This window comes from Struthio camelus, chromosome 2 (assembly GCF_040807025.1).
Source record: "Struthio camelus isolate bStrCam1 chromosome 2, bStrCam1.hap1, whole genome shotgun sequence".
Lineage (NCBI taxonomy): Eukaryota > Metazoa > Chordata > Aves > Struthioniformes > Struthionidae > Struthio > Struthio camelus.
Genome location: NC_090943.1, coordinates 17059728 through 17203906, shown reverse-complemented (window position 1 = coordinate 17203906; position 144179 = coordinate 17059728). Strand labels below are relative to the sequence as shown.

The following is a 144179-nucleotide window of genomic DNA, read 5'->3' as shown; positions in this document are numbered from 1 at the left end:
CAATTAAGAAAAACCTTGCCATTTAAATGATAACTAACCTTAATGCTTAGAACGGCAATATTTTTGTAATTACAAGTAACAGTTAAAGTCATTAATTTCCACATGAAACTGGATTGTTTAAAATAAACTAACAGCTGATAAAGTAAATAGAGCTCTTTCCCACCTCAGCAAATGAAAAATGGCCAAAAGGCACTGAATTCTCGAGAAGAATTTTTGCTTCTCATCTCAAACAGATGCATTTGTTGTTGACCCACTGAGTGAAAACACTGTCTTAAACTTGCCTCTTTTTTCAGGCTGTACATCTCCATTTAATCTCTCCTCATATGGAAACTGTTTCACACTTCAAATAATCCTTACTGTCCTGTTTTGTACTTTTTTTTTCCTAGTACACCTACACATTTATTGAAATGCAGACTAGAACTGCATGTAACATTGAAGATACGGGTGCACCATAGACTTCAGAAAAAGTATATTTTTTCCTGGGATTTTTTAATTCTATTTTTTTTCCATATTTCCTAATAATTAATACTCAGATAAAATTGCTATTTTCAGGAAAATATTCTCTGTCTCAAAAAAGTAACAGCTGCTTTAGATCCTGTAATTGCACATGTGCAGTTCAGTGCCTTACTCTCTATTTACAGGTACTGAATTCTACGTACCATTTTACCAGCCACTCAATACTGTGAGACCTTTCCACTAATCTTCTAGTCAGCTTTGGTTCCGACTTCCCTGAACCACACTGTACAAGCAGATTTTTCTTTAAAACTAGCTCACAATCTGAAACTGCCTTTTCAAATGGCTTTTAAGAAAAGAGAGGACAGGATTACATAAAATAACAGAATACTTCTGATCAGTACTGAAATCTGCTTTTCCTTTCAAACCTGCAATTACTTCCTCTGAATCTTTAATACATTTTTTGCCATGCCAGTAAGCTTGATCAATCTCTTGTGGGTTTGATTAGAGTCTGACAACTAATCTGCCTCGTATCACCTTTACTTTTACTATGTTGGTGCTTAAGACTCCAAAGCAAAGACCGCAGCTGAAACACCGAATGCAACGGTAGTAAAGATGACTGACTGCATGAGGCCTTGAGACATCATTTGACTGTGTGTGCAGGCAGAGATCACATGTAAATTAAATATTCTTAAGTTAGAATGAAGTGAGAAGTACAAAGAAAGTGACAGGAAAGTTCACAGTTCACCATTTTTCTCCTCCTTTAAAAGGAGGTCAAGCTTCATTCGCAGTGCAATTATGCAGCTGGCATGCTGCTGCTGAAAGAGCCTGCTCAGAAGAACCAACCTGTCATTAGCCCAAAGATCTGATCCTTCCAGTCCCATAAAGAAAGCTACAGTACACCTGCGCTGATACACTGGAAACCAACTTAATCTCCACTGTGCTACAGTCTAGAAAAACGTATCTGCAGGACTGCAACTGAAGCTCTGATGACAGCAGATTTTTACAATACTCCATTTTTAAGCAGGACCTTAACTCTTCTGAAGTACTGAAAGGAGCAACAGGAGATGGCAACAAACTGATAAGTTTAGCTCTTGGATCTAATGCAAAGGCTTTTTTTAATGATTAATGATTCATTATTGCTTTGCAGCTATTCCAATATACAGAAATGAGTTAGCTGCCAAATTGTACTTTGCCCTGCTTGCTTAGGTGGGTATTTCCACACTCCTTTTCCCCTCATCTTTATTTTCTTTCTCCATTTGACTGTATGGTCTCTTCCCAATATTACTAGCATCTTCTTTATCTTTCACAGTTTTTCAGCTAGCATGCTGTTTGACAGCATTCAGCTCCCCAGTTGGGAAGTTGTTCACCCGAGTATGAGAACGGCAGCCCCCGAGCTCTTAATTCACTCTCTTCACTGTCAGCATTGAGTAACTGGCTGCTGGTCTAACAAGATACCCAAAAACAAAAGCTCCTGTACCTAGTGCCTCCCCTGTGGATACAGTGAGAGCAGCTAACATTGCACTAACTTGTAAGAGAAACGTGATTGTGATATCACAGCTTTTGCTCTTAATATTTATACAAACTGAGTTCAGTCCTGACACTTACAGCATAAGCATTTTCTTTCCAAGCCTACTCTTGAACTACAGGGCTCAGTCACAGTCTGTAATCATACTGTTATGCTGTACGTGAGCCTAGGAACATATTTTGAAAACTTAAAGACCCCTATTAATTCACATCTCATTATTATTAGGCTGTCCTCTTTCTCCCCTTTCTGAGCTATTTTTTTTCCAATATTTATTATATTATTTTCCTTGCTTTTTGTCATTTTGATAGATTTTTTTAATTTAGAAGTTAGATAGTTTTCATTTCTAAGAGCAATTTAACATTTTTTCCTTAATATTGATTTTTCATTTGCATGAACTATAAAACTTATATTAGAAAACAAGAGGTTTCTGAAATTATGTCATTCCTCAACGATTTAGATATTACTCATTCACTACGTAAGAAATAAAGCTATTTTATCATAGTGAACTATCCACAAAAGAACTTATAGATCTTTTATTTCCTTTTTATAAATAATTTGTAAGAGCTGACAACTGAATTCAGCAGAATGCCTGCAGGAATACAGAAAGTGTTTTGCAAAGTGCAAGCTGCAAGCTTGCAAGCTGTGGGTAAATATTGTTATCCAGTTTAAAGAACAATTCAGTATGTTCTCCAGTTCACCGCAAACACCCAGGTCACACTCTTCAAAAGTCTTTGCAGATTTTCCAGGGGCTGTCAAAGCTACTCGTTGTTTTTAAGCCAGAGGCATTCTGCTATTCATAGGTGTCACTTCACATACATGACTGGAGAGGTTTCTATGAGACTGTCGAACGTAATTTGTTTTCCAACTGTTTTTTCCACAGAAAATGTATACCCTCACAGTTTGCTTTAACGCACGTATAAGAATACTAGAGATGTTATTCCACAGTGTTCACATTTACTCTTATATATACACACAGTATATACACTATAAAAGTGAAGATTTTTAATATTACAATATTAGCTAAGCTAATATGTTACTTCTAGAAGCCTTCAGATAATTTTTAGTTCTAATGATTTCCAAATGATGTAGAAAGACCTAATAAAATAATTCTCTTTTTCTGGTTTAACAGCCATACATGATCATGCAATCCATTGGTTTATTGCACAACAAATTTTGGAAGGTAACATATGAACTAAAAATGTTGGTGAAAAAGTGACTTAGAGTATTAGTATAGACTGCATCTAATTTCTTCTCTAAAGATTCTTTCTTCAAGTAACACTTAATTTTCATATAAACAAAAGTTACAACACAAAAAAAAACTTACAAATCTTTCCATGATCTTCTCTCTCCTCACTCATGACAACCTTCAATATAATTTTTTTTTTTTTTTTTCCAAAGCAGCTCTGCAGTCTGCATTGCCTTCCTAATCCATTTGTTCCTCGGCTCTTTTGGAACCCACTTCAGTGAGTTTTTCAAGACTAATCTTCAACCACACTTTGACTACTCACAGGTTTCTAGCATTTCTATTGTATATTCTTCAGAGATATAAATTACATAGACTAGCTAAATCTTTTGCTGAAACTCTGTCTATTCGGCAACATTTAAAGTTAAAAGCTAGGGACTGCAGGCAATACACAGGCCATCGGCCTGTGATCCAAAAAAATCAATTGTTCGTTCACTTTTATTAACCTTCTATTTGTGGCCACCCAAGATTTAGTAGTTTCAAGATTATTTAACAAAGAATTAAATATTATATTCTGTCCAAAGAACTCGTTAAATTAATTTTCCTTGAAAATTATGTAAGCGCAATAGTTGATGATTTTCATACAAACAAGAACTAAAGGGCACCAGGCCACAAACTCTGAGACAGAGGCCGATTTTCGTTCTGCGAGTGGTCATTAATACAAGGGAGCTTTAGAGGTTTGGTTAGAGCCACTGGACTACTGTGCCTAACCGCACCATCCTCGGACCTCACCTCTTTATACTAAAATGCCTCAAACAGCTCTGAATTCTCTGTGTGACCTCTTGCTGCTGGATTAAAGCCAACTCAGTTAGCTTTATAATTCAAATCGAAAAGTGTTTGAGCAGAAAGCAATTTCATCACAGTCAAAACTTTCTGCATTACAAAACCGGCAGACTGAAGACCACAAGACATTGTTCCCAAATAATAGCTTAAATTATACACAATGAACTATTAATTGCTTTCAGTAAAACCTGTTGTACCAGATTTTCAGACTTCTAATTAGTCTAAACAGCTAATCAATAACTTTGTAACTTTTAAAACCAATAGTTACAGATACATTGTTGGATTTATATATGTCACAACATTTAAGATACCTAATACATCATGTTGACATAAAAGAATCCATAAAGACGACTTAACTTTTCAGTGATTCAGATACAAATTCTTTTGTTGACATAACAAAGCTAGTACATAGTTTCATTGATAACTTAGTTTAAAAGTAGTGTTTTCATAACATCTGTGAAAAACATTTATCTATAAAGGTTGCCCTCATCTGAGGAGAGATGCCTTAGGACACAGATTTTTCAACCAATGGAACAAAAAAACTGAGACTCGTGTTCTTCTGTACACTTACGACGCACTTCTGTGTGAATCACATATTACTCTTTAGAGTTGAGCAAACATCTTAGTACCAGGAAAGATGTAGAGAACTAAATCATATGATTAGTGTTTTAGTTTTTGAAGGTCAGAATTAGAATTAAATAGCATTAGGTATATCCTTACACTATAAAGTCTCCCCAGCTCTGTCAACTACCTACAAAAGTTCTGTCTTCATTCCAAACTGAATAAATACCACAACACACTTATCGTAAAACTATCAGTGTTATCCTCACAAAGATACCAGAAAAGCCTGTTGAAACTTTTGGTTTTCAACCCCATCCCACAACAAAAATAAATACATAAAAATAAAATTAAAAAAATCCAACTATATAAGATCTAAACAACCAAATTCAGAAATATATGACAAAAATGTATTTTGGAAGGTACTAAAAACAAAGTACAGTTTTTCAGAAACATTCTATAGTTAAAAAGAACACAAAAACCAAAAACCCAACCTGTTTCCGCCTACAGAATCTGTCATTATCACAGCAAAACCACAAATATCCTGCAGCCTTACATGAAGAGCTCACTTCAGTAAAGACAAAATCACCTTTGATATCTAAATATTCTTATACACAGGTATTTTTGATGTCCTTTAATATAACGCGTTTTTCTCTTCACAATCAGAAATTCCACAAAAATGCCAGAAATAACTAAAGGCAATGTACAGGCCTTCCAGTTGTGAATAACTCCCCAAAGATCTCACAGAACATGTACTGGGGAAGGGGGGAAAAGCCCAAGTTGTCCAAGGTTTCTTTTTTAAGGTCACTCACCTTAGGTAACTCCCACTCCGAGCGAGAACCATCGGCACTGTAGTAGTACGGTCTACCTTGTTCATCTGCATGTTTTATCCACTGCAGAAACAAATTTAGTGATAGGAAATGTAATGAGAGTGACAGTCATAACATAGGAAATCTCCGATAGTCTCAAGGTTAAGAAGCACCAAAAACAATCTGTTTTACTTTTCAGCTCCCTGAAACAGATTCACTATCATTTTTTCCTTCTGCAACTCCCACAAAAAATAGTCCTGCAATATTACAGTTACTCAAAGTCTTGATGACTCACATAACCTACCTAAAGAAGTTGTGAAAAACAAATATTTTTCTAAAGATGACATATTAAACTCTTCTCACCATTATGATGTCAATTTAAGCAAGCAGTCTTTGCACCAAATCTATGTCAGGATTTTATATACAAAATTACAGGAAACTCTACCAAGGTCCCTGATAAGGCTAACCAGCAAGCTGCTGATAATTTAAGAGATTACTGAGCAACTTGTTAAACAATTCAACTTTTATAACAGCAATAGGAGCGTGAGACGCAGTTCCTAATTCAGTCATGAAGGAGCTAATGCAACTACTTCTATATCCTCTATAAGCAACTCCCAGAGCCACACAAGAACTACGACAACCTAGTTCTGCAGAAAGGAGAGAACTGCAATGAGCAAAGATCTACAAAACGATCATATGAGAACATGTACATGAACACTCGCAGCATGGCTCTTGGGTTAAATAGGTTTCACAGGAGTTACCTTCCAATAAATTCTTTGTGAAAGGAAATATTTCTTTCTTTCAAGGCCAATGCAATTTCTTAAAACAAATAAATGAATAAAAAGCCTGTACATGCTTGCCTAAACAGAGGTACATGCTCTGTTTTTAGCCAAACTAAACAGGATAAAAATCCAAAATTCTCTGTGAGGGAAAAAAAAAAAAGACTACATATTTGCAGATTGTTTGAGAAACGCATTAAAAGACTGTACCCAGTGATAATCAAGGTAAGCCATCTAAAAATGACATAAAACTCAATTTTTTAAAAGACTTTTACCAAAAAAATTTGCATACATCAATTGAAGAAGAGCTACTGCTATAATATGGTAAATACATCACTGTTTCAAATGACACTTTTTGAAATCAAGAAAAAAGACAACTTTTGTTAACAATTAAAAAATATATAGACTCCTCTATAAATATTTATATTATTGTCATTTTCATACATGGAAGAAATTTTTGTGAGATGCCTAGAATCACAGAAAGTCGTCAGCAGCAATTAGACAATTAGAATAGAAGTCTGCTGATACACCTATTAACTAATGACTAAATTTGTCTACATCTGAAAACACTATTGAAAGCCTCTAAAAAAAAGTACAAGACAAAATCGATAATAAAGCAGCATTATTTTCGATTTGAAACCACCCTATCTGGAAGCCATATGCAGAAAAGAACAACTCCTCTTAAGAGACAAGAGCAGCATTATATTGGTAGAAACTTCAGTCCTGAAGCGTAACAAAGAGGATGAGGGGAAAAAAAGATTAACGGTATGTTCACTTAAAATGATCTGATATCCAACTGTAAATAAGAAAAGTTTCACTGAATAATAAAGGAGATACATAAGGAAGAAAAAAAAAGTGTTAGCTCAGACGCCAAAGTTCTGAGCACATTTGCAAAAAAAAAGAAAGCACCACTGAGGAATGCTGTTTCGTCCCTCGAAATCAAATCTCCATTTCTAACAGTGAATTTTCTCTGAAAATTACTTTACTGAAAGTATTCAGAACACTTGCGACAAGAAGAAGGAAAGAGTACCTTTTCATTAGTATAGTCATTGGTATATAAGGTTTGACCATGTTCATCCAACTCTTCTGACCAACCCTTTGGAGGAGAACCATACTGACTATCTGACTGGCTGTAACAAGAACTGTGGTCGTTTTCTTCTGATGAAAGAGGCTACAAGTAGTCAGAAACATACAAGGCAGTTTTGAGAATGAAAATGCTTTACAATCTGAAAGATCAAAGATTATTTGGCTAGAAAGAGAATAGCAGTAATTTGCAGGGAGTTCACATTTTTATATCTTACACCAGAAAAAGAGAGATGCATTTTTAAAGTACAGAAATATTTGATAACTGCGAGGTTATTCAAAACATTTTCAGAACAACTGAGATGATAGTGATACAGTTTTATCTATTCCATGACACCAGCTTGCAGCTACCCAAATTGATACTACGCCATGTGGCAGTAGTCACATCTGTTAGTTTTCAAATCAGCTAGTTTTCACTCCAAATTTTTTTCAATTTAAATTTTAGTCTCATGAATTTACATTAGTGAATGATGAAAAGAGTTAGCTTTAGGAATCTATATTGCACAGAGAACTTGGAAGACGTGATGCATTCGTTTTCTGGTAACATCTCGGTTGTTCATACCTAAATTCTTTTCATTCCCTTCCCAAACAGTATACAAAAACACAATAAACATCAAGAATAACTTGAAATTCCAGCTGCATCTGTGTAAGTCCCAACACGTCACAGTACTTGTGCAATGCATCCTAAAATATAAGGAATTTCCACTCTCATTCTTCCAACTCTGACAGATGTGACAATGAACAACTGAAAAGCCAAGTATTATACCAACTGAAGTCATAGGTAGCTGAGCTGTGAGATTATCTTCTGGAAGCAGAAGTGAATTATGATATAAAGAACAAGAAACAAGACTGACATGCAAAGTTTAAAAAAAAAATTTTTTGCACACACGCCTCAGACTATTTCTGTCCCCTAGAACTCCTCATTCCCCTCCTTCCTAATATGAAGTAGCATTACTGAAAGCATCCATTCCACACATCAGTAATCTTCCTGTATTCATTTCCTCTCTGCCAACAATAGTATCGCAATGCCACAAGAAAAAAAAAAAGACACTAAGGAACTCGGTGCAGATTTCCTTTGTGCTCTCTCGCTCTTAGGCTAGTAGCTCGCGTTACTGTTAAGAGTGAACACATCTCACTATTCAAAAATGATGATAGTTAAATATGCACTAGGGTAAGGGTTGTAAGAAAAACCACAAAGTGGGAGAAAGACGGAATTTTAATTTTAAGCTATACAAACAAGCCTCTCCTGAAAAGCTTGTGAGATTTCCCAGCGATTATGTAGGGGTTTTTTTGTTTTTGTTTTTTAATCCTGTGTTTTGGAGTAGCTTACGCTTGCATGAGAGAGACTCCCTCAACAGACATGAGCTTGCTTATCAAGCACAGCAAAACCTACAGGAAGTCTTTCAATCATTAATAAAGTAACAGGAAAGATGTAAATATCTTCAGAGGCCTACTGGATGCAAGCATGCAGAGAATGCATTAAACTTAATGCCACCTTTCTTGCACATAGGTTAACATGAAGGTCTAAACTGCTATTTTTAACCATGGGGTGGGGGGAGGGGTCCTCAGTCACCTTTTTACAAGTAAAGAAGTGAATTTGAGAAGTTAATAATGCTATTGGCCTGATGTGAACAACCGTTTTATAAGATAGCTGTAGTGTACGCACATACTTAAGTTTATATTATGCTTTAATGCTTAAAAACTATGGGCACATTTGTTCCATCCTAGTAAGACTTTAAACTCTTCTATTAACAGGAATTACTGCAAAATAACACCATGCATTTGTATTTACCTCTTCCAAGCAGCTCGTGACACTGAAGTGGTACCATACACATTTGAAACAGAAGGCTCACAAGTGAAAATTCTGCTCAGAAGAAAACCTTGTTTGATGAGAAGGACTGTTAACGTGCATCTATCTGCAATGCATCTGTATAATAATAGTCTTTCTGTTCCACGGCTTAACTAATCCCACGTACTATACAATCTAGGAATTTAACCTTTGCAGATCTAAACATGAACAAAATTCCTAAACTGTTACAAAGTTTATAAAGCCAAGGCTTATTTATCCCTCAGCTAGTACGAACAACTGCTGAAGCTGCTTAAATAGGAGTTAGAGAGAACTCTGGCTAAACCACTTTCAACCATTTCAAATGTCACTTTCAACACTTCTTCAGTATTAAATGCCTATATGCTCCTCACCTCACTGTCATTTAATACATCCTCCATACTTCTTCCCAGAGTCCTATTCCCAATGACATTATACCACACTTCCCCAAAATCATCTTATGCAGCCAGCCACCAAATCTTATACCTCATAAGAGCGGAGTCGTGGCACTAAAAGCTGATTAGAAAAAAGCCCCCGTGCCATCTTTCTACCATCTTTCTTGTCTTTTTTCCATTTTACACGGAAAATTCTTCAAAGTACAGACAAGTGTGCATATAGCACCTAGAAAAAAGGAAGCATTCTCGGGAGGCATTTCTGGTCTCCCTTCTGTCATTTAACCTGCCTAGATTTGAAAGTTTTTCTACTATTTCTGGGGGCGGGGAGAAAAAGAAATACTGAATACTCAAAGTTTAAAAGTTTATAGTTTAAATACTTAGGTTATCATCACTCCGTTACGTTTTGCTGAATCTTGAAACAAATAAAAAACAAGCAATTAAATTATATTTTGGTCACATATTTTAAATGTACCATTTTCAATTTAAAGGTAATCCTATTGCTTTTCTACAGATTACTTATTTCATTGATTGCTACTTCATGTTACAGTCTCCTAGGTACATCTTAGAGGTTTGCCTTTCTCCTCTAATATAACATCTCATTTCATATACAGTCCACCTGAATTAAATCAATTTACTTTCTGACAGATTCCTCCCAGACAGTGTTTAGCAGTCTTTCTTTACTCAAATACATTAGCAAGCCAGTATGTCTGAAATATGTTATCCAGAATTCCAAAATCTTTTGCAGTTTTCTAGACTCCCTGTTATTTGGGCTTTACCATTCTCCCCCCCAAACCGGAAATAACTGCCATAACTTATAACTGGGTTTTTTGTGCCATCTGTTCCTTGCCAAAATTAAGCACAATTTTACCTGTTCTTAGTTACGGAACTTTTTTTATGGAAAAAAATTCCATTTCTTAATAATGATATTCTAAGACCAACTACAAGCTATTTCAGGTTGTAATATTTTAATCATAAACAGTCCTCATATTTACTCACTTGCCATTTTGGTATCTAATAATATATAAGCTACCAGCTCCTCTGAGGACAAATTATTAGAGCTACAATTGGCATTTAACCTTCCTGCATACGTTCTTTTACTACTGTCTAAATTGGAAATGATTGAAGATAACTTAGACTAGAGTTGTAAAAGCCAATGTAACTTACTCCATTAAAATAAATTAAATCAGTTTTACTAATTAAGGCATATTTGCTCTAATGGCAAGCTGAATCTTCATAACCAGGAGAAATCTGGGATTTTCTATATTTTACTGCAGCTTAATCTGAGATCTCACCTTTAATCAAAGTATTTTGTGTTAAAGTACTTAACACTTGTAAATAAAACAGCGAGCACAAACCATGGAGCAAGAAGTACATCCCCAAACACAGAACAGGGCGAGGGGAGCAGGGCTGGGGGGATGTCTTCCAAATCCATACATGACCACTGGAAAATGGATTGACGTAACAGTAAACGTCTCCTTAGGCTCATAAACTGTGACAGCCTACTGATGGAGGACCCAAATTACTTAAAGGAGCTTGCACTACTGGAAGTTTTCAACTAGATACAAGTTTATATTAATCCAAATATGCACCCTCCACTGGTCTTACAAAGACTGAAAATTGGGTAGACAAAACTGTCTGAAAGCCAAATGCGTTAAGCATCACACATAAATTGAAGAGCTGAGCTCTCCGTGAAATAACATATGGGCAGTTAAAATAAGGGTTTCTGAACATGCAACCACATAATGAAGTAGTGGTACAGAGGTATGAACAAGACAGTCAGATACACCATTTGCCAATGAGAGCGGACAAAAGACAAAGACTTATTGGAAGTCCTCTCCATGAAAAGAGGCAAGAACGATGACAAAAGAAAAACAGTTACGTTCACTGTAAAGAGAGTTAACATTCAAAAAAGTTTATCATCTTACTGAAAATAAGAATCAAGTCCTATCCAGCAAAAGGTCAAGTGATAAATTAATAGACAATTGCCAGAGATGGCAAAGTGACAGTGAGAAACGCTTCACAAATTTCAGTGTTGCTGCCAATAGCCAAAGACAAGCCACCAAGTCTGCTGAAGCACTTGCAAACGCCAACAAAGAGGGGTCCGTTTTTCCATTCTTGCGTGTTTCGAGCACTAGTGACTCAAAAATAGACTTCTACAGCAGGACTCCTAGCAATCTAAAATTTTAGGTCAGTTCCAAATTAAGTTTTAAAACTATACAAGAGCAGCAGCTCAGGAGAAAAATCGGTCTAAATTATATATACACTTTAAAAGGATATACAAAAGTGAAATAAGTGGAAGATTTACTGATAGAAGTTTGCTTTTTCTTTCAACCAGGAAGCTGATTAGCCTAAGCACTGTTTGAATACAAGAGTACTATTTTAAGCATGTTTAAATAGTAATCTGCATCTCTCAACTATTATTTTGCTTTATCTGAACCACCACAGGTAAGTTAACGCCACTGTCTGGCTCTCCCTAGCAACTAGTCGCACACAATATATTTGCACCTCAGAAATACTATCCCAAATAATCTTTTAAAACTTAATACAAAGCTATTTACTTCAGCTGTCTTGAGCAAGATCTGTGGCAAAGTTGGACACCTGAAGACACCTTCCAAAAGTACCTCATGGAGGAGAGATTTAGTATAAGAGGTTTGCATAAATGACGAAAGAAATCCATTCAACTACACAATAACATTTATAGTCTGAATGCAATCTCATTAAAAGCTCTTTAGCCAGACCGCCAAAAACTGGGATGAATCCCTTCTACCTCCTCCTCTCTTCCAAGCATTTGCACCATTGGACCAAGATACTTGGCTAGCCTGGCAATTTTTATGTTCTTGTGTTCTCTAAAATATTCAGGTATCATTCACAGAATGAAGAACAGGGTTTTCTCAAAGTTGACTTATACTTTCATAACAAGATATTGCTCCGTTAAGTGCCTTTTCTCTTGGTTTTTCTAAAGTTCTCATCAATGGTTCTACACAGAAGTCATTGACAAATGTGTAAATTCGAATTTCCTAAGCAAACGCTAAGATTAAAGGCCATAATAAGTCATATGACCAAACTCACTTTTTTCTATTAACTATGATCATTCTATCTCTAAGAACTCATGAAGTAAGATTCAAGTTTGAACAGTCATATGTGCCCCCTCCTTTTTTTTTTTTTTTCCTTAAGATAAATGTTCAGTTGGCCTTTCCACTCCTCCCCACTATTGCTACTTTTGAAAGCATTGTCGCACTCAGAGCTCCGAGCACACTGACACAGCGGTCTTATTCCACTATCAAGGAGAGTTCCATTAGGCTCAAAATTTCTTATTAGTTTGTCTTCTTTAAAAGACAAACTGCAATACTCAGCTGAGGAACTGAAAAGCATTTCCATAACTGTAAGTATAAGGTTTTGAATCTCTCTTCTACACATCATGTACACATTCTTGCACACCTAAGTGAACAAAGAGATAAATTGTTGATGTTTACTACTTCATACCAAGTCACATGACTGAAAAGATAAACAAAGACGCTCCTTGAAACCTCAAAGTCCAGAGATATGCAATTGGAAATTAAATCGTTATCAAATTCCATAGCAAAACAGTATTCATATGCATTACAAGCTCATTGTTTGTGATCTGAGAATGAACTACCTCATGATCTGCATGGCTCTGGGAATCCCCTTTATTTATGCTTGCATCTCGGGCCCAACGTGGAGGTTTCCAGGTTCGTTCCTGTGTTCCTCTGTTGTAGTAATAATAGCGTCCTGTAGTATCTTTATGGGTTTCCCATTCCCCATTTATTTGGACTGGAGCACTTGTAGGTAGCGGTGGAAGTGCAGACTGAGATATTTTCAGTTCTTGTAAATTAGCATAAACTGGCGAATCAGGCCTCCCTTGGCTCGGTGGAGTTGTTGGCTATTAAGAGAAGAAATGTATTAATAAGAGGAAATGAGTTTTATAATGCTCCCTTACAAATCAAAATATATTATGCAGTAAAACAAACCAAACTCCTTTTTTGTTGTTATATACAAAAGAACAAAAGACTACCACAAGACGCTGGGGCACGAAAACATTAGGTTGTTTAACATAAGGTTAATATCACAAGCTTATCTACTTTACATTGAAACAATCTTTCAGCATTCCTCCAGATGACAGCTGATAATTATCTCTTGCAATAGATTTGAAATACACTAGAATCAAAATAATCACATGCTTGCCATGTTAGAAAACTTCAGCTTTACAGTTCAAGTATTGTTCAGTGACTATAAGTAATGGGATCTTGTTCAAGACAAAGCGTAGCATTTCTTAGATGCCACTTGGTAAGCAAAGATGGTTCCCCAACCTTCTCCCCTCCCGATATACAGATGGTGGTGATTATAAAGCAGCACTTTTATCTTGTCAGCAAGATCTAAACAAACAGTTCAGTTTAAAAAATGAGCACAATGTTGTGACTAAGAAACTCTGGAAATCACCTGGATGGCTTACCTGTAAGCCTTTCCAAGTAGATGCTTACTTAGAAATATTTTACATAGCACCACTAGCAGTGTTCTGATTACCACCCCTTTCTTATAGAAATTAAGCGAATAACCTTATCTGCCTAATTTTATTCATATATATGCACACAAGTAGGATGGCAAGCATCTACAAGAAAATAAAACATCAGTGACAATAATAAAGAGTTTGCTAATATGAAGATCAGCAGAAGGCATGGTTAAATATCTGTAGCACTCACCCAAACCATGAGTACTTCTGAATAAGTCACAAGAGGGTTTAGGAGAAAAATACACTTTCTGGTGTTCAGTTTTTAAAACAGACTACAACCACATAAAACACCATACAGAATACAATAGCATGTGTTTTCTCTATAACTGGGATTATAAGACTACAGAAGCAGCTTGTTACTGAACCAAGCTGTATAAAGTTTCCTGTTAATGCACAACTATTGCCCTGTTTTAGAGCACGTTATACAGGAGCTCTAAAGGAAGTAACAATATAATTTATACCATTCCTTCCCCCGGTTAGTTTTAAAATGATGTCTTGCTAGAGGCAAGTCCTCGCACCTCTTGTTGCATCTTTCAAAGGAAGAAAGAATATACTGCGTTACATAAAAAATTATTTCATTATGTGCTTTTAAACATTAAAATCAAACTGCTAATCTAGGCCACATACAAATCATAAATTATTGGGGTTTGCTCAGGCAAGACGGTATATTGTAGCACACAATCAGATACAGGCTGAATACACCACAGCTACAACCAAATATGGGCAATACCCACAACCAAAAGGGGAAATAGCTAGAGAGGAACTTAACGAGATTAAAACAGGCATAGACTTGTTTTGTGCATCTTTAAAAGAGAAAAGACAACTTACTAGATATACCAAGTATAGTATGTTTAACATAAACACAAGGCAAATTGCATGAGGGAAAAAAAAAAGTTGCCCCACTGGCAAAACCAGGGAGCTAAAAAGTATCCTCTTCTAATTCAAAGAAAAAAAAAAGTTATAAAATTGGACAGAAACAGTAAAGTACTTTTTTATTCTCTCTCTTTTTTTTTTTTTTTTTAAATATAAGAAGAAAGCATCACTCCATCTTCAGATAGGAGTGTGGATCCCACTGGGTGCCATGCAAGTAACTGATGAACTTCCAGAAAGGCACTACTCAAAGCCTCTACTAGGCTGTACAGTTTCTGCATCTGTTTCCCAATAGGCTTGGGAAGCTGCATTCCCTACATAAATTGTGCTGCCATTACTGGGCTTGTCATTTGAAGCAACATATACCTGCACTGGAGAACATACAGACCTCTAGATTCTTCCCCTATTTAAAGGAAGTGGCTAAAGAAGCACTATTAAGCACTCTTGCTGCTACAGGGGGAGGCCCCTTTGCACAACCTATGTGTTCTAACAAAATTTGAAAAAAAATAAGGGGCAGGGGAAGATAGAGTTGATTGATTCAGTCTCTTCCACAAAAAGGACAATAAGAAAAATTTTCTTTTTGCCTGGTTTGCATTTACTAGTTGACTTTTTTTTTTTTTTTTTTTTTTAAAGTTCTGGGTATTAATGTTTTCCACATATAAAGCTGGTGACACAGTATGCTTAATATTATTTTTAAAACATTTTCTCCAGCCATATACAAGAGGAATCTGGCTCAGGGATTTCCCACGCCAAGATTTTCAAAGGTTTCGGTACTACGACCGGAGCAGCTCCAGATGAGACTGCAGGATGCATGTTATGCTAGGACAACATAGGAAGCTGATGGCCAACATACTGCTTGCTATGCAGCTTAGGCAACATAGTAGGTAAAGCTTAATGAGCATTTGTCTTCTGAATGCTTAGTATTTCTGAGTTCAAAATATCAATTTTTGATTTTCAAGTGGAAAAGTCAGAGAAAAGAACATAACTAGTTTTTGTCCTGAACAGCTAACCATTCTGCCAACCAGACCTCCAACTACTTTCATTCCCTGTTGCTCTCTCTCAACATTCACCCAGAAAAATCTCACAAGAGACTTTTAAAAGGCACCTTCGTAAGTTATTATTTTCAGTGAAGCACAAAAAAATCCTATGAATCTAACTACAAGATAGGGCTTAGCTCCTAAGTACCTCTCTGAGGGACAGAATATTCTTATCAGAAACTGCTATGAGCAGCCAAGTAGCAGGCAACACTTCCTCATACCTCAAGGCACACAAGGAAGTCCCTGTGGTGTTCTCTCTACAAAGCTCCATTCAACAGCACCCACGTTTATCAAGACTGATTTTATGCAATATGAATTTATCACTCACTGATTATAAAGGAAATTCTTAAAAAGCTCCAAATTTCATGAAATTAACTCTAAAGTATTTTCTAAATCAGTGTTGGCAGTGATGTCAAGGAACATCAAGCCTACTTTGAGAGTATTAGAGAGACTCACTTCCCACTAGATGTCACTGGAGAGCTCCAGGACCTTGACCAACCTTGCAATTTCATTTAAGGTGAAAGTGTTTTGAGTTAAAAAGAGTTTGTATTCTGCAAAAGCCTTCAACAGCTTCAAGGTTAAAAAAAAAAAACACTACTTTAACTGCATTTCTTTCATTTACTATGCAAATTACTTATTCCATTACTTATTGCAAATGTATAAGTCTAAATAGCTAAAGCATTAATACATCAAAATAGTTCTAACAACTTCCACAAACTTTTTCCTCAAGTCAGACATGTACAGTTAAGGGAAAGTTAAATGTATGTTAAACACTAAACATTTCTGTATGTACATGAGGACTTCCAGTTAGAACCTCACTCCCTGAACTTCATTTTTGCACTAAAGAGCTCAGAACACTCATAAACATAAAATTAAATCTACCAAAAGACATTCATTATTCTCTCATCCTCAGCTTTACAAGAATATGTCCTTCACTGTGCGTGGGGGGGGGGGAGGGGGGACACAAAAAAATAAAACAAAACACTTCAAACACTTCAAATTTCATTTGCTATTTGATATGAATTGAGGAGGAATTTAATGCTGCTCTCCTAATAAAAACAGTGCAGAACTCAAGCTAGGAAAAGAGTGATAAAGAAAAAAAAAAAAAATCAGAAAGCAGAAATATTTCTGTGAATTTGAATGAAAGTTCTACAGCCCATTAAGCACTGACAACTTTATAAATATAGAGACCTGTTACTAAATTCAATAATTTTCTCTATTTTGGCACTATAGAAGTACACTGCATTTAAGTTCAGTCTTAATGCAGTATCTACACAGAAGAGTCTGCTAGCAGCAAACTGTTGTTGATTGATAATGAAGAGTTTCATGAAGGCAGGACAAAACTTTCAGGTTCAACACGAAACATCCTTCAGATGCGGACTGTACATACAGCTTTTCCAAAACTTAGTTTTTATACTGACACAGTAGGAAGCAGATACGTGCCTTTAAATAAAACAACTTGTTAATCATTTATGAATGAACAGTCAACATTTTCAACAAAGGCCACAGAACCTTGCTTTAACTCTATGCACTGAAAAGCAAACTTACTATGCTTCACAAGGTGTGTTTCAATACCAAAGTGCATATTAGCTTCTCAGAGAACACCTTAACTTTTAATGTAACCTTATATAAATGGCTTGTTTTAAGTGACAGTATTCACATCAAGCATTCAAAACTAAAGCAAAGTCCAATGCACTCAAACAGTATAGAACTGTAGTTCTGGGAGAAATAAGGACCACAGATCTCTACTTAGCCACTGCCTAAGTTAAGAGCTTCCATTTCATTAAGAGCATTCATGTTGCTGAAAGTAGCCACCAAAGTGACCAAACAAAAAAAAAAAAAAAAACCACAAATCTCATCTTAATACTCTTTAAAAAGTTGCGTGTAACAGATTGTTCTTCCACATGAGTATGAACAACACAGCAGGGAAAGCAGAAGAGGGAATACTGCCTCTTTGCAGCAATGGGAGGAAGGAAAAGAACAGGCATGTTCCGTGACATCCAGAGACAGAAAAATCTCAACTCCTTCAGCAACTGGGCTTATTGCCAAGGTATTGCCACCATCCTTTTAATAAGGCCTGGGACTTTAATATCAGCTTTACTAGCCAGGAATGATATCAAAGAAGTCTGAAAAACCTCTACATTTTATTTTTCACCAAGCGACAACTGTGCTAGGAAAGAAAGTCTTCAGCTAGACTAATGAGCTCATCTGTCTTCTTTCTGCCCTTGGCCTATGTTTTCACAACCATGTTCTGGATCATGCTTTTCCCAACACATCCAGGCACATTCACAACTTACCTAACAATACCTAACATGATAACTAACAATAGGCAAGAGATTTTCAGCAAGTCTTCTACTACTTAACAAGTGAGAACAACAAATTGATTTTAAAAGCTAACTTAAAATGGGAATCCACAGCAATTCTTTATGCAGTAACCTTCCCTGGCCTAATACTTAACTGGATATCTCAGTGGGTAAGCCTAAGGAAAGCATAAAACAAAGACAGTAAGCGTTATAAGCCTATTAATAGTTCACTGAATTTAGGACAAGCTATACTACTGCAAACATTATTTAACATCTTTAAAGTATTCATGTTCAGTTGATTTGACATTATAAAGCTATGTGGGTAAAAAGCAAAATTCAGAAAGTGCATCCCTCAAATAGTTTTGCTTAGTAAGGCCATTCAACAGTAAAATATTTAAAATGACCCAATTAAAAGTTAATTAGATACTCTCAAGAAAGTAACCTAGAAAAATGACTCACCAATAACTTTTCCTCAGATTAAAAATAATAAAACCAAGCATTTGATTTACTTTACTAATTGTATTTTTTGGGCCGTTCTGCATTTTACTTGCACGGAAGTACAGGCAGCGCTACTACTTTGTCCTAATTGTATGTAAATAACTACAGAAATAATTTTAATGGAAACATTTCTATTAATATTTTGTTTTATGAAACTAGATTATGAAACAAAGTGTCTTAGTACATAGAACATGATGTTCTGCCAGAAAGCTCTTGTGTTACTTGAGCCATTTAAGTTCCCTTCTGCTTTAGCTCTCCTATAACAAAGCAAACATGTCTCCCAAAGTTGCTGAAAATATAAATTTTTATTCAGTGATATTGAATGCCTCATCAATAAAAAAATTCTAGAAGTGTAGCAAAAAGCCTTTAACACTTACCTTTTGAGGAAAATACTAACTAAAAACCTAGAGGGACACAGTGAATTATTTGATTAATATCAAAGGAAAACTCTCCCCCCTTTCTTGGTAGCCTAAAAAAAAATGACTTAAAAGTACTACGAGTTTCATAGTCATCCAGACAATGATTCATGAAAGCATTCTGTAACGCTCCTGCAGCCCAGAGAGCTGCGAGGCTTGTTCTTCTGTCTCATTCCCAACCAATTATGACAAGCATTGGAAAGTCGCCCTAGCAAGACAGCTCGCTAATATGCCTCAGCCTGCTACGCAGGGTGGCAGTTTGCTAGGACGCTGAATAGCAGAGACAGCGCTCCCAGATCAATCATAATCGACTAATCAAAGAAAAGTGATGCAAAGCCTTTTTGCTGCACACTCTACAGATTTCTCACTCACGTTCCTACAGCATTCATGACCATCTCAATGAGGAGCGCTACGATATGGACTTACGACTTTTATAGCAAAATAGGAAATATATAATTGATCAAAGGACTGCAATAGCGATGTCAAGTATTTTATAAAAAAAACAGAAATAAGATCTTACAATGAGATCCTTTGTAAAATATGCACAAAGATGATAGTGTTTACCGTACTTGTACTTTGCCACTTGCACATTCTAGCTTTTCCCTTTAATAAAAAAGCTTTTGTCCAAGGATATAGACGAAGCTGCTTTTCCTATAGTAATGAATTTAAATAATACTTAAATAAGCACTTTGCTTCATACACACTTATACAAAAAGCTTACTCTGATCAGGAAAAGCGGTCAAATTTAACATAGAGAGGGCAGTCAGTAGATCTCCTCCACTCCTTTTTTACTATGTCTGCTTCATCACACGTACTGATACTCTTCAACAGACTTAATGCAGCATCTGTATCATACTTCATAAATTTAGCTAGCATCTTGAACAACCTGGACATGCACCTCTTAAACATATAGTAATAGTTTTACTCCACCCTCCCTCCCCTCACAGCTTCATGCAAGTGGTATAACGTTGGTTCTGTAATGTGGATGTTTGAGGAAAACTAGCAGAAATAAAGTTTGTTTTTTCAATTCTTGCTCTCTAGGGAAACTGAAGTACATGTTTGATTGCAGATGTGTGAAGAACAAAGCTGTTTGGGTATCGTTGTGATATCTAAGCATGAATTTCTACAAAAAGACATTACATTAAGAAAATACCAGAAAAACATAACTTGTTTTCTTCAATGGAAATCTGTCCTGTAACATCCCAACAGCTACTGCTTCCCTGAGGCAGTAGTATTCATTACTACCATCCTTATAGCTGCACAATACTTCTAAGTAAATGGAAAAGTTCTTCCACTGTTAGGAGAAACAGTACAAAGCAGATACGGTAACACTGACATGTTCTGCAGTTATTTAGTTTTCTGCATTATTTGATTGGTGTTTTTGCGAAATGAGCTTGAAGCATTTCAAGGACAAAAAGGACACGACAGGGCAGCAGTGAAGTTTCCTTCCACTGTGCTGTGAGTTTTCACTAGTCCCACCATGGAGGAACCGCGTCTGAACACAGATAGCGCAGTCTGAAGCCCTGTCCGTCTGCTCCTTTCTTACCGACTCACAATTAGGTGTTTCAGAATCACATACAGCGCTTTGACAATTCGGTTCTAAGTCAACAAACAAGCAGTTCACTAATAAAAATGCAGTTTTTCCATAATACTGATGAAGTAGACGTTGCTATCACAGGAGCACAAGTTTCTTAGCTGTTTTACACTTGTTGCAGAAGATGAACTGTAGGATCCCTATGCAAACTCTCAAGAGTACTGGACAACTCTCACTTAAGTGATTTATTATTTTGTTTCAATCATTTTGACGTACAGCCCTACATCTCATTTACCTCAGAAAAGTCAAAGTAATTTTTTAAGACAGATTACTAGCTTCTCTGTGGACTTCTACATTGTCATCATTACAATATCAAAGCACATCTCAAAAGTTAGTTCCTCTAAGATATAATTGGGGGGATGGGGGAGTGTTATCTGCACTTATAATAGCTTAACAGTCAAGGAAGTGTCCATGAATTTCAGTCACTTCAAATCACATAGCTGTTTTTCCTACATTTTACGTTTCAAAAATACAGATCCCAATGCATTTAAGTGTACAGTTTGGGGTTCAGTACTTGCGCAAAACAGTGGAAAGCTGCGCACCCATGGAAAGTGCAAACTGGCAAATAAACAACACTACTCCTAACAAGATTCCCAAGTTACTGAAGCTGTATCAATGAGCACATTTAAAGAGCCTGAAGACAGCTGGCATACCATTTGACCAAAGGTGTAACAAAAATTACCACTACCACTTAAATTCACCTCAAAACATCAAGACTCATTAGAACAGAAACTATAGCATTCTACTATTTGAAAGGAAAAAAAAAAAGATCCATTAAGAATTATTTTTAAAGTCTCATTTTGCAAATATTTAAGTCTTTTTAAAAAGGAAAGAAAATAATTTGAAAGACACTTCCAAAACACAGCAGTCATCAAATCTGTGCTCTGTCAAAAAGGATATTCAATTCCTAACTCTTCACAAGAAAATGCAGAACTCCCACAGAATTTTCTTACAGCTGTTGTCCTTTCACTCTGCTGCAAAAGCAAATTTCACTTGTGTGAAATTCTGCTTCAGTAAATCTCGTGGCAGCAAGTTCTGCAAACATTTGTTATGCTGGTATTTCTTTGTCAGGTGTTAGCATAATTTCAAGATGTTTTGTTGAACTTGTCAACTGCATGGTTTTAAAGTTTTTAATAACATACGTAGCTACAAGATGTCGACAACATTCAAATGGTATGAAAAATCCTGCTGTATCTGTATACTTACTGCTATACTGAAAATATGGTAATAAATTGAGACAGCAAAACCGAGTTAACACACAGCTAACACGCCAGGAAAATAATCAAATTATTCTAGTATCTGATTTCATACTATACATTGTTTGCTTAGCTTACTGTGATTTAACAAGAATATATTCTGTTGTGTAACGAGCAGGCATTATCCCTTCCTTAACAGTCAGGCAGCTGAACGTCACACAGTTTAACAGACGTGGAGGGTAGCAGCTGTCTACTTCTCAGACTTTTCTCAAGTTATTATCTGCAGCTATTATCCAGCTACTGCCTTCCCGAAGTCTCCCCTGGGCTGGTTACTTGGTTAGAACATCTCCCTGGGAAAGAGGTCACTTCAGAAAACAGCTACTATAGCTATTTACGTTAACTTTTGTTTAAAAGAAAATCCTGAGAAACAAGTTTCAGCACTGTACAATTTATATGCCGAGAGCAACATCTGGAAAGCACGCTTTAAGGTTTCTAAATGGCTGTACAACTTTAAATATATGACTGCCACATTTTACATACTGTTATGTCAGCTTTGAATCTCTGCAAACCAAAAAAATCAAATTATTATACAAAGTCTGGAAAAATTATGATGAAAATGTTTCATCAAGTAATTTAGCCATACTCTAACATAAAACAGATCTAGGTTAGGGCATTTGAGTCTCAGGATGCAGTTGTTCTTACAGTCTGTATATGCAAAGTCATCAATTTTTCCATATTTCTAATTTCAGATAAATAATTCAACAGCTGCCTTTTTCAACACCTCAGACCACTTACTGTAAAAAAATTGCTTTTCTGCTCTTTTTGCTTTTTTTCAAAACTGTTTGGTTTGCACATCTTAACAGAAAGCGAAGCCAAGAGAAAAGTAATCTGCTGTTTTAAATGAATTAGTTACCCTAACTCCCCGTGCACACAAGAAAAGAATTTCCTTTGTGCATAAAGGCAGGAGCCACAATGACACTTCTGCCTATACTGAAAGTTCAGCAAATACTTTTGCTAATTCAGTTCACAGTACCAGATTAATAGAGCACACAGCTCAAAGGACTCAGGCAACAGTTCAATGTTTAGAAAATACACATTTTTGTATGTATGTATAAGAACTCCAGGAGGGGAGGAAGAAAAAAATATATTTATACAGTTGAATGGGATACAGCTAAGCTAGTAGCAGGCTGCAGGTAAAGCAAGAGGAGCAACCCCACTTCCCTCCTCCTCATCAATGAGCTACTGCTGCCTCTTTGGCATCAGCATTGATGCTCAGGAGAACCTGCAGCAAGCTGATGGAGGAAAGTGGAGGGGCAGAAAGCTACCAATTTGGGTTTTCTGTTGTTTTTCCATTTAAAATAAACATTTAGCCCCTTTAAGAGCTTGCAAAGTCAGCCAAGAGCCAGAGAAGCTCTTGAAGTGTCTTACTAGCTATGGACAGAGGAGGGCTGGACCTTCCTTTTCAGAATCTCTTCTAGCTCTTGTTTCAGGATGCAGCTAAACTTAACTCACGCTTGAAGGAGGCTGAGAGATGGACAGTCTTCCAATATCTAAAAAGGAATCCATTTTAAAGATCATAGGAAGTTGAGAGCTGCCAATTTCTTCTGGGAACAAGAAATAATTGGTTTAACTTAAGAACTTTTACTTAGTTACGGGGGGAGGAGGAAGCAGACAGGGTACAACAAACGAGACTTTGGAACAGTCTAATCACAAAAGTAAGGGGCTGCCTTCTTGAGGGTTTGAAAGCAGGTTAGTCCACAACTTTCGGTGGTAGTTCTGGTATATTTGCTTCTGCCTCAATGCAGGGAAAAGGACTACTTTGCAGCGTCTTCCCTATTTTTATTATTCCTAGAAGGTTTTGACACACTTAGCCCTTTTTCTGAAGGGCAGCACATCATCTGCAGTTAGAAACAGAAATAGAACAAGCTATTAAAAATATACAATGAAACAGCTTCTTACTGTACAAGTATGCACAATGAAACACTGAGCTCAGGTTCTTGCTTTGACATAGGAAAAAATTATCAGCCTGTAAGAAGGAGCAATGTAGTACGATAGCAACTAGAGCATTAAAGAACGTATCTTAAGGAGAAGAGACCACATGCAGCCAAAGGAAGAAAGAAGTACTACAAAGCCGCTCAAATAGAGAACAGCAAAGGATTAAGCTGAATAAGGACAGCCGTTCCTATAAGCAGATAGTATGAACACACGAGTAACATGAATGATATGAGCAAAGGATAGAAATATAGTTTTGCCTGCTAGCAAATTAGGCTTAATTAAGTCTTCCACTTGGAGTGAAAAAAAGCTTCTGATTGCAAAACAAAAAAGTGACTTTGTTAATGTTTAGAAAAAAGCTATTTTAATGTATATTACAATATATGCAATGCTTTTTATATGCAATATAAAATAAAATATTTTCCTCACAGCCACACAAGCCCTTCCAATCATAGGAAAAGGATATCATACTGAGAGCTGAAGTAGCTACAAGATGAAACTTCATAATAAGCTCTACCCATGATGATTTTCTCAGGGAAAAGGTAAACCAAGGTAAATGAAAAACAGCACAGCTAGGAAATTCAGCTATTACATAGGCTAGGACACGAGCTGACTGTTCACCAGTGAGGCACCCTCTGATTCTGGTAATGCAGAAGGTCTTTTCCATCAGTCTGCTGGGCAAGTACAAAAAAAGGCCTATCGTTTCTGTCCTCTGCATCTAATGTATTGCTTGATATAATTAGAAAGAAAAAGGATACTCTTGCCACAGTTGTCAAAGGGAGATGGAATAGAAAGTATAGTCAGGCAAAGGACTAATACCTATTCTTAGCTATGCTGGACTGCTATCTGTTAGCTTTTTAGAAAAGAAAAGAACAATACATTGTTCCAAGTTCTTATAGTCACTTCTTGTAAAGTTAAGAAAACTCATTTTACTAATATTAATTTTTAAACAAGAAAAACTGGATCAGGTATGGTGGGAATATCTAAATCAATTTAAACGTGAAAAGATGCTATATTTTCTCTCCTCTGCAAATCTCCAGGGTCTATCAATATTTAAAAGAAGTTACAACCCAGAAGAGTGACAGAACATTCAGAAACATACCAGTAAAGAAAGGGGAGATTTATTTCAAAAGTTGAAGAACATTTTCTTCAGTTTGGAGCAAAATTGTCATGGATAAAGCAAGAAGGTCCACTCTTCAGTCATGCTTTTGATTTCGGACACCCCTGTAGAGCTGAGCGCAGGGTTCTAGAAAAGCAAGCTTCTCAGATTTCACGCTAAAACACGCCCCCGTTTACTCAGTCAAGTCAACTCCATCGTGACTCCTGTCCTGCTTAGCAAGGTAGATTAACCACAAAGTTTAGTAAGATGGCAGCAAAACAAACCAGACAGGAAAACATACATAACACTTCAGTGAGCAAGTTTAGCATGTAGATTTTTCAGAGCGGGAGAATTCAGCAACGGACAAACCCACCTTTGTGTTTTAAGACAATCATAGATATAATAAATATAATAAATACAATATACAATATAATAAAAACTATATTTAAAAGTTTTCTAGCAAAGAATGTAAATCACCTGAAGGAAAATACTGACGTGTGTCAGACAGCTGAAAACATTTGTACTTGAATTATTCTTCCTTTATTACGTATTATCATTTCAACTCCAGCAAGGGAGTTGGTAAGTCAATTCCCAGATACAATTTGCAAAAAACACGAAATGTGAAATGACAGATGCCACACAGCTGCAGCACTGACAGGAAACTTCATGTCACTTGTCTTCCCTGAGAGGTTACAAAATGCAAGTTGTTTCATCATTCGCTTATTTGTAATACAAAATAAAGCTCTTGCAAACAAAGTGAACTGGGTTTTGGTTTGCTTTTTTTTTTAAGCTTCTGGGCAACTACAGTGTAATCCAAATTTAAATATGTAGCTTTTCTGAACTGGTTAGTTGCATTTTTTCTGGTTCAAATATCAAATCACAGAACAGCTGAGTTCAGAAGGGACCTCTGGAGATCATCTAGTCCAATCCCCCTGCTCAAAGCAGTGACAAGGTCAGCTAAAGCAGCTGCCCAGCACCGTGTCCAGTTAGGTTTCGAGTATCTCCAGGTACGGAGAATCCACAATTGCTCTGGGCAATTTGTTCCAGCGTTCAATCACTCACAGTCTTTTGTTCAGATAGACTTTCCTATGTTTCAGTTTGTGCCCGTTGCCTCTGAGGACCCTCTTACTGGGCACCACTGGGAAGAGTCTGGCTCCATCTTCTTTACTTGCTCTTAGCACTACTTTAGTATTTACACACAGGGATAAGATCCCCCAAGCCTTCTCTTCTCCAGGCTGAACAGTCCCAGGTTTCTCAGCCTCCCCTCATCTGACGGATGCTCCAGTCCCTTAATCATCTTTGTGGCCTTTAGTGTAGCCACTAAGATAAAAAATTCTGTGGACTGTGTGCTACAGCAACTGGGAAAAGAACGACCAAAAAGCACAGCATATATAACATACAGCAAGTTACTACACGACCTTTTAAAGGACTTGGTAAAGGGATGAAGACAGTGTTACATGGCCTAGAAACTTATTTTCGGACAAGCAAAGTGCATGCCAAAAATATTCAAAGAATAATAATGAATGAATTTCTCAACAGAGAAACTAAACCCTCTTCCCAGAAGCTCTGCAAAGCGATTCATCCTCAAAAGCCAAAAATAGATCTGAATATCTTAAAACAAAATCCAGAAAAGTGACCTTCCTTAATCATGTGAGTTATAGGTTCATACAGAAGATTACTACATGATGTTCTCTGATACGTTTTACAAAAGATGTGTCAGAACAGATTCTAATGGTCCCTTTTGTCCTTAAATATGTACTATTGTGCAATTCAAAGAAAATTAACATTCAGCTAAAAGTTTTATGAATGCAAGAAAAAGAACAAACATAAAACACTGAGAGCCTTTCTACTGCCACCCCAGCATGACTAGTTTTGAACAGGATGCCATATAGTTTAGCAGTCAAAACACCACGAGAATTAAGAGATTACAGGTCCACGCCACAGAAAAGCCATTGGATTTTAAATAAAAATTTAGGCTCTTTGAGAATTAGCCTCTCCTCATAAAATTTTCAATAATCAAATTAAAGTGTATATTTTATATTCTGGCTCCTCCAATCTACTTAGTAAGAAAATACCTTCACTTTAGTATTTCTAACAACACCCTAGCATTAAAACCTGAAACAAAGGAAGGTTAAACAGCACAGAATATCAGCCAATTTTCCCGTAACATATTTCAGTATAAGGAAAGTTATAGACTGGACTACTCTGTCCCATTGTAACCATTTGGGTAACTTCAGCGACTAATTGGACGATGCAGTTACTTCAAGTATCACTGCCTTTGTGGTATCTTTCAGTGCTCTGACACCTCAAAAAAACAAGACAAAACAAAACACTCACAAACCACAGGCCACTACCTCACACTTGGCATCCTAATTTGATAATAATTATTTAAAGGCCTGCAACTGTCTGTTCAACATAAAACGTTGCTTCTGCTATAGAAGTCAACTGCTAAGTAACAGTACATAGAAATAAAAATTGGGAAAAAAAAAATCTTATTCCAGCTTTCTGTGTTGATTTCACTCCTTCAGATAAGTATCAACAACTAAACATAGTTAAAAGTTTTAAAAAAAAAAAAATCTTATTTGCTTGCAGGTCCTTCTCAAATAAAGCTTTCATAAGATGAAAGATCTCTTACAAGAAGATCTCCTACAAAGATCAGTAGCAAAGAAGTATCACCTGCCAGATATACCAAAGAAATTCAAGTATTTTGATATTTTAGTAAAGGCTCCATCTCCAAAGGTCAGCTGTTGCAGTCAGACCAGCTCAGAAAGGGTCTGTTCATGATGTACCTATCAAAGATGACATCCTGTCATCCCATTTAGGGTACCGCCTGCAAACTACGGGCCTTCTGGTTATGACAGCACGGCTAGATTTAGACTGTACAAATCTCCCTCAAAGCCTGGCTCCAGAGGCGAGATAAAGACTCTCAGCTGTAAGAGAGAAATGAGTTAATGCAGTTGCGAGTGAACGAGATCCTGCAATAAGAATGGGAAGCTTTATTCTTTGCCACATTTCTGACCACAACACAGACAGCTAATACTGTCTATCCAGTACCAAGCTGGCAAGTGGGGAAACTTAGTGACCTTCCAGTTACTCCCAGGACTATGGAGACTGACTAGTTCTATAAATTAATAAAAGAAATAAAACAAGCTAATATAGTTAAACTGGCTTTCTGCCACGTAACACCGGTTTTCACCATTCACAACTAAAAATGAAAATCTCTATATATTGGAGATCCATTCCAATTCATCACTAAAATGAAGAAGCGATTAAACTGTCAAAAAAAAAAAATGAATACTGCCTCTGAAACAAAAGGCAGAGAAGCAGTAAAATAAAAAGCAGGATTGGGATACTTGGCACCAGCCCTCCCTGAAATTTACTGCTGAGGGTCTGGGTGAACAAGGCCACACTGATGCCCTGTCCATCACGTATCCCAGATTACAAAGCATTTCCTAAACTATGGGGAGTGGGAATAGGAAAAAACCTTATCAAAAAAAAATCTTTGGATTGAAATAAAATTTACAAGATCTTTTGACAAATATAAAGCTTAAAAATAATTTTGTCAAAAGGAGCTAATTATATGGCCCCTTTTCTTGCCAGGAATGTATTTCATGTAATAAATACATAATTTTAATGTAAAAAGTTTTCATTTAAGAACAACTTTCCTTAGGAAAAGAAACAAATAGACTATCAGTATTTTGTTCAACAAGAGTAAGATAAATGCATTCCTGTGTATTATGTGAGGGAGTTTAGAAAATGCTGTCAAACTTCATTAAGTGGAATGTTATGCTACTTAAAATTACTAAAACATTCCAGACTTTTTTAAACTTTACTATGCAATAAAGCAACCCTATTAGCAGTACGTTATAGCTGAGATGGCAAGAATTTGCTAATAGTTTCACGCTGATTAAGCAACCCGCAATAAGCGGGTGCCCTAGCACTCACTACAGCAAACACCACCATCCCCCACACGAGTGAATTATAACTCTGTGCTCAGCATTCAGAGGATCAGCTACAACGACAAACCTTTGGAGAACGTTCTCTTTGAAACTGCAAGTATAATAAAGTGTTACAGCCCTATCTGCCAAGCTCTTGGAAAAAATGCTTTTGAGGATATGTATGCAGCAGACTTCCTGCACTAAGGTATACTGCAAAGCCCAGCACATAAAGCTTTTCTTGAAAGCTGACAGAAAGCAGCTGTTTGGCTACAGAAAATACATGGGTTAAAACGGAAGCTGAACTTTCTGGTAGTCTCCAAGAAAAATATATACGAGGGTAAAGAGCATGTTATTTTTCGACTGCATATGACAGTAAACGATGTGCCCTTAGACTTCTGTTGCATTTAATTCATGAGTTAGCTAAAGGAAATTATCACGAACAAGTGAAAAATACTTGAAGTATTATTATTTACGGAAATTGAGATAATTTGCCATGAGTAAAAGGGAAAGAAAAAACAAAATTTCAAATACTTAAAACTGCTTTATAAAAGCATTTTCACAAAAAATGCTTTGCCATTGATTTCCAGATTTTCAGTATTTCCATTGAGTTTCTCTAGAAAGGTAGATACTGGTAACTGCTGGCACTCGAGGAGTTCAAGGCTTTAGTCTTATAAGGGTCAGTTAAAGAATGAAGAGGGCTGCGATATAATCAGCTACCCAGAAAGCATTTTGAAACATCGTTGTCATTAAATAAAGCTGATTTTGACTGATGACTGTTAAAAGTTTGCTGTTTAGTCACATCTAGCACAACAGCTGTACTAAAAACAAAAATCTCCCAGTAAGTTTTACAGTGCCTTAGAGTAAGATTACCCCAAATTATTTTGTCTTCATGGGACCTGCAACTGAGTACATGCAGTGATTACCTACATCTTCTCAATAACACCACTTAACGAAGTTATTAGCTTTTGTGCTTTTAGAATTCCACAGAAATCGAGGGATTAGAAGATGAGCAAGTAGTCCGGCACAATGTCACTATAACAACCCTAAAAATACATACAACTGAAGCCATTGAGCTGGACTCGAGGTAGCATAAGCCATACAGCCAACATTCATCTCTCAGAGAAATAAAGTTGTCATCACAGGAAGATTTTAAACCCTTAAACACTACTCAAACACATGTGAATGCTTTATGCTTTATAATACAGAGTCAACTAGGAGAAAAAGCAGTTTTATGTCATTTCTAGCTTTGGCCATACTGACATATCACAGAGAAATAGAAATCCAATAGTAGCAAGAAGTTGCAAAAATCAATAAAAACATTGTCACTTTTGTGACTACTAAACATATCTTTATTGAAATGCTTAGCATAATATATTAACATGAAAAATCCTCACTGGGAAAGGATTTGGGACATGAAGCTGTTTAGTATAGCTTTGATTGCCTGTTTGATAGGCTCTTCCCCTCCCCCCACAAACCTTCCTCCAAGCATTACTGAAGCAACGCATGATAAAATAAATATTTCCATACAAATTCATAGTTTTTAACATATGTAAACACAATTTCAATTAATGTAGGTTAAATCAATCATTTGACTGTTTAAATTAAAATTAGATGTTCCGCTCCCACTTATTGATTTAATTCATTATTACAACAGATGTAAAACATCTGTATTTTAAATCAAAACTCTTACCTGGCAAATTTCAACCAACAGTGAATAGCTAAGTCTCCCCCGTCTTTAAAAAAAATGCTTGCCATATATCAGTCCCTTACCAAATCGGCATTCACTGCCAATATTATCTCACGTTCTCACTGTGTAATACTGATTGTAATCTGTGGGTTGCATGATAGACAGCAAGATTTTATAGAAGGCATAAGACAAAGCCACTTGTGAAACAACTCAGAGCAGTGATTGCTACTTAATATTCAAAGGAGTTTTTGGTATTTCAGGATGATGCATTTGTTTGTCATCCCTACTGGCTTCCAGTACTTTGGACTAGGACATTCAGCCTGCCTGAAGGAAACCTTAAGGCAGGAAGCAAGAGGGCAAAAGCATGATCTCAGCTCTGCATTTAAAATTAAGTGAACATGCGCTCCTTGATTTTTGGAATATTTTAGATTTACATTTTGTGTTTAAACCTCTTCGAGCAGGAAAAACAAAATGATTTTGGATGCCAACATTCATGTTATAAAAGACACTTTTAATCAACTTTACCTCCCGTTAATGAGGTTTATTAGGAAAACGTCAGGCACTTGTATAAACAAAGTTCACTGGAAAAAGCATTTCAAAATTAAATTCCCATTACAGATTGGATTACAGAGAACAGGATATCAAGCTGGCTACTTATATTGTCACATCCAGTATACACATATACCCAGCTTACCTTGCATGATAAAATGATAAAATTTTGAAATAAACCATAAGAATTTCACATGCAATAGTATTTGTCATCTATGTTTTCAAATATATGGAATTGCAGAGAAGAAGGACAAAAATGCCACAAGTCCTTCTAAATTCAGAAGAAAATGCTTCCGCAATGGATTTGCTCCAGAGCACAATCAAAACTTTAAAATCTCATGCCAGACAGGACATTCACACATCAGTTTAAGTCAAGATTTCAAATTCTGAAAGATTTTAAAAGACATGACAGGATGAATAAAATAAGCGCTAGTAGTTGGCACATTTAGATAAGAGACCCTTTATCAGAATTTAAGCAAAGAAAGAATATTAACTTTATCAGCTGTTTAAGACTATACACAAACAAGCCTGCAAATAATTGTTATGTTGCTTCTACTTTTTTTTTTTTTTAATTCTTGACCTTTAATTGAGCTAGAACAGGCCTCAGTAACTCAAAGTGTTTAATATTCTGATTCCACTTGGCAAAGTGTACAAAACAGTAAGATAATTATTTAAAATATATATATATCCAACCCAAAGTACATAGCTTCAAGAAGTTTGAGATTTTTAAGATCAGTTTTTGCTAAATGTAGAAAGGAAGAACTACACAACTGTACTATTAAAGATTCCTATTTCAAAGTCCCAGAGAGACTCAATCATTTTACTCAGCAACAAGTGGTATGCGCTAGTTGAACGAGAGGTAGAGCAATAATTCTCATAGCAATCTCAGCAAACTTGCATCTTTTTTAGTTGTTGTGGGGAGTTGGAAAAAAAAAACAACATACACATTTGCCCTATGACTGTATTTCTTAGTCTGTTTCTCTCCATTTGCAGATAGTTTGCTGGCATTCAGTTTTAGGGCAGAAAACATGAAACTCAGCCACACATTTCTGTACTCTTTCTTCCCTTTTATCTTCCTTACTCTAGCAAAAATTTCTTTCCCTTTTAAGAACACAGTTATTTCTGTAATTCAGTATTCAGAGTAAATAATGTATACTCTTGTCACTTTCTGTTTTAATTTTGAAATAAAAATACTTTCAAATAAGCTAGGTGTTAAACCATCACTTTGTTTCAATGAAAGTAGATATTAAACTAGTATTTTTTTTCCCCTATGACAGTACAGAGATACAGAAATATACAGTATTTGGAGATTTTTATTACTTACTTTAAAATATTTTAAAGCTGCACTTTAAGCCCAGATCTAATAGCACAATGGACAACATAGAAGCCTCGTCTTCAAAACTCAAATCGCAGTTTACAACCTAACACGTGGCGCAGCGAAGCGGCATTTTCTGGACAGGCAGCAAAGAGCACTGCAAGAAGATGAAGTGAGAGCAGGCAGAGAGCATGAAATTCTTGAGCCCAACTGTGGACAGAGTTTTTAAATATAGTCTTTCAAGCTACAAATATCAGTTTGTAGTCTTAGCCCCAAGCTGACTGCCTAATTAGCCACTATCGACTGACTGTGTTCACTCTGAACATCTAAATATTAGCTTTGCAACTTTCAGCAAATTATGATCAGGTAAAAGGTAGATGAATTTTCAGTCAAAAGGAAGACCCACCATCCAGTAACACAGTTGCTACAGATGGGTGAGAATGAGACTTCCATCGCAGAATCTGGAGCTTTATCATTACATGTTGCAGCAGGTTAGCTGGGTCTTTCTGAGCACAGCTATGACCACTAGTCAAGATCAGAGTTCACAAAAGTGTACAGTGCAACATGATTTTGCTCTACCCTTTCCACTCACTGGATGCATGAGTGGAAATCGCCTTGGCCTAGTGTACAGTATTAAAAAACAAATCTTATCAATATTGGTGGTGTTTGTTACAGAGCGCAAGCTTGTTATAAGAAGCTGAAGGAAGGGTCATGAAACAGAGAGCAAAAGAAGCAAACCACCACCCCAGGAAGGGTTAACCTCATATATGGCCCCTCTCACAGCTACTAAACAGCAGAGAAAGAGAAATCTTTCCTCAGCAACCAACTGCAAGAAAAGACATTGCCAGTGTGACATTGTTTCCCCTACAGTTCTCTTTGTTTGTTTTTAATAAAAAGCGTGCTGAAGACACGCAGCTGCAACAACCTGCTGGAAAGCACTCTTGCCTACAGCCCTCATAAATGCTGTATGGGGTTTCATCAAACCATAAGCTTCGACAAAATCTGCAGTCTGTAGAGGTTCACAAAGAAAGAAAGCAGAACAAGAGTTTAGAGCTAGATTTTACCAAAGCAGTTGGAATTTGGGTTCTTCTGTTTTTTCTCCATAAAAGGAAAAAAAAAATTGAACATGGGAAATCCACGTTTTTCCACTACTGGTAGTTAAAACAGCAATTCAAGAGCACATTCTTACCTCAACATTTATATAAAATGAAGCAGAGAGGAGAAATGCAGCCTAGTTTTTATACACATGGTTAACCTCATTGAAAAGTAAACAACAAAATCACAGGAAAATTTCTACCTTGGTACATAATAACCCACACCTTGCTGTAAGAACAAATATTCTCAAAGTCAGGGAGAGTAGGAACGGAGACAGGTCTCTCAGGGAGAGAGGCAAGGAAGAATAGCAAGAACACACCCCTTGCGTTGCCAAAGACAAGAGGAAAGCAAGCAAGCAAGCAAGCTAAAGGCAGTAGTTTATAATTGTGAAGGCAGCAACGGTTGATTGGTCAGGATCTGCTGCTGGCATAGGTATAAGGAGCTGAGCTGACGGTAAGCGAGTGAGGGGGTTGGAAGGAAACCACACTGCAATGGCAGGGCCAGGCTTCCTCTTGCGGAGGAGCTCAGGCTCAAGCTCCCTGGCTAAAGCAAGGCAGCCACAAAGCAAGGCTGGAAGGAGTGGTGAAATCCTCTGGGATATCTGTGTGGGCAGGGAAATGGGGATTAAAGAATAAGAAGGGATATGGTGCAAAGAGCACATGGCCTTAGCACAGCATGGAGATACCATTAAAAGTTAGAATGTTGCACCTGGAAAGGAGGATAAGGACAGATAAGACCTCAGTCAGGACCCATCCTTAACCCCCCAACCCCTCTTCCTCCTCAAATATGTCCAATACTGATGGTTATATCTCAGGAAGTTACTGTGCAGGAGTGCACCTCCAACATATCCTCATATCCTCATATGCAAATGAGGATCAAATTGCTAACAGAAAAGTATCAAAAGAATTGCTAGCTTTGGTTAGGCTGGTTACAAAGTAGTTATTTAAGTTCTGCTCAAAAATCAGAAAACAAATATGTGTGTGTTCACACACACAGATATATTCCCCTGTGTCTAAAGCACTATGCAATTATGCATGACACAGATACCAGTTAGCTCTTTCAATTGCATGCAGATAGCCAGGAATTGATATGGATAGAGCTAAATGTGTTGACAGATCCCCAGGAAAAAAAAAAGAAGAAAAAAAGAGAGAACAGCGCACTTTTATTGAAATTCAGTGGAAAAGCAGTCAACTAGTTACTGAAGAACCTAATTTTTTAAAGCATTAGGACACTTTCCCATAGATCAAAGTTTCTTCTGAAATAACCTATGAAAAAAATATCTTCCTGAATGCTTAAAGAACATACAATGACTAAAAGCAATCTGGTGTAAAGTTTCTGCTGTAATACGAGTCATTTCTAAACAACACCCTGGCAACTTATCAAGCTATCTAGAAAAGAAATATGGGTACACAACACTATTACATACACTGAACAACTAGCTGAGAGAGTAAGGAAACTTTTTTGTGATTTTTTTTTCTAAATCAATGTTTTGTCAGAGTATTTCTATACATTAGCACATTTGTAGCAAAAGTCTCATTATAAAAGTGACATTAAAAAGGCAAGTGTGTCTTTCCACCTGCGAGATTTGCAGAGCTTTGCACTGGGCTATTTACATCTATTCAATCTGTTATAAAGGACTATTAGCTATTATTGCACCAGTATTTACATACTTGGTCACAACACTGCTTAAGCCAGCACCACTCTCTCTCAGTACTACACTGGCAATAAATATTTGTAGAGGCATGTGGTGACTAGAGCAGCAAAGTGTTCCAACTGAAAGATAACACAGGAAAATAAAAGCAAGATGACAACTGCTTATACTGGCCACCACCAAAAAACATACATAAAGCTCACCACTTCTCAGTGGTGAGCCTAAAAGAATACAGGGAAGCTATTTAATTTAACTGCATGATCTGAAAATCATCCAAAAGCCCCAGGCAAACCATTTAAAAGGGGAACAATTAAAACAGTGTTAATTAAATTCAAAAAAGTCATATGTAAGATTAAAGAGGGGTGGCAATAAATTCTAATTGAGAACTTTCATTACAATCAGAAGTTGAAGCCAGATAACAATATCAAAAACCAACATAAAGCAATAAATCCAGTCCATGTAGACAGTTCCTCAACTGCTAGCTTTTGTTTAGCACACTGTTTTATCAAAAGGACAACTGGAACTCATTGAAATATAGACTCTGATTAGCAGAATACCTATGCCAGTCTTCAGAACATCATTGTTCTCAATGAAGCTCTCAACCTATCTGAAGAGTTTACAACAGAACAGACACAGCAAGCAAATAAAAAGCTGTAGAAAGAAAATGAACTATCAAAAATAGGTTATTTTATGTGTCAACAATCTCTTAGCTATTTCAGTAGCACACTACCTGCTTAATCAGGAGTTCTCTGTACTCAGTACTAACTGTGCATCTACCGGAATGAAAATTTGTTGCATGGTTCTTATTCAAACCCTTTGACATCTGCCAAATTTTCCAGAGTTAATGCTTTTTCTACAATCCATTATCTTTGTGATACCAGGGATACACCTTTGTAATGCACCAGGTCAAGGAATAAGAAGGATGAAACACCCATTAATTGCACTTGCCCAGGGAGGCATAGGAGGCCTGCACTGACATCCCAAATGTATTCTGTCTCAACCAAATCATAACTCAAGCACCACCTAAGCCACAGGTAAGGGTTCTCTTCTTGATAGATTTTTCTTCCATGAAAATACATAATCAATCCTTTAACACAGGTAAGCTTCTGACATTCACAATTCCCGATGGTTATAATTTCCAGAACTTAGCCAAGTGTTGCAGAAACGTCGTATGAAGAATGTCCTTTTCTTGTTTTTAAGCTGCCACATTAATTTCATTTCATAACCCCCCAGTTATTGTATTGAAAGACAGCATGACCAATCACACTACATTCAGTTTCTTCAGTGAGTTATGTTTCCATTTCACTCCTCTCTTTTCCAACTGGAAGAGTTGCTTCTCCTCACACAGGAACTGTTTTATGCCTCTGTTCATAATTTTCACCCTTCTCTATGCTGTTTTCAGCTCTTCTATCTCCTTTGCAAGGTGAGCGGGACCAACAACTTTATACACTGTAAATAATTTCATGGTATTTCTGTATTTTAAAAGTTCTGCATTTTTGTTTTGCTCCATTTCCTACTACCAACGATCTCTTTGCTTGACTGCTTCTTTGCATTAACCCGACACTTTTTCATAAAGCAGTTTATTAGAAAGTCAAGATCCTTCTTGAGAACTAGCTCAGAAGCCATCAATTGCACATATAAAGATAGATTAAATTCAAAACTGGTAAGTGTCATCTACCATGGTATTTCCCAATCACTCACCATCACAAAAGTCTTCTGAAACTCTTCATCACCACAAATTCTTACTCTCCTGGAAAAAGACTCTTTGTCAGCAAATTCAGCATTAAAACAAAACCTATGCAAGGACAAATGCTTTTCTCTGATCGTGTTTTTTTATTAAACATATTCGACAAGACACATCAGAGAAACAGCAGGTGTTTGAGCACTAGACATGCATAGATTTTATTTGCCTTTTTTAAACACAAATGTCTCTACTATTCCAGAGAGAACAGCCTATCTGAAAGAAGTGCTGCGCATTTCACTCTGTCCAGTCATACGTTCCCCACCATTCTGTCTCACTGCTGTGAAACAAGTGAGACTTTCTCTAACATTCCACCAATTAACAGCATACTTGCTTAATATGCAAGCACTGCCTTATTAAACAACTGCCTAGATAGTAACTAGGTACAGTTATACAGAATATAAATTGTTTACATTCACAGTTACGTAATGCATAAGAACAAGATATGATCCAATATTTTCCAGCAGTGTTTTTGTTTATTACCAAGCAGGTTAGAGTTTGTTCCGTGTCTGCAGTTTCCCAAGTTAAAACTTACAGAAGAGTTGCCAATGAAGGACAAGCACGTCTCCAGTATCTCCAATTGCTTTAAGTTTAGGCAGCAGTCAGCCAAAACATCGGCTCATTTTCCTCCTGCTGCTTTTCTATTTAAGTATTTACCCCGCCCACCATAAAGATGCTGCTGTTACCAATGCCAAGGGTGGTATTTTGTACTACGTCAAAAGGCGGGTGGCACAGCGGGCACCAAAACTCATATTGCGCACTAGAAATGACACTTTTTCTGGGTGAAATCCAAAAAAGGAATAATAGTCACAATATGGAATTAAGTTAAGAAGTGCAACTTGAGCTTCATTTGAGCTATTAAATAGTTCTTACCAGGATCAAAAGCACAGGTTTAAAGCCTTTATGAGTAGAGGCTGGTGTCCTAGAAGTTCCACTTCATTTTCTGCACGAAATTAAGGCAAACAGGGGTGGAAAGGGGCACTTGCAGAATTTTAACAGTGCTCCACACCTTGGTTCCAATTCTGAACCAATAAAACAAAACCGCATATATCAAGCAGATTTGTGTCTTACTCAGCTGAACATTCAGACGCCAGTTTTAACAGCAGTATTAGAACAAGTCTGCCAACTAAAACATATTTTTCTCTCAGATTATGATTTTTTTCACAATTGTCTTGTGGCCATAATACTTATTGTTTAAGAAGAAGGACAATGTAATTTGCAGCAGGAAAGTTCAGAGGCGCACACGGGCTACAGGCAGTGTTAGTGGGACATGGAGTTTTCTTGTTTTAGGGCACCTAGTTCCAGAATTACTCATCCTGACAGGAGAGGGACAGCTATCTGCTAGCTGACTTGCACAGTTGTTCCACATTACAAATATTAAGATCTGATCACAAACAGCACTCTTGCAAGTTCAAGTTATCCAAACCTGCCAGCATAGAGTAAGACAAAAAAATAGAAGAGTTATTCCTGAAAGGTTCTGGACAGAGAGCATTCAGAGTTACCAATATTTTCTGAATATATTTCAGAAAATATTTCAGGTTGGTTAGGTTTCTACCAGCAGTTGCAAGGGAAAAAAAATGAAAAAACCACAAAAAAAAAAACACACACACACACACTACTGTTAGTGCTTTACAAAATTCCTTAAATCAGAGAGCTGTTAGCTCCTCGTCATTAAAAGTTTTGAAGTGCTCTTCACCCCATTATAATGGGCATATTTCAGCATTTAAATTAGTTATTCTAATGCTGATTTTAAGAAGCTAAGAGATTAAAAAGATGGTACTTAAATCTTATTTAAAACATTACACTATACATACTACCACAAGTTCGCAAACATGTTCAATTTCATTAAGCATCAATCTCTTTATGTAAAGCCCCCCCATCCCCCCAAAAAGCAGCACATTTCTTAAAATAGTAGCAAATTAAATCTGGGGCCTACAAAACCAGTAGTAGTCATTTATTTAGAGGGTTCATATTCGACCAACAAGAATGACTGATGGAAAAATCAGACAGTGTTCGACTATCAATTAAATGGCAAGACAAAGCCAAGAATGCTAAGATCTCCAGAAGGAGGACTCTCACACTTTCTATATAAACACAAAACACTTTTAAACTGAGCAAAAAAAAGTTATAGCAATTCCCACAGAAACTGCAAAAGTAAAAGAGAAAGAGTTCCATTCGTAGGAGCTTTGGTAATGAGAATTAATCAAAGCAAAACAGTCATCCTAGTGATAATCCCCTTTAGTGCTTCACGGTTTATGCAATAGTCAATTACTAAAGAGGATGAAAGACAGAACAATCTTTGCAAATAGGTCACTGTCTATATTTATAATGATTAAAAGCAGCCTGCTGTTAGAAGCATCTTTTTAATAATCATAAAATAGTAACATTAAGTCAGCAAATATTTTAAACTTCTGTATATCTATCCCGTGTCTTCTATGACGGAAGAGGAAGGAACACTCATCCTCACCTGAAACAAAGTATTTCAGGTAGGATATGCTTTAGCATTGCTGAAAGCAGATTCTAATACCTGTCTGTTAACTATTTTATCTTGTAGTACCATTCTCACATACAGATAACATTTAACCTTCTTGACATGACTTCCAAACTTATTCGGCTCTATCAGTCTGCATATCCTCTCTCTCTCAAAACTTGTTAATAGATTTTTACCTGCAAACACCATCCAAAGCTCCTTTTCAAGACCCTTTTTAATTTCTACCAGTTTTGCTTCAACTCTTCTTTCCTGAGAAACTAGCTATGCCTAAATACAGACTTATTTCCTCAGAACAGCTACTCCGGACTCTACTCCTTTTCACCCTAACCTCCCAGCTGCTTCTCAAATACTGTCCAGCCTCAGCTACGCAACTGTCTCAGCTTCCGTCTGTGCTATTGTTAGCCTCTGAGGAGTATTTTCTGCCTTTCTTTTCACATCTGATACCATTTTCCTAAGATTTTGAGTAATGTAATTGACTCTCACAGCTTTAAGCACTGTAAGCACATGAGTGTTTCTTAAGTCTATTTGTACACTCCTGATCCATTTCATTCAGTTCCAGTTCTACTTGTATTTACCATTTCCACCAGAATGGACTGCTATTAATTTAAATCTAGTAAAACTGGAATTTGTTTCTGCTCAAGCTCTACTTCCTCTAATTATCTCTATCCTTTCTACAATTCAAGTCCATAAGCAATCATCTGATGTTTAGAACACCTTATGCATCAGAGTTGCACCCAGTTGTTGGTGTTTCTCTGTATAAAAGGACATGAGCATTAATACACATTCCATAAGCAATCATCTGATTCTGAAAACACCTTATGCATCAGAGTTGCACCCAATTGTTGGTATTTCTCTGTCTAAAAGGGACATGAGCATTCACACACGTTTCTGTTCTCTTGACCAGGTCATTTGCTCATATCTTCATCAGTAAGTTCTTTTGCTCCCATACCATCATCTCTCTACCCTTCATTTCATGCAAGATTTCAGCTGCTAAAAAATCCCTGTCTCTGTACTGTACATTGAAGAACGTGGATCCTCCAGCATTTCCACAGCCAACAAACCTCTGATCTGGAGACTGTCCAGCTATAGAAGCTGCACTTTAATCTTGGAAAAGAGCTGTAAAATAATTTTGAGTGAATAATGTAACCATTGTTTAGAATGGTCTTCTCATAATACAAGCACTTCTTTGCATCTCATACATTTGTACTCAGGATACACATAAAAAACACCAAAGACTGGACTAAAGATGAATATTATCATCTCAGACTAATCCATCCCCCATTTCTACAGCTGTCTGGAAACAGAGCCATGGAGCCCATTCGATTTAAAGTTTCCTTCTCCAAAAAGGCACAAATACAAAAAAAGACTCCTTAACTCTCAAGTCTGCCTCTGTATCTGCTCTGTGCTGGCATCAACACTAACCACCCATCTTATCCAGACAGCTTAAACGATGAGTAGTCCAGGTAGGCAGAAAACTTCATCTACGTAAAGATATTAAGGCCATTCAAGCCTCCACTCTTACAAATCTAAGACAAAACATCATTCAAATTTCACAGTAACATTAACTTTTTTTAATGACGCAGACTATACACAACTAAATTCCACAAAAAACACAGGGGAGGGAGATCCACAGTCAGCCTGTCCTGTGAAGTGAAAGTTGCATTTGTGTGCAAACGCCTGGAACTTGATGTTCTTGCTACAGCCTAAGAGCAATAAAAACAGCTTTCTAAGCCATTAATTTCTGCACAGCTGATTTCTGCTAAACAATCCTCATTATTGAAAGAATAAAAAAAAGCATGGGACCGTTCCAGTAGAGAAGACTGGCACTCATAATATCTAGACTGAGCTAACAGTGACATCAGTGCTACTGCTGCTTTAATCCCTATGGCTACTAAATGTCAAATATTTTAATTGTGTTGTGATTCCACATGATGAAATTAAGTTGCTTCAGAGTTTTAAAATAAGACAACTGCAAAACATATTGAGCATCCACACTCTTATTGTGTGAGACTAAGAACAGCAGTAGTTTCGCAGTAACATTAACAAAATAAGGCCATGGTTTTTTCCACAGCTGAAATGTTACATTTTTAGGATCCATATTTTCAAGCTTTGAGAAAATTCTCATCTTAGACCTTGCACAATACAGCAAAGTCTATAAGTATATCTGCCTATTTGCCCCACTCAAATCCAACCTTATAAATACATTTTGGTGTTTAGTCAGTTAACTGGGACAACAAAAATAGAAGAGTTGAAAACAATAAGCCTGATACCAGTACTGAGAAAGTCACCTGGAGACTAAACTGCAGGCCATATATTCATTATTGTTTGACAAAACACGTTCATGCAATGTTAATTCCATCTACTTTAAATGCAGAAAGTGACACACCAAGTTATATTCAATACAGCAGAAGGAACGGACTTGACATGCAGTATTAAGTATGGTAAACTATTTAAAGTAGGATATAAAGGGATGTTCACAAAAATCAAAAAATGTCCTCATTAATCTGGCAAACAGTTACTATGACAGTAGATGGGCTATTAGACATGCTTCTAAAGTGAATATCAAATAAATATTTTATCCTTACAAGTTTTAAGTGGCTCAAACCAACTACAGTGAGCTAGGGCACTGCTGTAAAGAAAGTAAAAAGAAAATTGATCAATCCTCACATTAAATAAGTATTAAAAAACAGAAATCAAATACAGTAATCCTACTTATTCCTTATTATTTGAGAGGAAAAAAGCATAAATGAAATTAAATTTATTATAAAAGATAACAAATATTAGAGACATGAAGTCCTGTAACTAGAGAAATTCAGAATTTCAAGAAAGAGGCCAAGAGTGCAATAAAATGTATAAAAAATACCAACTGAGTGATTAATATGCATAATTAATACAGATATGAGTTTGCTCAGTTAAAGACTAAAAATAGTGAGATATTAAAAAAACTGAATGTTGATTAATATGTATAATTAACATATATATATATGTATGCATACATATATACGAGTTCACACAGCTGAAGACTATACAAATTACCCATTCTATCTTTCAGATCTTCCCATATGCACTCACGTTAACTAAGCAGCATTGTCCTAATGGTGTCTTATTGGCAAATTGGTATCAGTCCACAACTGTCCATGGTAAGATTCTTATTTCTAAAGTTAATATCAACTTTTATTCGAATATAACACTTAAACTCAGATCCTTTCATATTCCGAACAGATGCTGGTAAATGAGATTTACTATAACGATCAGTTTGTACCCAATCCACAAGTTTCATATTACGAAGTGTAAGAAGGTGTAGAAGAGAAGAGAATTACTAATCTTAGAATTCTCCAAGAGCTTAACATAACTCTACAGAAAAACATAAGAGGCCAAAAAATTATACCTATATACACATACACATCTGTATGTACACACACAGTCGTTCAAGAACAACTCTGGAATTAAAAGAGCCTTGAATTAACTTGCCTACCCTTACCACAGTTGATTGATCCGATAATCTAAGTCAAGGTAGTACTTTTTTTTTTTTTTTTGAGGGGGGGGGGAGTGGAGGGGGGAGAATGATTTAAACGCAATTAAAAAAAGTAATCCATCATTTTGCTAAGTAAGAAGTACACCAATGCTCAGTTTTAGCCTAAGGAGGGAGTATATAATTCTTGAGATTCTTCCATACTAATTAATGAAAACTCACGTTTCAAGTTTTAATATAGAGTAAAGTTGCGGGAAGAAGAATTAGCAAGGCTGACTCATTACAGTAAGAGTCTTCAAATGAAATACAGCTGGAAATTAGATTCCATACAAAATTTAAGTGTACCATTTTTAAACTACTACATCCACTAATACATTACTTTACAGCTCACAGGACTATCTGTACACAAATTAGAAAAAGCTGACAGCTGCAACTGGCATCATTATCTTCCTCTAGTTTCAAAGTTAACAGGCCTAGAAGTGAGAAGTTACAGCAGTAGGCCTCCGGACTCTGGAAGAGAATCACTGTGCTACCCAAATTCAATGTCACCTCAAAATAATCTTAATAAAGAAAAAATTTTAACTGAAATACTCATATAACATTAAACCACAGGATAATGTAAATCAAATTAATCAAAGTATTTTTGCAAGTAATAGATGCATATCAACTCTTTAAACTTGAATAACCAAGAGGCAAGACTTTTTACTTGAATATGCTTTAAAAAAAAGTATTTATTTATTAGAAAGAAAACTCAAAACATTAGGAAAACAATTACAGTAACACTTGAAAGAAAAAAAGAAAACTCTATAAATCTACAGAAATCATTTTTTAGCTTACCTGCACTTGCTCTGTGGAACTACTGCTGAGTTCATCCCCCGATTCTGAATCTTGATGGATTTTTTCTGAGCCTTCTCCTGCTGAATCACAAGACTGTTCATGCAAGAAGCTGGTCTTCTCTATTTCCAAGAGCTCTGGACACGGGAAGTGGCCCACAGAGAGGGCTCTATACTGACTGGAAATCTTGGGTGACTGCAACTCATTGTTAAGTTTTCCATTGTTTTGGGTAAGGTCCAGACTCAAACCAAAAGTTTGACTGGGGCTATTGTTTGGTCCCAGATTTTGATTGGCATCTCGAACTAAGCAAGACACTTGGACTGGAGAAGATTTTCCAAAACTAGAAAGTTCTGGTAACTTATTCACATTTTCTGTGGATCTCTGTAATCCATGTGTCAACTTCAATGCGCTATTTGGCAGCATACTTGCTTGCTTAACAGGTGGCATCAGTGCTTTTCGTGGTATTTCCTTCACATACTGCGCTGGCACATAAAAGGGTTTGGAACTCTCATCCCTTTTGACCTGCCACCAATCATCGTTAGTCTTTTTCACCAAGATGTATTTCTCCCCTTGTTTAATCACAATTTTCTTGTCCTTGGCCTGATATTCATAGTCATACTCCACTTCAATGTATATTTGTCCTGGAAGTATCTTCACACCTTTGTCAGCCATTTCTATTTGAAAGATTTCACCTTTTCAGGCAAAAGGTAAGCCGCATTCTGTTTGGGAAGTATTTTTTTTTTTTCTGCTTTTAATCAGAGCTGTAAGAAAAAGAGATATAGACAATTACTTCATTACACATACATGAGCACTTTAAAAGGAAAATCATTTCAAAAGTAGCACTGCATATTCAATTTCTGTTGACCCCAGACTAATAAATCAATGAAAAATTACAAGATTTTCAGACACCTTTCTCAGCCGTGAACCAGAAAGCAAGTAGAGAAACCCGGAAACAAATTTAACCCTCATATGCACACAAACTTCTTGCCATCTCCAAGTTACCCATTAAGCCTGTTGCTTTTGTTACTAAGTAAAGTTGAGGACATTTAAGGGCTTGGGAAGGGTGAGGAGCAGCTCCAGTGGAATAGCTGTGTCAATCTCTTGCTTACATATAGGCTTAATTTCGTTTAAAAGCAGAATACTAATACATGAAAAAATATTTAAAAGAACAGGATTATTGTTTGCTTATTTCAAATCCTCTTTCTGTTCAAGAGTCTTTCAGAGTGTTCAGAATTCCTTACAAAGCCTTTTAATTCTCCCTTTGATATTACACCCCAGTCATCAGTTCAGCGTGGGCTACCAATCCTTGTCACAAGCGTGTGGCATGCTCTCCAAACCATGCCAACCCTCACCTAAGGGTGAAGCCAGTCACTAGGGAACTGCGAAACATACTCTCTCTCTGCATACAGATTACACTGCCTCTGCATCTAGACACCGTCTTTAAAACTGGTAGCATGATTACTCTTTATTTCTTTAAATTGCTAGCATAACCGCAATTTAAGTGAATTTTATCTATAACCACGGCAGTATTAAATGAAAGTATTTAGAGCTTCTGAGAGGCTTTGGTTTTAGTGGTCTAAATGCTACCATTTACTTTTCTTTTAAAATCATTTTTAGAGATACTTACCTCACAGAAAACCCAAGCTAAACAAAAGTTACATGAGCTTAAAAAACAAACAAACATAAAACCAAAACATAATGAAACAGGAGTAAGAACCAAAACCAAAAGTGGACAATAAATAGACTGGAAGGATAAAAATTAAGATTTTGAAAAGGACTTTTAGCATCTCTTAGTCCAGATAATAACAACTGTATCCCTGTCCACAAACTCCAAGTGCTCCCTGTTTAATTATACAGCATTAAAGGCTATGAGTTGGTAAGAACCAATTTTAACAACTTACACTGAACACTACATAACAAGTTAACAAGAAAGATCTGATTTCTTACTCTTGAAAAATCAAGCACGTGAGTAGAGTGGAAGATTTTTTTAACATTCAAGCAGAACTTTCAGATAAAAACGCTGCCATAGTTAACTTCAGAAAGATTAATGAATAAATCTTACAAAAAAAATGCTTCTTTTCATGAATAAGGCAAATAATTTAGAAATCTGCAGCTCTGCAAGCTCAGACTTTACAATGCGGTTTGCAAAGCTTATCCTGCAACACAGTGGAACTAATGCAATTCCATGCAGGCACAGAGATGCAGTGTGAACTCAGCTACCACACTAGGGCCTAACTGCAGAAACAATCACTTAGTGATAAAAGACTTCTACAGAGAATTGAAGCAGAAATTCCTTTCTGTAACATTTATTCCAGTTTTCTTCATGACTTCTGCTATTTCGTGTGATCCTTGAATATAATGCATTTCCCACTAAGTCACTAGGAAAAAAAAAAAAAAAAAAACTAAAAAGCTCAAGAACATAGCCTAAAAGGAGTCACCTGTGTTTAAACAGTCTTTTCCCCACCCCCCACCATCCATCTTCTTTCACATCCAGGAAGCATTTCCTATAGGTAGCTTTAAAGCTGTAATTGCTTACAAGACTCCAAATGGAATCACAAGATCTGACTTACAACTTTATTGGAGGCTGAGGCAGAAGGAAAAGATGGTACCACATCCAAATAAAGCTGGCTACAACAAAAAACAAAAGAAATACGAAACAGCAGGGAAAAAAAAAATGCTAGGATTGTCTGTTTTACTCTCTCTGCCGTAAAGCTAGACATTGAAACATGCGACTTTAACAAAATAACTAGCTAACCTGCTGTTCTACATAAATAGATATTTTTAAGGCTTATCTCCAGTTGTTTAGCAACTGTAACTGAAGGCAAACATATACAAACTGTAGCCATTCTCACTCTCACCCTAACTTTGGAAGCTGTCTCATTCAAATGCTGTTTTTTCTTGTCACTAAATCTGACTCATCCCAACACTTCTTCAAAACTGTTACTAATTCCTTTCACAGCCTCAAGGTCATACACCAGAAAAATGCAAGTGTTTCTGAGTTACAGTCTCTCAATAAGCTGTGTTAGGTTTGAAATCAAAAGGTAAGTATGAGGACTCGCTCACGGAGTTTTCCCTTGTCCCATATAGAAGCCAAAGAAAAAGCACAAGCCTATGTTTTCCCACAAAGCTTGGAGTTTTTTTCTCCTCTTTTGCCTACTCCATATACCTCCCCAGTGAGGGGGAAAAAAAATCATTACATATAATTATATACATAGACATGCATGCTTAATGTTGTTTCAAAATAGGCTCAATACAAGCTGCATTTTATGCTTCAAAAAAAAAAAAAATAAAGTTAATAAAATTTTAAGAAACTATTTAAATACAAGCCATCAACTACAAGAACAGCCCCATCCACTTTTAAAGCAAGTTCTGCAGCCTCGTTGCTTTTCTTAAATTTTTTGTTCTTTCATCCAAACTGCAGAACAGTCAGTAGACTGATATCGAACACCTCAGAGGTTGTAGCAAACATTTGGTAACAGTGCACATATGATTAAAAAGAGACAGGTTGTATTCCACAGTTGGCTTTATAAACAGATGGCATCAGGATCAAGGCTCTACTTCTCCGCCTCAATAAAAAGTGACAAGAGATACCAATGATACACCCTGGAAATCTTTCTCAGCAAGTTTTCTTAATATCAGCTTAACTCCATATGCCTACAGACAACTACTGTAGTCTTGATTTCATAGATTCAAATGCAGTAAGTTTAATTTATTTATATTTCTGCCACAGAAGACAGACTTCCTGTACCCTATGCGTACCCTGGGGACAGCTACTTGTAACGCTCTTTCAAGGGTCCGAGCCACCGTCTTGTGAACTCGGGCTAAAGAGGCACCGCAGCCTTGGCCAGACCTCTGCTGTGAAGGGCACAGAACGATTTGGAAGCAAGCACGCTATATGGACATGTGGAGCACACGACTTTATTGAGCCACTGGTCAACAACTGAAGTGATATAGCGGGACAGACTTTGTAAGCTCAGGGTGGTTTTCCCTGTACCATTAATGTACCTGTAATGCAAGATGACACCCACTTCAGTAAAGAAGGTTCAAGAACCTTAATTGGCAAATGATGAGTATGAAACAAAATGATTTGCTTCCACAGAGGACATCTGTAAGCTTTAGCACCTTAAATAAAGTCTCTGAATTCTCTTAACCTGATTAAGAGATTAATCATTATGAACAGACCCACTAACAAAGACATAAGAAAACTTACCATGAACACCAAAAATTAGACTCAAGCCACACTTTTCTTTTGATAAAGTAAAGCCTCAATGCCACAGGTAACTAATTTAAGGTGGACTACACCCCTACACAGAAATACATTCCACCATTTTACAAAGCATTCATGCTGTCTCAGAGAGAAAGCTCACTTGTGACTATATACACAGCATTGGCTGCTCATCATCTAAGAAACAACTGCAAAGCCAGCACCGAACTGTACTCCCTACACTGAAGAAACAGACCGCTGAAAGATCTTTCACTAGGTATCCAGGCATAGATTTCTTCAGGCTCCAATTTCCGATGGGAACCGTTCCCAACTCTTACTCAGCTAAGACTGAGTAAAACTGGCAATGCTTGGTATTTACAGAGGTCGGCTCCTCCCTTCCCTTCTCCAGCCCTACCTGGAGGGTGCTGCTGCTCCCTTGCCCTCCGGCTGCCCAGTTCATCACAGCGGGGCCTGCACCCTGAGAGCAGTGCAACACAACCCCACACCTTCCTGGGAGCATACCCTCCCTGCTCTTGCTGGGGGAATTATATGCTTTTCTCAAAGGGGGAGTAAAGGTAAAGTTAGATTTTGCATGGTAGCGCTTGACACTAGCAAGATTCTACATATTTCTAAATAAGCTAGGATCTTTTCTAATCAAGTCTAAATTACTGCAATGACATCTCCAAACGTTATTAGACTGGTTTGGTTTAAGATATCTTTATGCTTGTTTAGAAGTAGGCCTTTTCTAGTCCACGTAACCCTATAGCAACATATTTACCTATTTAAAGTAGTAAAATCAATTTAATTTTAACTGCAGGAAAATACTCACTAAATTGCTCTTAAAGTCCATCCGAACGGTCTTGAACCATGGCCCTAACACGTATACACCTATATAAATATTTTAGTCATGCCTAACTTCAGCATTCAGCTAGAACTCAGACCAAAACACAAAACAAACAAACCAAACACAGCACGTACACAACAGATGTTTCATACCTTTTTTTTGAAGTTATCATACACAGAATATTTTTTTAATCTTTTAGAACCAAATTAAAACTTTGCAATATGTCAGGAAGTCTTTTTCCAGTTCTTTTATTTCCCTCTCAGAAAAACCTTAATCACCATGGCTACGGAATTTTTGTTTGCTTCACAGTACAAACAAACGATAGGTTACAGAAAAAAAATTGAGGATTTCAAAAGATTTCCTTAAAATTTTGCCTGTGCCCTTGTTAGTGATGTCCTACAAAGCAGCAGCAGTTGACAGTTGATTGTGTAATCCTTTTTCCATTTTCAGCATCAAACTTCACCCATTTCAGTAACGAACCCTTCCATGATGCTGACACAGAAAGAAATTCAATTACTGAAGCTAAATTAGGATGAATTCTTATCAATTCAGGCCAGATAAAACACATTGGCTGCTGCTGACTAGATTCATTATTTTGTCCTCCGCAGTCAGTTTTCTCAGTAGTTCAAGGAGATACAGTGCACGGCCATTTCTTGGGAGACCGGTCCCACAATAATCTTGGCTTTCAGTCAGAATTCGACCCTATTTATGCCTTTCTTCCAAAGGGGCACCATTCCTTATCTAGCATAACTAACTTTTCAGCCAAATTTTCAATTCAGTCAGATTCAACAGTGACAACCAACCCTCACCGAACTAGCGCCTGTGAAAAACATCTGCGAAGTGTAGGCTTTTAAGTACGGAAACTGGGAGTAGCACTTGTAACACTCATCTAACATATGCAGAAACCCACTCTCTTGTCAGAGTATCGCAAAGCCAAATTCTCCATACACTGAAATTGCATAGGAGACATCAACTTAAGATTTTACAGCAACCATTTGTAAGCAAACATCATTTAAAAAATATAGCAAAAAGGCAAACGCAAACAACGAATATAAACAAAACGCAGGCAACTCACAAATCCTAGAAAACAAGCTGAATCCTGCACCCTTTCCTCAGGAAAAAAGCACTACAGAGATCAAGTACTATTCCAAACACTAGATTCCCAGAGCTCCGACTTCCTTAAGAATTAAAGGCATAATAAGTAACCATTTAATAATTACCTACTGACTCAGAGCACTGAATAAGTGATGTATTTTAAACAACTGTCAGGGCAGCTCTTAAAGCCACGTTACAGCTCTCGGCACCTTAACCAGCTTACAGAGCATCGCCGGCCGCCACTCGCTCCTCCGCGCTGCGCGCTCAGGTTAAGTTGTTGACTCGCCCGAGCAGCCCCAAACAGCTCCGCACGCCCGTGCCCGCGCCCCGCGCCGCCGCCTCCGCCTTACTTAAAGGGCACCGAGAGGCGCAATCAGCGGGGCGCGGGGGCCGCCGCCGCCGCCGGGCCGCGGAGCCCTTTGTTCGCCGCCGCGCCGCGCCGCTCCGCGCCGCTCCGCGCGCCGGCAGGTGCCGCGGCCGCGCGAGGCCCGCCGAGCCCGCGGCGCCCAGGTGCGGAGCCGCCCTCCGGCCGGCGGCCGCTCCGCGCTGCCCGCGGCGGCACAGAGCCGCGCCGCGGCCACCCCCGCGGCGGCACCGCGGCTGCCCCGCGCGGGGGGCGCTGCCCGCGGCGGGGGGCCCCGGCAGGGCGGCGACTGAGGGAGGAGGGGAAGGGGGGAGAACCGGGGAGCGCCGCCGGCTCCCCGCCCGGGGCAGCGCCTCACGGAGCCAGAGCCGGCCGAGGGCGGGCCGCAGCGCCGTGCCCGCGGGCGCCGACGTGCCCTCCGACCGCCTCAGGGCCACCCAGCCCGGCCCGGCTGCCCCCGGGGCGGCCCACGCTCCTCCGACCCCCTCCTCCTCCGGCGCCGCCGCTGCGGGCGGCCCCCCGCGCCCCCCTCACCTGCCTCGGCGCCGCGCCAGGCCCGCTGCCCGCTCCGGCCGTGATGATGATGGTGGTGGCGGCGGCTCCCTCGCGGCCCCTCCGCCCGCCCCGCCGGAGTGTCACCTCCAGGGCACGGCGGCGTCACCGCTCTCGCGTCACGTGCCGGGGGCGGGGCGGGGCCAGGCGGGGGTGTGTCGGGAGGGAGGCGCGGGAGGCGGCGGGCGCTAGGACCGGCGCGGCGGGGGGGCAGGACGCCTGCGCGGCTGCGCCAAGGGCAGGGGCGGGCGCTGCGGGCGGCGGGCAGTCGGTGCGGGTGCGGGTGCGGGTAGCGGTACCGGGGCGGGTGCCGGGTGCTGCAGGCTGCGTGCCCCCGGCGTTAACACCGCCCCCGAAAGCCGTTCAGGCTTTTACTGCTGCGGAGGGAAATAGCTATCCCTTTCCGTATGTCATAGAAGGAACGGATGGAAAACAAAGTCTCCGCCCTTTAAATAACCTGACCGAAAAGAAATAAGAATAGCCGTACTCCGCTATTCGGCGTCGTCTTGCTTGGTGTCTCTAATTACATGAGTCAAAGATGTCAGACATCCAGCCTGGAAACACTCGTGTGACCTTCGTAGCTTATTCAACTTGTAAGGGATCTTATCTTTCCCTTTAAAACCAGTATTTCCTCCTCATGGGTGCGAAGACGGCCTTGGAAGCGTGGGCTGACCGGGGCCGGAGGGGCGCTGTCCGCAGGCGCCCCCACACCGCGGGCCTGCGGCGCGCCGCCCGCCCGTCCTGCTCGGTCCGGCCCGGTCCGGTCCGGTCCGGCCCGGTCCGGCCCGACCGCCTTCCGTGGCTGGTGGCTGTAGCGCGTGCACTAAGGAAGGGGGCGCGGTGAAGCCCTCAGGAGCGGCTTGCTGAGGGGAGGGAAAAGCCACGGGAAGAGGCTTGAGGGGTGCGGACAAGGGAGAGGGAGGCACGGAGACGGCCTCGGAGCAAAAGGGGAGCAGAGACAACGGCGTAAATAGGTGTAACCGAACCTGCGGACGCGTTTTCGTACGGAGCGATACTTCCAGCGTCGCTGTGTCCTCGGTGCCGGCCCTCAGGTGACCTGTGACAGCGCACCAGACAAATCGTGAACAGTGCAACACCTTAAAGCTTTACTTCTGTGTATTGTAGCCTAAATACTTACGGAAACGTCCCCTGGGCACCCAGGGTAACTTGGCTTCGGGCTCACTCTCTGCCCACAGAACGTCATTGTTAAAACGCTGCAAACTGTCGACGGCATGAGGCTGATCAGGTGGGCCGCCATCAGACCTGCTCCTTCCACAGTTATCCGCAGAGTCGGGAAAAGCGGAGCAGAGGCTGGGGTTTCTAATGCAAGGGAAACATCATCTTTTGTACAGTTGTTCATTTATATCATTAAAAGGCAAAATAAACCCTTAAAAATAAAGTGTTGTTTGGCATTCATGCTTTTCTTTTGTGAATATATATATATATATATTTATAAGATACAGAGTAACTGAAGACAGTGTTCAGTTCATGCTTTTGTCTAATAACATTCTGCTTGCATACCCAGTTCTGCAGGAGAAAATAATGTACGTAAAAGCCTTGGGTATTTCTAATTGAGCTCACTGCAATTTATCTATCGATACGCCTGAGGTATACATAAAAGCATCTCAAAAATCAGGCACAGTAGCCACATTGTCGTTATCCTTCCTTACTCCTAAGGCTTCACTAGACTGCTGCAGGATATGGCATTAGTGATTCAGTATGAGGCACTCTTCCCTCTGAGTCAGTGTTGAACTGATGGTCCTGCATACTGTTGACATGCATAATAGAGCTGAAAGTGCCAGGAGATATGTAATTTTGAGTCTCTGCCCAAGTACAGTCATGAAATATTCCATACTACCATATTACAAATAAACTGTCCAGCACTAGTTCCACCTTTACCATCTTTTACACATTCTGCCTGTGAAAAATAGCTCTATAATTTCACTGGACTAAAAAGAGAGTTGAGAACGTTTATTCATCATGATTTATTTTTCCTGGAGATGTGCTAGCATAGGATGGCTATCATACTGACACCTCAGACAGGACTATATACATACATTAGTCAAAAAAATGAATTTCAGAATTTCAGATCATGAATTTCAGATCAAAAGAATCATTAAATATAACTGCTGTACATAGTGGAAGTGAGCCATGGGAGAAACTACAGGAGTCTCTAATTCTTGTATCTAATTGCGTTCTGAATGTTTCTGTATCATAACTCACATGCTGAATGTGACTCTCTTATCTTTGCAGACTGATTCCATATGAAAAGTCGATGTTTGATTCGAGTCTCTCTGTCCTGTTGCCCCATATCTTTCAAAACCATTGTCCAAATTCAGCTGTGTTTACCGAATGGGATTTGTCCTCAAAGATAATCCAGATCCTACAAGTTTTCGGAAAACAGGCAGCTACAGAGGAGTGCAAGAGAAGCCACATAAGAAAGTGACACCAATCATGGAGAAAAAGTTGACCCAATACTTGCAATCTTTCACGAAACACAAATCCACTGGAAACAAATTTCACAATTGTGAAAATCTTGTCTTGGAAAATTGAAGTTATGGCATTTGAATTAGACATAGAAAGGATAGTTATTCGCCTTAGAGTCACAATTTTGAAATATCAGGTTCACATTTATAAAAAACCTGAGTCCATTAAATTGGAAGGGCAAAATTCCATTTTACTTTTTTGCCATTTTTCCTGCCTGTGAGTCCCCTAATTCAAATCTCTGCAAGTTCAGCTGTCCATTAGTGTATAGCTTGGCTGCAGTAATTCTAAATGAGTGTGACGCTCTGATTCATTTCAAATGCATGCCTAAGATGCATTGCCATCCTGTTATTCATAATGCCAGGACTGATGTTAGGTAAGTAATAGAAATGTGCTGCCTAAAACGTGATCATTGTTAAGTCTGGGTTGTTAATTCATTCTTTAACTCCCTTCCCCCCCTTGCCAAACAGACTAATCTTATTATGAACTGTATTGATTCTTTCTTTCAGAAACGCAAACACCAAAAGCTTTCTCGCATCTAGCAGACAGACACTGCAAGTATCCACCTTACTCATTTTGCTTTCTCCTTAGTTTTTCTTTCCTTTTGTTCAAGGACTTTTTCTCTGCGTTTTATGTTATAACCTAGGTAGTGATAGGCAATAGAGAAATCATTCTGAATTTAGAGAAAGAATTGCACTTAATTAAGCAAACAATTCTGATACAAAGAGAAAATATTTTTATTTTACAGTACCTTCAAATATTACTTAAAAGTTTATTTTAAAAAATGGTTCAGTTTCCTAATACAAAGTACATCTCTTGGGGCATCTCCTGTCTGCTCTGCTCCTACTCTCAATTTTTTGACAGGCTTCTAACCTCTATCTAAAAATAGTTCTACCACCTACCCATATACATACAATCAATTCCTCCTTTCTCTTCTTTCTAACTACTACAAAAGCACTTTTTAACAAAGTGCAGATACTGTGGATTTTTTGCATGAACTTGTCAATTTACTCCCAGTCTCCTGACTCAACTAAGAAATGAGCCATTTTTATTTATGTAACTGTACATTGTGAGGAAAATCAAGCGAAATGGGAACAAAGAAAGCAAATAACATAAAAAAGGAACCTAGATTTCTCCAAAGTTCAGCAAAGAACTTGTTCCACCATTACAATTCGAAGGAATGTTCTCTGCCTTAAGGAGGAAGAGTTAGTCAAAAGTTCAGAGAAGGTGCTTGGTTTACCGTGAAAATTCAGAGGGGAATTTGTTAGTCTTCCACCTTTCCAGCAGATTGGTTTTTTACATCACGTGAATTAGAATGGAGTATGATTGGCACATACTTTTTCACTTCATACTGTTTATTTGCCACGTGGCCACTGCGATGTTCAGTATTTCTATATTTTTCTGAGTTCATTCAATGGTAAATGTTCCAGAAACTCAGATCTAATTATTGTTCATATAGCAGTCTCAGTTTCAGACTGAAAAACAGTTTTGTACAACTATCTGATTGTTGGCCTTATTAAAGAACAAAGTAATCTTTGTTTTGGTCCTATATTGGTCGGAGTTGGAACTGTTCTTTTCTTGCCAAAGAGAAGCTCATTAGTTACCTGTTAAGTAAAACTGTGTATCTCTTTTTTTCTTTTTGAGCATAATATTCTGAAATGTATCACTTTTGAGTTGAGCATGAAACTCATGCTCAACCCTGCATGACTCATCCCTGAGTCACAGCACAAAATTTAAAATGGAGAAAGGTACCAGTGGTTTTCTGATAGAATCGCCAAAGTAAATAATGAGTGAAGGAGGAAATTTCTTTGCACTACCTTGACTTAAGACCTTTGCCTTAGCAGAGAAATGCAAAGCTAAAACTTCGTCAAACCAGTCAGCTCTGCACAACTAGTTTTGTCTTGATCTAGGCAATGGCTTCGGCTTGCAGATAAAACATACAAATGCACAATTAATCCTTTAAACAGTGATGTGTCTTTCCTGGAGCAAACCTATAATGAAAGGTATCGACATTCAACAGACTGCAATGTAAATGTCCCTTTGTACCCCAGAGAATTAAGGAGGGTCCTTTACCAATCTGTATAGTCTCTAAATAGCTTTTTTTTTGGTCTAAAGAAGGAGGAATAGTTATATTTATCAATCACTGATAAGCAGAATTGAAAGAAATACAAAGATATCACATAGCTATGCAAAAAGAATAAAATTAAGCCTTTTATGTTAAATGAAATTTCATTCATAATTTAAGTTCCTTTTTTAATAATGCACAAAATTCAGAGTTAAAGAAGAAACAGGAGGTAGTTTCCAGTTCCCCAAATCATACAAATTCAGAATTCTCTCCAGTGCAGGGGCCCAGTGTGGCTGAGCCAGCAATGTGCTCACTTCTGGGCCAGACGTTTTGGAGTCTAGTCTGAAACTAGGATTTCAAAATTATGCTGAGCTTTACTAATCACATACACCAGCAGAAGTTCACAAGGTTCCATGAAGTTCCTGTGGGCTGTCAATGCAAAGTTGTCCAAGGCAGTCCAGTTTATACTGAATAAAAATACAGAAATACATAAATCAGAGAGAATTCATCTCACCTTAACAGGCATAACTGAAAAGTTAGAGGAGACATTCATCTTGCCTGGATTTAGGTGTCTATTAGTATGTGTCTACATCTAAGCCAGATGTCTAAGCTCCCTTATAAGCCATGGAGATCTGTTCGTTACAGTCAAAGAAGTCTGGAGAACAACTCATCTCATCTCCAAGCAGGCACCTACACAGGGTCAGATCAGGTGCTCTCTAGGTTCTGTTGATGTAGTGTAATGGTGGAAGTCATTGCCACAGGAATTTGTGGATGCCAAAAGTTTACATCTTTAAAAACAATTGGACAAATTCATTAGAGACTTGAGTGAAGGCTGTTAAGTACTAAGACACTTCTAGCTCAATGAAAGCTGCAGATCAGTGAAGCCTGGTAGAATATGCTGTAGAGATATCACTGGATTCTTCCCCTGTTCTTATACCCTGTTCTTAGGCCCAGTTGTTGTCAGAGGGTACTGGGTTGGGTGTACTGTACTTTGACAAAGTGCAGCTGTACTGTCTTCTGAATTACTCTTGGGAGGTGCCTATCTTTCCCTACTAATTATAGAGGGACCATAGGAGACTTAGATGTCGAATTTTCAGCCACCTAAAGTGAATTTAATCCTACATAGTCTCAAACAAAATAACACATGCATGTGTTATTTTTCAGATTTTCACTGAAATCTTTTGTTCTAAAAGCATGATATTTTATCTTAAAGAGTCTACTTGGTCGCCACAGTAGCTCCTGGTGTTGGTCTTGAAGGGGGTAGAACTAGGGAGCCACCCTGATGAAAGAGGTTTCGCTCAGTGGATCCAGGTAATTCAGACAAATACTTCATTTGGTGAGTGGGATATTCAGCTCAGTAAACAGTCTTGCAAGTAACAATCTAAGGCTGTATCTGTGCAAATAAACAAACAGGGCCACCCACAGTGGTAGCATGGTCCCCGGTACGGTTTTGGCACATGCCAGGCTGAATCTCTCAGACAATGCCAGAGCAGTATGAGGATTAGCACAGACCGGGGACTGTTCCCGTTAGGCACTTTGGATGGATCCACTCTATTTTTGAGGGTGAAAGAGTTCAGCTGACAGATGTTGCTAGTTTGCCTCAGGGCCAGAGTACAGCCCTAGTCGGTTTTACTTACTGGTACGGACATAGCTTTAGTGTCCAGACCTGTGTATGTTACTGGACAAGCGGCTGCTGCGTGAAATACTGTGTGTGCAGAATAGATGTCCTAATTTAGCTGTAAATAGGTGGGAGCTGAAAATTAGGAGATGCTTTCTAACCATGACAGACATAGGAATTGAAATTGCTGTTGTGGGTAGTGGCAAGGGTAAAAAATGTCTATCTAGTTTTAACATTCGGCTTTTCAACCCATGAAAGAAACTATTTGACATGGTGGTTTGAATTAGTTGAGTGGTGCACTCCATCTTCTGGGAGGTCCCTGGCTGTGACCTTTCTCCTCTGTTTAGTTGAACACAGCAAAGGTGGAGAGGGATTTTGATCACTCTCTGTAAACATGTCGGGGGATAAACTCAAAGGAAAAAACACTGACAAAAGCTTTTCTCTCTAAGCAAAATGGAAGTAGACTTGCCCTTAAATAAATAAAAAAAGAAAAAGAAAAAAAAAAGAAGAAGGAAGAAAAACCACTCCTTGCTTTCAGGAGGGTGGAGATTTTAAATGGCCTTCAGTAGGAGTGCTGGAATGGGGAACGATCTAGCTCCTCCCAAGATGCTATTAGACATATTTAGAGAAAAGATAATGTGCCCTGGCTGCTTGTGTCAAAGGAGGAGTGAACGTGCAGGCCCCTGAACTCTCTGAATTAGAGAGGCCTGAGGCTGCTCTCTGGCAGTGAGGCCAGCTTGCCTGGAAAAGGCCCTCAGCTGTACTGAAAAAGCTCCTATTTTTCAGAGTCTGCTTTTCAGAGTCAGAAACTGCCTACTGGGGCTCTTGTCACAGGAGATGTGTGCGCTACAGCAAGTGAGCCTCTGACCAAAACCGTAGCAAGGACCGTTGTCACAACTGAACTGCACAGATGATCAAGTTCCAGTGCCCGTGATCACGTTTCATTCACTAGTATAGGATGTCACCTTTTATTTTTGGTTCTCCAGTTCCTTTGTTCCCTTACAGCCCCTGCATTATCTCTTGCCTAACTAATTCTCTATTTGGTAAAAGACAAAACTAGCCTTCTCTGCCGACAGTTGCTACAGAAAGAGGCAGGTACCAGGTTATGGCATTTCCATGACATGCTAAACTTCTTTCTTTCAATTTTGTGTTTGGCTTCTGACAAAAAAGTTATTTCAAGTCTCTGAGTGGGCTGGCATGAAGGAAACTATGTGCTGGCTCAGAATCCTTAGTTATTTCAGCATATCATAGCCATTCCCAAGGAGTTACTGGAGTTCAGGGACCAAACCCGTTCACCTCCTGTCACTCCTTCCTCAAAGAGAGATTATCATCAGGAATCCAAGTCCTCGTTTTTTCTTATACTTGCTTTCCTGCAAGTTTCTCCGCTAATTTGTTTTCCACTGAAAATGGAAAAGAAACCCTTGCAAAATATTTCATTGCTCTGAGGCCCAAGTGACCGTAAGGCTATAAGTGACACAGCCAACACTGCCCTTAGTTCTGTTGTCTCAGCTGGTTTTAGCCAGAAGTGAGTCATTCTAGTTTTTCACTAGAGAGCAAACCATAAGAGAAATTCATCAAAGGAGATTGGCTGGGCTTTAGTCTTAACTGTTTGTATTTTTCTTTAATAGTAAAACTGTTTTGTCATTAGAAAGAATGGAGAGTTGTAGTATTTTGACCAGAGCAGTGCAGGTTTTGAGCCCGAAGCGGATGTGTAAGATGTTTGGGCTAGACCCTAGCTCGACTTTTTGGTTACTGCAGCGTAAAGAAAGCGGGACAAGAAAGACTGTGTTGGCTGTAGCACTGCATTGCTTGTCTTTGCCATAGCCCTTCTCCAGTTCCTTCTCCCCCAGCCTCAGTGGTGCACTGTGCTGTACAGGCAGGCTGTAGAGAAGGTGGAGCCAGACTGTTCTGAGCGGTGCCCAGTGGCAGCACAAGAGGCAATGGGCACAAATTACGTATAATACAACCGTTACTAAACCAGTCCTAAAATTCACTCATTTGTTATCAAAACCACAGATTCATGTAATTGCAAACTTTATTTTGAAAAACAGATTTCAATTTAATAATTGCTAGCCTTTTCAGTGCAAATGTTGATGGCAAATATTCGTGAGCATTTTTAGCAGGGAGAGAGGCTTGTATCTAGTTTGAACTCCACAAAATAAAAATATGTGCGAAATATGGTAATTCTAGCGAGTTCTAATTAGTTCAGTCCCTAATTAGAAAGTCTGGAAGCACTGTGCGTGCTAGGTCATGACTTTAGCAATATGTAATGTGTAAGCTCTAGCCACTGTTTTACATAACTGAGGTCAAGGTCTTTTCCTGCAGAGTGGGAAGAAGTATGGTGCAGCACCTGTCTGCCTGATGACAGAATCATGCTGTGTAGGACGCTGGTTTCATTCATGTTGAAACTATGTCCTGAAAGGGAGGTGACCCAGAGCTGTAGAAAACAGCTGAGCCAAGATAAAAGCTCTTAACACCAAACCAAGTTCACAAGGAAGTAATAGCTGTAAGTATGTATAATACAACTGATAAAAGAATACCTAGAAGGTGCTTCCAATTATGAAGTAAGAACTGCACCTTAGGGATGAATAAACTCCAAAGCCAAGGGAGAGGTGTTCACCGGCTTAGTGTTTTGTTATCATTACAGTTAATGAAAAGGAGGAGAAAGTTGTTAGGCTTCCTGCCAAGACGAGAAAAGTAAGAGGGAAAAGAAGGTTAAAAACAAAACTAGCCTTCAATCTGGCTCAAAGCAAATTGAGCTGTGAGCGTTTCTATGCCAAAACAGAGAGCCTGTAGTTTCGTTGAAATGAAGCAGCAACAGGATTTAAAATAATGTTTGCCATCTCCTCCAGATTAGCATCCTAATGCACCATGAGACAGTCACTTTAAAGTGAGCCACTTTCAGTGTCTCTGCTCAGCCCAGTTTTGGCTTGTCAAAAATATATGAAGAGTCATTTAAACAAAGGACATGAATGCATCCTAGCTTCATGTCTAGGGCAGTCATCTGGGATGGACGGTATCTGAAGCTCAGTCCCTCTGGCAGTGAATATTTAATTATTAATGCAAAGTGAAACAGCAGCAACAGGAGACACTGCAAGCACCTCAGAATATTTAATGGCATGGTGGTCAGTGTGTGAAGAAGTACTAAGAAAGAGGTGATGGAAAGGACTGGAGTCTCCTAAGCAGACACTGAACCTGTCTCCCACATTTAGAATGAGCCTTCAAAGAGAGACAACCCCCCCGCCCCCCGCAGCGGTCTGATGAAGATATTGCAACGTTTCTTCTTCTTTTCTCTCTTTAGGCAGCATCATTCAAATGAATTCAGATTAAATGTACAAATAGTTTTTGAATGAATGAAACCATATTTTTAGTGATTTTACTGTTCACTGGGAAATACATACTTACTTATTACTTGTTCAGTGGAAATAGTTTAAGTGCATTAGTAACCACAAGTTATCACTAGTGAAACCCAGTATTTACAGGCATTTTGTTTCTTGATCAGAAAATAAAGCACAAGAGAGTCAGTTCTGAAGTGGGTCTCCCCAACGGCTGTTGTCTGTGTCAGTCCACCTGGCACTGAATGCTATGCTAGCTCTCACCTCACTGCATCAGCTTTTCAGAACTGAGTAATAAAACAAATGCAGAACTGGTTAATCTTGACCACATGCTCCATCCATGCCACAAACAGGATGTCTCGTTAGGTGCTGAACACACAATAGTTCAAAAATAATCATGAAACAAGTTGTTATGGATGCTGAGAAGCTGCCGTGTCAACAGAAAACAAAATAGGTCTGTTGGCACAGAGGCGAGTAAGTAATAAAAAGTTACTATATTTTAACAGATACAGGTCTTCAACTATTGCACTTTCAATTACGTATTATTATTAAGATCTCGATCAAATGGCCACCAAAAACAGTTATCTTTCTCAGCCCTTTTCATGTGCTTCTTGGAAGTGGGCAAAGGAGATGTAAAAAGGGAAGAACTGCCTTTTCTTACAGGAATGTGTCAATGTTACGCTACATGTTTTATGAGTAGTACCTGTTCTTTCTTACCACTTTATTTTACCTTTTTTTTTAAAAAAAGGAGACTGAAAAAAACCTACTTTCTTTTATGGGAGAGATCCATATAAGAAAACGTGATAAGACAAAATACAGCATCATGGTAAAGAGAAAGCAAATCAAGAGTTTCGTAATTGCTCTATCTCGTAAAAAGAAAAGAAAAAAAGAAGGGAACACGCAGTGATACTGGAATGTTACATATCAGAAACTGAGAAAGTTTTTCACACAGCTAGAACCTGCAACTTGCTGCCAAAATCTTTCACTGAGTCCAAGAGCATAGAAAGACGAAAAAGCAAAAGGAGCTTTAAACAGGTAGCAGTGTAATAACAGTGGTTATAAACTCTCAGGTTTTACAGCATAAACCAGTCTATAGTACCTCCCCTTGGTGAAAAGAAACCAGGGCATGTTGTGTTATTTACCATTCCTCCAAAAGAGCGTGAATTTTTTGCCTTTTAGAGAAGGGATATTGGCACGGATAGACCCAGATTTGACATCATGGGACTGTATTTATGTTGCTTTGTGTAATCCCAATAAGAACTTTGAGGCTTTGAATCCTGACATGTGTTTGACATCTTGACAAATGCAGGATATAGGTTTATCGCTTAAAGTTGACACTTCTAGATACATACGTGCTTGATTCCTGAGGAATCACCATTTATAGATTCTGCATTAGCCAACCTGTATTGTTCTCTCTGGTTTCATTGTTTATTCTGTAAGAACATAAGAAAGCTAAATATGACAACAGCCGATCTCACATTAACTAGATGGCACAAAGTGAACAGGATGACGAGCAGTAAATCAGAAGGCAGAAAATCCTCTGTGGTATTTTCAAGAGCTAAGAAACAGCCATCCCCCAAGACAGTACCAGGACTGTTTCCACTATTGCCTGCAGTGTCACAGGCTGTAGTCCTTTCCAGGTCATGCTTCCGAGTCCCTTGTGTGACCAGCCACGTCAGTCACCTGGCAGACAGCACAGCAGGAGTTGGGTCACCTCTGCAAGCTAAGGAACCAGTGGGTGAACAAGAACATGCTTCCACCACTGTAAAACTTCAAAAAGAAGCAAAGGGAAAGTGCAGCTTGTCTCCCTTCTTTATTTAAAATTCCCCCCCAAGCAATTATAGATGAATTATGCACTCTTCCCCTCTCCTGTGTATGCACTTTTCTAGCTGGCTAGATTTTAGTAATCTATTATTCATTGGCCGGCTCTCTCTTTCTTGCTTCTTCCCTCCCTTGGCCACCCGGGGGGAATTGGCGTTGCTGGGCTGGAGGCTGCTGCCCCACCAGTGCTCAGGCCGGGGGCTGAGCGCGTGCCTGTCGCCCAGCTCACCCACTGTGGGTTATTGCCATCTGCTGGAAAAACTGGGCGGACTACCCAATAACCTCATCTGAATTCCTGGAAATAAAGTCAGGCCATTTAAATTCTTAACAGCAGGCACTAACTGGTTTTGTCATTGCTGCTTTGAAATGAGCATGCTTTAAAATAAGCATTTACTGCCTTTGCACACTTTGGTTGGATTGCAGGAAGCTGAGCAGCTGAACTAGAAGCAGTGTTTCCGGGCAGCACTGGTGGCATCCTTGGGGACCTTCAGGGAGCACGCTGCCCCCAGGGCTCTGGGTGAGTCATAAAGCACCCACAGCGCAACAGCGACCGAGTTATTGCAAGGAGCAGGACTGTTATGCAACTGCTAGGCTTTTTTTTTAAATACATCTCTTTACACGTCATTTGGTTAGATGTACAAGGAGTCTTTTTATCTCTCAATGGTTAATTAATTCCAAAAACAAGTGAGAAGAATCACATTTAAAATCGCTCTAAGCAACCAGATATTTTATCAGCAGTAAGATCTTTAACATCTTACAAAAACAGAAAAAAAAAAACACCCTCCTGAAATAGGGATGCACTCCAATCCTGAGTTCGAGAAAGAGCATGAATTCTGGCTTTTTCTGGCCTCTGACAAACCACTTACTTCTCCTGCTATGCCAAATGTGAAAAAAAAAAACCTACAGTACATTATGAAATCCAGGCTGATGACTACCAGTGCACTTAAAAGAAGCTTTCATAATTTCCTATTGTGTGTCTTTATTATTGAAGCTCAACTAATATCACTGTCAAAGGAAAATTAATTAATCTCTTAATGTGAGATGGAATGACAGCTCCAATGTGCTGTGTTACCTTTTTTTCCTCACTGTATGTTACAGTCATTTAATATCCCACAGATAAGTGCTTTTATAGAGATATGCAGATTACTTTTCATAGTTCTGTATCTTCCTTTATGTCTTCACTTACAGTTCCAAATAACTTCTAATTGGGTCATCAGCTAGCAGAAGGCTAAGTAAGGTGTGCAAGGAGGTATCAGTCTTGACCAAGGGAAATAGAATTCAGATGGGAGACGATTAAATTTACTGGACAAGCCTATGGTGTATCACAAAAAGGCTTGGTTCATATCACAGATAGATAAAATTGTGAAATAATTCCACATGATAACTTAAAAGAGGATGGACCTAAGAATCCAAATGCTTCCCCTGGAATAATTTTTAATCAAAAGTTCACATGTTTAAATTGCCTCATTTTAGTTTCCGGATTGCTTGTCTTGGTATCTGTGCTGGGAAATATAGGAAATTGCTAGACCACAGACAGCATTCAGATAAGCCTGCTAGGCTGAGCAAATCTGACACTCGTTTGTCTCCAGATAAATCATAGTTTGACAAGATGATCGGCTGGTTACTTTTTTTTTCTGTAAATTCTGCAATTTTTTATTCTGTGATTGCACAGCAAGAGAAAGACAAATGAGCTTATTAAAATCAGTACTCCCAAAAGCAGAAGCCTTTGAGTTGTTCAAGATCTTTGTCTTATTTTCCAGCACCTACTTATGAAGGCTACTAAAACTTTATTATAAATTGATTTTTAATCCCCGTAAGGAGAAATAGAAAATTGATTCTGCAGAGGCTGCAGGGGCTTCTCACGCTAGAATTTTGTCACCTGCATTTCATCTGTGAATTTATTCTTGTTAATTGAGATTCAGATTATTATTTCATTATCCACCAGTGTGCTGGAGGCTTGTACATCCCTGTAAAGGAGAGTATATAATGAGACCCAGCGGTAAGTAATTCAGAATTGTTAGCATTTACAGTCTGTACTGCTGTGAATAAGTAATAGCAGGTATAATACAGTATAAAGTGGAGCCTAAGCTGAAGAGTTAGTGCAAGAACAAAGTGGTACAGGGAGAGGCAGAGATGGTGTGGGAGCCGCCCAGCCTTGCTGCTGGAAACATATTGCATGACAAAGAAACGCATGGCAAACTGATCAGAGCTGGAGGAGGGGACCCAGCTTCCCCATTCCCCTTGTTTTCTTCCAGGATATCTGCAGCTACAGACACAACAAAAAATGCTGCGATTGAATGACGGTGTTGGCCTTACACGGTTTGACTCAAGGGATGCTTTACTGGAGTGTTTTATTGACTTTTAGCAAGAATTAATCAAGTAACGTACCACGAGCACACAAAGTCTGTCTTGCCAGTGGCCCATTTAGAGGTATGATTTGGGGTGGGGGGTTTGTTATTGATTTTAGAAATGCTTTAGGGTAGGAGGTAAGGGAATGAAATCAGTGTAGCTGGCTCTCACGGTTTTCTTTGTGTTTGCTTGATGTAGTGGCCGTTTGGCTGACACGGAGCAGTTTGTGACCCCCGGGCTGCATACAGCCAGGCTTCCCCCTCTCTCCCTCGCCTCTGGTGCAAGGACGGACCCACGCGCTGCCTCTCCCGGTCCTGAAGTGCCTTTGGGAGTGGGAGGCGGAAGGAGCCGCTCTGGGCCAGAGGAACCCAGCGGGAACCCGGCTGAGCAGCGGAGGGGGGCGTTGCTCAGGCCGGGAACCAGGGGCTGCCCAAACCGGGGCAGGTGCAGAAAAAAGGCATCGCCCCAGAACGAGAAGGCGGAGGCGCAGCCTGGTTTCCCTGTGGGGACGACGGGGCGGGTGGCAGCCTCCTGCCGGGGCTCCTCCCGGAGCCCCCCAGGAATCACTGCAACCCCGGGGACTGCACAAGTCTCCAGTCCTCAGCGTGCCCATCTCACGCAGTGCAAGGCTGCCTTAGGACATGGGATTAGGATAGCGAAGAACTGTCTACAGGTTTCCGTTTCAAAACCTGAAAGATTTTATATAGCATGGTAGGGAGTTTTTAGTCAAGTCTAATCCAGGCCAATGCCATGCCATAATCTCCTAACCGTGCAGTGGGATCAGGCTGTCTAATCCTTAATTAGATCTTTGCTTGGAAAAGGTTTTATCTCACTTGCATCATGGTCTCTATCTGCCCAGAGGAGCTTCAGAGTTGCTAACGGTAATTAACAGGGGGGCCTGGGCAGTTTCTTAAAGTGCAATTGTAAATTCTCCCCCAAAAGTAATTTCAGGCATCCCAAAGCTATTCATAACTTTGATCCAAATAGTTCTTTCTGGAAAAAAAAATCACGATTAACTGCTGGTGGTAATTCTCCTCACCACAAGCAGGTCTGCAAACCCAGTCAAACATACTTCTGTCACCAAGGACACCCAAACCCCCTCTTTCCCACGTGGGAGCACAGTACCAATTGGCCTGTTGCAGGGTGCCTTCAGCCTGCCTTGTTGACACTCCCGGTTTTCACAGCCGAATAAACTGATGCTGGAGGAGGCGTGGGACTCCAGGCTGCTTCCGCTCCCCGCTTGCCGCAGGCCCACGGGGTCGTCTTTGGTCTCTGCTATCTTCAGGCAGCCTTGAGGGCTGCTGCCGAAAACCCCCGTTTCTTCCCCCGGCCGTGGATGACGTCAGGCTGCTGGGCTTAGACTCGCCATTTCTCCCTCACCTTTTCCCTCTCGATCCAAACCCGGATTCACCTGACTCCTTCGTTTCAAATCAGCATGTTAAAAGGAGGAGAACACTTAGGCGTGGACAGCAAATACTAAAAAAAATAAAAAAATAAGGAAAAGACAGCAATGCACTGCGATTTTCCACACAAGGATCAGTTTATTCTTTCTGCGTGGAGCAACTCCAGCAAAAGCACCACACTGGTCTGTCTTTTATCTCCATGTTTAATACAGGAACTCACATGAAAGGTGTCTCCATTACAGTTAATATTTGTTTTTGTCCGGAGGGTTGGTATGAACAAAAGCAGGAAACAAGAAATCATCTTCTCAGGATACCCAATAGCCTGGAGCTTAAGGATATGGGAGATGCGGATTTAAATTTCTCTCAGGAAATAGGAACATCGAGCCCACATTTTGCACCTGTTGCGTGAGGAGCTATTGGTGGAGGACATATTTGCGTATGTAGGAACAGATTTCTCTTTGTAGCTTCTTTTTTTAAATAAATACCAGAAAAGAAATGTTTTATTTTGGGTCAAATGGAATGGTTTATGTGGAAAACATATTTTTAACCTACAAGAAAAACATGAAAATTTTACATACTGTTCAGACTGATCTCTATTTCTTTTGCTAACATTTCAGTTCAGCTGCAGAAGTGACAAAAATCAGTAATTTTCTCAGAGCAGCTCATAATGCTGGGAGGGGGCAGTGTTCCCACTCAGAATACTAATGGCACTCGCAGGTGTCTTTTTAGTGACCCGTGGAAAACTGTAGTGAAAACAGTGTTTGGGTCTTCTTTGGTTCTTCCTGTACTACTTCAGAAAAAATGAAAGAAATCGGTGGATGTTGGATCAGGCCCTACAGCTGTGACAGCTGGTAGAAGCTGCTTCATACTATTTCATCAGGACTCAGAGATTTAACAATTACTATGTGAATAAAATATACAGTTAAATTAATCCCCAACTGTTCACAGTAAGTGGGGGGAGGGGGGGGAAATATTGTAAGACTGCAAGGGATGAAAGTCTCAAAAAGCCATTCTCAGAGGTACCAGTGGGGCTTGGGGGCAGGTCTGAAAGTTGCAGTTCGTTCAAAATACTTCAGAAAAACAGTAACAGATCATGAGGAACCTGCAGTATAAGGATAGGAGGCATTTGGCAACAAAGACAAACTTGTTTTCTTGCAAATCAGAAGGAAAGAGCAATCCTATAACCTAGAATTTCTTTTTGGAGTCCATAATAAAGAAACTCATTTGCAAGCTGCAGTGATCCCACCCGATTTAATGTGGACCTGTTATAAGTACATAGGAAAGTCCTTTGGATATGACTATCCTCCCAGCCTGAGCCTGACATTTATCTACCAATATTTTTCATGGTGATTGGCCCATTTTATATGTTAAAGATTCATTTCATTTGTGATTTTTTGCTTTACTTTTTTTTTCCTTCTTCCCATGTTGACGTGGCCCCTGCAAGTGGCCTGGCAGATCGCTATGCTGCAGGAAATAACAGTGCAGTGCCGTAAGGAGAAGGAGTCTGGCTGCTAACCTCCACGGATGCCACGGGGTGAGATCACAGCTTGAGCTTTCACGCGAAGACGAGGGAGTTCCCCGCATGGAGCCAAAGCAGGGCTGGCGTGGGCCCGCTGGGGCAGCGGGAGGGCTGATCCCAGGGGCTGCTAGGGCAGTTCATGAAAACCATTTGAAGAAAAACACCCATTAAGTCAGAACACACCAATTTTTCTTTTTTTTTTGTGATTTTAAAGCAGTGGGTATTAGAAAGGGGGTTTGATTTTACGGAGGTCACTTTTATTATGCTCATTGCTGTGGTACTGAACATAGCTAATCCAGCCACAGAGACAACACATCAAGGGACTGCAAAGCACCAGGGACTGCAGCTTTTGACATTTTCATGTTGTCATATATGCAGTTTTATGCTGAAGACCGTAGAGCAGTGAAGTCAGGTTACTCATTGTATACAGGCAAACGCAATCATTGGCAGTCACCTCTGGGCAAGCACAGCAGGGAGACAAACAGAGCACAGCTACGTACCAACACCACAAGAGCAGGATCACACAGCACTTCTCTCTGCACAGCGTCTCACCTCTCAAGGGTATAAAATCTAATTAATAAATCAAAAGGCATTGGTGAAACGATAGTTACCAATGTAAAGGGACATTTCATACTTCAAAGGCGATCACATTAGATTCTGTGATAAATTATTTGACAATGATGTTAAATAATTTATCAAGGAAAAGACGTTGCTGTCTCAGATGTTGCCGTCTTACTCTCTACACACAGGTCCTCCTGCAGGTCCACAATCAAGGTGACTTCGGCACAAGCTGAAGTGCCTGTGCCGCCACTCGAGCCAGGTTGCCCAGGTTAGCGGGGGAAATGCAGCGGCGCCGGTTTTGCTACGGCAAGGACCAAGCCTGCCCAGGATGCTGCTCTCCTACAGCAATCTCTGGCCTGTCCCGGAGTCTGTATTTCTGTGTGTGCACAGCCCAGGGTTGCTGCGCCAGTTTGATTAAGGCCAGATCTGGTATATCTGTACCACGCTTAACTGTGGCATAGATTTATCCGTTGTGCTCAGGTTTTGACAGATATTGCCAGGCTACATGCTTTGCAGCAAGACTTTAGGACTGCAGCTCAGTTTACTGCTGAAACTCAGGCCTGTGATCAGGGCATCTGCAAGGGCAGATTGGTGGGGAAGAAGTGCTCAGCCAAGGCTCACCAGGTAGACCACTTGTTTGTTGGCAGTTTGGTTAGTACGCAACTCGTCTGACCTTCTGTTATGTCCTGAGGTGACAATTCAAATACTCCAAGCACCTGTATTCACTGTAATTGAGAAAAAACAAACACACGGAAATCAACGCCCAGCTTGGTTCCCAGGCCGAGCAGATCCGACAGGGCTTCCCTGGCGCCGGAGGCCTGTGTCAGGAGCAGAGAATAGAGGCATCGTCACCAGCCGGGCAGTGTTCTCCTGCAGGATGTTTTTGCAATGGAAAATATTACTGGTAGGTGGGTCACACACTTAGTCACGGCTCGAGTACCTCTGCGCTGGGATAGATGCTTTGGATGTATGAAAGAACAGCCATGTATGTAGAACAGCCACGAATAAACAGCACGTAACTGTGTGGTTTCAGTCTGCCCAGACTGCTAGGCAGCAGGTCAGGACTGCTAGATTTTGTGAAACTGGCTCATTTGACTCAGATAGCAGGAGAAGATGCTTTTGTGTAGATCTCATGCTTAGAAACCCTCTGGCACAACAGGCAACAGAACACAAGACGTTCTGCTTGCTTGATGTTTGAAGGATAGCTGGCGAGATCTCTTCCCAGGCTGCTGTCAGGGAGGCACACTCCTGAGTCACATACGTGCTATCGTAATATGTCCTTCCAGAGACTGCAGTGAAGGCAAGCAGTGCCATCACTGTCTCAGGGCTCCTCTGTGGGTCGGTAGGTTAGAGCCCTGTGTCTTCCTCTTGCCCACTGTCTCCACAGAGAAGGGAGAGGCTTATGACGGAGGGAGAGAAGTTTTGGAAGTTGCATGGGAGGAGATTTCAAGTAAGGAAGGCTTGGAGCAGGAGGAACGTCAGTATTCACTGACAGATTTTTGCAGGAAGAGAACAGGCTCTCATTTGCGCGCCGGGGTTACTTTATTAGCCACAAATGCGCTTCAGTACAGAAAAACTGCAATCTTTTTGGAGAGTAGGTTGCGAGAGAGATCCTGAGAGATGGAAACAGTCCCTCTGTGTGATGCTGCAGAATGGATTAATAATTGCTCAGGGACAATTCGTACAAGCTAAGTGGCATTTTTGACATAGCGAGTGCCCTAAAATTCTGGAATTCCTAATTACCGTCAGAACGCTGTCATTGCATGACTGATACTTGGCATGTGAAAGAGAATTAATTGTGTATTTTAAATCAGAAGTTGCAAATAATTACTATTGTCCTGTCAAGTGCTTCTATACTTCCTTGTGTAATCACGTGTAGGATTAATGGGAACAAGTCAGATACTTGACCTGCCCAGGTCAGTCATTCAGGTATAGAATTATGACAAATCTTAAGTAGAAGTAGTGTCACTAAAAGGGCCAAGGGTCACCTGGAGGTACATTCCCATGTCATGGTGTAAAAGCAGAATTTGTATGTACTTTTGTCAAGTAGGAAGAGTGCATTTTGACCTTCTGGTTTGTGAACGTAGCATGTTCCTGGCTTTGCATCCAACCTAGAGGTTAATGTAGTGAAACATTATTATGAATAATACTTCTCCAAACAATTTAATTTCATAATTTTTAAGTAGGAAATAGTAGCAGAGACTTTCCAGGACAACGTTCACAAGCTGACAAGGCAGAGGCCGGCCGGGGCGGCAGCCTGCCAGCAGCGTGCCCAGCGGCTGCCGGCGCTGCTCGAGGCCAGGGCTCTTTCCACTGAGTCACAGATTGTTTTCACGCTCCGGTGCCACAGGCTCCTCCCTGCTCAAACAGCCTCTGCAAACCTCCTCCATCCATCCCTGGAGTTACCTAATCATCGTGCAATTAAAGGTATGGCTCTTCTCACAGGTGACACACTGCACACTGTCACAAGCAGCGAAGAGCGCTCTAAAAGGGCCCATAAAGCAAACAAAATGCCCCTAAACCACTGTGTGAAATGTGGTACATCTTCGTTTTACTGTAGGAACGGTGGTGTTTGCCAAAGCCCTTCTACCCGCGACCCAAGCCTCTGGTTTAGTCTAAACATGCCCATCGCTGCCTCTGGAATCCGTCAACATCCTGATTAAAGTTCAGGCTGTAGCTGCTGCTCACAACCATCAAGGACATGACTCACTGGGGAGCGAGTGAGCAAGCTGTCTTGCTCCACGAGTCTGTTCAAAACACAATGCCCTTTCCTGTTTTGGGTGGTTTTTCTGCTTTTTGTTTTTTGTTTTTTTAATATTCCCTTTCCTTTGGGCAAATGCATGCCTCCTCTTCAAGGAGAGATAGGGATGGCCTCAGACACAGCTCGGCTTAACGCAGCCAAACCTTGCAGACGGAAGCGAGACAGTCAACTTGTTTCAGAGCTCCCAGGAAAGCAAGAAGAAAGCAGCTTGAGAAGTATATTAAAAGCCAAGTACTTTAGCCTAAACACAGCCCCACCACCTTCATGCCCTCCAGCGACATCTTAATTAACTATTCAGATTAATTATTTAAAATTAATTAATAAAAGATAGTCTATCTCTGCAACTAACATTATGAGTCTTTCAGAAAATCATTCTGTACTCCCATTTGTGATCTGAAAGTAGAGAAAAGAAGTTGGACCTCTATGAAGTGTTTCATAAACTAAGCGAAATAAAAGTGTTGCTGCTTTTTCCCCCAGAAGCCATTTTCCATGGTTCCAGCAGGAGTTTCCCAATATTTGTTTGTCTGCTTTTCGTTTTTAAAAGATAATTTAGAAGTTTTAGTGTTAAAAGTATCATTACAGAAATAAACTGTACAGTATCTCCAGTGTGTGACACTCTCGGGTAATCTCAGTCACAGTATTGCACGCTCATTAACCCACACACACACTTCGAATAAAAATGAGGTTTCAGAGGGGAACATGCTCCACATCGCTCCGCAAAGGAGTATTTAAAGGGCAGGAGGGACCTGCAGCTGGAACGTGTTAGTCTCTGCAGAGTGAGTCAATACTTAGTGACATATATTTTTCCATGAAAATCAGAGTATAGAGCAAGTTCTTTCACTTTACTGATGTCCTGGGGGTGCTTGCACAGAAAGAGCGGAGGCAGCAAACAGCTGCACGCCACCGTCCCCAGGATGGCGAGCCTGGCCGCGGCGCTCATGTTACCTGCCGGTAAGCCGCCTGGACTGCCGGCTGCCCGCTCCATCCGTCCGCCGGGCAAAGAGGCACCAGCAGCCGGCGCAGGGCAGCGCTGCGGTACGAGCAGGACACCACATTGGTTTGACCCTCTGGATTTCCAGAGCTCTGCATGCTCGCTAGCTGTCACCCACGGCGCTCCGCGCAGCAGGCAATGGCTTCACCACGGGGAGCTGAGACAGCATGCAGGACGTTTGCCAGCCCAGGCTTTGCCTCGGAAGAGGCTGTATTAAATAAACCGTACGCTTTTCCGACACTTGGCGCGGGTCCCAGTTATGCAGCTGAAGCCCTGCCGGGGACAGCACGGGACCAGGGCTGCTGCTCCTTCCCCGCCAGCGGTGGGGCCTCGACGCGGGTGCTCACCACTGCTGCCGGGCAGGACCGGCCCCGGCCGCAGCCTCCCCGCCCCGCCAACCGCAAGGCTCCCGCTGGCGTCGGCCTCCGTGGGTTCGGACCGCACGCACAGTGTCGAAAGCCTCTGCCTGACCTAAAGCTCATGTCATAAACTGAATTAGGTCATTGCATCCACAGAGCATCCGCAAGCCTGTCTGTATCGAAGGAGCAGCAAAACAGAACTGTCTAGAGGAATAAGAAATCCAAATGCACATATGAATACTCACACACACATACGCACGCTGACATATATACATGCAGACATACAGACATACATTATATATAGCTAAACATGTGCATGTCAAACCTGGATAAATACTGCATGCAATGCGTACTGCTATGAGTAGATAGAGGTATTTGAGGTATTAGAGACAGCAGCTAGCTTCTCTCTGACCTTAAAGAATGTTTCTTGATGAATCTATCTTGGATGTAAACTTACTGAGTCATATATAAAGGATTATGTAGGTAACACGTGCAGGACAGAAAGCTGCCGCCCCTGCCAGATGCATTTCCCTGCTCTCTCTCTCTATCTGGCATTCTCAGGCTGCAAGCCTAGAAACCCACCCTACCACCCAGTACTACTTGCAGGAATCATTACACATGGCTGGAAATCAATGGGGCCTCGCGTCACAGGGAGGATCTGGGCTGCAACAGGCCCCTGTGAGGATTCACAGCATCCCAATTACGCAGCGGACGTGGAGGAGGTAGGCACCTAACCACAAGATTAAAAGCCAGTGCAGTGAGTACGAAGGTACCCCTGGTAGACACTGGAATGGCTGCCAGTGAGGGTAGATCCCAGCCCCTTTCCGTGCAAGGGCTTGAACACCTCTCTCCAAATATTCTTTCTAACTGTCTAATCCCATCTTTTGAAAAACGAAGGGGAAGATTTTCAGCTCTTTGAAGGTATAGAAGAAGTGAGAGTAGGGAATCCTCTCTGTGGACCCATGCATGAATCATGACTTTCTGTTTTGGTTCATTTGGGCGCTGGGTTTTGTTTTCATTGCTGCTACTTCCACCCACGGTTTTGTGGTTAAAATGTCAGCTAAGATTTGGGAAACCCTGGTCCAGCCCCTTCCTCCACCCAAGGCCAACTGTGTGCTCTCAGCGCTCTGGAAGCTCTCCCTTTTTTGTGTGGAATCCATAAATATTTATTGGGTCAAATAAGTATGGTTCACTGGTCTAGAGGATGCCACTCATCAGCAAAAGTGGAAAAGACCTTGCCCGTCCTTACTTCTCTAATTACTGAATACAAAATCCTGGAACATCACCGACGCACTGTCAACGCGGCGTGGACTACCACATCCTGGCTGTAGAGGGGCTCTGCCTGCCCCCAGCGGGGCTCGGTGCTGTGGCAGGGGTGGCCCGGGGCAGCCCTCAGCGGTGCCCTGGGCCCGGGCCTTCCCGCGGGGCACGCAGCGACTTTGGTGACTTCAGGCCTGGAAACAGTAACAGAACCAGAGCCTCCCAGAATGGGGGCAGGTTACGGCGACTACCCCGAAGGGTTGGATTGTGAAGATGGCTCAGGCTCCTCTTGGATGTGTAAAACGATTTGTACATCTGCGTTGCTGTAAAATGAAAACAGGAATTAAAAAAAAAGGCAATGTCTCATGAATGCTGCTCTAAAACGTCTCAGGTCTGTAGGAGTCCTAAACCTCCCCATGGAAACTGGATTTTCTGTTGATGATCTTGTTAATAACATCGCTCACTGTTAGTAAAAGCAGTAGGCAAGCCTTTCCAGCTCTGTTATGTTAGGGGTCCTAAGCTATGCTAATGCAAAGAAATATTTACTTCAGAGGCTTCAGAACGTTTGGTCAGAGGCTTTTCCTGGGATAGCGTTAGGGTAAACGTGGGGGCAGCGGAAGAAATGAAATTGAGAAAAAAAAATTCTACAAACCTTTTTTCCTTTCCAACCAAACACAACACACACTTCTCTGAAGAAGTTCCCTTGCCTTTCCCTCAAACCACATAAACCAATTCTTTTTTGAACTTATCCCTAGGCACACTGGTTTTGTTTACTCTTATGAATAAACTTAACTGCTCTTCCAGTTCTGCTGTCACTGATGTTGAATTGCAAACTCTTCACAGCAAGGCACTCGACCAGCTGAACTGCGAGCAGCACAACCATGCTGGAGATTGCTCCGCCCTGGTGCTGGTGGACCTCCCGCCTGACTGCTCTGCCCTGGTGCTGGTGGACCCCCTATCTGGCTGCTCCACCCTCGTTGTAGTTGACCCCCCACCTGACTGCTCTGCCCTGGTGGTGTTGAACCCCTTGCCTGACTGCTCTGCCCTGGTGCTGGTGGACCCCCTGCATGACTGCTCTGCCCTGGTGCTGGTGGACCCCCTATCTGGCTGCTCCACTCTGGTGCTGGTGGACCTCCCACCTGACTGCTCTGCCCTGGTGCCTGGTGCTGGTGGACCCCCTGCATGACTGCTCTGCCCTGGTGCTGGTGGACCTCCCACCTAACTGCTCTGCCCTGGTGCTGGTGGACCCCCTACCTGACTGCTCCACCCTGGTGGTGGTGGACCCACCACCTCATGTCACCAAATTCCTACAAATTAAAGAAGCAAGGGAGGTACACTTGAACCAGCAGAAACTGATAACGGCAGGAATACTTTGAGGCAACAAATCTTTGGCACAGCCATAGCTACATAAATATTTTCCCAATTGTTATCTCCTTCCCCGAGGAGCCCTTTGGGCACAGCAGAAAGAAGGCACGTCGCGTCAAGTCAAACGCTGCCACCACAGCGAAGGGAGCAAAGCCTCGACCTGCTCCTGCCTCCGCCGCCTCTCTCCCTCCAGGCTGCAGGAAGTGGCCTGCGAGCACACATGCCCACACGCAGGCGCACACACACACACACTTCCACACGGCTGAGTTTTGCAGACACTACACGCTTGCCAGGGCTCATATACATCACCGACGTTTTTTCTGCACTCCTATCAGGAAGACTGCGACTGTGCCTGTGAATTTTTTTAACCCTTTAGCAGTGCGAATTAGTGCATAGCTAATTCCTGACAACTTATGCCGGGGGCTGATGATCTGATTCCTTCAGGAGGAAACTCACTCTTTTATTCAGTAGCAACAAGATCTTAGAGTCCAAACTCTTCACTTGACGACTAGTCAGGATTGCCTTCAGCCCTTAGCGAAACACAGACACGATCCCCGTCGCCGCTGGCTCAGGGAGGGGGGCAGCGCGTCCCTCCTCTCCTCTCCCGCCTCCTCCCAGCGTCGAGGAACAATCCTCGCCTTGTTCCCGCTCGCTCGCCTGGCGCAGGGATTAGCACGCATGAGCGGCCGCCCCCCGGCCCCATTGTGCGCCCTGCGTCGAGCCCCACGCCATCTGCCCGCGGCCGGGCATGGAGCAGGCACCGCCCCAGCGCTGCCGCTGGTGCCCCAGCTGCTCGGGAACGGCCACGGCTGCCCACCAGGGTAGAAGGAAATTTAAATTAACCCAGGACAGACACAAAAAATTGTTCTCAGGGAGGATTACAATAAGAGGCTGGCCTCTAAATGCAGTTTTATTGCATGGCTTGCTGGATGGGAAGGGCCGCCCTCCACCCACAGGGTGAGGGTTACACCACGTCCTGGTGGGGCCCCGGTAGCAGGAGCGCCCTGCAACCTGGGTACATAGAAGTGGTGATCAAATAGACCATGGTGATACACATTTGGAGCAGCAGGGCCCCTGGCTAATTTGCTCTCCAGCTACTAACTTAATTTCAACTAATAATAAATATAAGTCCACTGCAGTGTCCTCCCAAAAACCTTGGCCTTGCCAGAGCCTCCATGCCCAGGGAGACCTCCTGTTCATGGAGTGGGGATGTGGTAATGCAGACGCCCACTGAGGAGCGCTATCGAGGCCACCAAAGCATTTTGCAGTGATCACCCAATGGGCACCTGACGGGAACAACTTTCTGCCCCTCTGTGGAGAGCAGCAAGGAAGGATCCTACCCTTCACCCTCAGGCATTTTCCAATGACCATAACCTGGTGGTCTCCAGCAGTTCCAAAGGGCTGGTGTTTTTTCACATGCTCAAACAATGATTTAGAAGGCTAAATCTCTTGAAATTAAAAAAGATACCATTTATACCCTTAGTTTCTTGCAGACTGGGAAAAGGCAGGCAGCCACACCTCAGCTAGCTCTGCCCTTCTGCTTCCTGTGGAGGCTCAGGGAGGTCCCCTGCTTGAGCTGCAGGAAGCCCTGGGGCTGCATTGGCCGCGACGGCCTCCACCCACCACTTCACTTGTCCCACCTAAATCCCTGGCAGTCAGCACTCATCCTCTTCATATTTTCAACTCCAGACACTTGATCTTCCCCTGCAACTACCTCAGATTTCTCCAGATGTGCCTCACTTCTCCTCATAACCCCAATTCTGACTCAGCTCTGTCCTAAGTGTCACCAGTTTCAAGTGCTCGGACAATGCCGTTGTTAAGCAGCATGAGGAAATAGTGCTCTACGTCCTCTCAGAGTCCAACATCAGACTTGGATGCAGAGGGAAAGCCGACCTTACGCCACAGGCCAGGCTACCTAGAGCCTCCAGCTTAAGAGAGGTGATGCGTGCCCGTGTAGACATAGCTGGGAAGATCTCTAAAAGGAAGAGCTTGGCAGTGCCAAAGAAACAAAATCACTCCCTCACAGGGGTCTTTGGGCATCTGAGAGCACTTATGCAGATTTATAGTTTCAATGCAACCCATAGGCACCCTTCAAAGTGCCCCCTGCCCTTGAGAGCCCCTGCGAGCACTGCTGCCACATGCAAGTGGGTGAGATCCTCCTGCCTGTGCCGTAATGGAGTGAGGGTGCTAAACACGTGCTCTGCAGTGCTGCTTCTTCACTTGCTTTCCTTCAGGAGCCTGTGGAGTCTTGCTCAGCCACACTGCTGGGTCCGTGCCGTCTGCAGGCCAGCAGAGGAAGGGAGCGATGCAGGAGTGGCAGAAGAGGCTCTCAAGATATCGTGTGCATCGGCGTTATTCCCTTTCATGAGCTTCCGCAGCAGATGTAGCTGTTGAAAGGTGTTTGTTTCCATCTGCTATTTGCTGTATCAAATTAGAAAACGTGGTGCCTGTCACAGAAAAAAGGCTGTTTAGCTGTTCAATCATTTAAATGGCCTGCTCCCCCTGCTTACTTTTTGTGGAGTTACGTTGATATTAAAAAAAAAAGTTGTTTCCGTAGCTGCCAAGATCAGTTCTCCAGTCGTGAGATTATGGTCAATAACACATGTCAGATGTGGCTCCAAGAGCTTTTGTTAACAAAAAACCCAAGTGTGATGGGAATGTTTAGAATAACTCTAGGGGGATGTGGATAAGATGCTTTAAAAGCATCCGTTATTTAATTTAAAATAACTGATCTGATGAAAAGAAAAAAGCAACTAGCACCCATAAGATTTTATCCCAAGCTGTGACTGAAGAATTGCCCTCACTGAGAACACATGCTGCAAAATAGCCTTTCAGAAACATGTAGCGCCCACAGCTGAGAGCAAGTTTAAGGAGAGGCATCCAACCCCACTTTCCTAACCGGAGGCTTGCCTGTCTTCCCGCTGGGGCAGACCTGCTGATGTTCAGATGAACAAAGCCTTGAGGCAAGTTGTAATAACAAAGGCTGAATTCCCTGTCCTTGCAAATCTCTTCCTCTTTGCAGGCTGTCTCAAGATCTTAGTGTCTTCTACCTTCTAGAGTGTCTACCTACACATCAGTTGTATTATAAATTCAAAAGAAAGATGCATTTGCTGTTGGGCCTAACAAAGCCCCATCATCAGTCACACTCCAGCTACGCATCCAACAGAAGGGGCAAAAGAACAGGAAATGGAGGGGCTGCATCTCAGCCAGCCGTTGCAGTTTCCAGGGCCAACTGCTCCATTCCCAGGCAGCCAGGCGAAGGCTCAGTTCACCTTTGTGGTCCCCGCGAGCCCCAGGGTGTCTCTGCCACAGAAGTCCACTCCTGTCCACGGGAGCTCTTTTACACTCCAGTTCCCAGCCCCAGAACCCGCTTCTCTAACCAGCCCTCCCTTATCGCACGTTGCCTAACTCCGATCAAAGCCCAGTGCTCAGGTTGTGTCTTCACCGTTTGTCAGGTTGACAGCTACAAGGACCTGATCTCTGCCAGCTTCATCACTCCAGATACATGGAGGTCATCCTTTCGTCTGGCTCTACACACACTCATGCTCCGGTACACGCGCTCCCGTGTGAACACAGCTCCCCTGACAGCTCCGGGAAGGGCTCTAGCTAGAGCTGGTTGGAAAGTAGAAAGAAAATTTTTGTTAAAATTGGCATATTTTTATGCATCTTTTTAATCTGCTCAGGCCCCCTTTTTATGTATATTCTCTTATTTCCCAGTTCCCAGCTCAATTGCACCAGAGGCTCCAGGCTAATAAACTCACTCTAGGCTACAAGAGTAGTTTTAGTCCCGTTCGAACACTCTGCATCTCTGATCAGCCCATAAGAGGCTAAGTGCTTTACTTTCTGCCAAACTGTCATTGAATTATCCTCTGCCGGAACGGGATGCCACTGTTTGTAACCATGGGAATGGAACATTAATTTAAGACTATCCGCATTTATTATAGATCAACGCCATTGTACAGGGCTGCCCAGGGAAACTGATAGTCCTCTCAAATAATGAGCATGGGGGAAAAAATCCATTTATCATCTAGAATCCTCTCCCCGCTTCTCTCGGGCTGTTTATGTGCCTGTGGATCAATGGAGACAAGTCAGCTGGAAATAAGAGAAAAATACAAAAATGTCTCAAAGTTTCACTTATGAGTATGCTTAGTAGTGATTCACCCGTTGCATGGACAGTGGGTGTTTTTCTGTAGACAGAACAGTTTCTTTTTCTGTTTTTCTCGTAACACTATTTTGCATTTCAAATAAAGATCAAATTGCAGTTTTTGCAAATCTCTTCCTGCAAAAAACGGTTACACAAGGAGTAGAAATGCCTAGAAGAATATTACAGTATTTATTCAGAAATATAACATGCAGCCTTTCACGGTATTTTAATGTTAACTTTCTTTCTAGGCACCTCTACGTGACAGAGGAGTTTTAGCATCACCACTTTACATGTAACGACACTGAAAGGCACAGAGAGGATCTGCTCCTGGTGCATTTCTTTGTAACAAATAGCACTTGTTCTGCATGCCAGCAGTAGAGCTGGCTGCAAAAATAGCAGTATTAAGCACAAAGGCTGTAGCCTTTACTTAACTGACTTTACAAGGTTCACACATCAGGGCCTCAGCTCTGATACTACAGCACTGGAAAGCCAGCAGGGTTTCTCTGCACAGGTAGGGCAGATAACCCAAAGCATCAGCCCAGGCTGGGAACCGAGCGGCTGAACGGATGCCCTGCAGGAAAGGACCTCGAGGTTACAGAGGCCGTGAGGCTCAATACGAACTCACAGCCTGCTCTCGCTGCAGAAAGGCAAGCTGTATGCTCAGCTACGTTAGGGAACACGTGGCCAGCAGCCCACCTGAGGTTAGTTTTCCTCTATACTCAGCACTGACGAGGCCAACCATGCGTTCGGAAATACCACGTAACAAAAAAAAAAAACCCAAGGTGAAGCGTTCTCCGAGTTCGGAGGCACTCGGACGGTAGCTGTGGGACGGAGACGAGGTTTGTGGGCTGGGAAAGATCTTTTCAAAGCACAGCTAAAACATGTTCTAAGAAAGAAAAACATCTAGTACTTGAAGAAAGCTAACAAAACTTTAGGCATCCGACAACACAGCTGCATCACATCGGCCCCCAGCTGCTGTGGGTCTGCGAGGGAATGCGAGAAAATGCAGCGGGGGGGGGAGACAAAAATAAAGAAAATGCTGATAAGAATAACGCAAAAAAAGTTCAATACTTTCAACACAAAAGAGCTAAGCAAACACTTGAGATAATTAACATCTGAAAGTAAAACTAAATAATCCTTTAAAAATGATAAATTACGTCTCTCCAGCAAGTGCAGTCCCTGAGCCGCGCAGCCCAGCCCAGCCGCTGCGCTCCTCTGCGGCGCAGGAAGAGCTTTCCTCCCTCTCGTGGTTGCTCACGAATCCTGCTTGCTGACACGGCTGCTTGAAGCGCGTCTGCCTGCAGAGCAGATGAACCAAACTGAGAAGGGGCCTGGAAGCGAGTCTCCTCCTGGCCCTTGCGGTGCAGAGCAGCCCAAGGAAGAGCCGAGGCGAGGACGCTGCTGCTGCTTCAGGGAAGGGCAATCAACGCACCTGGGGCAAACGGAGAACCCATGAGATTTGCATATGCAAGGGTTTTACTCACCTTAACCTTCCAAAATTTGAGATATTTGAGTTGACGCCTAAGGCCATAGGGCCTGAAAACATCTTTTAAAAATGAAACTCACATATGCCATGATTCCAGAACTGAGAGAGCTTAAAGGCATTATACCAGGTGGTACAAGCGTTTGCACCAGTGAATTCCCAAGCTTCCAGGTGCCATCCCTTCTGCTGCTTGAGGAGGGGTTTTGCTCCTCCGTCACAAAAAGTCTGGGCAACCTGCTCTAGGTGACCCAGCTTGAGCAGGGGGCTTGGACCAGATGATCTCCAGAGGCACCCTCCAACCCCAGCTGTTTCTGTACAACAACTGTGGCTCGCAACTTCTCATGATCTTCTCGTATCAAGAAGATAGCCCTTCTCCTGGGCAGCCAGAAAGACATCAGCAATAACAAAAGAAAAGTCTTCCTTTTTTATTGCAACTCAAAAATGAGACCTGGAAAGCATCATACATCAAACGTGAAACTCTTCCTCCTCTGCAGTTTGGCCTGTATGTGCTCCACTGGGGGAACTACATTGTGGCTCCTCTCATGTCATGTGGCCCTGTGATCTGGAGTCTCACAAGGGGAAGAAAAGAAAATTGAGAAAGTGGTTAAGAACAGGAATAAGTATTTCTTTCAAGAAAAACAGACAACTCCTCCCTTGCCCCAGCACAGGGACAAGTTGGTTGGGCTGCAGTCCCCAGGAGGGCAGGGTAAGACTGCCCAGGCTCAAGGTGATAGACGAGCCAGGGCAGTAAGGTCTAAGGCAGCAGGGGCCCAGATTCCCATCTAGCCACTGACAGGCAGAGGGGCTGGACTATGATACAAATAACCCACCAGGTTTGGAAATCCAAAAAAAGCACAGCTCAGTGAGCAAAAAAAGAACAAGTCATAGTTTTTAAGACGCCTTCTCTCAAAGGAACTGCTAACCTTCTCGTCAGAGCTTTCCACAAGCCTTCCTGAACCAGCCAGTGCCTCCCTCTCGCTAGAAACCAGTCATGACTGGTCAAGTTTTCCTCCAAGAGCTATCACTTGTGTTAAAAGCATTCAAAGAATCATTTGCACCCTCTCACGAAGAGATCAGCATGAAATACTCCATCAGTATCCGTCTGCTAACAGGCTGCTGAATGATCCTGTAAAACATCTCTCACACCAGCACAACATGCCCAAGGATACTTAGCACAGCATCGGTGAAAAGCAAATGGATAATGGAGACATTTACCCTCTTTGTTGAGCTAATTTACTTTAACACTGCTGCTAAAACAAAGCCAAATCAAGCATCCATTGGCACAGCAACCGCCCAAATAGCTCCAGTATTTTGTGATCTGCCAGGGAGCATATTCTTCTCCAGCTGACCCTACCTTTGCAGAAAATTTGCGCTCATTTATTGCGGATCAGAGGTGCTATTTGTTACTCAGATGCTGTGGAAATACCTTTCTGAGAGCAAGCATTTGGGGGGAACCTCTGAGCCCTTCTCCAACCCCAACTTTTGTGTATCAAGATAACTGAATAGATTGGTGTGAGGTCTGAATAAATGCACTAAGTTCAAAGATTTTTCTTCTCTTTATTTAAACACAAATACATTTACAGCATGCAAGTAGGTTAAAACTATATGGCGTCTTCCCCAAACCAATTGTTTTAATGCATCTTAAGCGTACTGAAGTTAAATCATCCTATTCCACAGGTAGACTTGTCCTCTCATGTCAAATTTAGAGTTACACACAGTAGTGAGTCAGCATTTAAGTTATGTAAATAATTTAGTTGTTCATCAGAAATAAATATTATTTCACCAAGTTCCTATCCTAAACCACCTTTTAAAAAATATGATCTAGAGGAACATAAAAATAAGAACCATTCAAAGACTGCAGGTTGAAACAGCAGTGTACTGAACATTCCCTGTATAGACTGAACATTTTAATTTACAAAACACAGTAAATGTCCTGTCCAGCTGACATACGACAGCCAAACCAGAAAAACAAAAACAAAAAGCAGTTTCATTCTTTTTAAACATTTTAAGAGGCAGTTCTCGGTAAACTTCAAAGGTTTAAAATAAAAAAGTTTAAATATAAAAAGGTGATGTACACTTTGAGCTACAGGCTAGTTACCATGTATTTTTTAAACACAGCAATTTTCAGCACCAAAACCCCTGATAATTACCTACAGGAATGAAATCCCCCATTCACAGGCATGAGCAAAAAATCCTGCTTCATTTGAATGTATTTTCAAGAAAGTTTTTTTTTGTTTTTATGATTGCAATTTAAGAAGTGAAGGTCTGAAAACCTGTGGTTAACATTGAGAGAAATAATTAACAGTGCTGTTTCTATCGTGTGAAATTTCATTTAAAACAGTTTGCTGTTACCTTATTTTCTTTCAGTGTGCTGTCTTTAATCGTGCTCTAAAACAACTGCAAGTTTGGAGTGTCTGGCAGCCTTAACAAACAAAATAGTCTTTAAAAGCTGAAAATTCCAAAATAGTGAGATTTCTGACTGATACACTCAGCCTTTAAAAAAAAAATCAAACTATTAAAAATTCAGGCTACTGTTATAGAAAAAAGTGAATAAAGGTCTAAAATCTGACTATGTTCCATCATAATATAAATATTTTGTATATTTATAATACAAAAGTTTAAAGTGATTTGCCCTCTAAAGAGTCATAGGATCTCTACTGCTTCCACAATAACTGATGAATACCCAGCAAAAAAGTCAACTAATACACCAAGTGCCAATAACTAGCTCTCAAAAGCCATCTGCATTTTTTTTTTTAGTAATATTAAGTTTCTTCTTTCTCAAAGATCTGCTGACTAATATCTATCCAGAGGAAGGTTGTTCTAAAAATTGTAGTGGCTAAACCCTATGAATAAGTTATACAAATTATGCAATAAAGTTTTAAAACCCAGGTTCAGGAGTATTGGAGCTCCAAATAAAAAACCAAAACAAAAAAAAAACATTTCATTTCATTCGCCACTTTACAGAACTTTATTGCAAAGAGAAGAAAAAATATTTGACAACTACTACTTTGGACATTTCATATACCTACTTACAAATGCATTACAAATACAATTCAGTGTAGCTTTTTTTTTTTTTTTTTTTTTTTTTTTAAATACACACCTCTGGGATTTCCAGACACATCAGCTTTAAAAAGACATATCCTTTATTATTAAGTCTGAATTCATTGCCTAGTTGCTGAAATTCCTTTTTCTTTTTTTTTAATTCGAAAGTTAAAATTTTAGCCAAAAATCCCAATACTGTGTATGTACTGGAATATTAAGGTAAACTCTAGGTTGCACTATCTCATTTCGCTGTTCTAAAATAGCGAAAGTGAACTGTCACAGAGATAGATAAATGGATATACAGGCTTATCAGAATGAAGCAGAATGTTTTCACTCCAAACTGTACTGTGTGTAGAATCGGGAACAAGACAGATGAGATATTCCATTGCCAAAGCCTTTTTTGTAAACTTAAGTTTACTCTTGTTGCTGTACAGTATTTATTTCTAAATAACCCGATGAGCGGGCATTTTACAGATAACAGTTAAATAGCCTTGTTCAAACTGAACTCTTTAGTTCTGTGGTGTAGAGACTACAGTGCCTGATGGCAGCTGTCATAAGCTCAATACAGTTCAGTATTCTTATACTGTACAAATAAATTTAGTTCTGATGCCCTATGCACTATTCCAGGAGAACTTTAATGTAGAGTGCTGTTCTAATTCAGAGAGTGGGACACGTAGTGTTATGCAGAGTGATAAAAAATGAAAATATACTTAAACACTGTTGCACGTTCCCTAAGACAATAAAAACGTACACAAATTAAGCCAGAAAGAGTTTAAACTAAGAGTTTCTTAACATACATTCAGCTTGGCACAGTGCAGACTAAATTTAAGACATGAAAGACAAACCATGTAATGAACAGAGCTACACTTTAAGTAACATGTCATTTTTCAAGACGCCAAAATTGCACTCTAGTTTTTTTGGGAATCAGTTAGCAGAATTTGTAGAAGGGGGAGAGAGCTGTACAGGCCAGGTATAATTTATACATTTTCAAAAAATAATCCTACAATCCCCAAAGGGAGAGATTATTGTCATGGAATGACTCTCTCTGTACGACATCCAATCCTCTTCACACAGCATTTACTTTTCAGCAACTGTAAAGGAAAAAAATAAAAGGAGTTAAGTGCATGTACCACATAAGCCAAAGAAGCCACGCTATTTACACTTAAAGTGGACAACATTCAGTGTTTATATAGCCTTTAAGAGTTCAATCCTTACCTCACTTAAATAAATGCTAATAAAACATCTGCTTTAGAATAAGAAACAATGCAACGCTAAGCATTTAAGCAATAATGTCTGTTACCAATATAAATTCACAGTAAGATAAGCTGACAGAGGCAATCAAGATTAGATACCCAAAGCAGTAAACATCACAAACGCAAGTCATTTATAACCCCTCTCCATTTGCCATGACTATTGCTACCTTTTCATGGAAGTGAAAAGAACCATCTTGATTCCACCTACCTACCTACAAGCTGTTGCACAAAGTTTTGTCTTTGCTATTCTGGGAAGATGAGGTATGGAACGAAGAGACTCTTTGGTACCATCCATTCTAAAAAGAGCTTGATTTGTATAGGATAGTAGCAATTGAACGTCTTTAATTCTTTAAAGGGCCACCTCCACATGTAAAACAGTACGTCGTGTTCTTACTGTATCAAAACTTCTACTCTAACCAGAGGTTCAGATGCTTAGCATCTGTATTAATCCACAAAACTACTGGTAAAATAATACACATTACTACAGAGAAAAATGCTCCTGGCTGTCTTGCAAGTTGTAAAGAGGAGAAAATCCATAATTAAGCTTTCTGGTAGTATTTGCATAGTCAAACAACTTCATTTTTACTAATAAATTTTAAGACACTCAAAGTTTTGCTTCTTTACTTCCACATACTCAATGGATTCTTCCAAGACACAAAATAGGAAAGCCAGAATAAAAAGTAAGACCACTGTCCTGCTTGTGACTGCCAAACTCAGCTTGGCACATGGATAACATGCAGACATGAAAAGAATTATATGGAAGTTTTACAACTCCTTAAGGGATTTTGTGAGCCTATTATGTTCTAGGTGGGTTTTTATGCCTTCCCCCTTGCCTCCTAAAGAGATTCTCTGACCAATACTTAGCTCTATCTCCCTCATGATTCATCCACAAACTGCCTGAAAGTCATCGTGCTACGTCTCCCTATTCAAATTCCTCAGCAGTGAAAGCTCCTTCTTCTCTGAAGTGAGATGCAAGCTCAAAATTTACTTACTTATTGCTGATAATATAACTATTATGAGCATTCTTAAAGACATATGGGACTGAATAGGACCCTCTTTAGTTACAGTTCTAGGCAAGATAGTTTGGAGCATACAGAAACTCATGCTAAGATAGGAATCTAAAATAAATCAGGTGACTCACATCTTAAATATGCCTCTCCATTGACTACAAAGGTAACCTAGGCAACTTAGGTCAGCTGACCAAAGTAGATGTCTGAAAATTAATTTCACCTTGTCACCATGATAATTAAGTGTCTGTAAATTACCAGCACCTTGGTCAGTCAAGGTAAATTTTACTGAAGATTAAAGTATATATTACTTTTCCCTGTCCTTTACTAGGGGACACAACTGAATAGAAACAGGTAGCCTAACTAGTCCTACAGCCCAATTTTTTTTCTGAATACAAGAGGAAACTTTGAAAAGTCAGCTAATAAATAGAAAAGAACAGAAACAAAGTTAACATAGGCAACTGCAGACTTTCAGCTCTGCAGAGAAGGACCTGGGAGTCCTGGTGGACAACAAGTTGACCATGAGCCAGCAGTGTGCCCTTGTGGCCAAGAAGTCTGGTGATATCCTGGGGTGCATGAGGCAGAGTGTTGCCAGCAGGTCAAGGGAGGTGATCCTGCCCCTCTCCTCAGCCCTGGGGAGGCCTCCCCTGGAGTACTGTGTCCAGTTCTGGGCTCCCCAGTACAAGAGAGACACGGAGCTCCTGGAACAAGTCTAGCAAAGAGCTACTAAAATGATTAAGGGGCTGGAGCATCTCTCCTATGAGGAGAGGCTGAGAGAGCTGGGCCTGTTGAGCCTGGAGAAGAGAAGACTGAGAGGCGATCTCATCAATGTCTACAAGTATCTGAAGGGAGGGTGTCGAGAGCATGGGGCACCACTGAGAAGAGTCTGGCCCAGCCACAGGACAAGAGGCAACAGGCAGAAACTGAAACACAGGAAGTTCCATTTGAACCTGAGGAAAACTTCTTATGTTGGCAGGGGGGGACACCCAGGAACCAAACACTGTGCAATCGTTCTAGGAATATTTTCAAACCGAAGACAATCTCAACCCAGAATATCATATCAGAAGCCTCAAAAAAAATGAGGCTGATGACAAAGGATGCAATAAGGTATTACTGGTAGGGAATAAGACCAAAAGATCAACTACAATGCAGATGTTACTTTAAAACAAAAAAGACAAACAAAAAAACCCCAAACAAGTGGATCCTATGAACAACTTAAAACATATGAGTACCAGACTCAGTGCACTTACTTAGGAGGTTATAGACATCTTTTCAATTTTAAAAACTGACATACTAATTTCAATTCCTGTGATCATATTTTAACCAGGATAACATTCTGAAGTTACTGAATGAAGACATAAGTATTTCTATTAAATATTTACAAATCACCAACGCATGAAGCAGTGAGCAAATTTAGCAAGATCAGCAAGGAAACAAGGCAAGTTAGTCAGATTATTCAAGTGACTTCACTCAGCTGAATGAATTATAATAAGACTAATAAAGTGGCTTAATTGCACACTTAACACAAACCCTGGAAGACAAACTTACACTTTGTCCTGCCGTCCTCCACCTCCACGCAGTGCAACTGGCTGGCTGTTTTGAGTGAACACACCTCCTCCACGAATTGCACTTGGATGAGTTGGAGAAGCGGCTGGATGCTGGCCAGGACGGATAGGCTTAGCTACGTGAAAGGAGACATGACTTAAGAACATATACATCACAGTTTTATCTTTGATTATTCAAGTTTACTAATGCTTTATTTTACAACATCCTAAAAGTAATAATCAAAATTGCATGCGCTTTGAACTGCAGGAAAACAAGTTTAGGGATGGTATTTTGAGAACCTGACAGATTAGTACTTAAATAACAAGCTCCAAAAAGTAGAGAGGGTTTTGGTTTTATTGTCTCTGCTAGAATTAAAGCTAACAAAGCTTTTGTTAACTATGACTTTCACATGTATAACCCGTCCCACCTAATATATTTCCCTGTAAGTGTCCTATTCCTTTGCAGTAAGCGCTCAAATACACACATCCTTAAATAAAGTTTTGTGAGGGATAAGTTCCTGTAAAGAATCATTACGTCCTCCTGTCTTTCCCACATCTATTTGACTGATGAGTCACCAGTTACTCTGCCCTGCAAATAGCTCCACATACGGGTTGCTCCACAGATAACACTGCTTCAGCAGCTTCTTACCTGGATAGAAATTTAAAATTTCCTCTATTGGTTGAGGAAAAGTAGTTCTGACCGGTAATTCACAAACTCTATACACTTTCATAAACAAACTATGCTTTCAATCAGTTTTGCACTAGCTCTTAAGAGGACATACACACATAATTAAGATTTGACAAAGTCCTGTCATATTAAACAGATTTTTTTTTCTAGTTGCAGTGGATAAAGTGGATATAAAGCATCTACAGGTAAAAACTACATCAGAGAAACTCCTCTCAGAATTTCTACCAAATCAGCAAACTGATCTTTAGTGAGACATGCCCTATTCAAATAGATGTTTAAGTACAAGAGGCTTTATACCTGTGGTATTCTGTTCCTCTTATTGGCAATCACTTAAGAGAAAGATAAAGCAGCTAAGTATCTATCTTAGAGCTGTTACTTGATGCAGCCAAAAAAAAAAAAAAATTCTTAATTTACTTCTGCAAGAGCTCTTTGCAGACCTACAGAATACGAGGAAAGTTCAACTCCCAAGCTCATTACAGCTGCATCAGTGTTTAATGGAACTTTACTGATTACTCAAGTCCTGACACATGACAACATAAAACACTGGAACACACAGTTATAGCTGCAATAATAATACAGTAAGCTTGCTTAAGTCCTCCATAGGACAACACCACCCTTCTGGTCTTCAGCACTTGACAACTTAACAGCAGGATGGATAGGGGGACTAGGCCAAGTATGACTACCTTCCCACCACAAACTAAGAAACAGTACTGGCTGTTACATATGTTTGTTTCTTCATTCTTTTCCTTGAGGAAGGGCTATGCAGTACATGTTTTGGAACAAGAACAGAGCAGGAAAATTGTAAAAAACAAATAAAACAAAAAAGCCACAGTTCAGCTGTTAACTAAAAAATAACTATTGGCAGAAACAGGTGCATGAATGGGGCTCCTACTAGGGTTAAAAGATGCATGCATATGCAAGACCAGAAAAGGTTATGAGGGACAGACAGATGCTTTAGGAGACAAGGAATCCTCTTTTACTAACCAATCTGTGCAGAATGTCCTCGTCTGGCCATATTCTTGGATCTTACAGCTTCCTTTATACGGTCTACTTCCTGCTGATACCGTTTGCGATCACGGGAGGCATTCTCTTTGGCTTCCTTCAGTGCGGACTCCAAAGCTTTAACTCTCTCAGCTGTAGCCCTAAGTCGCTTCTCCAGTTTAGGAAGTTCACAGCGAAGATCTGCGTTATCACGTACCAGCTAAAAAAAATTGAATTATTTTCTTGCTGAAGGAGGCATGGAGAGAACCAAACATAAAACCAAAATAAGCCACCAAAACCAAGCAAGATAATAAGACTACTATACTATATTTCCTTCAACGTTTAATAAATCTAATAGTGCAGCAGTAAGACTGTCATTTGAAAATTAGTCACTGTGGAAGAACATACTAACCAACATAGGTGCTTAAGGTCTACGTTCTTTTGTTGGAGACTGTCAGGCATCCCCAGATTGATACAGTAACTCTAAATGCTAACCTGGATCTTCTCCAATTTAAATGCAACGATTTCATTACATACCTACATGCATTTAAAATATCTATTAAACAAGTTTACAGGAATACTTTAGTCTATTGTTTTACATTAAAAATACATTCAAGCCATGGAAGTACTTAATTATATAAACAGTTACATTGTGACCCATACGCATTCTGTAATAATTCACCTTAAGTCATTTTTTTAAATTAAACCCTGAAATTAAGACTTGTTGTACCTGTTTGTGGACCTTTGTGAGCTGCTCAAGGTTATTCTCAAGGAAGGAAATCTTCTGCTTTTGCGCAGCACTGCCTCCTGTATCATCCGAGTCAATCTCGGCACTCTGCAGTAAAAAGGTGCGGGAAGGGGGAAGAGTACAAATCTGAACTTAGATATAGACCAAACCAGAAAAATTACACTGCACTGCATGAAGAGACTAATTCCTAACTTAGTTCTAAATTGAAATTCATGTAACATTCTCAAAAAACAGCACGTTTTACTACAGCATCACGTTACCTTTTTCACTCTAGTAGCCAGGTCTTGAACAAACAGCTTCCGAAGATTGTGAAGAGTCTGAAGTTCCTTAGCCTACAGTTAAAGAAAAGAATTTAAAAACAATTAAAATTAACTCAGGAAAAAAAAAGTTGCCATTGGCTTCGGAATACATTCCGATTAGCTTACCACTGTCTCTTCCAAGCCCTTTAAATCTTGCCTTGCTTGTTCCCGTCTGTCCTGCATAACCCTAAAAGACAATATATGAATCCTAAAACATCCGAGCAATGAAAATGCAATGTTTTAAGAGGCTAGAGTGGTAAAAGCTATATGGCACAAACTAAAGAAAAATGTTATCTTTCTTTCAAAGTCCTTAAATAAGGACATAGCCAACAGATGACACCACGCTCAGAAATCCAAATCAGGGAAAAAAAAAAACTGTAGGAGAAGAGGAAATGTTTTCAATGTTGACTGAACACCATCAAGTACACTCAGTTCCACGAATTTTAAGTTTCTAGAATAAAGACAGACCGTCAGAATCAAATTCAGAATGAATACTTGGGAATATCTTATCCTACAAACATGCTTTATCTTTGAGCAGCTGAGAAGATGTTAAGCATCAAGTGAGAGAGGCTAGGATTTCCGTTTTATTTCCCCCTCAGCCCCCAATACATTTGCCAAAGTTTGTATCATACACAATGGAAACTCAGTTTCCAAGAATATAAGCAAACGATAGCACTTTTTGCTGTCAGGTTAAATACGAAGACAGAACCTCTGCATCTATGCATGCTCTGTACTACTAATGCTCTTTCTCAGAGCTGTAAGGCAGTGAAATTGTTGAGATGACAGGACATCAAGAAGGGATTTAGACTTTTCTTTTTATCAGTAAAGGTTGGAAAAGGAATGCCACACGGCACAAAGATAAACTGTTAATGTTTAAGAACCTGCTTTTCCTTTTGAAATTTCTCCTTGGCCTAGCAGTTATGACCTGAAACTTTTAATCATTTAGCTGCTAAAAATATTCTAAAGAATAGCTCAGCCTCTCCATCTGTTTTTCAGACCCCACTGGAAAAGTAGTTGCAGGCATCCTATATCTCTTAAAGTCCAAAAAAAAAAAAGTAAAATGTAAGGAAGTCAGCACTGTTCTGTTGCTGGCCAGCCCACGTGCCATGGACATTTATGATATACAACAGAAAATGATTGTATTCAAATGGTCTGGAGGAGAACATAAAATACTGAACTATTTTTAAATGCTTCTTACAAGTAATTTGAAGAGCAACGTTTCTAACATAGCTTGTACCTTTAAGAGATCAACACCATATGTAGTCTGGCTCCATACTGAATTAAGAAGCAGACGTGTGGTACGTATAGCAAGCCTTACAGTACAAAGTTTAAATAAAACGTGTTGGCACGTTGGCACATGTGGCATACAAACACATCAGAATAAGATGAATTCAAGACCAAAGTACTATTTAAATTTTAGCTGGTTAAACCTGCATTCTTTCTCACAATAAGGCTACCGAAAAGCATTCATGTTGCTTAATGGTTACTACAACAGCACAGACCAATCAAGTCTTTCTGATGGTTTCAAATTCTGTGCTAAAATATTGAAAGTCGCCATGTGTTTTTAAATATGATCAAGAAGTATGTGCTTTTTCAAAAGTCTACAGAAGTTAAGAATACATTAAAGAAATTCATATATGCCAGTAAGTGCATGCCATCAATATTCTAGTAACGTTTCCAGGAGATTATGGTCAGATTTCTAATGATTATGAACCGTTTTGAACTAGCTGACCCTCGGATATTGCCACTGCTGTGTAAAACCTTAGAAGATACATACTGACCTACAAGAAGAATTCAATTCCAAATTCTGCATAAACTATACAGCCTCTAATTCCCTAAAATACTGTATTTAAACCGCTCTGTACTTCATGGAGAAACTAGTTTCAAGTACAGGCAAGTTAGGATCAAAGTAGTTAAATCACACAAGAACTAAAAAGAAGTAGGGAACTGTTCCATTAAGATAATCCTTCTCCAGTCTTAGAGCATGCAATACTTAATGGAAAAAAATGAAAAGATAATTTATCCAGTCTATAGCATATTAACACAGAAAAAGATGTGGCCCTCATAACATATCTTTCATTATTTTACTTCCAATCTTTAATATTAAAGGCAGTTAAAAGGCTTGACCGTTCTAAGACTAAAAAAAATTAAGTTAGAGAGCGCTCTGGAGGCTCTCTCTTTAATGAGCATATCATAGGAGGAGAGCCACTTCCCACATCATACCATGTCACTAGTTTTTAGACTGTTCCCACACACGCCTGTTTTACGCACTAACGCCACTTACGTAAGTTCATGAAGTTTTCTACTTTTTTCCTGATCTGTTGCTTTCAACTTCTCATGTTCAACTCTAAGACGCTCCTGCTCAAGCATCATCTTCTGATTTTGGCTGAACACAGAAAGTAAATATTATATGCCAGTACTTCAAAAAGGAAAGGAAGGGAGCAAGGAACATATCTGTATATGCACATCTTTAGCCTGTCCAGGAAGTTTAAGCTAAAAGAGTAAAGAGTGTTGTCTTCTCCCTGACTAAATAAAGGTCCAAAAGAAACCCATTAAATTACAACCCAAATCGTTATCATCAACAAGAAGTAACTTAGGCTTCTGAAGCGTTGGCTCAATCAGCTGAATCTGTCAGACATGACACCAGAAAAGGCAACGCTCAAGTTACAGACACACTGCTGGAGGAAACTCTTGTCACCTCCTACCCACCCTACTGTGCTTCCCTATACAGCCTAGTGACATTTGGTACTAATAAAATAATCACAGTTACTTACTCTTGTAGCTCAGTGATAAGTTTCTCCTTTGCATCAACTTCATCTCTTAGGCTGCTGATTTGTTTCTGATGTGTCTCACGATGGCTCTGAATCTGCTGTTCCACAGCTTGCTATTAGAAAAAACAGTATATATTATATGCTTTAAGAAATTGTTATGCTTCGCTTACCTTTTAAAGAACAAAAAAATTAACTTACCTTAACTTCATTCGCAGTTTGAACCTTGTTTAAGTGCTCTTTCTCCATTTCATGGACTTTTTCTAACAGGGAAAGGGGAGAGAAGGAAAACAAACAAAATGTCACACAGTTTTTCAGACAGGTAATCAGGCGATCACAGGGAAGACTGAGGTAGGTGCTGTGCCCCCATCCCTCACCCTAATCTCCCCAGGAATTTTTGTGCATCTCCCCCATCCCTCACCCTAATCTCCCCAGGAATTTTTTCTCCCCAAAAGAGAAAAAAAGTATAAGAGAAAAAGTATCTCCCCAAAGTATATGAACTAAATTGGCTATATCTTCAATTTAACCCTGTTCTTAGTACTTCTTCAAACAGCAAGCATGCTTCCCCGTTCACTTAATTCTGTACGTTCGATTGCGAAAAGCCATTCTGCAGTTCTACGCTTCAGCCTAGACAGCATGGAACAATTTCTTACTTACAGCTACATACTTAAAACATTAGCTAAAAAAAGGTTGTAACACCACACACACACACAAAGGTATTCCTACCCTGTGCTCGAAGTTGAACTAATTCTTCATTAAGGGAATCTACAGACTCTTCCAGTTGCCGCTTTTTCTGTTCCACATTCTGAAGATACTCGGTCAACGACTTGATCTTAGCTTCATGCTTGCAGAATGGAAAGATTCATTTACTTTGGAACTAGGTACAACAGAACTAAATCTGCATAATGTCTTTATACTCATTTTTAAACCAACAACCTGATCAAAACAAGAATGATGCCAACTAAATTCTTTCTAAAAAAAAAAAATGACCACTGCAAGTAGATCTGTAATGCAGCCTATAAGACAGTGTTTTCATTCTGGACTGGAATCAAGTACATATTTGCCTGGAAGAAGAGATGTTTTGAAGGTTAAATACTATCAGAGGAAATACAAGCTTACTATATTTAGAAAACTGAACTGAAACATGCATCTCCTGATAGAACAAAAGATGAACAGTAGTATGTAAAACAAAATATAGGGAAGTTTTAAGTTGTGATCTACATATGCAGAGTGTTGGAAAAGATCAGTAATAAGACTTCTAACAATCATTAAAACGGCCAATCTTCTATTAGAAATAAATTTAATCTGCTATGCAAACCTACTATATTACAATACAGTAATCTCACTGTGCTCAGTCTACTTCCCCACTTCCAGCTCATTGCATTAGTAGGCAGAGTGCTCACTATGCTTTCGCAGGATTGGTATTTGTCAAACATTCTGTGATGGAGAATGCGTAGACCCTAGTATTTAATATAAGCGCTACAAAAGCATTACTAGGCCTCAGCCTTACCGTAGAAATTCTGACATCCTCTCACTCGGCTCAGTTACCCAGAAGCATTCAAACTGAATAAAGCACTGAGGATACAGCTGAGTGTCCTGAGGCTGTCCAGTCATAACGTACTTTTCAAGGTGTCAAAAACATTAAGCAATCACATTTTATTTTCTTTCAACAGGTTGATGAATTGAAAAGAACATTTAGGAAACATTCTAGAGAAACATTTACCTGTGAGATACGGAGCTGACAGGCAGCCAGCTCCTTTTCATTTTCTTCCATTTTCTTATTGCTTTCAGCTTGTGTGCCTTCTAACTGTTTGCAACGTTTTACCATTGTTTTCACTTCTGATTTCATTTTACTAATGTATAGTCTTGCAACTGTGAACTCTTCATCTATCATACCAGTTCCCTCAGGCTGCTGAAAAGTTTGGAAACACACATTGAGAAAGTTTAGATGAATACTTATTGTACAGACAATTAAGTATGAGATGGAGCAGCTTAGCGCCTAGCGTTCCCTTCCTCAAGCATTGCCCCCTAAAAGCACTTACACTCCAAAATATAACTTTGATTCACCCAATATTGTTCACATCCACTGCCAGACTTGTATGAATAAACTGCATGTCTTACATGCTTAGCAAACTACCTCAACTCCTCGCTCCTACAAGCTTACTGCTATAGCTTTACACCACAGCTTATACCCTCGTTTTACAGTGATCTTTTAGAGTTGCCTTTTATTTCAGTTCCACAATCCATTTTTAAGACATGTATATATATTGACTGCCACTGCAGGTCAGTACTAGACTTCCGAGACAAAGCTGTTGATTATGACACATTTCATACGGCATTTTAACAGTACGAACTACAGCAATACATCAGAAAATAATGCCTGCACTACCTTGTCACCGCATAATCAAATTCTGTCCGGGACCTATTAAGTCACAACATAAGCACAGGATAAGTAAATTTGTTTCGGTGCTAATGCCCAAATTATTAACTAATATGAGGCTTCCCATGTTGGTTATTTTCACTATACTAAGAACTCTGATCCTGCATATTCACAATGGGTATGTATAACAACATCATTAAGAATTGCACTAACTAATCTTTACCTTGACATCATTATTTCCTACTGCAATTCCTATTTCTGCAAGATCTTTTAGTAAGGAGGCCATCATCTCTGTTGCTCGTTTCTTCTGATGGTTGGTCATTTCTTTAAGTTTCTGAAGCTCAGCATCTATACTGGCTAAAGTGACCTAGAGCAAAAGAAGTTACATTTTAATAAACAATAAATACTCTTGTTTTTAGAACTAGGGTCGTATTCTTTATTTAAAATATAGCAAGATACAGTTGCCTACTGAAGCATTCCATTCTGTTATGTTTGAAAATAAATTAGTATCAACCTATTTCAAGTATATTATATAGTCAAAAAAAAAAAAGTCCTACAATAACAGTATTTTCCCAGTCATTTACATTTCTGTCAGAAGATAAGAGCTTTTTTCAGCTCACGAAATATAATCTTACAACTCTGCAGCAAAATTCCTGCAACACTATTAAACAGCATTTAAACACGGTTAAATATGGCAAAGGGTTCCATTTATAGCAAGTTTAATCTTTTTTTTTTTTTAAACCATATTCTGGTAAAGGAAAATAATTTAGTCTATGTGCAGAGCTCTTAACTTTCTCCCGCTTGCAAATCAAAAAATAGCGCCTGGTCCTCAGAATTCAGAAATACTGCAGTTACTCTAGAGCAGACTTTCAGCCAATCTGAGTTCCTGTGCTTATAATGGCTGCAGTGCAGCAGCCTGCATATTCATGTACAACAAGCAACCCACATTTGCAAGTGGAAATAACCTGGAAGAAGTCAGCTTTCTCTAATACAATATGTTGTCTGTTCTGCAGTCTTAACAAACTCCCTGGAAGTTTTACAGCAGGAAAGTTTCAGCAAAGCGATACCAAAGGATACCTATGGCATGGGTTAGCTGCGACAGACCGACAGCACTGAAATGTTTAATTTTACTGCGTTTCAGAACCGGTGTTGCTTTTTCCTGAATTACATTGTTTATGACACTGAAAGGACATCAGTTAGAAGATCTAAAGTTACATGGTCGTCTTATAAACTAATTCAAAATAAAGTCAGAACATTTCACAAAAAAATCATACATCTGTACCACTAACCTATTCCACTAAAGTTTAAAAACTGCTCATAATAGGAACACCAGAGATCATCTGATTTCTGGGGGAACCTTAGCGTGATAGAAGTTACCAATAAGAATAAACTTCCAAGTCATCTGAGCTGCGTAAAGAGAGGTGTCTTGATTTTGTGAGCCTCAGTTGTGAGCCTAATGCCAGAGTTCAGCCTGCACAAATCTGATGAGCTGAAACTTGAAAACCACATGCACTAGAAGACCCAGGCCCACTAAATTTTCATCTTCAAGACGAAAGAAGAATTGCATCATCACAGCATTCTGCTTGTAATGCCTGCAAACAAGCATATCCTTTCCAGTATATAGTATTTTAGGATGACAGAGTATTAGCTGTCTTTATTTGTTTGAAATCTGCCAAATAATGGGCTACCACTGCTGTCAGTCATTCCATGAAACTGTGCAGACATGTAATAGTCAGCGGTATGCATTCTGCGGGACTGATGCGACACTTATATTTGAGCCTGGACCCTCGTTCAGAATGGGTCCTCAGTGTTCAGGACCTACTCCTTTCAGAATGTAAACTAAACCCCCTATGCTTGAAGGCATCAAGACATGGCATGCAAAATACAACTTAAATACAGCATGCAAATACAAGTTCCTTTCAAGGAAGACTGTAGCAGGTTCACTGCAATTTTAGGAATGGAAGGAGTTTGGAGTAGACTTATCTGAGGACTGCCTCCCCTGCACCAGAAAGACAAACAAAACTGAATCAGACCAGCAGTACGTAATGAAAGCGTTAACCTCTGACACTGAGGATTTCTTTGCCTGCTCTTAATGTAGTAAAACGCCATAGGTGCTACACAGAGAGCTGTCAGGTCCAATATTCATTGTGGATTTTACTGATGCACACTGGCTTTAGCAAATCCTCCTTTGCCAGAGCTAGTTTTCTAGACCACAAACTGAGGAAGCTTCAAGCTGAACTAACTGTTAGCATTTCAGAGAAAGGTAAGCTGGGAGTGAAATATATCATCTCTTTCTTCCTATTCAACAACAGTGACTCAAGGCAAGCAGTCCAAGTTACAATTTCTTCACTGGGCAGGGCGACTCAAAACCTTTACATCTGCATCTCAGTTCTGTCAATTTGCATCAGCAAATCAAAACTGCAATGATTTTGGAATGTTACAGAAAAGACTAATATTGTTTCATGCCATCTAGCTTTATAGCTCTAATGAAACTATCCATGAAAACCATCAAACTGACAGAACAAAGATGGAAACAAGTTCTGACATAGCAAGAAACCTTTCAGATAATCTCTGCCATGGAAGAATTCTTAGAGGTTCCTAAATGGGGGGGGGGGAGAAAGAAAAAGCCATATAAAATGAATATCAGCTATCTAGAACATCAAATCCCAGCTTTTCCTGGTATAAAACAAGGCTGAGTTAAGCTTTCAATTTTCCTAAAAAGCCCTTAAGTGACTTCAAGCAAGACATGCAGATAAGACAAAAAAAGTTAAGTTGAAGACAACCAATAATTCCTTTGTTTCCATTTCCTACCGATTTTTGATTGAGTTCATCACTAAGCAGTTCATATTCCTTTGCCTTATCTTCTACTTCCTGAGACTTCTGATCATAGTTGACAGCTAGTTCTTCAAGGGCCTGTAGCACCTCTTTCACTTCTTCTTTAGATGCATCATTTTCAGCTTGGAGGCGATTTAACTCTGCTTGCAGGTTGTCTTGGTCCCGTCTAGTAGAAGCTAGAAGCTACAACATTGATAGGAATTTATAATAAATAATAATAATAAAAAAACCCAAGAAATTAATGCTTTATCAACTATAATAGTCTGTATTTAGGTTTTTATAGTGCCCAGAATCATGGAACAGGTATACTCAAGACAGGTATAGCGAGAGCGTAATAGTAAACAAATTAAACTGTTCATCTATAACCAGAGTCCTTAGTTTTTAAAAATCTTTTCAAAATGGAAACGATTATCATTTAAAACCTTTCAAAACAATAGCTGGAAATGCATATGAAATACGGCAAGTTTTCTAAAGAGAAGCTGAACACTATTCACAAAGCTATGAAATTATCAATAGGCTAGGCATTATGCTTTCAGCATTTTAACACTGTTAACTACTGAAGAGGAATTAAAAAAAAGCAAAAACCAGGAGTTGCTAAAGATAGAGCTCCAGCTTCCTGAGTCCTCAGGAACTTTTTCCCTCTTTCCATATACACCAAGGCTTTTTGTCTGTTTCTACTGTGGTGCTCTATAGAATTATTTTCTGTACCTTCACTAAATTAAATTTAGTTTCATTATCAATAGACACTACATCACTGGCAACACGTGCATAAAAATGGCTTGACTATTCCAGCAAGTACGATTTGAAGTAACACATATATACTTCTCTTTTCATTAGGGACCATTACATGTTTGTTTGCTTTTCTCCGATATGCCTGTACAGCAATACTGACCAACAGTAAACTTTAAAACAGGCTTCTTTGGTAAATCAAGATACTTCCAGTTTTGACAAACTGCCAGCTTTCTTTGCTGAAAACAACAGCTGATGACTTAGCGTAAAAATATTGTAATTCCTTCCATTTTCATGGAGCCTTGAGGTTCAAGTAAACTGGCTTAAATGTAGCTGGCTCCATTACTACAGCGTAAGTGGGGAGAATGAATAGGAAGAGCATTTGGATTAGCAATAAAATAGAACTATTACAGTAATAAGCTGCCACCCTACTCCCGCGCATAAGCTGTGACCATTTTAAAACACCCCCAGTTTCTTTAAAAAAAAAAAAAAAAAAAAAAAAAACACACCACACACACACACGCGTGTGTGTGTGTGTGTGTAAAAAGATGCAAGACAAACTCACCTCCTCCTGATCCAACATTTGTGTTTTTAGTTTTTCTACTAGTTGGCTCTGCTGATTAATTTCTTCATCCTGAAGTTGAAATAACAGTGTGTTCAATAAACTGACAAATATCACTCAAAAAGGGGGGGGGAGGGGAGGAGATATCAGGCATCCATCCTTTCCATATTTTGAGGCAATTACATAACTGAAAGCAATAAAATTAAAAAGAAACATCCTTTTGATTCACTTGCCTAGGCATTAGACTGTTAGCCTGATGCGTACTTACAAAACAGCATGCTTCGAAGACAAAACTCTCATACCTGCGTTTTTGCAGGTCCTCTCGGAGTTCTTCTAACGTCCCAGAAACACTTAAGATTGAACTCAAATATTCTCTCTCCCCCAATATAGTAAACTGCTTAAATTTTACATTACATTCAAGGCAAATATGTATAAATTGAGAACAGCAGCGTTTTTCTTATGATCACTAATTTTTCTGCGTACTTTTTATTTTCCTCCCTTTGATACAACATTATTCCAAATAATCAGTTAAGAACGTTCTACATCCAGTGAGTAGAAATATTTTTTAAAGATTCTCACAAACTTTTCCTTCTTAATTTTTAAATCTGCTTTCCACATAATGATAATTTGTTTTCAGTACATTTTTGTTAGTTTCAGCAAAGATGAGGACAGCAAATAAGAAAGGATACTCATTTAGCAGCAGATAAGGCAATTTTCAATTTCTCTTAAGCAGACCTTTAGAATTAGAGTAAGGCACTCCAGGTATATATTCAAGCAAGCAGTACTAACCAATGAAGATTGGCAAATTAGATAACGTAGTTGAAGATGTTTTTCCACAAGGTCTTACATTAAATAAGAATGTCATACCTTGTCATCTAGTTGTTTGTATAGTTTGGCAATTTCTTCCTCACATTTTCTTCTCTCAGCATCAGTGAAATTGCCGGTTACTCCAATTGTGGCAGCTGGTTTATCATTAATAATGGTAATATCCTTGTCCACTGCGAAAGCTTCTAGATTGGCCTTCTCTTTGTCAAACTGCTCATCAACTGGTACAGTCTCCCCTTAAATAAAAAATATAAAGTATTTTTAGTGCAGCTGCTCATGAAACACCTTTCAGAAGATTAGCCTTGAAAACTATTGCATACTCCCTAGTAATGGTACAGCTCCATGGTTAATAAGCAATCATGTTCACAGATTTCACAACAAAAAATGACCATCAGATCATCTAGGCTGACCTCCTATTTATCACAGGCCATTACATTTCACCCTGCCGCTCTGCTAGGAGCTCCAAATCCCATGTTAAATTGGATCTTCCAGAATCCTAAACTGCCCTGAAGACATGAAGACAGAGAATCCTTTCTTCCACCTCAGTAATCTGCTTTGATAGCTAGTCATATTTACTGTGAAACTGCCTTGCTTTTGATTTAAACATTTGTCTGGTTACACTTTCTGTCCTTTGATGTTCATTAAGCCTGTTCCGATGAGAACACTTCACTAACTTAACACAGAGAAAATACCACATACTAATGAAGGCATTCGGCAGCGTCTACATTCCTAGCACCTTAATACAAAACATTCTGTGCAGTCCTTGGATGATATGAGCTCTTTTCAACACTCCAGTATCTTGTGTCAATATTTCAAAAGGACTACAGTTAACATTTCAGGTGCGGTCTCATACCATCTCTACACAAGGAGAAAAACAAATTTATGTATATATCTCACATCTTACTCAGCTTATTTAAATAAGCCTATTTTTGTCAGGTTTACACCAGGATGTGCTGCAGGAGTTGTCTGCACGATTGCAAAACCATCTTCCTCAGCTGCCAAACTCCAGGATAACTTGTGCTTACAGGAGCAAAGATATGTTCTTCTTTTCCTGAATTTAACACTTCATATTTAATTTGCACTTTGGCAGATCCCGCAAACCAAAAGAACCCAAACATTCAGGAAGAAAGGAGGGCACACATCCTGTGCTGTAAGCAATTTTTTTTTTTGCCTATAAAAATGGTTGATAACTTCAGATGAGGACAAGTTCTTATGATATCAGTTTGATTCAGAAAATCAGAGGCGATATTTTACTCAGCTTCTGCATTTACAATTAATATCACTTTAAAATATATATATATTTTTAACCACATAAATTCTAAAAATTAAGTCTAGTTTACCTAGTAAACGCAGATGTTCAAAAATCTAATCCATAAACTTTGACATTTTTCCCGTTATGCAATTGCTAAAAAGTGCCACAGCTGAAATACAAACTGGGTAAAATAATAAGCTTCAGTGTCAACATAATACCCCAGCTTTAATAGTCTAATTACTGTTTTGCATAGGACTAATTACTTTAGGTATCCTAAAGACTAATTCAGTGTCTATCTTTTTGCCTAAGTTTGCATAACAAAAATTCAATTGTTTCTCACCATTCCGCCACCTGTTGAGTTCATTTTCTAGCCACTGTATAGTGTTACGCAGAGTCTTATTTTTCTCTTTTTCTTTTTCATATTTCTTCTTCCACTGTTCTGCAGTGAGCTCCACATTGACACAGACTGTGTTCTTAATGGTCTTTGCTCTAGAGAGAAAGAGCAAGAAGCTCTGAAAGTGAGTTAAATATTCTTAGGTATGATCTCTTACATACCACCAGTGAAAAGGTAATCTGCCAAAAGCGTGTTCCTACTCCCTGTCAACTTACTGTTCTTTCAGTTGATTTGACTGCAACTATTAGCAGAAGGAACAATCAAATAAGCTGTGGAGAGGCTTGATTTTCAAAAGATTTTCAGATTTTCTGAAGCTGGCTGAGCTAGATACTTTCACTTGAAAGAATTTAAGTCAGGACACCATATAGCCTTGAACAAAGAGCAGTAAGAGTAGCATTTGCCACACGTAGCAAACATCTTTCCAATGGTTAAGGGACAGAATGATACTTTCAGAGTGTAATCTATCTAGATTATTTAAAGAACAGCTCATTTCATCCTGAAAATCCACTGACTAGACCTCCATTAACAAAAAAAGGTGTACAAGTTGTAAAGTTCAGATGTGATCATCTACATATGTGAATGGTAGTTGATTAGAAACTTAATTTAAAAAAAAAAAAGTATGACTCTTAATAAGCATCTTTTTGCCAAGTCTCATTGGGACTGGTCACTACTGAAGGTGCATTATTCCCTACTAGATTATGAGCTGAGAATTTCAGCATACAGTGAATATCCCTAGCAGGTTAAATTAATAGAATTAGTAAAACATGAATAAGTTAATATACTAGACTGACTAGGGTGACCAAGGTATATTTCCATAACAAAAATCTTCTCTTAAAGACCCGTTGAAAACTTTTTTGTTGAATTAAAACAAAAGAGGTATGCTAACACAGAAGAACAGATGAACAAAGCAAAACCCGACAGATTTTGTAATCTGCTCCAGTAAATTAAGCGATTCAATCAAGTGTTTAGAAACTGGAGTATTATGATCAGACATTGTAATAACAGAGTGGCAGAGAAGACATACATCCAAATTCCTGTGTAACTCATAGTTGAATTTACAAATATTAACTCAAATGTTACTAGAGTATTTAATACAGGAAACAGACCAGAGGATGTAATGCAGCATGCTACCAAAGAAAAGTTGGCAGAGAGCAAGCTCTCTCTGCAAATAAATGATTCAACTTAACTGCAGGGTTAACTGTAACATACCTCCATACTCCCTCCTCCCACTTTAAAATAAGAATATTAATTCCCCTCCCCAAGACTATACATTAAATTACATTTTGAATCAAATGATATACTGTTCTCCTAAGAATACATACTCCCATCTTCAGGATCCTGCTCAGCTTAAGGATTTATTTTTATATATATTATATATATCCATATATTATATATGGATCATAACATTTAATAGCTACACGTGCACTGCAGAATTAGAGCAAGAAAATGAACATTCCAATTAATTTGATTTAGGAATCTTAAAATAACTTTTCTCATTCTTCATTGATTTCTAGGTTTAGCAAGAACAAAATATTAACATATTTATGTATGCAATAAATCACCAGTATCATTTATGATCTCTGTCTATATGCTTTTTTTAAGAACAGACTCCTTCAGTAGTTTGCTCACTCTTCAAGGTTTACTTTACCATTCGTTTTGAGGCAGGAAACACATCACCTTACAAAGCACCTAACAATAAGGACAAGAAACACAGTTTCATACGGAAAGTTACTTTGTAAGTCATTTGCTTACCTTTGGCCAAACAGAAGAGTAGATTTAGTTTCAGATTCATTGTATGAAGATGGAGAACAGCAAATAACAATAGTGGTTCTGCAATTACCCCCTAGTGAGTCCTGAAGTATTCTGGTCATTTTGCTATCACGGTATGGAACATAAGTCTACCAAGAAAACAGTTGAATGAATCAGTCATGGATTTTTAAACATTTTATTCAACTTGTTAAAATAAGCACTACGGTTTTACTTGGCAGAACTTTGTTAGAAAGACAGACTAAGTTCTACTTTAATTCATAAAATAGATGTCACCATGAAACACGCATGGGAAGACGTAACAGTACATTTCTAAGTCTGGCAACTTCTAGAGCACATGAAAACTCAGTATGATGTTCCAAGTCTCTCAACATTAAATACCACCATTATTGTTCCTCACACTGAAGGAGTGACAACACAATACAAGAATAATTGACATTTGCAATGCACTTATACAATCAGATTAAAAGATTCCATGCACAGCACCAAACAGGTCAGTAAAGAAATTCTGTATATTACAATGCACTTCTATAAAAGCCTTTCTTAAAGTTTAAAAATACAAAGAGAACACTTACGCTGCTTTCAGCCAAAGCTGAGATGACATTTCCAAGAGCAGACAAAGACTTGTTGATGTTCTTGGCCTCATCCAGCACAGCACCTTCTGCTCCAGTTTTACTAACCTATATAACATTTCAATGAATTATTAAATACATCTGCAGAAACACCTTCCACATTTAATACAAAACTTGAATAACTTTCTCCCACTAAAAGCAATTCTGACAGTAAGAGGTACACGTCAGCAAGTTGGGTTAGAATAACCAAAATGCTCCTCAGGCTCTCTCCCCATTTTACCACCAATTTTTCATTGAAAATACAGTATTTGAGGACACTTCTGATATTCAAAAGCAAGCATTCTTCTTTGGAAAGTAGGTGTTTCTATAGAAGATAAATGCATTGTTAAAAGGTTGCATCTATGAAAAACAACCTCAGCAAAAAGTTTCAGTTCCTTTTAAAAAAAAAAAAAAAAAAAAAAAAAGAAAGGAAATGTGTTGTGAATAACTTGCAGTATCAAAGCAGTCAAGTATTAGAACTTTATCTTAGGAAGTTCTATATAGTTTGGCTAGAGGTCATCCCAAAAGCCAGGAAAATACAGCAGTAAGTCTATTTCAGCAAAAGTTTATGAGTACATAGGTTTTAGAGGCTGAATTTGACCCACATGAATGTCCTAGGAACTGAAGTTGAGGTCAGCAGAAACTGGGAGGGGGAGAAGAAAAAAAAGAAGCAAACAAAAAAAACTACTACCTTACCTCACGCCACTCTGTTTAACTTAGCTCTCCTGCCTCAAGGGCTGAATTTGTTGTATAGTTCCATATCTCTCCCTTTACTATTCTTCTTATGAAATGTCATCATGACTACAACTAAGCAATTCTATTTGCTTATGTTTAATTCAGTCCAAAACAATACATGAAAAAAGAATTCATATACTTGAAAAGACTGCGAGAAGCAGGAAAACGAAGGCCGAGATAAACGGCAAAAGGAACAAAACCACACAGAAAGGAGACCTGTAACCCGGCTTGCTTCTTCAACTTTCTGCTCATCTAGCTTTAATGCTTCCAGTTTGATTCTGATTAAAAAAGACAACCACTAAGAAATACATTCTAGGGTGAGAGTATGATCAGAGAACACAAAAAAGTCACCGAACAATGACATGCGCAAAAGCAGTACCAAGCAGAAACGACTGAAAAAGCTGGAGACAAAGATGGGGATAACCCCCAGAAGGCAAGATTAAAAGGATAACGTCAAAAAGCCAGGTCTTCGAAAAAGTGAACTACAGTGGATAATGAAGCAGGATAATACTAACATACAATAGCAAAATGGAACGTGATGTTTCATTCCTTCTTTTACAGCAAAGAAAGCTGTCATCATCATAACAACGCTGATCAGAACGTCAAACTAGGAAATCTGGCACCACTACATAAGAAAATTTAGATATTCCACGTGCATAAAAACCTCTGATTTCAGTACCTAACACACCTATAGAAATTTACCCCTCTCAGATACTGAGAATGAACTCTAGCCTATTTCCCTATCCTATTCCACATTTACAAACTCCCTGCAGAAATGCAAATCAGTTTAAGGAGACAGTATCTAATAACCCTTGAAGACTAGGGTTCAGAAACCACATTCAGGGTTTGAATAGTCAGTATTACAAATAAATGTAAGTGAATGTAAAAATCACCTGAGTTTTTCAGAGCATAAGAAGAGAAATTAAAAGTTACCTTCTCACTACCTGCCAAGTCCACAAGGTAAAGTTTTCCACTTAGTTTCTGTTCTGTTTGGGTATTCTCTTGTTTTACATTAATAAGAAAAATACTATGACTTCGGGAGCTGTGTTCATTCATATCTATAATGCAAAATATAGAGATTGTCAAAAATAACTGTACAATCAATATTACTTGACAAATATATCTTCCCACAGTGAAGCAACAGATCTAAAGCTAATGAAACTATATACAGTAGTCTCACAAGCCAGTAAAACTAGAGCCAGTAAAACCAATAGTCAGTATCACCTAATCGAGTAATGAAGATCCGGTCTCTCTTAGGCTTCTATTAATACCACATAAGCTCACTGACAAGATTTGCTAGCGTGTCAACTATGGATTTCACATATTTAATTTATTGCATTAGAACACAAAGAGCATTTACATCCTGACACCGGAACACACTTAAAAAGTTTACAATAATATCATATTTTACACTTTTGTGAAAATGTGAACTAGACAGTTAAGCCATCTCTAATCCTCTTCTCCTTCAAACGCATATTGCCACCTGTGCTGTGAAACGTACAATGTAAACAAGACTCATGTTGAATTTAAAAAACTGTTTTAATTCATTAACAAGATCTAAGCTGCCTGCAATCACAATGAGAACGTAAGCCTGCCTACTACTACTTCCTTTTAACCATAAATCCCTCAAAAAACCTAGAAGGACCAGTTCATTAATGCCACAGAAGCAGCTCAACGTAAGAAAATATCTCTGTATCCAAGTTTCTGCTATTTCTCTGTTACTTAGCCTAGTCCCCATTTCAGTACCACATTACCTAGAAGTAATCAAGCTGAACTGCAGGACTTATTTTTTCCTTAACAGGAACACCATTTTTATTCCTGCTCCTTAACCAAAGAAATAAGGAGGAAAATCTTCTAATATTTTCTTAAAGAATGTACGTTCTCTTTTGTTAAGTAAATAACCAGATAGAGGAAAAAAAACATAAAGAAATTCCTCTTCAACCTGGCTCTCAAAGACTTCCAACATTTAAATACTGAAGTATTACTCTGCATGCATCTTATCTTTCCTTGTCTTTTTTTGCTCCCCCCCCCCTTTTTTTTTTTTAAACCTCTATCTCTTCCTAATCCTACTTCTTATGGGAGTTTGGAGACCTACATCATGGCTCCCGGCAACACAGTTGTCCCCAGTTTTGCTTTTCGGCCTATGGTAATACATTGGGATACTGCTTAAATCTGCAGCGTGTCTGAATATATCTTCTGACCAGCTTTTCTTAGAGGCTGCAACATAATGGCTGAGCTGTAGATGAGAGACAGCGCCTTACTTATAGATTCACAGGTTAACTGGACCAAACTCTACAAACTGGGACTTTGCATTGTTCTTAACACAGAACTGCACTTTTTTCCACAGTGATTCAGAGCTCCTCAGTGATCATTGTCTCCCTCTAATCCAAGCCTAAGCAACATTTAGCAGGAAATGAACTGAAAGACTTGCTTCTAAAAGACATCCTGAAATGGCTTATACTAGGCCTTTTCAAAACCCGACTTACTTGGAGCACTGTTTTTGTCTTCCCTATTTTTTAAGGCATACAATAAACAAACAGGTAAAGCACTACAGGAGATAAAAATAATACTTACTTGTAACTGCTACATGGCGGTTAGATTTTCCTTCATCTATAGTATCCATAACTTCTTCTGGACTACATACAAAACGTTCCGTGCAACCCTTTAAAAAATATCAACAAGCCAGAAGTAAACAGTGTAAACAACAGAAATGAAAGATCAAAACAACATTAGATTGACACTCACCTTTACATAGGGAACCCTATTTTTGTCTTCATGAACAGAAAGATTGGTCTTTGAAACTGGAAGAGAGAAAGTTCTAAAGCTGAAGTACATATCAATTCTTTGCAAAATGAAGGAGCTGTTCACAACATATGTCCCAGGAGTCAGAGGTGTTATTCTACAGCAATACTTTACAAAAACAGACTATACATGAAACAACCGCTAGTGCAGCTTAAATGATTTTGTAGAGATTAGCTCCAATGCTTTCTCATTTTGATGTACCTATATCATGTATAGGTTATTATTAGCATATCACATAGCTAACCATCATGATAAGGCTTTTTTTTTTTTTTTTTTTTTTTTAAATCTCTCCCCCAGAAGAAATCTTTGTTTGGCATAAATAAAAGGCTTACCATCCAAAAGGTCCCTTATTTTATCCAAGTATATTTCAAAATACGACACCTTAAAGGGAGAAGAGAAAAAGAATACAGCATTAGAAAGTAAAAGCACCTAACTTTTGTATAAGACGGATCTCCCATGTAACGACACGTCAAGATCGCGTCCTTGAGGCTGAACTAAAATACACCTTTAAAGAAGGAACCACTTTGATCAAAAGCTTCAAGTACCATCAGCACTGACACAGGTTATCAGGATAGCTACCATCAATGTTTAATGGAAACAAGATTAAAGTGTTAACTTAATTCTTCTTAAAGAACAGCCAGTTACTTCTGAAATACCTCGCTTAGATTTTCCAAGTTACAGATATTCTGCACAGGTATAGACAGACCAAACATTTAACCACAGACTACTCTAGTTTTGATATTGAAGCAACAGTTACTTAAGTAAGTAATAATGAAGAAAAGCTTACCTTAATGTGAAACTCAAGATTCTCATCCATAGAGTAAATATAATTAAAAATATCTTGCACTATTCTTGGAATAATCCCCATTCCATCCGGGTCATGAAGCTTCCCCTTATTAGAAAAAGATACAATAAAATGAAACATCATAAACAGTATTTAAAGGCAAAACCAACCTACTTTTAAATACATCACACCTGTCAGCCTTTTACTTTAAAGGAAAGCCTTGACTGTCCACTGAGGCCTCGCATTTGCCAGGAAGGTAAAAGACAGCCTCAAATCTCTCTCAAACAAAGTGAAAATCTACTACTAGAAACATTATGTTTCTTCTCCTACTACTGAGAGAGTAATTGTCACTTCCAGTCCTGACAAACATTTTGGGTATCAAAATGTTGTAGCAGAAAGAGAAAGTAAGTTAAAGCTCAGGATGGAAACAGCAGACAGGTCTTATTTCTAGAAAAATAAGAGTATTGTGGTGAAAAGAGATGATAGTGGCAGTAAGAGAAAACTATTTAAAGATTTCTTACTTCCATAGTGTGTGTCTTTCCAGATGATGTTTGCCCATAAGCAAATATTGTACCATTGTATCCCTCAAGTACATCTAAAAGAAAAGAGTGTTTTCATTAGGGTTGTTCTTCCACGCAAACGTCCAATGAAACAGAATGCAAGCAGACAATTGTTAAAATCTTTAGCAAGCTAAATCATCGATTAAACCAATCAATGTCTGGGAACTTACTGCTAGGGTTTCGGTTGGGGGAGGCCCTTTTTAACACATTAAGTCACCATCAACTGCATTTTTAGAAGTTTACTATATTAGAAGGACCCTTTCCTTCACCTAGAACATCAGGACTTTAGACTGGGAACAGAAAGGAAATGCTGGCCAATGTCCCGATACAAGCGCCAGGTTGAACAACAGATAGCCTTCAATGACTTAAGAGGACAAAGAAACTGTACACAGGAATGCTACGGTTTGTCTGCCTTCACAGGAAAGTTGCAATGTTCAATTGTTAAGAGAATGGGCTGTAAGTTTTAATAGCTTACTCTCAGCCCACAAAGGAGAGTTTGTTACATTTTAAACTGTGGATGAACCAATCTGAAGGTTCAGTTTTGGGGCTGAGGTGTTTTGGTTTTTTAGATTTTTGTTTATTTGTTTACCAGTCTGTTACTGATGAATCTCCTTCTGAAAGCAATCTTTTGTTTTCAGCAGACAATCAAGGGCTACTCCCAAATGGGGAAGTTTTACCTAACCCATCATATTCCTAATCCATTTGTACCACCACTACAGTTCACTTGCCACAAGATGCATCATAGCCTAAAAAAAAACACGTCTAGGAAAAAAAAAAAAAACAGATTAGTTTGAGATTGAAGGCGGGGGGCAGGGAGGGAGGAGCAGGGAAGGACACAAAGCAGGCAGTAGGGAAGGATTATAATTCTTGGTCCACTCCAATTTTAAATTGCCCAAACTGAATTGATTGTATTTTAAATCTCCAATCAAGAAAGAACGAAGGAAAAAAAAAAAAAAGCTTTTGATCTAATCCTGATCTCTATTTAACTCCTTAGACTTAAATTCTTGTAGTAGCCTGAATTTTCACAGCAATTTGCTTTACTTATTAAGAAAAAAATGTGTACTTACCCAACCTTTCGTTCTCTTCCTTTTCCTTTTATTATTAAAATATCCCTAAAACATCAACTACCAGTGGTTTCTTACAAGGCTTTGTTAAAGCTATTCTGAAAGTTGTATCAACTAGAATTTATTAAACTAACCTTCTCAAGAAACTGTAAAAGTTTATTTTGAGGAAAATAGCTAACTGCTTACTACAAAAGCGTACTGTTTTGTGACCTTGCAACACTTGATTTTTAGAAGTTACTAAGCCAATTCTAACAATTCAAGTTTGAGACTGTACATCCTAAGATGCACAAAGATAAGGGGACTCATATTTAAACTTTCATCTGAAGCTAAAAATCACAGCAAAAAAAATTCTTTAGCTGCATATTAAACCACCTTAGAAAAAATCTCCAGCATACACATCATTTTACAAGTTTCCTTCTTATACTCCTTTGAACAAAGTAACGCAACTGTACGATGTTTTCCGACATCAGTAAATCTCAAAAAACACTTAGGAAACAACTCCCAAGAACTGTTTTCAAGTAGAAATGTTGTATTTTTCTTTGTTTAAAGCAATTTCTCAGAAATTAATCTTTTGCAGAGACCCATGAAAAAAACAAAAATGTGAAAGGTAAGACTTATCTAATGTTACAAATAACTGAAACAGCAGGTTGAGAATTGAGAACATTGATCTACTGGACTACAGGATTTTATACTGCTATGATCCGTGACAGTTCTTACCAAACATTTAGAAGGCAAGAGGGAGCAACAGAAATATCAGTTTTCACCATTACAACCCACACAAGTATATGAGATGTTTCCTTAAGGCAAAAACTTTCTCCCACCTTACCTTTGACAATCTTTTTAGCACAATCATTGTATACTTGTTCCTGCGATGTGTTTGACTGGAATACACGGTCAAATATATATGGCTTGGACTGGAGGGGGAAAAAAAAAAAAAAAGGAAAAAAAGGATTTGTTTTTTAAATAGCTCTTCTGTGTCACAACAGAAGACACAACAGAAGCACAACAGAAAGGTGTCTGAATATAGTTTAGAAGTAGCCCTTACTTGTCTCAATATCTTATGTTTTATTTTAGTCGCTTTAAGACAGTAGTGCAGAAAATGGCTTACATATAGTATTGCCTAAATCTTTACATGCTTGCCTACAACTAAGGCCTTGAACTAAATGTTTAGTTTCAAAGTACAACTTACACAGCTCTCCAAAACTACTCTGCCACGTGATCTCAATCTACCCAAGTTACAACATAAGCCAATACCTGGGCTGCACGCCTGAGAAGTCTTTATTCCTTTCTACTACTTCATTACTCTGGTAGACCCAAATTATTAAAAACAATTTACAACGCACTACGCAGAACGTTCGTCTAGGTAATATTTGTTAAAAACCTCAAACCAAAACAAACATTGAGATCACCTGCAATCAGCCTAAGGACTATTTCCTCATACATTGTATTCTCCCCCCCGCAACTATTCGTAAGCGGAAAGGCCACTTTTGGAGGAAAAGAACCTTTCACAGAAGATTGACTTTGGAAAACACTAAAAGAGGAAGCTCTGACGCAGCTTTCTGAAAGTAATGTTGGATTTTGCTTTGTTTCAAATAGAACTGTGTTGTAAAAAGCTCTTGTAAGCAGGTGATAAATCATTAGGATATGAACTATCACGCTCATCTTATGACGTTCAAATTTTTGTAACGCTCTTGGGAGTTTGATTTAATACCTTTTGCAGATAATCAAGGCTTGCAAGGTCAGCTTCTGTGGCTAATCTCACTGCAACTGTTACACGCTCCATTTTGCTTAAATTTAATTAGTTATCATCCCTTCCTTCCCCCAAGGATGTTCTGAAACAGCTTTCCCGGCAGAGCAACAAGTATGGCTTCCACCTTTCACCCACCCACATTGCTTTCCCAGCCTGACCTTCCATGTGCCTTTTAATAAGGTCTAGCATAATATCAAACAAAGCTTTTTAGTTCCAACACAGCCATCTGCTGAGAGGGCTTGTATTCAGGCAGATGAGCTCCCTCTCAGAAAAAAAAAAAAAGTATATATGTATACATATTAATAATTACAGCATTCGTAGTGTAAGTATGCTTAAGAAACCACAAGACTCAGTAGGCAGAAGCTATCCCTAAGGTGCTAAAGTTCATCAGGCGATGCAGACTGTTTCACAGCACAGGGAAATCATAAGTCCTCTCAGTTACTTATTTTTACTTTCAGATATACGACAAATTCTTAGGTTCCATAAGACCATTATGTTGTCTAAGTATACCAGCAGAAACTAACATTTGCAAGTAACCTTGAGGTAAGGGACTGATGACTGAGAATGCATTATATAAAGAGATAAGTCATCACAGAAAAGATAACGCTAGCCATACACTTTCTTTCTCACTAGCAGCTGTAATTTTAAAAAGCTTCCACCCACACAAATATCAGTCAGCTACACTACACTCTGCAAGTCAACTGCATCACAAAACATATTCATCGCATTTCTTTCATACTCAAGTTCTTCCACGCGTTTGCGTGCACTGAAATAATACCCTTTAGGTTGATCCTATTCACCATTACAAATTGGAAGAATATAGTGGGAAAAGTGACAACGCTCACACACTATCCAGCAACCATTACCAACGCTTACTATTTTCTCACAGATTCCCAACACGCAATCTTTGCTACCCCCAACAGAACTTGACAACTATTTTTACCTCCTCAGAGAAATAAGGGAACAGAAAAGTACATCAAAATGTAAATATTATTGTGCATAGTATTATGAGTTTGAATATACACATTATTGTATACTTACATATTATTGCAAAATATTGCTGATGTCAAACAGCAGATTTTTAGTTGCTCCAAAGAAACCCAACTTCAAAAATCAAGTTTAGTTTCTGGTATGGGGGAATACCTTGTTTAGAAAGTACTGTAGGCACAAAACCTAGGCTAATCTGCAAACATCCTGCTATCTGCAGGAATTTGCAGAAGGTTCTACAAAAGCTTCCCTTTTCTAACATTTTTAAATAGTATTTAGAAGTGAGTTTTTTTCTTTTTTAAATCCTCTGCCAAAGGTTGACTGAATTAAACTACTATTCTATATCTGTGTAAAAGGAATATTATTTTTACTAACTCAAGAGTAATCCCTGAACACAGCTTACTTTTAGACTCCCCACTCTCCAACTGCCATGCAGATACCTTCATACAAGAACAGAGACAAATTACAGTATCTCATGTAAGTACCATCTCTGTTGGTTCACAAAATTTAATACGATGAAGAACAGCATGTATGATGAATGCCATGGATTAGTAAAAACAAAAAGCTAAGCTGTAAGAACTTCACTGAGGCAATAATGCCTTTAATTGATCTTGTTTATTTATACAGTGAAAGCTGGTAGGCACATGACAAATTCCACTTACCCTCAAATAAAAACTGCAACCAACACACTACAAAGTTTACTAATTCTGGCCAAAATAAGCCTCACTAGAGCCTCCTTCATACCCTTTGTCACATCCCCGTCCCTTGCAGGGGCAAACCGGTAGATTTGTCAACATCGCCTCAATGCTATCCCTTTCCAGATCAAGCTAGAATACAACTTCAGAGCCCTCAAAAACCCAATAAGTACTTCTCCCCCCCCCCCCCACAGTACAGTTGTTTTTCACACCTGTGAGAATCCACATTAGATGAGTCTCTCTCCTCCATCATCACTGAACCAACTTCTAACCCAGTAGGTTTAACCAAGCAGGTTCCAGGATAATTATGTTAAAAAAAAGCGATTCCCACTCAATATAGTTTCAGTCAGTATGTTTTTTTCGGCACCTGCAATGCTATGTCTTATTACTTCTCTTATAATTGACTCTCTGTAGCAGCAGCCAACAAAGTCAACACCAGCATTACACAGATTACCCTGTCCCAGAAAGCCTTGTCATTACCTTTAAGAGATTAAGTAAGAAAGATTAAAGTGACAGATAGTTTTCTTTTATCAGATGCCTTTTCTTCCCCAAGAAGTAAACAATTGGGTAGTATGATGGAACTGCAAACACAAGAGGTCCAAGTAGGATTATCACACGGGCTCCACAACTGTCGTCGTGTCACTACCATGATATGACGCTGCCTTGATGTACTCTAGAAATTTATTTTCAGCATATCTTTCTTAAATTCTAACAAAAATTTAACAGATGTGGCTCAGACGTTCCACTGCAAGAACTCTGCAAGCACTCCCACAAACCTCAGAAAGTACAGCTGTCAACATGATTCAGCAGCAATTATGCTGAATTTAACAAAGGGTTTATGTCCAAGTACATATTTCTGCAGTTAACTTAAAGACTACCATTTATCTGTATATAGAAGAATGCTCAACCTATCCAAATTATACAACATAAGGAGCATGTAAGGCTTGTTCTTCAAGAAAATTCAATTTTTCCAAGTACTTTTATTGAAGACAAAGATCTGTGACCTCATTTAGATTGAAATCTTAAAAGAAAAGCATGAACTTAAAATAAGTTATATAAAGATATTTTAAATTATTCCTAAGGAATTTTCCCATTGTAATTTTCTGTAAGTTATAGAGCTGGTTAGTCATAAGACTATCTTACCTCACCTCATTTTCTAGGCATTAATATCTGAAGTAAAGCCAGTAGAGAAAGGTTACTTGAAAATCAGTTATATATCTTTCTACCACAGCATCTACAGATGCTTTTTAAGGTAAACCAAGGCATTCTTTTTTGCTAGAATGGATTGCTAAAACAATGTTTTTATACGCCTGTCTTTAGCTTATTCTTGGTGTGAGGTTGAAGTAATAGGCTTACCTTCCCTGTTAAGTTTAGATTCTTAAAGAAAGAACATTCTCCCTTTTAGCCACAAAAGGCATTAAAATAAAAATTCCACACTATTTCTGGAAAATGTGATGTCAAATACCTAACTTAGTTCTTCCTATTACAAAGCTAAAGTATTGCTACCTCGACACATCGCATGGAATCTGAAGTGGCACATGAGTGAAAGGGCACAGTCCCAACTTAGTATGTTATTTTCAGGTTAAATAAAAGATTTCTTCTTATCTGAGCATTAGAAACTGCAGCTGATACGGAAAAGTCAGTAAATCTCAGCTCACACTCTTCACAGAGACTATGCATTAAGTATAGAAAATACTACTCTAAACAAATACTAAAATACAGGCAGGTAGTCAAGAGTCTTTCTCAAAAGCCATAGAAATAAGGACTATATATTATGATCATTACTAGAAAAGTCTGGAGAAGAGCGGGACACTGCACGTTTGTGTGTCAACACCCATAATGCCTTGCCACTTCAGTCATTTGAGAGTACTGATTTCAGTTTAGCTTTCTGTCTGAAATGGTTGAGTGTGACTGCATTTGGTAACGTCTCTTTCAGACAGTTGTAAAGTGAGTGAGACTAGGGATAGAGATGTTTAAGACAAAAAAAAAAAAAGTACAGGTACTTTAAACAGAGCTTAAAAGCTACCCAGTTGCAAGCGGTACCACATTTAAAAAAATAAAGGACACAATCACATACATTATAAGCTTGTTAAGTCCCTCCTCATCTTACTCAAAGCTTGAGATCCCCAAGTAAACTGCTTTCAACTTTATGTCAAGCAGCATATATCTCTTTATATACCAGGTCCATATACTCATAACAAGTCATGCCACCGAATAATCTGTTTTAACAAAACCCCTTTATTAACAGAAAGAACCATTAGAAAAAATACTTAATAAAACATTAAAATGGAAGGATGCTGTCCTTCATTAATAATCAAAATTTGTAGATCTCTTGACTAGTTAAAAGAAGTGGTATCCTGTTAAAGAACAATACCTTTCCAAAGCCTGCTCTTTTAAACAGGTCAACAGCACTTGCCCACTCAAATTGCTGTTGCACACCAACTACAATTAAAGTAAATATTTTATCTAACACAAACCAAAACAACTCACTTGTCCAGATTGACAACCGTGCCAGTAATTACACAGGAGCTAGGAAGAGATGGGGGGAAGGGTGAAGAGATAGTTCAGAGATGACAGAAGAGCCAAGAAAGGAGGAGGAGAGTTCGGCTACACTCCCTCCCCTTCTTCATCCAGAGGAGTCAAATCTGCAATAGAGCCTGCTATATGCCCTGTTCCCACTGTGTCCTAGTTTTCGTCTCCCACCTATCACTTCAAGCAACATCTAAGCATTATTTAAAAGAGGCGTTCAATGTTTCAGCATAGACCCTGGCACACACAGAAGCCATAACAGAAGCCTCCATCAGGCTGCTCGAGGGCAATAGCAGACAAGGGAAGCAAATATACATAATAAATAAAAAGAGGCTCAACTCACTGTTCAAATGGCAGACAATATCACATGTAGCTGTAAACACAGAAATTCTAATAAACAGTTGAAAGCAACCAAACATACAGCTTATGGAGAAATGTTTTTAGAAACCATTTCATGAGAAGAGCTGCTTCTTTTACTGTCCTCCCTTTAGCAATTCCACAAAACACAGGCAAGATGTGTTTGGATAGCTATATCCTCAGGTTGGAAGGTAACTTTTTAAAACTTCAGTCAACTAAAAACAAAACAAACAAAACGAAAAAAAAACACACAGCAGAATCCCAGAACATCAATCCTCTATTAAAATAAGACTCGAGTACCATCACTGCTCCCATAATCTAATGGGTTTTTTTCAGTATTTTCTCCAAGGTCAGACACAGCAAGTCTTGGACCTGAGATCACTGAAGGATTTTTTGTTTTTTCCTCATGCAGAAAACACTAAAACTAGACAAAGTTATAAAAAATACCAGCTCCCTACCAAATCCCAGCAAGAGCCCTGCATTTTCCTTCAGGACCATGACATCACATTGATCCACACAGATTTAGTGCCACCTCAGCCCAATTTACATTTTAGACATTTTAAAGAGTATTTAAAGACTATCTAAACACTATAAAAGTTTTCTCCTCAATTCACAAACAACGAGAAATTCTAGTTTTAATGTTTGGTAGTAAATGCCTTAAAAAAATTTTAAATTGTCTAATTAAACTGTCTAATTGTGAGAAGCAGACTATTGCAGATGAGAATGCAGAAGATTCTATTCAACCTGCAACGCATGGGTGGAAATAACATTTTAAAGTCCATTCCAGATCACCTCCTTTTTCTTATTTGATGTGTACTTCATTAGAAACGGCTGTAATTTAGCCCAAGAATTACTGAAAGAAAAAAAAAGATGTGGAAAATGCATCATCTATGAAAAAGTCAGAAAAAAAAAAATTGTGAAATTAATCCTGGATTTTAAAGAGATCATACAGTGTCACAATGAATGGATACTCATTGATGGAGTGAGATCATTTGTTCTAGTTTTCCATTTCTAATTTCCATTTCTAGGCTTAGTTCCTTACTCTGAGGAGTTTACCTGTACCACCTCAGTCAGAAGAGGTCTACTCCAAGTTAACAACTTGTCAGCTGAAAGAGGCCCAAATTTACCTCATTTCACAAGCACTCTAGTTTTCTTGCAGCTGAGAACTGATGGAATTCCATATTGTATTTGCAAAATCAGTTGAATTCAAACAGAATAAAGCACTAGTATTTAATATGACATATTTAAAAAAAACTGATGCTATTAATGTCTTCTTCAAAGTTCAGATACTGTGAGAAAGAGGTAGTACTGGTAACCTTAACAAAGAGAGTAACAAAAACAAAATTTAAAGAAAAATAATCAACTGACATTTCTAAGTTCTGCGTTTAGCAATGCAGAACCAGGATCGTCTCTAGAGAATGATTAAAAGTTAGCAGAGATAGAACACAAGCATTGGGAATAAAGCGCGTATTTGCAGAATACCAACTAAACCAGGCAATAAGCTACTGTGCTTTATGTTCCAGCTCCACTTTGTAGCTAAATGTGACACAATGAACAGCAAGGCTAGGACTATCTTCTCCCCTGAAACTTTCAGATTGCTATGTAAAAGCTCTCATACCTTATTAGATGACTTACGTTAAAACGCATTCATAAACATGTAATAAGTCAAAAAGTCTCAGTTCATTCTTCTTTAAAAGAAGTTATCAGCCCATGACTGATTTACAGATCAGTCAAGCAGAGCTCACGTTGCTGCGCGTTTTCTTTCTAAAATCTTTCTGTTGATAATTACGTCGCTGCTAGTTCCAATGCACACTTTTTGAACGACTATTTATTCAGCGGCCAAACTCTTCACGGTGGCCAAAACCAGGCGCAGCCTAGCCAGGGGACACTCTGCAGGACTCGTCTGTTGCTCCAGCTCCTAACTCGCACGTCTTCCGTGGCCACAGTGAAGCCTGCCCTGTGGCTCGGGCTCAGCAACGACAACTCCAGTTACGCCCCAAGTTGCAAGCCTTTTGCTAGAGCCTTTGTCCATGTTTCCTGACCTGCTACCACGGGAACGTCCTGCAACCACACATGCACGGCCAGGGGATGCACCCCCTCCAACCGCTCCCCGAGCTCTCCTCTCTGCCCCGCCATGCCCACCTCCATCCTAGCCGGTTCTCTTTACCGCTCTGCCCTGCCCTCCTCCCCTTCCCACTCCCCCCCACCCCAAAACAGCCACCCCTCTCCGCCGCGGCCCAGCCTCTCGCCTCACACCGCGCCCATCCCCGCGGTATGTGACCCCACCGCCCGCACACCCCCTCCCCCCGGCGCCTTCCTCCCCACCCCCCGCCTTTCCCATCCGGGGCGGCCCCTCACCGCGATGACGACGGTGTCTTCGCCTTGAAACTTGGCGACGTACTTGTCGCCACGGGCCACTTCGGACTCGTTGAGGGGCCTGAAGCGACACATCACTTTGATGTTACACTCCGCCGGGTCCGCCATCTTAGGCCAACGCCGCCGCCTCCGGGGCGCTCAGCTCCGCCGCTACCCGCTGCTGCCTCTGCGCCGCCCGCTCCGGGGGTCTCACAAGCCGCCGTTGCCGCCGCTGCCGGGAGGCCCGCGTCCGCCTAAGCAGAAGGGAAAAGGGAAGGGCTCCTTCCTGGCCGCCACGGCCGCCTCCTGCTCTCACTTCCTCCCCAATATGGCAGCCATGGCGGCGCCTGCAGCCGGCAAGTCCCGACCCTCCCCTCCCGGGCAGAGGCGGCGCGGACGGCAGGGCAAAGAGGCGGTGACGTCACCCTCTGCAGAACCCCCCCCCCCCCAACCCCGCCCCCTCGGCTCGGAGGTGCCGCGCAGGCGCGGCGGGGCACAGGCGAGGGGCCCGGCCACGACGGGAGCTCGACGGCGCAGGCGCGAAGCCGTCGCTGGGGAGGAGGGAGGGAGACCACCCGGCGGGAGGATAGGCGTCGGGGGTGCCAACGCTCGCACCGGGCAGGCGCAGCCAGCGCGAGGGGGCGTGGTCTTGTGGGGGCGTGGTCTTGTGGGGGCGTGGTCTTGTGGGGGGCGTGGTCTTGTGGGGGCGTGGTCTTGTGGGGGCGTGGCTCCCTCCGAGCCTGGGGAGAAGGGTGTGATAGGGGCGCGTGTGAGAGCTTCGTCCCGCCCGCTGTACCTAGCCTGACCGTGGCCGTGACCGTGGCCAGCGTCCCCCCACCCCCCCGCCCCCGCTCCCCTCACGCACGCAGCGGAGCCGTTTTGCGGGCGCACGGCCGGGGCTAACGTTGGCCACGGTACCGCATGGCGGGAGACCTCGTCTCCCTGAGGGGCCGGGGCCCTCAGGGGCCGTTAGCCCTGAGGGGACGGGGCGCGCGCCTCAGGCAGGCGGCGGCGTTCCCGCGCTAACGGCCGGCGCCGGGCGCTTCGTGGCTGTGAGGGGGGGGCGCGACACAGCCCTCTGCCTGCGGCCGGGCCGGCCCTCCAAGGCAGGGCGAGCCTGAAAACTGACCTACCAGCTTTAGCGGGCGTGAAGTTAAGGCGCTGGAGAGAGAAACCTCCGAACTGTCTTGACTCTTTTTTGCCTTTGTTCAGCAGAATTAAAAAAAAAAAAAAAAAAAGCATGAGTATGCACAGAAAGCCTGCCAATGGAACTGTCAGTATTTTCAAAATTTCCCCCGAACTAATTCCTTTTCCGGAAACCTATGGAGGTCTTGTGGGGCTAGGGAGTCTGCAGGTCACGTTCTTAGGAGGGCGTTGCAAGGATACACAGCCTTTACAGTTCGTTTCCCGTGAAGAAGTCTCTCCCTACCTTTCCGTTCCAATGAAGAAAGAATATGCACGATAGTTTTCTAAAGTTTCCTTTATCACAAGTTTTATTCAATACAGATTAAATAGAACTGCAATGCTAATCCATGGATATTTACTGACGGTATCTAGATTTAAAAAGTTGTTAGGTAAGCCATTCAGATCAGAGGCTCTCAGAAGAGTTTCAAGATTTTACTGCCATACCCCTTTACATCTAGGTATAATATGAACTTTCAAACCGGGTCAAAGTACAGATTTACAGCTCAGCTCAGTAAGTCAACTTCCTGTCAGAAATCGCCATCTGTGCTGGAAACTTTTAAAATGGCCTTGAAATTAATGAAAAATGAGGGAGTCCTCTTAAATTAGTAAATTTTAGTAGGCCAGAACGACTCAGAATAGCAATGTCATTCCTTTGAAAGTACTCTCTTTTTCATTAGAAAAGGGTACATGTTTGTGAATTTTAATAGGGACCATCTGAAATCAAGCAGCCTCCATTTTCAAGGCCCTTCTTACTGCAGGGTTTTGAATGGTGTGTTTTTACTTAGTATAGGTAAAGAAGGCGGATGTTGCTTCAAAATTTCTCCATGCTAATCCACATGGCAGGAAAGTTACCTAATAACCTAATTTCGTCTACAGCTTTTTTTCATACTGTCATAGAAAAAATATTTTTTGCACCTTGTTTGATGTTCTGAGGTAAGCTCTAAGTCTTCTAAATTGAGATCATGTTGTAACAAGTTTATTTTTCTGCTGTAGTTAAAACTGCTGCAGGACTATGCCGCCTTGATCGGAGCAGCAACAATTACACCACCCAACCTACCAGCGCTCTTTAGCTGTTTGATAAGGCCAGGCTGTATACTCCGCCTGCAGAAGGTGCACTGCTGCCCCACAGCATCTAGCATATGATGGTTCTGCTTAACTGTTTCAATGAAACGTATTGTCAATAAAATATAATGGTGGTTCTCCTTAAAATGTGAGAAAGCCTATTTTTGTTGAATTCTATTTTAGAATTTGTGAATTTAAATCCCAGTCAGCAAGATATATTAATATGTCTAACTCAACTATTTCTTGGACTGTCCACGTGCTTATGGGTAGGCATATGTTTGTACAGCTGCTGGGTTTGGATCCTTACAGATTTCCTGTGACAGGAGGTTATTATTTTTATGAAGGGCACATAAACTATTTACTACTTTTGCAATTCGTTTTCTTTAATAAGTGAGGAAAAATAAATGTTAGCTGCAAAATCAACAACTTCATGATTATTACTCCCAGAATGTTTCAGCTGGTGATGTATCCTTTACCCTAGTCTATTTGGGAAACTTGTCATTATCATTATCCACAACCGAAGGGGATATATCATTAGCTACATTTGCTGACACACAGTACTCAAAGTAAGAACAACTCGGTAAAGGAAAAAAGCTCGTAATGAAATGGTTCTCGAGAAAATAAATGCTTAGGCCTGCTTATCTTTTCAATGTTTCAAACAGCATACACTTTACAAAGAGACAGTATAGACTCGTGAATAGGTAGTTGCTCTTTTTAATTATGCTGTAACAAAAAAATACCGGGATGTGTGAACTGTGTAGAAGGATCTGACCGCTTCTAGGCTGTTGGTTCCATGCAAGCTCGTGGGAGACCGTGGTTGACGGTATCTCCCATACTGGCTATGGGAAACCTTACTAAATGAGTTCCCTTGAACTAAACATGCGTGTTCTCGTATTCATTCCAGGTATTCGGTCATGAAGATTGTCTTCTGTGGTCTGCTCTTCAAAATGTTCAGCAACCATTCTTTTACGTGACCTATTTACAGTCTAACAATGCTGCAGCATATTCAAAGAGAGCAGTGTGTTATCTCTGTTGGCTCTAAAATAGGATATCAAACAGCAGTCTTGATGACTTGTGCTTAAAGATGTGGTGCCGCTTTCCCAAAAGCAGGGCAGAGACCAAATGTCCTGCCAAGTTTCCAATTTTGTCACGATGAAAAAATTCTCTTTCATTTTTAATTGGAAATATATTTTACTTCTTCTGGAATATGTAATTACCTGTTTATACCATACTTTTTCAATTATTTAGGGTGAAAGACCGTTTAAAGTCTGTTATAGTGAGAAAATATGGCATATTAGTTGTCATTAAAAAGTGAATCTTTCCATCTGATACTTGAGCCTCATAAGTGAAATATATTTTCTAAAGAAACAATTTATCTAATAAACAAGTATAGTAAAGTTTCTCAGTAAAGACCAACGTCTTTTAATAAAAGTAGTTTATCTAACCACTTTATATCTACTAGTTCGCTATGTTTCTTCTCATCTATGATCTGTGCAATAATCCTCTAGAAATTCTTTTATGATTTGCAGTTCCTTTAGATCTCTAGTATCTTCCTGGCATTAAAAGATCAGCATGTTCAGCAAAGGGGCTTACAGTGAAACTCTATCTGGATATTGATGTAATTAACCATGAAAATTGTTTTGGCAGAGTGACAGTAATCTTGATTTGATCTTAAAAGAATATTGCATATTTGGATAAATCTTTAAAGCAGGTGTTTGCAGAGAAGCAAATTAAAGCTGCTTCCTCCTGCCCCTTAAAGAATGAAATTCTGAGATGGTAGATTCATCAGTTGACAGTACTTGTTGAAATTCAGTGTTCCTGATGCAAACACAAGTGCTCTTTTCATTTTGATTTGCAATATGCTGGAAAAATATAGCACACTACTTTTCAGAATCTAAGGTGCATTCTAGGTCAAGTTTATTCTGAATTTGTAAATCGACTTGTAGGACAAATGGGTGATTAGTTTGCTAGATGTGCTGCACTTGGAACAAAATTCTTTGTTACGTGTAACACCCTCTGTCAATAAAGGTTCTTAAGATAATTTGTGAAGTCTAGTGTCATTGCTTGACACTGGAAAAGCCTTCATTAGAAGTAACAAGATTTTATTTCAGACAGCTTATTCAAATACATTTTAAAGTCTCTTTACCAGCAAACAAACTGAGCGTGTTCAGTCAATTCAGCTTGGGGAACTCAGTAGCTAACTAAGCTGAGATTAACAGAAGGTTGAATGGGTGAAATTCAGTGGCCTAAGATACTACTGGAGTCAAACTCGATTATCTAAAGGTCTCATTCAGTTATAAAATTATAAAGCTTCCTTTTGCTCCACCAAATGATTCAATGTTGGAATGTGTTTCCTGTCCCAGTCAAGTTTAGGCTTTAGTATGAACTAGCAGGATGAAACATGCATTGAGGATGCAGCTCCTGATGCACATAAATTTCTTGTCATAAGTATGAGTAATTATTTTTTTTTTTTTACTAGAAAGGCATAAAATGCAGAAGTTGACCTCTAATTTACTCCTAATTACTAAGACCATATTTAATTGTTTCTAACAATATTAGACCAATTAAAAGCAAAATTAAGCTCCAGGAATAACATATGTTTATTTTGGCTACTTTATGCAAAAGCATGCAAAAATTCTGTAAGCTTACTCTCTAAAGCATTGATTCTGAGTCTTATTTGGAGAAGGGCTATTCTAATTTCTTTTTCCATTGCTTGTAATCTCTGCTAAAATCACCACTGGCTTGTATTTTTGCTTGCTGTGTGCTTGCCTCAAGCAATTTTTTTTTTTACAGTGGCAGCAAAAATAGCGTAGTGGTTTTTGAGAGTAAGATTAGAGATACATTGCTTGTTGTTGTTGCTAAAGGAAAATTATTGTACAAGTTATAGCAGTGTTAACCTAAGGATTGAAATTTCATAGGGAAATCCATGTCAAGGCTCTACTTTTAATCATGTAAAACTACTCAAGCCTGTCCATATCATAAACAACCTTTGAAAAAACGGCATATGAACGTATTCTTTAGAGTGCTTCCTATTGAAGCTTGCACTGGAAGTAAAACCTCCAACCTCCATTCCCTCACAGTTACTCTCAGTGACTCTAGTGTGTGTGTATCAATCACTGAACAAATGAACATGCTCTTCTGTTATTATTCCAAGTGCTTCTATGTGCCAAAAAAATCACTCTAATATATTCAAAGTTAAATCATAGCTAACTTGTTTTACTTCAGACCTCACACTGAGAGTAAAGGAAAGAGTGGAAAATAAGTTGATACAATATATATCTGTCATAATATAATATAATGTTATATTATATTATATATAATGTGCACTTTAAAGCACACCACAGTTCTGTAGGTAGCTATAAGGATGTCAGAAATCCTATGCAATGCCCCATCTTGAGTGTGGATGCACACATCCCTGGGCGGGGGAGGTGGGAGGAGGCATTAAGAGCTTCTGTCTTTGTTACGTTTTGTTAAGATTTTGCAAGTGTTTCAGCCCTATCTTATGTCCAATGATTTAAAAAAAACTTTTGATGGAACCTGTGGAACACCCTCTGACACTTGCCTCCACTGTGGTTAAGAGTAGTCACTTGCATCAGCCACTTGCAAGAACATATGCCTCAATTGATATGTTTTTCTGAATTTAGATTTATAGTGTCTAAGGAATCAGACAGTAATTGGTCCAAACTATCTTTTAGTATAGTTCTTTGAAACCTAAAGCTCCGAGGAAGTATTTCAGAAGGCCTAGTTAATTTCTTAGGGAAGAATTTGAAAATCTTGCTAAAGCAGAGCTAGCATTTTGCCTTTCTTCTCATTTATTAATTGTTATAGCTAACTGGCCAAGCTTGTCACTCGCTTCAATCAGCCAGTGAAAATTACAGACAGAATCAGTTCAAGATATGTGGGTTTTGCTTCCTACCAGTACTATTCCAATAATGAATAACTAGCTAGATCTTTTGGTCCAGTTCATGCACCAAAAAAATTCTGGGTCTATGCCATTGAAGGAAAATTAGACTAGACTCTTAAGTGCTACATGGTATTAGATCACCTTAAAATGACATCTAACAACTAGCAGGATAGTTTTTGCAAATGCAGAAAACTTACTATCCGCCTGCTGTCTGTGGCAGCAGAAAATGCAAAATGAGATCCAGTCTTCTCACTGAGTCGCTTAACTGGGGTCTAACTTGTAGGTGTACCATGAAGCAGCTCTCTTAGAGCAAGTTCCTAAGTACAGTGTACAGGTGACCAATTCTGCATATACTCATTTAGGCAGACATTCAGAGGTGCCTACGTAACTCCACTGGATGTATAGGTAGGCACGTGCTTTACCAGACACAAGTTAGGATCCCATTTACAGCCTGCTATTATTAATTACAAAGTAGCTCTCAAGAATAAAACAGAGGCAAAAAGAACGGAATAACTCCATTCCAGTCTTTTCTTCCCTAGCCGTGTACTTAACGAAAGCCAGACATAGTGGAAAAAGTGGAAAAAATGGAAAAAGGACAGATTATCATCTGATGGTAAAGAGAAATACTGTGAGAAACAGAAGTAGTATAGCAACCCTGTATGACTAGCAAACCTTGGGATCTTGTCTCAGAGGTTTTTTTTCTTTTTTTCTTATTTTTTCTTTTCTTTTCTTTTTTTTTTTTTTTGGAACATCTCTCAGTGCCCTGAGTATGCCTATAGGCCTTAATTCCCATCTCTAGCCTCATCTGGGATTCCCACCCCTGCCCCCTCTACCCCTGGGCCTGGGAGCTTCACTGAAGATCAGGCCTGAGCTCCCACTCCTTGTGCTATGTTGCAGGTAGACATGAGCCCCACTCTGTTCTCTGCTAGTCCTGGCTTTTTGAATAGATGTCCTGGACTGGCTTGACCATGACCCTGACTTGTCACTTCACCTTTATCTTATGCTCAATAGACTGTTGCTAGAAGCTGTTACTGTCACTATCCTGCTCGGCTGGTGTGGGACTGTGCCTTTGCTGCTGAGGGCACTGCCCCTGCTCCAGTCACCCCGGCTCCTGGCTGCCCTGTGGAGCAGCCCTGCTCTTGTTGCTCCCTGACAACGGCGGGTGTATGTCTCCTAGAAGTCATTCAGATCCAGCTCCTGTTGCTCTGCCATTTTGTATGGCGTTTCAGTTTCCAGTGCCCTCAGCCTGGTGCTTTTCACGGTCACTACACACACACACATATCCCCACACACATGCTGATTATCAAATATATATTTATTTTTAAGTTCTGGTCAGACAGGTGACCATACACAGTTAGCTTTTAACTTAGCAAATTTGAAACATCTTTTTACTCCAAATCATGTCAGAGATCCATTGGCAAAAATACATTTGATTAATCTCTGCTTAGTAAGCTCTGCAGAAATAATGCTGGTGAAGAGGAATCCAAGCCCTTTTCTAGGCCTTTCATCAACAGAATTAACTAAATTCTGCCTTTTACTGCTGGTGAGAGCACATGAGACATGCAGAGCACAGCTGACTTTCAGAATCCAGTTTGAAATTGCTAGGCTGAAAGCCCTTTTTAAAGCTGTACGCTGAACAAATCTCTCTGTCAATGGTAAACACACCAGTCCTGTTGGGGGTGGGGGGCAGAGAGAAACTGGGGGAAACTGTGCTTCACAATTAACTTTTTAGGTTGTCTTAAGTTCCTGCTGACCTCACTCAGACTCACCAGCTTGACTTCTAATCTTCCCATAAATGGCTGTGTTTCCTGCATGCAGAAAAATGGAAGAGTGCTCATTAGCTGGAAAGCTACCATAAATTAAGGGTGTGGTCTGTGTGTGCGCATGCATGCACATGTATTTGCCATAGTGCAATTCATGCAGTTTTCTCCATCTCCTCAGAGTTATATTTTTACCAAGCTCATTTGTCATGCTATCCACAAAATACAGTAGGGAGGTTTCAACAGCTTTTCAAGACGTTTAGTAGAAGTCTCTTTTCCAATCTGGATTTTTGCCAGACCTTACGACATTGAATTACAATGTGGGAAAGCAGCAGCTCTTGGTGGTTATTCAGAAGCTTTGGCTCTAAAGTGCTGATTTAGCGCACTAAGGAGTGGCTGACTCAAAAGAGAAAATCAGGTAGGGGATGAGGCAGGTACTAATCACTTTCTGGCAACATCTAAAGAGCTTTTGTCATCCAAAGTAGACTTCAGTCACTTCCATATTTCATTCAGGTAGGTGATCAGTTTCAGCATTTGTATAGCTATACTCTGCCTCCCCAGCCCTCTAATGTTTTACCTTGTTATCTTTTTGTCTTGCTTTCCCAATGTCCAGTGGGTACCTCAGGCAGTTCAAAAGAAGTATAGCTACTAATATAATCTTTATTGCCCCTTAGAACATTCACTGCAGTAATTTCAAGATCACTGGTTTTGTGTTCTGAGCTTTGTATGACTCTGCCACTGTTCATTGAGCTGCCCTTGCCTACTCCCTTCACGGCTTTCTGGTCCTCTCTTCTCTGGCACTGATCCCAGGACAGTTCTTCCTTTTCTCCCAGAGTTGCCACAGTGCTTTTCTACTACATTCCTCCAGCTATCAAATCCTCTTGTGTGGCCTTTAGTTTCTCTTATCTCACCCGCTGTTATCTCCACCCAGTCAAGGGTCAGCAGGATAGTTAATCTTCATGGACCTCGTGCTGTGACACTGAGATCACTAGAGCTGTCAAGTTAGCTACTGTATACCTACTTGAGGTATGCATTTGTATACACGCTCAAAGTGTGCAGCTCAGTACAGATAAGCACTGGTTCGCTGGCCTGTTCAGAAACAAAATTGTTACAGTGTGAATTGCACTTGCATAAAGAGTATCATGTTTTTCTCTCTCCAACATTGGTATTTTGTGTTCCCATTAACTCCCATAGGGATAGAAGAGTGTGGAAAAAGATAGGAACTTTTTTTGGAAAATAGGATTTTATCCTCTTTGGAGACTTGAAACAAACAAATTGGAAATTTTAGAAAAATCTGAAATGCAGCTTTGAAGGGAAACATTTTCTCTCATCACAGTCGGTGAAATGGTTTTAGAATAATGTGTAAAATGGTTTTACAGATATGCTTTAATTCTTCAGAATATTTTCTAAAGTGAATAAGTAGTTGAATTTTATTTATGTCAAATTTCTGGTATTAGAAATCAACAGTTCTTGTATGTGGTAGGCTAAATTTACTTTGATCCTTACCGCTCAGAATTAACAGCCTCATAACAATTATCCGTATGGCTGTTAGACTCCTCTTGCAAGTATTTTCTCTGGAACAGACCCTTCTATGTCTCTGTTATGAAATTCTGTCCTGGTTTACCTATCAATTCTGAGCCTCATCAGCATGATCTTCCTTTTTGTTTCGAGGACAACAATGTTGATGTTGATGTTGATGTTTTCCATTTTCAACACTGCAGGTCTACCTATGTTTCACATATGTCTTCAACAACAATAACAAAATTCTAAAGCAGTATTATTTGCCTTTATCATTGTTCACAAGTGAATAACTTGTATTTATTGGCTTTGTAAATACACTATCACTATTTTAAATGTGATAATTAAATCATGTATATTTCTCACTCTTAAGGAAATTGAGTACTGAAGATTAAGCATCTAGTGCAGATGTAGTTCCCTAAATTCTTGTAAACATGAGAGAGGAATTCACAATTTCTGGAAATCTTGACACTCTGACTTCTGCTATCTGTCAGCATCTCATGGTTCACAGTGGCATAGGTGAGTGCCAGTCCTATTACGCTTTTTTAAATGCATGTATATGTGTGTTTTGCTTTTAATCTAGAATGCACAAGGTTGATGATTGTATCAATCTTTTATATGTAAATTTGCTAGTTGACCAGCTTTCTGGAGCAGCTTTCTTTGCTGTGTGAGGATGTCTGCTGACTACAGAAACATTGGTCCTACTTCCATCGTTGGAAGGTACAGCCTTTCGACAGGTGCAGGTACACAAAGCAGCACTCATTGCTATATTTTAGACTTACATAATGCTTAAATAAAATAATATAGGGGTTAGCATACAAGCATACATGTTGTTTCAATATCAAAAATGAATTGGATTGCTCTTGTATTCCCCACAGGTAGATTTCCCTTGGAAAAGATAGACAACAACAGTACATTGTTGTAACAAATCCAAACTGTTTTAAGATTGAGTTTGATAAGTTTATGGAGGGGGATCACAAAACAAGAAAAGAATAACCCTGAAGTTATGATTAAAGGCTGAGATAATTGTTCTTTTGTGTCCAGTTTGTTAGCAAGGCAAATACCCAAACGCCTGTTGGAAACTAGATTTCAATGCGTTTGCACTGTACTCATGTTTTAGCCTCACTTTGTGGGACTTCTGCTGATCAGCTACTGAAGTCAGGCAGGTTTGGTGCTTGGCCAGATGCATTGCTGCTACTTCCTGGTGCTAGAAATTCTTGAAACATCTTGGGATCTTTTAGGCAATTTACTTAACACAATTCCTGCTGTTGTAAGGACACATGGAAATGATCACTCCTCCTTTCTTCTCACGGTACATCAGAGGCATGGCTTTGTCCTTTTCCTCTGGGTCTTAAGTCAGTATAGGCAGTTAGGAGTGGTGTGTACCCTGATGAATGGGAGTGTGCAGGGAGTAGTTGTATGGATCTTTTGGGACGAAATACCTATTGCAGCAGTTCTTGAATCATCTGGGACTTAATTCAGTGACTTTTTGAGTTCTCTATTGCTACTTTCTAAACTGTGCAGACGTCTAAATCCAGGAACTGAGAAACAGTGATTGTAAGCTTGGAAGACTGGCTATTTGTAACTCTGAACTGCTTAGGCCTCTTCTTTCACAGTCAAATGAAAGATTGCTTCAGAAATCCCGAATTAGCATTTTGTGGATGTTGAATGTGTAACAAGAGCTAACTTTGCCCTGAGTATGAAGTACATTTTTGGCTTCTCTTCTCTGCATGTAGAGGTGGGAGGTGGCACAGCTCTTTCCCTGGAAGGCAGGCATACCCTTTCTTTTTGTGCTTCACAGCTCAACAGCATGACTTGGTCTTAAAAAAAAACAAAAAAACATGAAGTGCTAGCATGCTGGTTCCATCATTTTAGAATTAATTAGGAATTCCCATGCAGTATAAATCTTTATTAAGATCACTGAAGGCCTTATAGGAAATAAAAGAGTTTAGAGGAAACCTTTTTAGAAAATGTCATGAGTATTAATGAAAGAGTATTATAGTGGAGCCCTTAAAAGAGTAAAGTTGGTTTTTACTTTAAACAGTGTTTCTGTTCTGTATGAACATGGCAGATTTTTACTTAGCAAATCTATTTCTTCTGTCTGTAAGCATTTTATTTGCACATACTAGTGGCAAAAGTGATTTTGCTTCACTTTTTATGCCTATTAGACATGTTTGAAGTTAATAAACCAGATTCTGCTCCGTCCTATCACGATCAACAGGATTTACTACAGTGCTAACAAGTATATGTATGTAACTTGGGGAGAACGCTGTAAAAGGTGCAAAGGCTTGGTTTGCTTCAGGTGGGCTTCTCGAGAGATTAGCAGTGTTCATGGCTTTCACCACTCCCCAAAGTCCAACATGAAAGTAAAAATATTGAAACAAGGCTTCAAAGCTGCTGTCAACTGATTGATTACTATTTTCCCTAGATCAGTTTGCTCCCACAGAGGAAAACATGACAAAACAGCCCAGCTAGGAAAACAGTCATCTTTTATTTATGGGATCACTGTTCTTCTGTTAGTAAAATTACTTTTTTGGTAGAAATAGCAAGAGAAAACAGACTGATTAAGGAAACACGGTATCCTGTAATATATAGGACCATCAGTTTTCATAGTCTGTAGTCTGACTCATGTCCAGGAGAATCTTTTCAGCGTTTTGACTGGAGGAAGCTGAAGTTCTGTCTGCCAGAGAGATGTTGTGTCCTTTCTTTGACCTTGTCCTGGGGCAGGAGTGTTAACTAACCAGAACGGTTAAACCTCTTCGTCCATTGACAAAGATGAGTGTCTTCAGAGGGTGATCTATTTCACTGAAAGACAGATCAGATAAATTGTCCTTGGAGAAGCTCATGTACTTTCTGTGAACCATAAAAGAGAGTCCAAGTAAACTAGCTTAGCTTTGGACAGCCAAATCCTATATGCCTAAAGCTTAGGCAGGATGAATATGGAACTGGACTCTTAAATATGGGAATTTTATTCAGATGATTACATTTACTCATGGAGTTCTGAACTGTAAGTTTAATCCACCTTCTTAATGAATTTTCCAGAAATCTGCCTATAGGAGGAAAGCATCAGTCTCAGAAATTCCTTTTTAGTCACATGATAGCCTAAGATGTGCTGCATCTATTCAGTACACTTTTTAGAACACTTTTGTCAAAGGAGAGGCTGTATTTGGCACTCATTTGAAAGTAAGTGTCTTAACATGCCATAAGATCAAAACGATTATCTGTCTGTATTTTGCAAAGACCAAATAGAATCCATTACGAATGTTATTGATTCAAAACTTTGCAGTCTCTATAAAGAGCTCCGTCTTTAGTCTTCTGAAAAGGCTTATTAGACTCTGACGTGAGTTATTAGCATATAGAAGATGTAGCTGCCGGATAGTATTAGTGTAGGTAGTGAAAAGCATAAGGCATAACTGCATTTCTGGTGCACACATGAATACCTTCCCCTATTCCCACTGTGCCATAACTTCTCAATTGTTTTGTCTGACCTATTATTACACCTCCTCTATAAAAAAAAAAAAAAAAAAGCAGCGGAGATTGACTTTTCAAAACTTTAAAATAAACACTTTACTTTCATGTCAAAGAAACAAATTTGGCAAATACATCTAGTATATTTGAAAGAAAAATCATGAACAATCAATCAGCTTCAAAACGTAATTCTTCACAGATTAACTGAACAACCTGCCACTAATGGACTATTATGCACCTTTTCTACCAGGTTCCAGGTACATTATTATCAATGAAAGCATGTTAAATTGAATGATAAACAGAGTTTATTGAAAGAAAACAAATTCAAATACAGAATTGTGTATAAAAATCATCTGCCTGCATGGTATTAAAAAGCTTTGATTTACTGATATATTGTGGGTATTTAATTAAAAATTGCAATGATCAAAATCAGATATTTTACTGGCAAAGCACTGCATATAATTTGCTTTTTACATTATACATAGTTTTATGTGGGTATCAGAATGATTTTTTTTATGGTGGGACAACAAAGACAATCGCATGAAAAAGAAGCTACGATGTGTTATTTTAAGGAACATTTCTGCTATTTTCTTTTTGTCCCTAAATGTACAGTTTGTTTTCATAAGCTTCAACTTATGTGAGCTTATGAAACGGTCCTTATCATCATTTAATGTGTTCCAAAAAATAAAATCATAAAACTCTCAACATGTGCAGTCAAAATTGAAGAGCAGTATCAATATTTCGCCACCTTCTGTGATTCTTCTTTCAAGTTCATTTATCCAGGTAAGAGAATCTTTCCACTACTGTAACTGACTTACAAGTGAACATAATGAATTTCACAAAATTTAAGATGTAGATTTTGAAGATATGAAATGGTAGGATATGGTAAGATAGGAATGGTTCTAATACCAGACTGCTGAAGCAGGTACCCACCATCTAATTAATCCATATACAGTATTTCTCATTCAAACAATGTACATGAGCTTTTTGGCAAGTTTTAACCCTGCAGTAATGCTTATGATTTCCTGAGAAATCTTGGGTAGGAGGGTTTTGAAAGCTGAATGAATAAAGCAATGAAAATTTTATTTGCTGAAATCAAAATATGAAATAATCTATTTTGACTGACTTAATTTCCCTTTGATTTTATCTGCTTTGCTATGTTGTGTTTTTAGGTGAATACAATTGATGACCGAAGAATAAGTGGCATCTGTTAAAATTATTACTTGCGTGTGATAATACACTGCCACAATTCAGGCTCTTTGACTACCTTACATTTGCTTATATTTTCAAATTCTCTTAATGGAGTTTCATTGCTGTCATAGAGCTTTCAGTTAAATGATGGCTGATTTGCCTTTCAGCTGTGCAAATAAATGTAATGAATGGCTATCATAAATGTTTTGATATTTCTGAGGTTGCCACAGAAAAAATGCATTTTTCAGTAGAATTTTTTTGTCAGAGGAACAAATATATTGTTGACAAAAAAATGAAGCATTTGTCCTAGCAAGCTATATCATTTTAGATCACAAACATTAGGTCTGTACAAATGACTTCTATTATATTATTTTCACAATATGCTCTATTTGTGTACTGTCCAACAATCTACTGTAAGCCATTCTGCTTAAACTACTGTAAGGCTGTGGCAACATGCAGAAAGCTTGGAAAGTACAAGTACTTTCTTTTCTTCCATGCGGTGTTTTCACTTTCTTCAATGTGAAGTTACCATTGTGTATCTATCTATCTCATGCACAATTCAGATTGGGAGTGTAACCAGATAGAATTACATAAAAAATACATACACTCAGCCAAACTCAAATCACTGTTTGCTCTGCATACACTGCATTTTGGGCTAGTCGACTCAAGGGATTGGCTTTATTCCACCACAGCCAGTGGTTAGCTTGGGATGCCTATATATAAAAAAAAAATTCTTACAATGTCAAAAGATTGATTAATAGGGTAATCTTAACTGCAGATCTTTTAGATCAATTAGAGCTATTTTGCAAATGCGTTTTAATCTTAACTTGTATGTCTGTATAAACTTTGTAAAGAAACGCAGAGTTCTCTAGTGTTGAGGCTACTTCAGTATTCACTGAATCTTTGTAAAGACATTCCCAGTGCCCTTGCGGGCACAAGGCAGGAATCTGGTATTTACAGAGCCATTAATGAACCTTTCCTGAAGCTTTCTCCCTTGCATGCCATTTCTTTGCCTGGGTTACAAGGGCAAAAAAAACGTCCCAAGAATATGGTACAACTGTGAAAGAATCAAACACGATACCCCGGATCTTTATTTCAAGACATGTTTAATCCTCTTATTGAGGTCTTGTACTTTTACAAATGAAATCACTCTTCACTTTTCTGTTTCTTGGGTGTTTTCTGCTCAGGGAGATGATATGCAAGACCATAAGCTTTTCAGAAACAGTTGCAAACAACTCTACTCGATCTGCAAATACGAGCCATTAGATATAGGGATGGTTTGAGTTCTTTTTTTTTCTTCTTCTTTTTCATTTTGTTTTACTTCCTCTTTTCTGCCTTTTCCTTTGGAGAGCAAAACATCTGTATACGCTGAACAAGCCGTGAACCGAAAGAGAAAGATCATACACTCTATTTACATGTATTTAGAGAAGGTCAGCTGCATGTGGAATAACTATGGCAATTCTTTATTTTGATTTTTTTGTTTTTATTTGCAGCTCTTGTTTTTACATCCTAAGACAAAAAGCTTAAGTTCCCTGTTTTTGTTGAAACAAAAGTAGTCAGAGATTTGAGCCATTTCCTTTCATTCTCAAACAATATAGAAAAAAAAAAAACCCACAGAATTTCTAAAACATCCAGGTGCTTTGTAATGGGAAGTATAATCTTATGCTTCTAACAGTTCAATGCAAACATCACACCACTAGCAGGTTATTACTTGATGTTCTTCTAGAAGAAATGGGCCAGTTCCCAGCACTGAGGTATCCTTGGCCCCCGAACTACCATCTTCATCACACATGTAAGCAATCCAGGCAGCAGCTAGTGATGAATGAACAAAAGACTGGCATAACTTTCTCATCCTACCAGTGGTCTTTTCAAGTCAGGATGGATTCATAAGCTGTGGAAGAAAACTTGTACTGCTGCTTCCTTCGCTCACACAACTGTGGCTGTAATTTCAAAGAGTGCAAAAGGCCCACGCAGAACATCATTAAAGTTACCCTTCAGTCACTATGCTTTGGGCATAGTGAGACCGAAAAGAATGTAACGTAACGATGTGCTTCAGGGCTTGGTACGATGCTCTTCTGAGGAACGATACTTCTACAGTTGTCCTCTAAAAACAGTATTCTCCTTCTGACCACAGTCCATGCTAAAATACATTACCAGCTCATATGGGATTTTTTCAGTTGAGAAGCAGGATGAAACACTAGACATTCTCTTATCTTTCTTCTTTTCCTGGCCTGCCTTCATCCAGATTACACCAGAGATTTCACTACCATAGACAAAAATGGCAGAGTTACTATCCTGCTCTCTGCAAACAACTCTACATTGTTATTCTGAACTTGGTCAAATTAATTTTGGTAATTCAGGGGCCTGGTCAAAGCCAGCACCAGTTTTCAGTTGGAAAAGGAAAACAATTACTGCTTCTCTGGGTTAGATTATTCCTCCGTCTTAATGCTGAAATGGATTTCCAGAAAAAAATGCATGCGCAGGTAGATTGTGAAAGTCATAAAGATATTTGATTTTGCTGGCAGCAGAGCTACAAGAAAACAAAACAAGTGGAAACATCCCGAGCAGCTTGTGTGGTAGTTATAAACACACACAATAACTCTGCCATCACTGTCCGTTCGCCCCTTGCCGACTGACCATCTTGTCACTATGAAGGTCCTTTCATGTGATTTCCTTATCAAGCGTTGAGGTGTTTTCTCAATATTCACAATGATCTCTTTATACGCTGAGCAGAGCAGGGTGTACCCGCAGTCAGTCAGTTGACAGGGTTAATGAAGACAAATTCTTTTAGTTTCTTCTGTGTTGAAAGTTGGAGGAAAGGTTATTGTGAGAATTTTATAAATCAATTATTTTCTCTGTTCAAAAATTAAAAAGGAAAGGAAAGGACAAGAAAATTGTCCATAAAATCAGTAGGGGACATTTGAAGTGAAGTAGATATATTCTGCCACCTAAAAAATTTCCTACGTTATGACTTAACTCATAAAAAGAAAGATATTCAAAACCACCCTTAATTCTTCTAAAAGTGTCATGTGCTCTTCCCCGTTACAGAAATGGAAACGTTATTTGCTTTTTCCAGTGAACCCGACCTAACATCATTTTTCTCTAGCAGTGCTCAGGGGCTATATATCCTGAGGGACCAAGGAGGCCAAACACACTTTTGGTATCCTCCACCTCTGAGAGGGGTGAAGAAGTCAGCCACACTGCCAAGAAGAAAAGGTAGCAAGGACTCACACCGACCTGCACAAGTGTCTTTTCAGTCGAGAATTGCAGTAATCCTACATCCCCCACGGGCAAGGAGAGCAAGCAATCAGCAGAGTGAAGAGAAGGATGCATGCCAAGCACTCCAGCTGGACCCACATCTGTCCTACGACTATTTAGCAAACAGCCAAAGTTAGCTGGCGACAAATGTTGCTCTTGCCCACACCATGAGTCTCTCGTCCCACCCACTGAGAGGAATCCTGCGTTTGGCACCAGACGGCCAGGAGCGCAGGGTAGCTCCTCTCTGTTTCTTCTCAGCCCGTTTCAGTGCCAGCCAGAGCAGGATCCAGCCAGTGGAATCTAGATTTTGAAAACTAAGCCACAAGACAGCATTTTGTCTCCACTCTCTAACAATTAGGCCTTCTTTCTAAAGCAGTTCTCTCTCTCTCTGTCTCTCTCTCTCTTTTTTTTTTTTTTTTAATTTTCCCTCAGTAGCTGGTTAACAGTAGCTTTCATCTGTTCAGGATCTCAGGAACTCTGTTTGACCTCAATTAATGCTTTGAGGAACTAATCTAATAAGTCCCTGAGACATAACTTTGCCATTACAGGAATATATATATTTTGGAAACATGTGCTTTGCTAAAATGGGCTTGGAAGAGTTTCTACATGCCTTTGTGTCCTCTTGGATCGTTACTGCCATTCTTTCTGTGCTGGCATTCCAGAGCTGCTGATTCACAGGCTACATCTGGCTCTGTGTCGTTCTTGCCAGCTCAAAGCCTGATGCATTATTTGGACACTTGGCTTGCTACAGTCATTCACCCTCTGTCACTGACTCTTATTTGTTATAACATCCTGTGTGTCATAAATATGTTTCTGCAGGGCTTTTCCTTGTTATATTTGTTCGAATGATTCCATTTATAGTCAGCAATTAATTATTTTCTTCCTTTCTCTGGGCTCAGTTATGCAGTTGAGGCTATGAAGACAGTTGCTGATGCACATATGGAGCTTTGCTGACTTTGGAAAGGCATGGGGTGGGCGAAGAGGTCTACTTAGGAAGAGTGGTCAGGCCTAGGATCAGGACACAGCTCTATAAGTTGCCATTGGTGAGAATAAAAACAAGCTTCCCAAACATATTACTAAGGCAAGTCGTTTGGGATTTTTGAAACCTGACATGCAGATATTTTTTTTCAGACTGACGTTATGTCCTAGTTTTTATGTTGAATTGTAGTTGTATTAATTCATTTATAATTATTAATAAATCTGAATCGTTCGGTCATGTCATACAACTCTGGCCTCAAAGACAGCGTGTGAGATCAAAGACAGCAGCTGAGATTTCTACCTAATTAGTGGGCTATAGAGAGGCTGGGAACAGTTGAACAGTGACTATGCTCCCTGCATGCATGCAAGGAAGTATGCCTCTTGCCCTTTTCAAATTCCACTGCTAAACTGAAAGAAAATTGAAAAAGTTTACCATCCTGTTGAGTTCAATTCCTCTCCATCACAAGTGGACAAGATCCCATCCTACTGAAGTCAATGAAGATTTGCCAGTAACTTCAGTGAATCCAGGATTGCTTCCAATAAATCTATACCCCTTACCTTAGTCAAGGCTGTTTTTTCTCTGCAGGACACTCTTTGAGAGCTCCTTTTTAAAACAGCTGTTCATGGCACGAGTGACTTTTGCAAAGTAAGGTTTCCTCCACTGAAATGTTTAACTTGGGTAGCAGCTGTGCAGCCCTCTTCATCAATGCACTTCACAAATCTTACTTCTAGCTTTGCCTGTAATAAATCATTCCCAAGGGTGGGATGGGAATTCAGTCCCCGTAGCCCTTCAGCCCTTTGGTCTTTCTGTTGAAACTTAGTCATGTTCCAATGTGGTGGTGCATTCAGTGATAAGGGCATTGTGCACTGAGAACAGGATGGACAGCCTCCTAAGCCATTTCACTAAGAAACTGTTTGTTTGTACAGTGCTTTGCTTATTTTGTTAAGCGATTTGAAAAGTCTGAGTGCTGACTGTTTTCCAAAAGCCAAAGCCAGCAATCTTTCCAAGAGACCCATTACTGACTTATAACAGGGGTCACTTTATATTTCAGCTGGACAGAGGTGGGCTAGACATTTGCTGCAGTGGGCACAGTCATTAGCACTAATAAGGAAAAGGTCCAGGATCAAGAGGGGCAATCTGAGTGTTGTCAGCTGGCCCCAGTTTACAGCAAGCTTTGCAACATCAGTTTTTTTTTCTTCAAACCATGATTCCTGGAGTCTGACAGCTTTATGAGAATCTTCACTTTCAGAGCTTTTCTTGCTAACAAGCATAATTCAAGTCTTTGAAAAACTGCAGAATGAACACTTTGCTGGCTCAGGGCCAGGGGGCACAGTCTGGGTTTTTAAAATTTGTTTTAAGCCTGTCGTGATTTTTTTGATTGCATGGGTTCACAGTCTGAGGAATGAATCAATAGAAATATATAGTAAGATCTGTTCTTCAAATGCATTTGTTTATAGCAAGTAAAATAAGTTAATTAAAGCAGGGTGCAGATATAAAAATCCCTGGTCCATTTCCTGCGAGCTTTGTATCTGCGTGCTGACCTCCTCCTTTCTCTGCTTTTCTCTGCTCTGCAGGCATGCCATCAGTAGCTTGAAACTAGTTTGGGTCTTACATTACAGCAGCAGAACAGGCAGTATGACAGGGTAAACATATCTACTGAGCTCCATGCACCAGAGCTAGATTTCTGGTGGGGTCTTAACCAGGTAGTCTGATGTTAGCTCAGAAACTAGCTCTGCATTGCGGGCAGACGCTGCAGCAGCCAAGTTTCTCAAGAAGCCACTCATAGGCTGTCCTTACGCTTAGGAGGGAGGGAGAACTGAGCTCAGGTTTTCGTCTTCCTTCTAGACAGTGTCCCAGATCAGGATGCTGCAGAAAATGTTATAGTTTCCATTGCAGACGTCTCTACGAAATTCATCCTGAATGTTTCTAACCTAAATTATTTAAAGCAATAGTGACATTACAGCCAAAATTAATGTCTCTATCAGCAGATGGAGCTGAGCTGAGCTCACTGCAATCCCATTTGCCAAACCCAGAATAAAAATCTTCATGCTGAAAACAAAAACAAAAAAAAAAGCACACGAGATACTTCACCAGTGCTGAAAACAGACTAGTTTAATGCTGGCTTTTACTAGTAAGCTAGCTGTGCTTTCTGAAGAAATACTAAGTTACAGAGCTCAGCGCTGCTACTCCTTGCAATATTTGAAGTGTGCTGATATCTATTCTGTCTATACATAGGATGATAACTCCTGAAGGCCTCTTACAAGTCCTTGGCGACCACCAATCCCTTGCTTTCCATGGAGCGATGGCTTCTACCAAACGACGGAGGTCTGCTGCCAGCCAGTGAAAAGTCAGTCCTCTAGCAGGAAGTCAGCTCCAGTTCAAGTTTGAGGGCTTTTTTCATAATCTGCATACCTTTCTGTATCGAATTCACTCTCCTGTACTTCCACTGAAGTCTGGTCAAACCTAGGGGCTGCACAAACAGCCATGTTCACAGTGAATTACCAGGAATTTGTACCAGTAAATGGACTTGGAAGGATGAGGAAAGGGAAAAAGGAATACAAAATACCTAGCAGAGAGAGGCATAAAAGCCAAACTAAGTAAGCGAGATGAGGCTTCTGGGTTCCAAACGGCTCATCACTACAAATCTAGCATTTATTATGTGGGTATTTGAAGATATTTGAGGAGGAAAAAATAAGTAGATGGAGCTAGATACCAACTCGTTGTAGGAATACAGGAATATAAAGTAAGAGCCATATGACGAAGGACACTAAATCCAGTGGCATGGATGTAATTCACTCCCAGGCAGTGTGCCAACCCAAGGGCTAATCTCTGCCGAATTATTTTTGGGCTTGATCTCTTTGGTTGTTGACGAATCTGCCTTTTTCCATTTTACTATAATAGGGTGTTCAGCCCCAGCAGACACATGAAACTGAACGAGCAATTTATTTCAGGGAACAGGCTGAATGTTCCCGACAAGATGGAAAGTCACCAGCTGGGTTATCTTCTGTATCTAATCCAAGTCAAATATTTTTATCATAATGTCTATTAGACCAAGTATAAAGGAAAGGTAGATTTTCCCAGTATCCACAAAACTCTGTAGAAATGGAGGAAGAGGCCATATGTTGTATCACATTTTATATTAGAAATAGTTTGTGTCTAGTAAGGCACAAAGCCTTGGCAGGTTTCTCTCCACTAGTGAGTGCAAGTTTAATGCAGGTTTTGCAGCAATAATCTGATCATTGAAGGTTATTTGTTCAGCTGATCTGGCAGGGATGGATGTGCCATAAGAAAGACAAATTGTGGGACATCTACCGGATACTTCCAGGTTAAATCTAGAAGTCTTCTTAGAAAAGGGAGGATCTGAAGACACTCAGCAGCGCTAACTAAATTGTTCTTGCTGCTGAGAAATGAGTCTGTGGGCAGCATTTTGTCACAGACATCCAAGCTCTTTCAGGATGCTCTGTACTGCGATCGTCCTTTTGGAGCAGTGTAAGGTGCCCAGTTTTAAGCAAGATTTCTCCTAGTCTCATTACAAATTCAAATGGAGTGGAGCATCATATACAAAGTGGGTATCCCAACTAGATTATTTTGTTTCCAGTACTTCAATATTAGGTAGAGGCTTTGTGCATGTTAACTGCCTTAATGCTTAGTCTTATTGCTTGCTTCTTTCTCTGGTTCTCCGCTGAGACTACTTCTTCTTTTCTGTGGAGAATTCTACTAAATAATACCTTGTCACTCTGATTTACAGGGAATGAAAGAAGGAATTATTCCCTGAGAAATCAACTTTGTCATCACTTGACTCACTCTGCAGGAAACTTTCTCTGAGGATGACAGCAAAGAGGTAACGTACATAGCTGGAATCAGTTTATCTGACCAAAATTGTTGGTGCCTTCGCTTGTGTAAAACACTATAATTTTTTTCCTGTAGCTGCTTAGTGCAAAGGTGCATTAAGGCCCAATTTACTACCATTAAACATGAGCTGGGAAATCCCTTTCAGATTCCCACCGAAGCGGAGCTTTTGATACAACAGAGCTGTACATGTACAACAGGATGATACTTCCTGTGCTGGCTCTGTTAGAAACCTCATCTTCAAGGCAGAGCATCACTAGCACGTATTTGTTAGTTTGTTTCAGGGTTGAGACTGTATCATTTACCAAACCATTCGCCTCCCTTATGAGGCCACTTAAAGAAGTCCGCATTAATTGCAATTGTGGTGATTGGTTTCATGATAATAATGATACATGTCTGCCAGGGCCTGGCCTGAGACCAACTGTGCACTTCTGTGCAACCAAACAGCTAAAAGATGTCTTTTGTTAAGCTCTGGACTGTGCCGGAAGTAGACGAATGTTCCTCGAGGCAAGTCTCTGTATCCCACTGCAACGTCTTTGAGCCTTCAGAATTCCTCAGACCAGACACTTTAGCTATACCAATTTCATCTGTCGTGAAAAACAAGGTAAACCGGAGGGCAATGGGCAACGTGGAATGGTTGACAAATCTAGAAGAGTTGCAGGAAACATTATAGTCAATGATTTGATGAGCAGCTGGGAGGGCAACTTTATGAACCAGATAGCAACAGAAGAGCAGTAAGGACAAACAGTCTGATATACTAGATAAGCAAATGCACGAAAGCACGTCTGGCTTATGGCAGCTGATTGCTGTCACCAGCCACAGTCAGGCATGGCTCCAAAACACAAAGAGGAGCAGCCTGATAAAGTGCTTATCCCAGCTGCTTGCCAAAGGCTGTGCTCTGAAAGGAAGAGCATTGGTGCCAAGGGAACCGTGCAATGGAGGCTGTTTATTTTCGTTCTCAGTGTTTACCCACATCCATGTCTTCATCCTGGGGGTCAATCTTCTCCCCCTTCACACCCCCACCCAGTGACACAAGCCTTCTGTGGAAAGAACTCTTCATTCTTTCAAGTCTGTCACACTCTTCATTCTTTCGAGTCTGTCAGCAGCAACCCTGAGAAGCAGTGGTTATCGTGGCCATCAAGGCTATGCTGATGCTCACCCACACCAACACGCAGAGGCATGTACTGGTGCAGTGGTTATTGCGGCCATCAAGGCTCTGCTAATGCTTATCCACACAAACATGCAGAAGTTTGTGCTGGCGCAAAAGACCCTCCTGCCAACACATGCAAATAAGGTGACCTTTATATAAATGAAAAATTAAATATGTGATTTCCTTGTGGGTACACTTTAATGCCTTGCTGAACCTTAGCATATGCGTTACTTTCCAAAATATAAGCTATACTCTTTAGCTCTAGAATGCAAGCAAGATGTTAAGTGAGACCAAACTGGGGAAGTTATGTTTCTGGAATTTGTAATGTTGACCACACTGGCAACAAAATACAAAAACACACTGCTGATTAAAAATATAAATGGCAATCTCTTTTGCTAAACCAGCAGTTATTCCTATGGTAATGATCCAAAGGTTTTAAGGTTTAAACTGGGCAATTTCTGAAAACTGAAAACTACAACTGTTGCAGTGATTACATTTATGTACCACAGACTAAATACGCTAAAGAAGGAAACAAGCTTTGAACAAACAAGAGATTCTAAACATCAGATTTATCTAATGCTATATAATATTCCCTGTTCTGATTTTTGATGTGGCTGGTTTTCTTTATCTGTGTACATATACATACTTTAAGAGACAGGATTTATTACACTGAGGTATGACTATATAAACAGAATGCAAACTTTCAAACTTTATGAAATACGCATCGCTGATACTAATATTATTCCTACAATGACAATGATTTTTCTGCTTATGAAAATATTTTTGAACATAGAAGTACATTTGTTCATATGATTTGATCCTGCTTTAGCCATAGCCTCGATTATACAGTCAAACGCATTAAACCAATTGTTTATTTTTTTCAATTCATGGTAAAAATTGAGTTTGCCCCAGATATTCAGTAAAATAGAAGTCCAGTTTAGAAAGCATGATTTCTAACACAGTCTCGAGAAGCTGGACCATGATACCTAATGCTGCAGTGCTGAGGGGGTTGAAAATCTATTTGTTGGTATCTGCAGAGAGTGGTAACCTAATAGAGTAATTTGTTCTACTGTTGATAAAGAAAGGAAGAGCCATGATCCTGGTTCATCTGAGTATGTGCCATCATCCCAGAACTGTACAAAGAATAACTATTTTTTGGGGCACCACCAAGTCCTGGGCTGAACCGTGGACCTTGTGCTCGTGTCCAGCACAGCATTAATTTTACCTTTCTCTGAACGGTTGTTCTCTTCCCTTCCATCAGGTAGGGCCAGACTGTTCAGATTTTAGATAATATTATTTTCGGTGAATTTTCTTTTAAAAAAATCTTGACATTATTTACCACCAACGTTTCCAAAGGTCCTTCCCAGAGAGACAGGAGATGGCACTCACATGCAAATTTGCAGTAAAATACATGTTGCTATAAGCAGTACTGGAAATCCGTTTTAGTGACAGTGGCTGAAGTGGTTTTGATCCAGGGATAGCAAAATCCTCCCTTCTGCCTCAGAGAACCTTTGGGCTTCCCTGCATCTGCTACAGCCAAAAGCACCATAACACTGTGGGTCCTTGCCCCTTCTCGAAAATAACCCTTCCCTTATGGCGGCACCACAGTTGTTCCCTTCTCAACTAGCAGTTACCCGTTGTGGCCTAGTGAACGTATTTCCTAAGACAGTATGTTTATCCGGCGAGAGCTTGAAAGGAGAAAAGAACTTGAGTTTTCAGTGCACTTTGTTATCACCCTCTAAAGAGACCTACTCAGCTTCCCGGTGAATGAAGGTGGACACTGCAGTGCAGTTAGTATTTCATTTGCACGTTGCACTGAGGTGCATAGTGCAGAGATAGTCTTCATCTGAACAAAACATATTTGTTTTCAAAATTGCTAATAAACTATAATATTATTAGCATTGTAAATTTTAAATATTAAACAACAACTAAACCTACAAAGAAACTTCCTCTTTCCAGACCCGATCCAGCTTCACTGAATTAATTTTATTTGTTTGTATATAATAAATATATTATATATATATTTCGTATCTTTTATTTATATAATAATACATACAATTTATATACTATTCTTTGAGAGCAAGATGTGCCTCAATATGCTTAAATTGCTAAATATTGGCTTCCTAATTTGACAGTTAAAATATCTGTCATTTTCTATATGCTTTTACAGTTACCTCTCACTTTTGCAGTCAAAGGAATTAGTTTTGGAAGTA

The 144179-nt window shown here is 39.6% G+C and overlaps 2 protein-coding genes across 23 annotated transcripts in view; both read right to left on the bottom strand.

Moving 5' to 3' along the window:
* The window catches only part of ARHGAP12 (Rho GTPase activating protein 12), an 87572-nt gene extending 36609 nt beyond the window's left edge, over positions 1 to 50963 (bottom strand). For 4 of the 18 annotated variants that reach the window (XM_068934410.1, XM_068934412.1, XM_068934413.1 and 1 more), the window contains exons 1-5: positions 50804 to 50942; positions 43766 to 44523; positions 13094 to 13357; positions 7184 to 7324; positions 5378 to 5458 (exon numbers count right to left, since the gene is read on the bottom strand). In XM_068934410.1, coding sequence (XP_068790511.1) covers positions 5378 to 5458; positions 7184 to 7324; positions 13094 to 13357; positions 43766 to 44434 — 1155 coding nt within the window. In that variant the 5' untranslated portion in view covers positions 44435 to 44523; positions 50804 to 50942. Of the gene's footprint in view, positions 1 to 5377; positions 5459 to 7183; positions 7325 to 13093; positions 13358 to 43765; positions 44524 to 50803 lie in introns of all 18 variants that reach the window. The other 14 variants (XM_068934417.1, XM_068934419.1, XM_068934422.1 and 11 more) reach the window with 9 other exon arrangements.
* Positions 50964 to 81876: 30913 nt separating this feature from the next.
* KIF5B (kinesin family member 5B) lies at positions 81877 to 119258 on the bottom strand. 5 transcript variants are annotated; one of them, XM_068934404.1, is made up of 26 exons: positions 118646 to 119258; positions 110796 to 110883; positions 108867 to 108940; positions 108349 to 108453; positions 107894 to 107942; positions 107505 to 107560; positions 107334 to 107421; positions 105693 to 105817; positions 103989 to 104093; positions 103399 to 103544; positions 101593 to 101741; positions 100043 to 100236; positions 99179 to 99247; positions 97861 to 98067; positions 95273 to 95416; positions 94393 to 94581; positions 93396 to 93513; positions 92871 to 92932; positions 92676 to 92785; positions 92186 to 92287; positions 90028 to 90088; positions 89863 to 89934; positions 89585 to 89689; positions 88858 to 89074; positions 87190 to 87322; positions 81877 to 84472 (listed from the first exon to the last, which is right to left on the bottom strand). In XM_068934404.1, exons 1-26 carry the CDS (start codon positions 118769 to 118771, stop codon positions 84466 to 84468), a joined length of 2901 nt encoding a protein of 966 aa, XP_068790505.1. In that variant the 5' UTR covers positions 118772 to 119258; the 3' UTR covers positions 81877 to 84465. The 5 variants fall into 5 exon arrangements, with proteins under 5 accessions (XP_068790505.1, XP_068790506.1, XP_068790507.1 ...); XM_068934405.1 differs by having other exon boundaries at positions 94393 to 94578; XM_068934406.1 differs by lacking the exon at positions 118646 to 119258 and adding an exon at positions 117923 to 118497.
* Positions 119259 to 144179: the final 24921 nt, after the last annotated feature.

Coding starts and splice junctions, on each gene's coding strand:
- KIF5B (XM_068934404.1), bottom strand. CDS start 118,771: ATGGCGGACCCGGCGGAGTGTAACATCAAAGTGATGTGTCGCTTCAGG. Junction 92,933..93,395: donor AGTTCAACTTCGAGCACAGG/GTAGGAATACCT, acceptor TTTCCCTGTTAG/AAAAAGTCCATGAAATGGAG. Junction 92,288..92,675: donor CTTATCACTGAGCTACAAGA/GTAAGTAACTGT, acceptor TTCTGTGTTCAG/CCAAAATCAGAAGATGATGC.